This window comes from Erythrolamprus reginae, chromosome 5 (assembly GCF_031021105.1).
Source record: "Erythrolamprus reginae isolate rEryReg1 chromosome 5, rEryReg1.hap1, whole genome shotgun sequence".
NCBI classification, from domain to species: domain Eukaryota; kingdom Metazoa; phylum Chordata; class Lepidosauria; order Squamata; family Dipsadidae; genus Erythrolamprus; species Erythrolamprus reginae.
Window position 1 is genome coordinate 107,287,011 of NC_091954.1, and position 122,735 is coordinate 107,409,745.

Consider the following 122,735-nt stretch of genomic DNA (forward strand, 5'->3'; position numbering starts at 1 on the left):
TTTTGAAAGAATATTGGTTTCTGTAGTGGTGAGTATCTTGTCTGATATGTTATGTACTGTTTTGGTCATAAGTTGTTGTGGAGGGCTGGGTTTTTGCTGTACCTCTAGTATTTGGAGTTTCTTATTATGTGTGTCTGTTTTGTATTGGGTTTCTGTTTCTGCCCTCCAGATTGATATTTGTTTGAATTTATCCCAGAGTAAAGGATGTATTTGGTTACTGATTTTAAGGTGAAGAGAGAGTAGACTTTTGTTGATTTCATCAAGTATGAATCTTTTTTTGTGGAGTTCATTTCTGATTAGGGCTAATTCAGTTCTTTTTAGGATCCTCTCTATGGTTGGGGTTTTTGGGTGGAATTTTAGTTGGAAGTATTTGGGAATTATTTTTTTGTCCCTGCAGTTGCGTAGGAATGTGAGATCACATAAGATGGAGGCTTTTCTGACTTCAAGTTTTTCATAGGTCCTAGTCAGTAGGAAAGTGTCCTCCCCGTAGAGGCCAGATATTTGTTTTCGTAAATTTTCACGGGTATATGTATGTAGATTGTTCTGAGTTCGGGTTTTGCCCTGTGTAATGTTTTGCATGTCTATGCGACGTTTCGGTAAAATCACATTTACCATCATCAGGCTGGAGTTCCAATCTCTGTGTTTTTGCAAATGAATATTAGCAACTGACATTCCTTCTTAGCATGTAGTGTGGGGGTGGAGATTTGCTTTGAATGTAGCAAATAGATTGGGTGACTATGCTTCCGTGATCTGATTGGTTGGTGTAATCATGGTTATAGAAGGAATGGTATGAAGATTATGAAGTGTTTTGTTTAAGTCTGATTTCCAAATATAAAATTCTAAAATCATAATAATTAAAGGATTGACATATTGATTATAATGAAGTTTTTATTTTGTTTAAGGCTGGTTTCCAAATCTCTGGCAGACGTGAGGTATCATCCCGTTTATTTAAACAAAAAGATCTTTTTTCAATTTCAATAGCTTCTAGAGAGATTCTTTTATATAAATTCTCTGTTTTGTGGAGTAATTTAGTTTTTTCAAAGTCAATTTCGTGCCCTGTTCTTTTAATGTGCTGGACAAGGGAGGAGGTCTTCTCCTGTTTCTTGACTGCATTCATATGTTCTGCCATGCGCTGGCTCACTCTTCGGTTAGTTTGTCCAATGTATGTGGCTGCACATGTTTTGCAAGGGATTTCATAGATACCTTGGTATTCTAATTGGATTTTATCTTTGGGGCTCCTTAGGATATTAGATATTTTTTGGTTAGTGCAAAATGAGGTTTTGATGTTATGTTTTTGTAGAATTTTACTAATTTTATCCGTGGTGCCTTTGATGTAAGGAAGGATGGTGGTGCCATTGTCCTGTTCTTGATCTTGTTTTTTGGGGGGTGTCTCTTTATTGATTAGGTTTGTTATTGTTTTCTCTTTGAATCCATTAGAAATTAGTACATCTTTGAGTTTGTTCAATTCAGTTTTTAAGTGCTCATGGTCAGCTAAGCGTTTGGTTCTGGTGATGAGAGTTTTGGCCACTGAGGTGATTTGTGCGGGGTGGTGGTGTGAGTGTGCATTTAGATAACGGTTGGTATGGGTTTTCTTTTGGTAGATAGTATGTCCTAGGCTGCCATTGGGTTTTTTATAGACCAGTACATCTAGAAAGGGAAGTTGATCATTGATTTCTGTTTCCATAGTAAACTGTATTTTGGGGTGTAGGCTGTTGAGATGAGTGAGGAAATTGTCTAGTTTTTCTTTACCATGTGGCCAAATTACAAAGGTATCATCAACATATCTCAGCCAAAGTTTGGGTTTGTATTTGGCTTGCTCTAAAGCATTATTTTCGAAATATTCCATATAGAGGTTGGCTATGACAGGTGATAGAGGTGATCCCATGGGGGCTCCCTCTATTTGTTTATATCTTTGTTCATTATAGATGAAGTATGTATTGGTCAGGCAGTGGTTGGTAAGGTCTAGGATATATTTGGGGGGTTTGTGTTTGTCTTGGATAGCTGTCAAGGCTTCTGTAATAGGTATTTGTGTGAACAGGGACACGACATCGAAACTTACAAGTAGGTCATCGGGTTGTAGGTTTTGTTTTTTAATTATTTGTATAAAGTGGGATGAATTTTGAACATATGAGGTAATAGTTTCTGTATATGGTTGAAGGTATTTGGCTAAAAATTTGGCAAGGTTTTGTAGAGGGGAGCCTATAGAACTGACTATTGGCCTGAGAGGTATTCCTTCTTTGTGTATTTTTGGAAGGCCATAGAGTTTTGGACATATGGAAGATTTTTCTCTGGGGATGATTTTTTGCTGGATTTCTTCGCTGATGGGAGAGGCCTTGATTTTAGATTTGGTGGTTTTTTCTAGGTAGGTGGTAGGATCTGTGCTTAGGAGTTTGTAGGCCGGATTTTTTAGAAGATTTGTCATTTTTTCTTTGTATTCTGCTGTGTTCATTACTATAGTGGAGTTTCCTTTATCAGCTGGAAGGATTATTATATCCTGGTTTTTCTTTAGATTGATAAGTGCCTCTCTTTCTTCCTGCTGTATGTTACTTTTTGGAGGTTTACTAGAGCACAGAATATTAGTGACTTGGAGTCTAATTTTGTTAGCAGTATCTGGGTTGATCCCATGCAAAGTTGTTTCAATTCCACATATGATATTTTCAGTTGGTATTCGTCTTGGAGTTATTGCAAAATTAAATCCTTTTGAAAGAATATTGGTTTCTGTAGTGGTGAGTATCTTGTCTGATATGTTATGTACTGTTTTGGTCATAAGTTGTTGTGGAGGGCTGGGTTTTTGCTGTACCTCTAGTATTTGGAGTTTCTTATTATGTGTGTCTGTTTTGTATTGGGTTTCTGTTTCTGCCCTCCAGATTGATATTTGTTTGAATTTATCCCAGAGTAAAGGATGTATTTGGTTACTGATTTTAAGGTGAAGAGAGAGTAGACTTTTGTTGATTTCATCAAGTATGAATCTTTTTTTGTGGAGTTCATTTCTGATTAGGGCTAATTCAGTTCTTTTTAGGATCCTCTCTATGGTTGGGGTTTTTGGGTGGAATTTTAGTTGGAAGTATTTGGGAATTATTTTTTTGTCCCTGCAGTTGCGTAGGAATGTGAGATCACATAAGATGGAGGCTTTTCTGACTTCAAGTTTTTCATAGGTCCTAGTCAGTAGGAAAGTGTCCTCCCCGTAGAGGCCAGATATTTGTTTTCGTAAATTTTCACGGGTATATGTATGTAGATTGTTCTGAGTTCGGGTTTTGCCCTGTGTAATGTTTTGCATGTCTATGCGACGTTTCGGTAAAATCACATTTACCATCATCAGGCTGGAGTTCCAATCTCTGTGTTTTTGCAAATGAATATTAGCAACTGACATTCCTTCTTAGCATGTAGTGTGGGGGTGGAGATTTGCTTTGAATGTAGCAAATAGATTGGGTGACTATGCTTCCGTGATCTGATTGGTTGGTGTAATCATGGTTATAGAAGGAATGGTATGAAGATTATGAAGTGTTTTGTTTAAGTCTGATTTCCAAATATAAAATTCTAAAATCATAATAATTAAAGGATTGACATATTGATTATAATGAAGTTTTTATTTTGTTTAAGGCTGGTTTCCAAATCTCTGGCAGACGTGAGGTATCATCCCGTTTATTTAAACAAAAAGATCTTTTTTCAATTTCAATAGCTTCTAGAGAGATTCTTTTATATAAATTCTCTGTTTTGTGGAGTAATTTAGTTTTTTCAAAGTCAATTTCGTGCCCTGTTCTTTTAATGTGCTGGACAAGGGAGGAGGTCTTCTCCTGTTTCTTGACTGCATTCATATGTTCTGCCATGCGCTGGCTCACTCTTCGGTTAGTTTGTCCAATGTATGTGGCTGCACATGTTTTGCAAGGGATTTCATAGATACCTTGGTATTCTAATTGGATTTTATCTTTGGGGCTCCTTAGGATATTAGATATTTTTTGGTTAGTGCAAAATGAGGTTTTGATGTTATGTTTTTGTAGAATTTTACTAATTTTATCCGTGGTGCCTTTGATGTAAGGAAGGATGGTGGTGCCATTGTCCTGTTCTTGATCTTGTTTTTTGGGGGGTGTCTCTTTATTGATTAGGTTTGTTATTGTTTTCTCTTTGAATCCATTAGAAATTAGTACATCTTTGAGTTTGTTCAATTCAGTTTTTAAGTGCTCATGGTCAGCTAAGCGTTTGGTTCTGGTGATGAGAGTTTTGGCCACTGAGGTGATTTGTGCGGGGTGGTGGTGTGAGTGTGCATTTAGATAACGGTTGGTATGGGTTTTCTTTTGGTAGATAGTATGTCCTAGGCTGCCATTGGGTTTTTTATAGACCAGTACATCTAGAAAGGGAAGTTGATCATTGATTTCTGTTTCCATAGTAAACTGTATTTTGGGGTGTAGGCTGTTGAGATGAGTGAGGAAATTGTCTAGTTTTTCTTTACCATGTGGCCAAATTACAAAGGTATCATCAACATATCTCAGCCAAAGTTTGGGTTTGTATTTGGCTTGCTCTAAAGCATTATTTTCGAAATATTCCATATAGAGGTTGGCTATGACAGGTGATAGAGGTGATCCCATGGGGGCTCCCTCTATTTGTTTATATCTTTGTTCATTATAGATGAAGTATGTATTGGTCAGGCAGTGGTTGGTAAGGTCTAGGATATATTTGGGGGGTTTGTGTTTGTCTTGGATAGCTGTCAAGGCTTCTGTAATAGGTATTTGTGTGAACAGGGACACGACATCGAAACTTACAAGTAGGTCATCGGGTTGTAGGTTTTGTTTTTTAATTATTTGTATAAAGTGGGATGAATTTTGAACATATGAGGTAATAGTTTCTGTATATGGTTGAAGGTATTTGGCTAAAAATTTGGCAAGGTTTTGTAGAGGGGAGCCTATAGAACTGACTATTGGCCTGAGAGGTATTCCTTCTTTGTGTATTTTTGGAAGGCCATAGAGTTTTGGACATATGGAAGATTTTTCTCTGGGGATGATTTTTTGCTGGATTTCTTCGCTGATGGGAGAGGCCTTGATTTTAGATTTGGTGGTTTTTTCTAGGTAGGTGGTAGGATCTGTGCTTAGGAGTTTGTAGGCCGGATTTTTTAGAAGATTTGTCATTTTTTCTTTGTATTCTGCTGTGTTCATTACTATAGTGGAGTTTCCTTTATCAGCTGGAAGGATTATTATATCCTGGTTTTTCTTTAGATTGATAAGTGCCTCTCTTTCTTCCTGCTGTATGTTACTTTTTGGAGGTTTACTAGAGCACAGAATATTAGTGACTTGGAGTCTAATTTTGTTAGCAGTATCTGGGTTGATCCCATGCAAAGTTGTTTCAATTCCACATATGATATTTTCAGTTGGTATTCGTCTTGGAGTTATTGCAAAATTAAATCCTTTTGAAAGAATATTGGTTTCTGTAGTGGTGAGTATCTTGTCTGATATGTTATGTACTGTTTTGGTCATAAGTTGTTGTGGAGGGCTGGGTTTTTGCTGTACCTCTAGTATTTGGAGTTTCTTATTATGTGTGTCTGTTTTGTATTGGGTTTCTGTTTCTGCCCTCCAGATTGATATTTGTTTGAATTTATCCCAGAGTAAAGGATGTATTTGGTTACTGATTTTAAGGTGAAGAGAGAGTAGACTTTTGTTGATTTCATCAAGTATGAATCTTTTTTTGTGGAGTTCATTTCTGATTAGGGCTAATTCAGTTCTTTTTAGGATCCTCTCTATGGTTGGGGTTTTTGGGTGGAATTTTAGTTGGAAGTATTTGGGAATTATTTTTTTGTCCCTGCAGTTGCGTAGGAATGTGAGATCACATAAGATGGAGGCTTTTCTGACTTCAAGTTTTTCATAGGTCCTAGTCAGTAGGAAAGTGTCCTCCCCGTAGAGGCCAGATATTTGTTTTCGTAAATTTTCACGGGTATATGTATGAAGATTGTTCTGAGTTCGGGTTTTGCCCTGTGTAATGTTTTGCATGTCTATGCGACGTTTCGGTAAAATCACATTTACCATCATCAGGCTGGAGTTCCAATCTCTGTGTTTTTGCAAATGAATATTAGCAACTGACATTCCTTCTTAGCATGTAGTGTGGGGGTGGAGATTTGCTTTGAATGTAGCAAATAGATTGGGTGACTATGCTTCCGTGATCTGATTGGTTGGTGTAATCATGGTTATAGAAGGAATGGTATGAAGATTATGAAGTGTTTTGTTTAAGTCTGATTTCCAAATATAAAATTCTAAAATCATAATAATTAAAGGATTGACATATTGATTATAATGAAGTTTTTATTTTGTTTAAGGCTGGTTTCCAAATCTCTGGCAGACGTGAGGTATCATCCCGTTTATTTAAACAAAAAGATCTTTTTTCAATTTCAATAGCTTCTAGAGAGATTCTTTTATATAAATTCTCTGTTTTGTGGAGTAATTTAGTTTTTTCAAAGTCAATTTCGTGCCCTGTTCTTTTAATGTGCTGGACAAGGGAGGAGGTCTTCTCCTGTTTCTTGACTGCATTCATATGTTCTGCCATGCGCTGGCTCACTCTTCGGTTAGTTTGTCCAATGTATGTGGCTGCACATGTTTTGCAAGGGATTTCATAGATACCTTGGTATTCTAATTGGATTTTATCTTTGGGGCTCCTTAGGATATTAGATATTTTTTGGTTAGTGCAAAATGAGGTTTTGATGTTATGTTTTTGTAGAATTTTACTAATTTTATCCGTGGTGCCTTTGATGTAAGGAAGGATGGTGGTGCCATTGTCCTGTTCTTGATCTTGTTTTTTGGGGGGTGTCTCTTTATTGATTAGGTTTGTTATTGTTTTCTCTTTGAATCCATTAGAAATTAGTACATCTTTGAGTTTGTTCAATTCAGTTTTTAAGTGCTCATGGTCAGCTAAGCGTTTGGTTCTGGTGATGAGAGTTTTGGCCACTGAGGTGATTTGTGCGGGGTGGTGGTGTGAGTGTGCATTTAGATAACGGTTGGTATGGGTTTTCTTTTGGTAGATAGTATGTCCTAGGCTGCCATTGGGTTTTTTATAGACCAGTACATCTAGAAAGGGAAGTTGATCATTGATTTCTGTTTCCATAGTAAACTGTATTTTGGGGTGTAGGCTGTTGAGATGAGTGAGGAAATTGTCTAGTTTTTCTTTACCATGTGGCCAAATTACAAAGGTATCATCAACATATCTCAGCCAAAGTTTGGGTTTGTATTTGGCTTGCTCTAAAGCATTATTTTCGAAATATTCCATATAGAGGTTGGCTATGACAGGTGATAGAGGTGATCCCATGGGGGCTCCCTCTATTTGTTTATATCTTTGTTCATTATAGATGAAGTATGTATTGGTCAGGCAGTGGTTGGTAAGGTCTAGGATATATTTGGGGGGTTTGTGTTTGTCTTGGATAGCTGTCAAGGCTTCTGTAATAGGTATTTGTGTGAACAGGGACACGACATCGAAACTTACAAGTAGGTCATCGGGTTGTAGGTTTTGTTTTTTAATTATTTGTATAAAGTGGGATGAATTTTGAACATATGAGGTAATAGTTTCTGTATATGGTTGAAGGTATTTGGCTAAAAATTTGGCAAGGTTTTGTAGAGGGGAGCCTATAGAACTGACTATTGGCCTGAGAGGTATTCCTTCTTTGTGTATTTTTGGAAGGCCATAGAGTTTTGGACATATGGAAGATTTTTCTCTGGGGATGATTTTTTGCTGGATTTCTTCGCTGATGGGAGAGGCCTTGATTTTAGATTTGGTGGTTTTTTCTAGGTAGGTGGTAGGATCTGTGCTTAGGAGTTTGTAGGCCGGATTTTTTAGAAGATTTGTCATTTTTTCTTTGTATTCTGCTGTGTTCATTACTATAGTGGAGTTTCCTTTATCAGCTGGAAGGATTATTATATCCTGGTTTTTCTTTAGATTGATAAGTGCCTCTCTTTCTTCCTGCTGTATGTTACTTTTTGGAGGTTTACTAGAGCACAGAATATTAGTGACTTGGAGTCTAATTTTGTTAGCAGTATCTGGGTTGATCCCATGCAAAGTTGTTTCAATTCCACATATGATATTTTCAGTTGGTATTCGTCTTGGAGTTATTGCAAAATTAAATCCTTTTGAAAGAATATTGGTTTCTGTAGTGGTGAGTATCTTGTCTGATATGTTATGTACTGTTTTGGTCATAAGTTGTTGTGGAGGGCTGGGTTTTTGCTGTACCTCTAGTATTTGGAGTTTCTTATTATGTGTGTCTGTTTTGTATTGGGTTTCTGTTTCTGCCCTCCAGATTGATATTTGTTTGAATTTATCCCAGAGTAAAGGATGTATTTGGTTACTGATTTTAAGGTGAAGAGAGAGTAGACTTTTGTTGATTTCATCAAGTATGAATCTTTTTTTGTGGAGTTCATTTCTGATTAGGGCTAATTCAGTTCTTTTTAGGATCCTCTCTATGGTTGGGGTTTTTGGGTGGAATTTTAGTTGGAAGTATTTGGGAATTATTTTTTTGTCCCTGCAGTTGCGTAGGAATGTGAGATCACATAAGATGGAGGCTTTTCTGACTTCAAGTTTTTCATAGGTCCTAGTCAGTAGGAAAGTGTCCTCCCCGTAGAGGCCAGATATTTGTTTTCGTAAATTTTCACGGGTATATGTATGTAGATTGTTCTGAGTTCGGGTTTTGCCCTGTGTAATGTTTTGCATGTCTATGCGACGTTTCGGTAAAATCACATTTACCATCATCAGGCTGGAGTTCCAATCTCTGTGTTTTTGCAAATGAATATTAGCAACTGACATTCCTTCTTAGCATGTAGTGTGGGGGTGGAGATTTGCTTTGAATGTAGCAAATAGATTGGGTGACTATGCTTCCGTGATCTGATTGGTTGGTGTAATCATGGTTATAGAAGGAATGGTATGAAGATTATGAAGTGTTTTGTTTAAGTCTGATTTCCAAATATAAAATTCTAAAATCATAATAATTAAAGGATTGACATATTGATTATAATGAAGTTTTTATTTTGTTTAAGGCTGGTTTCCAAATCTCTGGCAGACGTGAGGTATCATCCCGTTTATTTAAACAAAAAGATCTTTTTTCAATTTCAATAGCTTCTAGAGAGATTCTTTTATATAAATTCTCTGTTTTGTGGAGTAATTTAGTTTTTTCAAAGTCAATTTCGTGCCCTGTTCTTTTAATGTGCTGGACAAGGGAGGAGGTCTTCTCCTGTTTCTTGACTGCATTCATATGTTCTGCCATGCGCTGGCTCACTCTTCGGTTAGTTTGTCCAATGTATGTGGCTGCACATGTTTTGCAAGGGATTTCATAGATACCTTGGTATTCTAATTGGATTTTATCTTTGGGGCTCCTTAGGATATTAGATATTTTTTGGTTAGTGCAAAATGAGGTTTTGATGTTATGTTTTTGTAGAATTTTACTAATTTTATCCGTGGTGCCTTTGATGTAAGGAAGGATGGTGGTGCCATTGTCCTGTTCTTGATCTTGTTTTTTGGGGGGTGTCTCTTTATTGATTAGGTTTGTTATTGTTTTCTCTTTGAATCCATTAGAAATTAGTACATCTTTGAGTTTGTTCAATTCAGTTTTTAAGTGCTCATGGTCAGCTAAGCGTTTGGTTCTGGTGATGAGAGTTTTGGCCACTGAGGTGATTTGTGCGGGGTGGTGGTGTGAGTGTGCATTTAGATAACGGTTGGTATGGGTTTTCTTTTGGTAGATAGTATGTCCTAGGCTGCCATTGGGTTTTTTATAGACCAGTACATCTAGAAAGGGAAGTTGATCATTGATTTCTGTTTCCATAGTAAACTGTATTTTGGGGTGTAGGCTGTTGAGATGAGTGAGGAAATTGTCTAGTTTTTCTTTACCATGTGGCCAAATTACAAAGGTATCATCAACATATCTCAGCCAAAGTTTGGGTTTGTATTTGGCTTGCTCTAAAGCATTATTTTCGAAATATTCCATATAGAGGTTGGCTATGACAGGTGATAGAGGTGATCCCATGGGGGCTCCCTCTATTTGTTTATATCTTTGTTCATTATAGATGAAGTATGTATTGGTCAGGCAGTGGTTGGTAAGGTCTAGGATATATTTGGGGGGTTTGTGTTTGTCTTGGATAGCTGTCAAGGCTTCTGTAATAGGTATTTGTGTGAACAGGGACACGACATCGAAACTTACAAGTAGGTCATCGGGTTGTAGGTTTTGTTTTTTAATTATTTGTATAAAGTGGGATGAATTTTGAACATATGAGGTAATAGTTTCTGTATATGGTTGAAGGTATTTGGCTAAAAATTTGGCAAGGTTTTGTAGAGGGGAGCCTATAGAACTGACTATTGGCCTGAGAGGTATTCCTTCTTTGTGTATTTTTGGAAGGCCATAGAGTTTTGGACATATGGAAGATTTTTCTCTGGGGATGATTTTTTGCTGGATTTCTTCGCTGATGGGAGAGGCCTTGATTTTAGATTTGGTGGTTTTTTCTAGGTAGGTGGTAGGATCTGTGCTTAGGAGTTTGTAGGCCGGATTTTTTAGAAGATTTGTCATTTTTTCTTTGTATTCTGCTGTGTTCATTACTATAGTGGAGTTTCCTTTATCAGCTGGAAGGATTATTATATCCTGGTTTTTCTTCAGATTGATAAGAGCATCTCTTTCTTCTTGCTGTATGTTGCTTTTAGGAGGTTTACTAGAGCAAAGAATATTAGTGACTTTAAGTCTGATTTTGTTAGCAGTATCTGGGTTGATTTTATTTAAAGTTGTTTCAATTCCACATATGATGTTTTCAGTTGGTATCCGTCTTGGAGTTATTGCAAAATTAAATCCTTTTGAAAGAATATTGGTTTCTGTAGTGGTGAGTATCATGTCTGATATGTTATGTACTGTTTTGGTCATAAGTTGTTGTGGAGGGCTGGGTTTTTGCTGTACCTCTAGTATTTGGAGTTTCTTATTATTCTTAATACAAACCCAAACTTTGGCTGAGATATGTTGATGATACCTTTGTAATTTGGCCACATGGTAAAGAAAAACTAGACAATTTCCTCACACATCTCAACAGCCTACACCCCAAAATACAGTTTACTATGGAAACAGAAATCAATGATCAACTTCCCTTTCTAGATGTACTGGTCTATAAAAAACCCAATGGCAGCCTAGGACATACTATCTACCAAAAGAAAACCCATACCAACCGTTATCTAAATGCACACTCACACCACCACCCCGCACAAATCACCTCAGTGGCCAAAACTCTCATCACCAGAACCAAACGCTTAGCTGACCATGAGCACTTAAAAACTGAATTGAACAAACTCAAAGATGTACTAATTTCTAATGGATTCAAAGAGAAAACAATAACAAACCTAATCAATAAAGAGACACCCCCCAAAAAACAAGATCAAGAACAGGACAATGGCACCACCATCCTTCCTTACATCAAAGGCACCACGGATAAAATTAGTAAAATTCTACAAAAACATAACATCAAAACCTCATTTTGCACTAACCAAAAAATATCTAATATCCTAAGGAGCCCCAAAGATAAAATCCAATTAGAATACCAAGGTATCTATGAAATCCCTTGCAAAACATGTGCAGCCACATACATTGGACAAACTAACCGAAGAGTGAGCCAGCGCATGGCAGAACATATGAATGCAGTCAAGAAACAGGAGAAGACCTCCTCCCTTGTCCAGCACATTAAAAGAACAGGGCACGAAATTGACTTTGAAAAAACTAAATTACTCCACAAAACAGAGAATTTATATAAAAGAATCTCTCTAGAAGCTATTGAAATTGAAAAAAGATCTTTTTGTTTAAATAAACGGGATGATACCTCACGTCTGCCAGAGATTTGGAAACCAGCCTTAAACAAAATAAAAACTTCATTATAATCAATATGTCAATCCTTTAATTATTATGATTTTAGAATTTTATATTTGGAAATCAGACTTAAACAAAACACTTCATAATCTTCATACCATTCCTTCTATAACCATGATTACACCAACCAATCAGATCACGGAAGCATAGTCACCCAATCTATTTGCTACATTCAAAGCAAATCTCCACCCCCACACTACATGCTAAGAAGGAATGTCAGTTGCTAATATTCATTTGCAAAAACACAGAGATTGGAACTCCAGCCTGATGATGGTAAATGTGATTTTACCGAAACGTCGCATAGACATGCAAAACATTACACAGGGCAAAACCCGAACTCAGAACAATCTACATACATATACCCGTGAAAATTTACGAAAACAAATATCTGGCCTCTACGGGGAGGACACTTTCCTACTGACTAGGACCTATGAAAAACTTGAAGTCAGAAAAGCCTCCATCTTATGTGATCTCACATTCCTACGCAACTGCAGGGACAAAAAAATAATTCCCAAATACTTCCAACTAAAATTCCACCCAAAAACCCCAACCATAGAGAGGATCCTAAAAAGAACTGAATTAGCCCTAATCAGAAATGAACTCCACAAAAAAAGATTCATACTTGATGAAATCAACAAAAGTCTACTCTCTCTTCACCTTAAAATCAGTAACCAAATACATCCTTTACTCTGGGATAAATTCAAACAAATATCAATCTGGAGGGCAGAAACAGAAACCCAATACAAAACAGACACACATAATAAGAAACTCCAAATACTAGAGGTACAGCAAAAACCCAGCCCTCCACAACAACTTATGACCAAAACAGTACATAACATATCAGACAAGATACTCACCACTACAGAAACCAATATTCTTTCAAAAGGATTTAATTTTGCAATAACTCCAAGACGAATACCAACTGAAAATATCATATGTGGAATTGAAACAACTTTGCATGGGATCAACCCAGATACTGCTAACAAAATTAGACTCCAAGTCACTAATATTCTGTGCTCTAGTAAACCTCCAAAAAGTAACATACAGCAGGAAGAAAGAGAGGCACTTATCAATCTAAAGAAAAACCAGGATATAATAATCCTTCCAGCTGATAAAGGAAACTCCACTATAGTAATGAACACAGCAGAATACAAAGAAAAAATGACAAATCTTCTAAAAAATCCGGCCTACAAACTCCTAAGCACAGATCCTACCACCTACCTAGAAAAAACCACCAAATCTAAAATCAAGGCCTCTCCCATCAGCGAAGAAATCCAGCAAAAAATCATCCCCAGAGAAAAATCTTCCATATGTCCAAAACTCTATGGCCTTCCAAAAATACACAAAGAAGGAATACCTCTCAGGCCAATAGTCAGTTCTATAGGCTCCCCTCTACAAAACCTTGCCAAATTTTTAGCCAAATACCTTCAACCATATACAGAAACTATTACCTCATATGTTCAAAATTCATCCCACTTTATACAAATAATTAAAAAACAAAACCTACAACCCGATGACCTACTTGTAAGTTTCGATGTCGTGTCCCTGTTCACACAAATACCTATTACAGAAGCCTTGACAGCTATCCAAGACAAACACAAACCCCCCAAATATATCCTAGACCTTACCAACCACTGCCTGACCAATACATACTTCATCTATAATGAACAAAGATATAAACAAATAGAGGGAGCCCCCATGGGATCACCTCTATCACCTGTCATAGCCAACCTCTATATGGAATATTTCGAAAATAATGCTTTAGAGCAAGCCAAATACAAACCCAAACTTTGGCTGAGATATGTTGATGATACCTTTGTAATTTGGCCACATGGTAAAGAAAAACTAGACAATTTCCTCACTCATCTCAACAGCCTACACCCCAAAATACAGTTTACTATGGAAACAGAAATCAATGATCAACTTCCCTTTCTAGATGTACTGGTCTATAAAAAACCCAATGGCAGCCTAGGACATACTATCTACCAAAAGAAAACCCATACCAACCGTTATCTAAATGCACACTCACACCACCACCCCGCACAAATCACCTCAGTGGCCAAAACTCTCATCACCAGAACCAAACGCTTAGCTGACCATGAGCACTTAAAAACTGAATTGAACAAACTCAAAGATGTACTAATTTCTAATGGATTCAAAGAGAAAACAATAACAAACCTAATCAATAAAGAGACACCCCCCAAAAAACAAGATCAAGAACAGGACAATGGCACCACCATCCTTCCTTACATCAAAGGCACCACGGATAAAATTAGTAAAATTCTACAAAAACATAACATCAAAACCTCATTTTGCACTAACCAAAAAATATCTAATATCCTAAGGAGCCCCAAAGATAAAATCCAATTAGAATACCAAGGTATCTATGAAATCCCTTGCAAAACATGTGCAGCCACATACATTGGACAAACTAACCGAAGAGTGAGCCAGCGCATGGCAGAACATATGAATGCAGTCAAGAAACAGGAGAAGACCTCCTCCCTTGTCCAGCACATTAAAAGAACAGGGCACGAAATTGACTTTGAAAAAACTAAATTACTCCACAAAACAGAGAATTTATATAAAAGAATCTCTCTAGAAGCTATTGAAATTGAAAAAAGATCTTTTTGTTTAAATAAACGGGATGATACCTCACGTCTGCCAGAGATTTGGAAACCAGCCTTAAACAAAATAAAAACTTCATTATAATCAATATGTCAATCCTTTAATTATTATGATTTTAGAATTTTATATTTGGAAATCAGACTTAAACAAAACACTTCATAATCTTCATACCATTCCTTCTATAACCATGATTACACCAACCAATCAGATCACGGAAGCATAGTCACCCAATCTATTTGCTACATTCAAAGCAAATCTCCACCCCCACACTACATGCTAAGAAGGAATGTCAGTTGCTAATATTCATTTGCAAAAACACAGAGATTGGAACTCCAGCCTGATGATGGTAAATGTGATTTTACCGAAACGTCGCATAGACATGCAAAACATTACACAGGGCAAAACCCGAACTCAGAACAATCTACATACATATACCCGTGAAAATTTACGAAAACAAATATCTGGCCTCTACGGGGAGGACACTTTCCTACTGACTAGGACCTATGAAAAACTTGAAGTCAGAAAAGCCTCCATCTTATGTGATCTCACATTCCTACGCAACTGCAGGGACAAAAAAATAATTCCCAAATACTTCCAACTAAAATTCCACCCAAAAACCCCAACCATAGAGAGGATCCTAAAAAGAACTGAATTAGCCCTAATCAGAAATGAACTCCACAAAAAAAGATTCATACTTGATGAAATCAACAAAAGTCTACTCTCTCTTCACCTTAAAATCAGTAACCAAATACATCCTTTACTCTGGGATAAATTCAAACAAATATCAATCTGGAGGGCAGAAACAGAAACCCAATACAAAACAGACACACATAATAAGAAACTCCAAATACTAGAGGTACAGCAAAAACCCAGCCCTCCACAACAACTTATGACCAAAACAGTACATAACATATCAGACAAGATACTCACCACTACAGAAACCAATATTCTTTCAAAAGGATTTAATTTTGCAATAACTCCAAGACGAATACCAACTGAAAATATCATATGTGGAATTGAAACAACTTTGCATGGGATCAACCCAGATACTGCTAACAAAATTAGACTCCAAGTCACTAATATTCTGTGCTCTAGTAAACCTCCAAAAAGTAACATACAGCAGGAAGAAAGAGAGGCACTTATCAATCTAAAGAAAAACCAGGATATAATAATCCTTCCAGCTGATAAAGGAAACTCCACTATAGTAATGAACACAGCAGAATACAAAGAAAAAATGACAAATCTTCTAAAAAATCCGGCCTACAAACTCCTAAGCACAGATCCTACCACCTACCTAGAAAAAACCACCAAATCTAAAATCAAGGCCTCTCCCATCAGCGAAGAAATCCAGCAAAAAATCATCCCCAGAGAAAAATCTTCCATATGTCCAAAACTCTATGGCCTTCCAAAAATACACAAAGAAGGAATACCTCTCAGGCCAATAGTCAGTTCTATAGGCTCCCCTCTACAAAACCTTGCCAAATTTTTAGCCAAATACCTTCAACCATATACAGAAACTATTACCTCATATGTTCAAAATTCATCCCACTTTATACAAATAATTAAAAAACAAAACCTACAACCCGATGACCTACTTGTAAGTTTCGATGTCGTGTCCCTGTTCACACAAATACCTATTACAGAAGCCTTGACAGCTATCCAAGACAAACACAAACCCCCCAAATATATCCTAGACCTTACCAACCACTGCCTGACCAATACATACTTCATCTATAATGAACAAAGATATAAACAAATAGAGGGAGCCCCCATGGGATCACCTCTATCACCTGTCATAGCCAACCTCTATATGGAATATTTCGAAAATAATGCTTTAGAGCAAGCCAAATACAAACCCAAACTTTGGCTGAGATATGTTGATGATACCTTTGTAATTTGGCCACATGGTAAAGAAAAACTAGACAATTTCCTCACTCATCTCAACAGCCTACACCCCAAAATACAGTTTACTATGGAAACAGAAATCAATGATCAACTTCCCTTTCTAGATGTACTGGTCTATAAAAAACCCAATGGCAGCCTAGGACATACTATCTACCAAAAGAAAACCCATACCAACCGTTATCTAAATGCACACTCACACCACCACCCCGCACAAATCACCTCAGTGGCCAAAACTCTCATCACCAGAACCAAACGCTTAGCTGACCATGAGCACTTAAAAACTGAATTGAACAAACTCAAAGATGTACTAATTTCTAATGGATTCAAAGAGAAAACAATAACAAACCTAATCAATAAAGAGACACCCCCCAAAAAACAAGATCAAGAACAGGACAATGGCACCACCATCCTTCCTTACATCAAAGGCACCACGGATAAAATTAGTAAAATTCTACAAAAACATAACATCAAAACCTCATTTTGCACTAACCAAAAAATATCTAATATCCTAAGGAGCCCCAAAGATAAAATCCAATTAGAATACCAAGGTATCTATGAAATCCCTTGCAAAACATGTGCAGCCACATACATTGGACAAACTAACCGAAGAGTGAGCCAGCGCATGGCAGAACATATGAATGCAGTCAAGAAACAGGAGAAGACCTCCTCCCTTGTCCAGCACATTAAAAGAACAGGGCACGAAATTGACTTTGAAAAAACTAAATTACTCCACAAAACAGAGAATTTATATAAAAGAATCTCTCTAAAAGCTATTGAAATTGAAAAAAGATCTTTTTGTTTAAATAAACGGGATGATACCTCACGTCTGCCAGAGATTTGGAAACCAGCCTTAAACAAAATAAAAACTTCATTATAATCAATATGTCAATCCTTTAATTATTATGATTTTAGAATTTTATATTTGGAAATCAGACTTAAACAAAACACTTCATAATCTTCATACCATTCCTTCTATAACCATGATTACACCAACCAATCAGATCACGGAAGCATAGTCACCCAATCTATTTGCTACATTCAAAGCAAATCTCCACCCCCACACTACATGCTAAGAAGGAATGTCAGTTGCTAATATTCATTTGCAAAAACACAGAGATTGGAACTCCAGCCTGATGATGGTAAATGTGATTTTACCGAAACGTCGCATAGACATGCAAAACATTACACAGGGCAAAACCCGAACTCAGAACAATCTACATATATATATATATATATATATATATATATATATATATATATATATATATATATATATATATATATATATTTTTCTGTGCGTACATGTGGGTACTTGTGCATTGTTGAGTCAGACTTGCCATCCTTCAAGTCAAGAAACAGACACCCCAAAGATACCAGGAACTCTTTTGGTGAAGAATGTAACAACAGAAACTGGAATCCTGCCAGATTTTTCTCCGTCGGTTTCTGGTTTATACTGTGCAAAATCAAAGGGGAATTATTTTGAGTCTCTTTGTCACACTTTCTCTTGTCCCAGAGCTGATCTGTCATTTATTTTCTCCTCCTTTTGTTGTCTCTTAATGGTTCTCTAATGACCCTTGTGTTCCTTTGGCCAAGTTATCTTTGCTTCTTTACAGCATAACAAGGACATAGGAATGTTTACCTGAATGTTGACATATGAAAAGCTAAAGTACTTAACACTGAACCTGTCTGCTTAGCACATTCATTAAAATCTGCAACAAAAATTAATGGCATAATTTAAACGTCCCTGTAGAAGGGTAACCCAGGAGGAGGTGACCTGCCAGCTGTCTATTATTCCAATCTCATAATGGCAAGTCTTTTGAGTGACATCTGCCAAAGAGTTGTGCAGAAAGGAAGATATTCAACGAGGATGACTTAAAAACCCCTCCCCAGTTTCGGTGCTATGGTATTAGATATTTTAAATACAGGTAGTTCTCAACGTTTTTAAAAATCAAGTTTATTAATTTTATATTGGTTACATTACATTGCTTAGTCCTTTACTGTTTTGCCCCAGTGATCGACTGCAAAGAACAAAGCACACACAAAGTCTGTACAAACCTTAGTTGATTAATGAAGGACTTAGTTTACTAATGAAGGACTACTAATGAGCTTTCTTAGTAGTCATCGAACACAAATACAGTTTAAAGCCGGTTTTTCTGAACACCGGCTGTTAATTCAATTTCATTAACAGCCAGCATGAATCTATGAAATAATTCCGAGGAAACAGACTTATAGATAACAGTAGTCTTGCGGTGATTGGCAAAATGCCCCGAAGCAATTTGCAGGGACATAAGAACATAAGAAGAACCATGCTGAATCAGGCCAAAGCCCATCGAGTCCAGCATTCTGTGTCACACAGTGGCCCAACAATTGTCCATGGGGATCTTGAGCAGAAAGAGAAGGCAAGACCCTCCCTTTCCCTTGACCCCCAACAAGTGGTACTCAAGGATATCCTGCCTGCCTCAACTAACATAGAGCAGCACGTGGACATCCGAAAAATACCAAGAGAGAGAACAAGAGCCGATCAGATGTTTCTGGAATCAAAACACAAAAGAATATGAACGATGTTGTTTCCTGCAAATTGGCTCCTTCGTCATCATCTATAAAATTAGCAAGAACACGGGTAGGCAAAGTTGGCTCTTCTATGACTTGTGGACTTCCACTCCCAGAATTCCTGAGCCAATCATGCTAGTTCAGGAATTCTGGGAGTTGAAGTCCACATGTCATAGAAGAGCCAATTTTGGCTACCCCTGGGCTAGGAGACTGGCCAATTAACCGCAAGCCTTACTCCCGAGGAGACCTCCTCCTGAGGAACCATTCCTGCCTTTTGGCAGTTCTGCATGCCCATGCATTGAGAATAGACTCCTCTTCTTCTTCCTCATCACTTATGGGAGATTATGGAGGTTCTAAAGGCTCTGGCTGAGTTTCCACCTGAGTCCTCTCCATCCTCCTCACTGTCCGACTCGGGTGCCAGCTGCACAGGCTGCATCACATCAGTCTCTTTGCTGCCGGCATCAGCTACCAGCTGCACAGTCTACTGGTGGGTCCCAACATTAATAAACATCGTGTTGTCCAGGCATTTAATTTGCTTAACAATGCAAATGCCTTTCCTACTCTCCATTCCCCCGCCCTGTTTTAGCACAAGCCCACAAGTTCTCAACTTATGACTGGCTGCTTAACAACTGTTCAGAGTTATGACAGACCTCCCTGGGGGTACTTATGACCCAGACTCAAAGTTCCAATGGCTGCATTATTACAGCTTCCCTTCCCTATCACCAGGTGAAAATAAGGCCCATTATGTTCCTCCCCCATCTGCCCCAAAGGCAGCAAAACACCACACAAATGCTTAATCATGCTACCTGGAATCATGTCAGTTTAAGGTTTTAAACACGGTAGAAAAATATAGCTCCAGGTTCTACATTTTAGCTGAACCTTGCCAAACTTTTCCTCTTGTGATCTTTCTCTCTCCCTCCCTCCTTCCCCTTTTCTATCCTTCCTTCCCTCCCTCCCTCCCTCTTTGACTCTCTCCCCCTCCCTCCCTCTCACCCCCTCCCTTTCACTCCCTGTCTCTCCCTCTCCCTCCATCCCTCCCTTTCTGTCTCTCTCCCTTCTTCTCCCTCCTTCCCTCCCTCCCTCTCCCTCCCTCCCTCTCCCTCCCTCTATCTCTGCCTCTCTCCCTCCCTCTCTTTCTCTCCCTCTCCATCCTTCCCTTTCTGTCTCTCTCCCTTCCTCTCTCTCCCTCCCCCCTTCCCCCCCTGTCTCTCCCCCTCCCTGTCTCTCCCCCTCCCTCCCTCTCCCTCCCTCTCTCTCTCTCTCCCTCCCTCCCTCTCTGTCTCTGTCTCTCCCTCTCCATCCTTCCCTTTCTGTCTCTCTCCCTTCCTCTCTCTCCCTCTCCCTTCCCTCCCTCTCTCCTTCCCCCCTTCTCTCCCCCTCCCTCCCTCTCCCTCCCTCTATCTCTGTCTCTCTCCCTCACACTCTCTCTCCATCTCCCTCCATCCCTCCCTTTCTGCCTCTCTCCCTTCCTCTCTCTCCCTCCCTCCTTCACTCCCTCTCTCTCTCATTCCCTCCCTCCCCTATCTCCTCCTCCCTCTTTCTCCCTCCCCCTCTCTCCCTCCCTCACTATCTCCCTCCATCTGACTCTTTCCCTCACTCCCTATCTCTTCCTCTCCCTCCCTCCATCCCTCCCTTTCTGTCTCTCTCCCTTCCTCTCTCTCCCTCCCTCCTTCCCACCCTCTCTTTCTCCTCCCCTCCCCTCTTCCCCTTCTCTCTCCCTACCCCTCCCTCCCTCTCTCTCTCTCTCTTTCATATTTTCCATCTTTCTGCATGATATTACTTAGCCAAGATGATTAGCGGGTTCACCAACAGCAATCCTACTGCAATTAACCTAACAGCAGCAGCAAGTAGGAACAAAACACCATGAATTATAGATAATTCTAAGAAAAAGCACTCCTATGGACACCACAGGGCTCCCCTAAGTATGAGGGACTTTCAATGTCCATAAATATATAGGTGGGAGGAGGAGGAATGGGGAAAAATATTTATTACAGTCACCGAAGTGCAAATAAAAACATTCAAATATAATAATGGTCAAAAAAAATTTAAAAAATAAAAATAAAAGGCAAACATATGGTGGACTAACGCATAGGCAGTTAAAGTTTGACTAATTTTATGTAGTTTAGCAGAATTTGGCCACATTCAGAGATGATTATTTTTGGTGGCGGTACTGTTTCAGCAAATTTCAGCTCCGAGTCTTCGGAGAGGGGCGGCATACAAATCTAAAATAAATAAATAAATAAATAAATAAATAAATAAATAAATAAATAATAATAATAATAATAATAATAATAATAATAATAAGGATCATCATCATCACGTGTTTAAGTGCAGCAAAATGAATTCTGCGAGTTCCCAATGATAACGTAAGCAATCCTTCTTAGTGTTTTCAACTGCTTGAAAAGCAGAGAGCTAATGAGATAGAGCTGGGTGATTTTTGCTTTTTAATATATGTTGGTGGAAAAACCTCTCTCGCTCTCTCTTAAACATGATATTTTATTTATTTATTTAATTTATTTATTTATTAGATTTGTATGCCGCCCCTCTCTCTGAAGACTCGGGGCGGCTAACAACAATATAAAAAGACAATGTAAACAAATCTAATATTAAAACAATCTAAAAACCCCCAATTTAAAGAACCACTCATACATACAAGCATACCATGTATAAATTCTATAAGCCTAGGGGGAAGGGAAATTTCAATTCCCCCATGCCTGACGACAGAGGTGGGTTTTAAGGAGCTTGCGAAAGGCAAGGAGGGTGGGGGCAACTCTGATATCTGGGGGGAGCTGGTTCCAGAGGGTCGGGGCCGCCACAGAGAAGGCTCTTCCCCTGGGTCCCGCCAAACGACATTGTTTAGTCGACGGGACCCGGAGTAGGCCCACTCTGTGGGACCTAACTGGTCGCTGGGATTCGTGGGGCAGAAGGCGGTCCCGGAGATATTCTGGTCCGATGCCATGAAGGGCTTTATAGGTCATAACCAACAGTTGACAAAAGTATGGTTACTCGCTGGGCACAGAGGGTAGTTTACACAGAGAGTAGTTTACAACTACTACACCCATGCAAGTGTATTTTACTTTTATATAGATATCTGGGGGGAGCTGGTTTACGCATCGATTCAATATGTGGTAAAAAGAATAAACAGACACACTCACAAAAAGTGTGTGTGCGAGTGAGTGAAACAGACCTGAGCCAGCCATTAGGAAGCATCATCCAGCAATCCTTAAAATGGGCAGTTAAGTTTTAAATTGTCCCCTCTTTTAATTTTTTTTAATTTAAAAAAAAAAACATTTTTCAACAGGCAGTAACACTAGAATGCTTTTCCAGACTCTTGAGGGCTACATTCAGCTTTGCTGGGGTCACAAAATGGTGAGCGTCAATTAAATCCTAATGCACTTGCTTGTTGCAATGGGAATGAATGTCTAAGTCTGCTAATGATGTTTGAGTCTGTTCTTCTCCCCTGAGGCTCGGGGTACGGTTTCAGCAAATGCTCTCAATCCAAATCTCAGCTTTGGAAGAAAGAGGGGGGAAATCTTATTTGTTTATGCAACGTCCAAAACTCCAAAATCTCTGCGTGAGTGCCTGTAGAACAAAGGGGAGGTCCCAGGACGGAAACCAATGATAGGAGATAGGTTTGATGCCCCTCGGAGGAAGTCCCAGATCCACGGATGGTGTGAAATTGTCTGTAGGGGATCTGGTCGAAGGATAGTGGCTATGGCTGCCATCTGCCTGCGTAGAGTGTTGGCTGCTAACCCCCTGCCTAGACCTTTCTGCAAAAAGGCCAGTAACTGAATAACAGAGGATGATTGTGGTTCTATCCCCTGAGACCTGCAGAATTGACAATAGGCCTCCCAGGTGGCCTGATAGATCTGGGTTGTGGACGGTTGACGGGAAACCTGGATGGTGTTGATGACGTTTTCAGGAAGATGTACTTTCCTCATGCAAAAACCCATCCCTCCATTCCTCCTTTCCTCTCTCTTTTTAAATTTATTTTTATTTATTTATTTTGTCCAATACACAATAATACACAAAGAAGGTTATAGAGGATATAGTAGAGAAGAAATAGGAGATATAGGAGAGACTATAGGACAGGGGACGGAAGGCACTCTAGTGCGCTTATGTACGCCCCTTACTGACCTCTTAAGAATCTGGAGAGGTCAACTGTGGATAGTCTAAGGGTAAAATGTTGTGGGTTAGGGGATGATACTAGAGTCCGGTAGTGAGTTCCACGCTTCGACAACCCGATTACTAAAGTCATATTTTTTGCAGTCAGGTTTGGAGCAGTTAATATTAAGCTTGAATCTGTTGTGTGCTCTTGTGTTGTTGTGGTTGTTAAGATTCACTCAGGGGTGGGCTGCTGGGGTTTGCAGGGGTTTGGGAGAAACTTTAGCTAAGATTCTATGCAGTTTGGAAAACCTTCAAATCCCACTCCTGGCTTGGCCCTGCCCACCCATCCTGCCCTTCCCTCTGTTGTGGTTGGCTCTGGGCCAGCTCCTGCTCCGAGGACTGTGGGTGTTGGTTTGGGAGAATCCTCACATTCTCAGAGACCGGTTTTACTGCCAACAGCTTTGGACAGTGAAGATTCTGTGTCAAGGGCAGTCTCTGGGAGTGAAGCAGGATCGGATGATGAGATAGTTACAGGTAAAGGATTTTTGAGTTGGGGGTTTCGATCCGAGGCTTGTGCCCAGAATGCAGGATACTCATGGAGACTTGGGGATAGCGGAAAATGGGCCTACCAGAAGTTTTGGGAAGTTTCCGTTCCTATTTCCAGCCTCCGGAGGGCCTCTGGAGCCTGGGGAGGCTGCTTTTGCCCACTTGGTGGCTTGAGAAAAGCATATAGAGCCTGGCTAGGCCATGCCCACACCCACCCCGCAACCAGGCAGAGAACCGCTTGCTAAAAGTTTGGAAGCCCATCCCTGGATTAACCAAGATGGCACCAAAAAATGGGATACAAATCTAGAAGTTCTCCAGAAGCTTCCGGGATGGTTGGAAGGAATATCCATCTGGTTCAGTTCCAAGCCGGGAGAAAGGCATTGGAAACAGGGAGGAGGATTGGAAAGATGGTTTAACGATGAAGCAAGACGACATGGGTGGTTCTGGGCCGCTGACCACATGGATTTGAGAGTGGGTGTCTTTTATACCCTCTCTGGGTTCTGTATTTGAGCTTCCTGATCCTGTGCGAGATTGCTTCCCATTGTATCAGGTTGGTGAATACTTCTGTTGTGGTTGGCTCTGGCCCAGCTCCTGCCCCAAAGAATGTGGAGGTGGATGCAGGGGAAACATCAACATGTCATAGGCCTGTTTTATTGCCAACAGAGGCAGGTAGTGCAGTTTCATCGGACGAAGAAGAAGGTGCGGGTGACTTGGAAGAGGAAGGCTTGGCACACAGCCCAGGAAATTGAGGGAACACTATATTTGTAAACATTAAAATTGCTTCTGGTTACTATTTTGACACCAAATATTTCCCCCTTAAAAACCATACTCTAATTATCTGTGTTTGTATTGTTGTTTGACACATAATATGTAAACAGTTCTTATTGCTTATACAGTGGTATCTCAAGATACGAACCCCTCGTCTTACGAACAACTCGTGATACGAACCCGGGGTTCAGAAAAATTTTGCCTCTTCTTACGAACTTTTTTCGAGTTACGAACCGGCGTTCGGAGACTGCTGGGAAGCCGCGCGGCTGTTTTAAAAGGTAACAGCCGGGCGGCGGGGCTTCCCAGAAGCCTCCCGAACGCCGGTTCGTAACTCGAACAAAGTTCGTAGGAAGAGGCAAAATTTTGCTGAACCCCGGGTTCGGTTCGGGAGGTTGCTGGCAAGCCCCCCAGGCCGGCTGCGACCTTTTAAAACACCCGCGCCGCTTCGCAGCTGTCTCCCGAAGCTGAACGCAGAAGTTCGGCTTTAGTGTTCGGCTTCAGGAGACAGCTGCGAAGCGGCGCGGGTGTTTTAAAAGGTCGCAGCCGGCCTGGGGGGCTTGCCAGCACCCCCCCGAACCCCGAACTTTTGCCAAACTTCCGGGTTCGGGGTTCGGGGGGTTGCTGGCAAGCCCCCCAGGCCGGCTGCGACCTTTTAAAACACCCGCGCCGCTTCGCAGCTGTCTCCCGAAGCCGAACGCGGAAGTTCGGCTTTGCCGTTCGGCTTTAGGAGACAGATGGGAAGCGGTGTGGCTCTTTTAAAAGGTTGCAGCCGGCCTGGGGGGCTTCCCAGCACCCCCCCGAACCCCGAACCCGGGTTCGGGAGGGGTGCTGGCAAGCCCCCTAGGCCGGCTGTCACCTTTTAAAACAGCCGCGCGGCTTCCCAGCAGTCGCCGAAAGCCGCTTTTTTGCGGGGGGGGGGGGGGGTTGGTTGCACGGATTAATTGACTTTACATTGTTTCCTATGGGAAACAATGTTTCGTCTTACGAACCTTTCGTCTTACGAACCTCTTCCTTGCACCAATTAAGTTCGTATCATGAGGTATCTACTGTATTTAGTCAAATTTCTGTTCTGAATGTATAGAGTTAATTTTGCCATTGCTGTAGTGTATATTCTTTAAATTTGCTTCCCAGTGTGATATTGTTGGCAAAGTATCCTTTTTTCCAACTTTGGACCAAATTTGTCCTCACAACTGTCAGTGCATATCTTAATAAATTACGATCTTTTAACATTTATTTCTTCTGGAAGGTTTCCTAGTAGAAAAAGATTCAATGTGAGCCCTGCTTTCACATTTTTTTCTTTTTTTTTCTTTTTTTTTTTGAATAATTCTGGTCATTTCTTCCCAGGACTTTTGAATCATCTATTTTCAACTTCTTAAAGCAGAAGGGGAGCTGGGGGATTCACATGTCAAAATGGCGTCTACAAACATAATTGGAACTGTTGTTGGTTATGATCTATAAAGCCCTTCATGGCATCGGACCAGAATATCTCCGAGACCGCCTTCTGCTGCACGAATCCCAGCGACTGATTAGGTCCCACAGAGTTGGCCTTCTCCGGGTCCCGTCAACTAAACAATGCCGGTTGGCGGGCCCCAGGGGAAGAGCCTTCTTTGTGGCGGCCCCGACTCTCTGGAACCAGCTCCCCCAGAGATTAGAACTGCCCCTACCCTCCTTGCCTTTCGTAAATTTTAAATCTTTAAAATTTTAAATTGTTGATTACTTATGATTTGTCTTTTTACATGTTGTGAGCCGCCCCGAGTCTTCGGAGAGGGGCGGCATACAAATCCAAGTAATAAATAAATAAATAAATAAATAATAAACTCCTCAAAACCCACCTTTGTCGTCAGGCATGGGGGAATTGAGACATCTCCCCCGGGCCTATACAATTTATGTATGGTATGTTTGTATGTATGTCTGCTTAATAATGGGTTTTTTAAAATATTTTAAATTGTAAATTATTAGATTTGTTATGAATTGTTTTATTGTGTTGTGAGCCGTCCCGAGTCTACGGAGAGGGGCAGCATACAAATCTAATAAATAATAATAATAATAATAATAATAATAATAATAATAATAATAATAACAACTCCACCTCCTTTTATAAATGATACATATCATTTTTAGTTGTTTTTATTAATTGGATTGTTCATGTTGTTTTACCACTGTTGTTAGCCACCCCGAGTCTGAGGAGAGGGGCGGCATACAAATCCAATAAATAATAATAATAACAACAACAACAATAATAATAATAATAATAATAATAATAATAATAATAATAATAATAATAATAATATGAGATGGGGCTTCAACACATGGCTGTGGCTATGATTTTGATTTTTTTCCAAACCCTATGGATGTTCTTGATGGTAAATATTGAAGATCGGGGGGAAGTATTTTAAATGTGGGGGTCAATACCAATCTCAATGAAAAGGAAAACTGACTAGAAATACTCTTCATTTAAATAGCAGAGCAAATGTAATGTGAAATTGACGCAGGAAAAACACCAACCCAGAGGAGGGATTCAGCAGGTTCTAACCAGTTTTGGAGAACTGGTAGTGGAAAATTTGAGTAGTTCGGAGAACCGGTAAATACCACCTGTGACTGGCTCCGCCCCATCAATTCTCTGCCTCCTGAATCCCAGCTGATCGGAAGGAAATGGGGATTTTGCAATAATCTTCCCAGCCATGTGTTTGAAGCCCCATCTCATATGCATCATTCATAAAAACAGGGGGGTGTTTGCCCAGGTTCGTCTGGTGCACCCTATTTGGACCAGGAGTCACTGCTCACAGTCACTCATGCCCTCATCACCTCGAGGCTCGACTACTGTAACGCTCTCTACATGGGGCTACCTTTGAAAAGTGTTCGGAAACTTCAGATCGTGCAGAATGCAGCTGCGAGAGCTATCATGGGCTTTCCCAAATATGCCCATGTTTCACCAACACTCCGCAGTCGGCATTGGTTGCCGATCAGTTTCCGGTCACAATTCAAAGTGTTGGTTATGACCTATAAAGCCCTTCATGGCACCGGACCAGATTATCTCAGGGACCGCCTTCTGCTGCCCGAATCCCAGCAACCAGTTAGGTCCCACAGAGTGGGTCTTCTCCGGGTCCTGTCAACTAAACAATGTTGCTTGGCGGGACCCAGGGGAAGAGCCTTCTCTGTGGCGGCCCCAGCCCTCTGGAACCAACTCCCCCCAGAGATTAGAATTGCCCCCACCCTCCTTGCCTTTCGCAAGCTTCTTAAAACCCACCTCTGCCGCCAGGCATGGGGGAACTGAGATACTCTTTCCCCCTAGGCCTTTACAATTTTATGCATGGCATGTCTGTATGTATGTTTGGTTTTATAATAAGGGTTTTAACTGTTTTAATATTGGATTGTTATATGCTGTTTTTATTACTGTTGTTAGCCGCCCCGAGTCTATGGAGAGGGGCAGCATACAAATCCAATTAAATAAATAAATAAATAAATAAATAAATAAATAAATAAATAAATAAATAAATAAATAAATAAATAAATAAATAAGGGGTGGGAGTAGAGATTTTACAGTATCCGTCCTTTGCCACGTACACCAAGCCACACCCACCAAGCCACACCACACCCATCAAGCCACGCCCACAAAACTGGTAGTAAAAAATTTGAATCTCACCACTGCTTCCACCCCTCTGAGAAGTTTTAGGTAATAATAATAATAATAATAATAATAATAATAATAATAATAATAATTTATTAGATTTGTATCCCGCCTCTTTCCAAAGACTCGGAGTGGCATATTAAAAGAGCAGAATATTTCCCCTAAAAGGAAGACAGAAACTCAGCCCCCCACCATCTTTGTCAATGGGCCATTAAGGCCTGGACTAGTCTACAGTGGTACCTCTACTTACGAACTTAACTCGTTCCGTGACCAGGTTCTTAAGTAGAAAAGTTTGTAAGAAGAAGCATTTTTACAACAGGAATTAATGTGAAAGCAGAGAATGCGTGCAATTAGAGAAACCATAGGGAGAGAGGCTTCTCCCTGCCTTTTCCCGCCCTGTTTCTTCCCAGGAGATTCCTAGAGAGGCCCCACGGAGGCTTCTCCCCGCCTTTTCTGGCCCTGTTTCCTCCCAGGAGATTCCTAGAGAGGTCTCGCGGAGGCTATTCCCTGCCTTTTCCGGTTACAGTTTCGGAGGCTTGGGTTTGTAAGTGAAATATGGTTCTTGAGAAGAGGCAAAAAAATCTTGAACACCCAGTTTTTATCTAGAAACGTTCGTAAGCAGAGGCGTTCTTAGATGGAGGTACCACTGTATTCTACATAACAAAGATCTACCTCCTTCAGGCAGAGCCATAGTAGGAATTGCCCAAAGCCTTTTCATCACCCAGCAAGAGTCAACCAAGCCTGGGACTCAAAAGACAACCTACAAAGTTACCCCTGCATGACCCCATGGGAGTCTGTCAATCAATCAGTGTCTTTCTCCCCACTTGGAACTGAATCCAGATGGACATTTCTTTCTACATCTGCAAGGGAGGATCACGTACCATTTCACTGTAGTTTTGAGAAGGGCTGTAAACAGTGAAGGGCTGATTATTTTTAACCAGCACACTGTGGTTGTGGCTTATTTTGTGGGTGTGGCTTGCTGACCATGTGGCCAGGTGGGAGTGGCTTGACTATCATGTGACCGGGGGCAGCTTAAAGGTCACATGACTGGCTTAAAGGTGGTCAACTTGACATCACTCACATCAAGGGTTAGGGTTAGGGTGCCTGGCCTCTCCTCGCCTCAAAGAGATACAATTTCCCTCTTACACACAGGCTAGTGATGGGCTCCTATGGTTATGATCAGGTATGCAGTACCGATAGAAAAATTTTGATTTATTTTTCTTTTTTTCCCTTCTGGGCTCTGGGTATGTTTTTCCTATTGCAGTAATTGAGGCTGAATGTATATAATTTTAGAAGAGCTGTGTGTGTGTGTGTGTGTGTGTGTGTGTGTGTGTGTGCGTGCGTATACATATACATACAGTTTATATAGTAGATACCAGTAATTTATATTTTTGTGTGCCTGTTTGTAATATATATGTTCACATATGGCATATATACATAGAATTAAATAGCATATTTTGGATGGTCAGTAATTTATTTATTTATTATTTATTTATTGGATTTATATGCCACCCCTCTCCGAAGACTCGGGGCGGCTAACAGCAATCATAAAACAGCGTACAATAATAATCCAATACTAAAAATGATTAAAAACCCATTAATATAAAAAACCAAACATACAAAGAGACATACCATGCATAAAATTGTAAAGGACTATTACTAGTAATAGTAAATAGATAGGGAAATTGTATCTCTTTGAGGCGAGGAGTGGCCAGGCACCCTAACCCATGTGAGTGACATCAAGGTGGCCACCCTTTAAGTCGCCAACTTGATGGCCACTTAAAGGGTCACATGACCTTTAAGCCACCCCACAGTGACATGATCGTTAAGCCACTCCTACCTGGTCACATGGCTGGCAAACCACACTTACAAAATAAGCCACGCCCACAGTGTGGTAGTAAAACTTTTTGTAGCCCTTCACTGACACACGCACACAAAAATATGCATTATCTACTATATAAACTGTATGTGTATGTATACACACGCACACATAAACAGATCTTCTAAAATTATACACATTCACCTTCATTTACTGCGATGGGAAAAAATTCAAAAGTTTTCTACCGTTTCTGCATACGTGACCAAAATTTTTCTACCAGTTCTGTACACCTGACCATACCCGTAGGAGCCCATCACTGACTGTAAACTATAATTATTGATAACCATTCTGTACTATTTTTTTATTTATTTTGTCTAATACACAATACATAGAAGAGAATAGACATGAGGTAATATATATAAAGAAAAATATAAAATGGAGGAGAAGATATATGAAAGGAAGAAAATATATATGATATATGAGATAAAGGAGAGACAATTGGACAGGCTAGTGCACTTATGCACGCCCCTTACTGACCTCTTAGGAACCTGGAGAGGTCAATTGTGGATAGTCTAAGGGAGAAATGTTGGGGGTTAGGGGTTGACACTACTGAGTCAGGTAATGAGTTCCACACTTCGACAACTCGATTGTTAAAGTCATATTTTTTACAGTCAAGTTTGGAGTGGTTCGTATTAAGTTTGAATGTGTTGTGTGCTCTTGTGTTGTTGCGGTTGAAGCTGAAGTAGTCATTGACAGGTAGGACGTTGCAGCATATGATCTTGTGGGCAATACTTAAATTGTGCTTTAGGCATCGTAGTTCTAAGCTTTCTAGACCCAGGATTGTTAATCTATTTTCGTAGGGTATTCTGTTTCTAGTGGAGGAGTGAAGGGCTCTTCTGGTGAAATATTTTTGGACGTTTTCAAGGGTGTTGATGTCCGAGATGTGGTATGGGTTCCAGACAGATGAACTGTATTCAAGGATTGGTCTGGCAAAAGTTTTGTAGGCTCTTGTGAGTAGTGTGAGATTGCCAGAGCAGAAGCTACGTAGGATCAGGTTAACAACTCTAGAAGACTTTTTGGCGATATTGTTGCAGTGGTGATGCACTCTACTGTACTTTTTGGCATAAATGGTGTCACTGATTAATTGGACACTTGTGACATCAAATTTTCTGCTATTAAATTTTGCTGAGAAAAAGAGCCTCTTGCCCATCAGAATTCATTATCAATACCCAAGCTAAAAGCTTTTCAACCTCTGGAGTTGATGTTTTTAGGTTATGGTCAATTAAGCAGAGACTTCATTTCACTGGAGAGGAGAGATTTCCTTAACTTTTAATCAAGACTAAGAATAATTGCAAAGAGTGATCTGGTTCATGTTCTGTTTTAAACCATGATTTATGACCAGATATATATCAGAACAAGAAACTGCCCTGGCTACCCTGACTGATGAGGAAAATCCTGTATGCAATGTAGGAAAACAACTTTGTATTTATATATTTGTAATTATTAGATTTGTATGCCGCCCCTCTCCGAAGACTCGGGGTGGCTAAAAACAATCTAAAAAGACAATGTAAACAAATCTAATATTAAAAACAATCTAAAAAACACCAATTTAAAGAACCACTCATACATACAAGCGTACCATGTATAAATTCTATAAGCCTAGGGGGAAGGGAAATTTCAATTCCCCCATGCCTGACGACAGAGGTGGGTTTTAAGGAGCTTGCGAAAGGCAAGGAGGGTGGGGGCAACTCTGATATCTGGGGGGAGCTGGTTTCAGTTAGATTAAGTATTACATAGGGAACCACAAGGTTTTGTGAATCAAAATCTTTTAAACAGCTGTCATATATTAAATTAGACAATTAAAGAATAGTCAAATTGCAAAATGCTCTGAGGACTGTAAATGCTTTCTTTAGCACAAAAGATTTGGCAGAGTTGCAAATAATCCGGTTTGTTTGAGTTATTTGTTTCTTTAATACCAACAATTATGATTTGTAAACCATAATTTGGAAACTAGTTGTGCAAATTGTCCAAATTATGACTTGCTCAATAAAATAAGATCTAAGCAGCCAATAGAAAAAGGATTACCTTAAAATGTTGACTAAATTCATTGATCATGCTAAACCAGTGTTGCTTGGTTAGTTGTAATTTGTGTGATTATGGATCATTGACAAAAATATGGTTGAACAAATCTTGGGGCAAGCTCCTCACCTCAGCTGCCAATCAGTGATGGGATGCCAAATTTTTACTGCCACACTGTGGCTGTGGCTTATTTTGTGGCTGTGGCTTGATGGTCATGTGACCAGGTAGGAGTGGCTTGACAATAATGTGACCAGTGGGTGGCTTAAAGGTCATGTGATTGGGTGGGAGTGGCTTATCGACCAAGATAAGTTTTCAAATAGGTGCTTGGACTCTTTTTCAGTTGATTAAGTCATGTTATTTGAATAGCCACAAAAGGGACAAATGATAGCATTATTTCGAGGAGCCCAGTAACATTTTAAGGTTTTGTACTGAATTCACAAGGTTCAGTGTGATAACAGATTAGGCAAGTAGCTCAATTTCCTTTAATTGCTATAAAAGTTCAGTTCCACACAATAATTAAAATGATTAAAGCGTTTATGGATAAAAACGTACTATTTAATTATTTCCTATTTTAAAAGTAAGGATCATACTAAGGTACCAGAGAAGGAAGGACAATAAAAAAACTATTAAGTATTCAATAAATAGTGCATAAACGTACTACCCCCCCCCCCAGCGAAGGGCTACCAAAAATTTTACTACCACACTGTGTGTGTGGCTTATGCAGGACGCCCTGCATTTTCTTTCAACATCTTTCAGTGCAAATTGGGTGCTCTGGGGTGGAGCTCCATTTTTGCTGCCCCACTGTGTTCCCCCCCTTCCAGGCTGTAGCCCACTCCTGGTCCCCCCCATGGGGGCAGCAGCTCATTACTGTAGCCATAACAAAATCCATTTAGATTGTCAAGGTCATCCTTTGTCTTTGCACTCCTGCACCTGTAAGGGAGGAGGTGAGAGCTGCTCCCAAGTTGGCAGATGAAGATTGGTCAACGTGATGGACTTGGGGGCGTGGGGGCAAGGGATTGAACTTTCAACTGGGTGGAGAAACCTCTGGGACTTCAGATTCAAGGGTTTTTCCCAGATGAGCCAACATGGCTCTGCTAATATATTGGAACTTTGAGGAATACAGTGGTACCTCTACTTACAAACTTAATTCATTCCTTGATCAAGTTCTTAAATAGAAAAGTTTGTAAGAAGAAGTAATTTTTCCCATAGGAATTTGTTGTGGTTAGCTCTGGCCCAGCTCCTGCCCCAAGGACTGTGGATGTGGGGGAGACATCCACATGCTGCAGGCCTGTTTTGCTCCCAGTGGAATCTGCTGATGAAGGCTCCTCTGACCAAGAAGACATGAGTGACAGGGAGGAGGAGAGTATGGCAGACAGCTCAGAAGGAGATCAATTATCTAGCTCCTCCTTGGATTCAGAACAAGAGTTAATGATACAGCCACGCATGGGGAGAGCGATGCATAGGCAGCAACAACTGAGAGATTATTATCAAAGAAAATGAGGCCACCTGTGGTTGGGTGGGGCTGTGGTAATTAGTGAGGCTGCTATAAATAGCAGCCTGTGGGTTTGGCCATTGTGGAGGATTATCTGATCGTTGTGTTTCGTGCCTGCTTTGCTGACTTTGACCTTTGTGTGCTGATTTTTCCCCGCTTTGAAACTAAACCAGAGCAAAGTGTGTTTCACTTTGCGAAAGAAGAAGGACTGTGAATTGCCTCACAGCTTTAAGCTAAGTATCACAGAACTGATAAGGGACTTGTATAAATTACCAGTTTGTTTGGAGACAAGTGCTCTTTGCTATACAAAAAGAGAGCTTAGTTTATTTGCATTTTCGGTATAAAGAACATTGTTTTGAATTTTCAAACATGTGTGTGTCTGAAATTGTATGTGTGAATTTTTGGGAGGATTCTACCAGAGAGCTCGACAGAACAGGAATTAATGTAAAAGCAAATAATGTGTGTGATTGGGGAAAGCACAGGGAGGGTGGAGGCCCTCTTTCCTCCCAGGAGATTCCTAGAGAGGCCCCACAGAGGCTTCTCCCTGCCTTTTCCAATTACAGTTTCAGAGGTTCGAGTTTGTAAGTGGAAAGTGGTCCTTGAGAAGAGGCAAAAAAAATCTTGAACACCCTGTTCTTATCTAGAAAAGTTTGTAAGTAGAGGTGTTCTTAGGTAGAGGTACCACTGTACTTTGCCTCGGACTCTGATTTGAGTTTCAATGATATTTGGATCTGTGACAACAATATTCTTTTCTCTTGAGAGTCAAGGACATTCAGCCTGTACTTGGAGTGGCATGACTGGGAAGCATCTCCTATTGGGACAGTGGATGGATTGGACCTAGGGAAGGGACTTAGATTTTCATTTTGGTGGGGAAAATCGGGGGGGGGGGGGGGGGCTTTGAGATTTGGTTTTCCCAGATGTGCCAATATATCATCTCTAATAAAATGGATCTTTAAGGAATTGCTTAGCTTGGAGTCTTACTTGGTTGGGGGTATTACTTGGAACCCCGACACCAGGTTTATTGCAGGTTTAGATAATTATAAAATTAAATAAACTAAGATCGGCTCATTTGAAACATTGTGTGAATTCACTCAGTGTGGTTGTTTCTTTATCTAAACAATTTATATCGCCATCTATTCTCAATCATGAGATGCTGGGTGGCTCATAATACATTAAAACAATTCAACAATATTCTTTAAATTAACCCACACAAATTAAAACAAGAAGAATGTAGCTAGGCCCAGATAAATAATTCACAGCTTAGTTTATGATTCCGTGGTTGCATTCTGAAAACACCTATAACCAGTTTATTTTAATTAACCCATTTTCTAAGTTCATGTTCTACACCGAACCATAAAAAAATCAAATGACCTGGGTTTCACCAAATTATAAATTCCAAAAGTCTAACTTCAATGGACCCTACTCAAGCCTATGCTATGCAAATGAACATTTAGGTGAATGAACACAGGAGACACATTGGTGCACAGAAAAAATATCACAAAAATGAACTGCCACGATCCTCCTGCAATCAAACAATCAAACTTTATCGTGAGATGATCCCACGCAGCTTCTGCTCAGACAATCTCACTCTACTCACAAGAGCCTACAAAACTTTTGCCAGACCCATCCTTGACTACTGCTCATCTGTCTGGAACCCATATCACATCTCAGACATCAACACCCTTGAAAACGTCCAAAGATATTTCACCAGAAGAGCCCTTCACTCCTCCACTCGAAACAGAACATCCTACGAAAATAGACTAACAATCCTGGGCCTTGAAAGCCTAGAACTACGGCGCCTAAAACACGATTTGAGTATTATCCACAAGATCATATGTTGCAACGTCCTTCCGGTTGTGGTGCGGTGCTGTCGCTGTGTGTTTCCCGGTTCTCCGGGTTACATCTGGCCTTTTGTGTTGTTTGATTGCCCTATCGGGCGACCGCGGACCCGTAGAGCCCAAGGTCTTTGAGGGGAAGTTTGCGTGCACCCGGGGGTGTTCGGCGGACCCCCCCCGGGGGACGGGAGATCCCCCAAATCATCAACCAAAGAGATCAGCTTTTTTTTGCTGATCCGGAAGCGCTGCGCTCTGCTTTATCTTGGAAGCCGCGGTAACGACAAATACCTTTGGGGGTGTTATTGCTTGCTGCAGAAGGACTGAGGACGGTTTTTGGATTTGTGGCATACGTGTTGGATTACTCCTTGCGAAAGGGACATCACGACTCTTTTTCTGAGTCTGAAGAGTGAGAGGCGGCGACTTCGATCTGTGAGTGTTACGAACCCCTGGCAAAGATGGCGACGATGACTCGGCGGATTTTACTTGAAGGTTTTTAGAATGAATTTTCGCCACGTCTATCTGAGATTTTGACCTGCCTTAGAACTATCATCTATACTTTAAATTTTCGCAAGGAGAGAAGGTTTAAGTAACGTGCTTTGAAGGTAGGAGAAAGTTTAAACCCCCCGCAACAACTTTTTTGCTATTTGTCTTTGAAATAACACCTTGACTAGTTGGAAAAAAAAAAAGTAAAGCAGATAAGACTTAAAACAGCAACCGGAAAACTCCGACCCTATTTTTTTTTTTCTACCTACCACTTACCCTTCCTTTCCCTTCCATACCCTTTTTTGCCTTAACTTTTATTTTTCTAGTTTAATAATAAATAAATAAAGTTTGTTTACTTTTGAATTTCATACATAGATATTTTTGCCTTTTTTCACTTTTTACTACTACTACCTTTTTTCTTTTGGACAATTTTGCACATATTGGATTACTTTTGGATACTTTTGGATATTTGGAAATTGAATTTGGACACTTTGATACTAGGACACTTGAATATCGGATGTTTACTGACCCGGAACTCTGGACAACTTGTTAACTCTTTACTCTCTCTCCCCCTTTTTTTTCTCTCTGGAACTGCGTCACTAAAATTTACTTCATTAACTGCAAACAAATCATTGACCTTACTCTTTGATAACGAAACCGAACTGTACCGAACTTGATCAATTTAATAACACCATATTGCTGAACTAAGAACTCTTGAATTTGGATCGATTGGGATCGAACTTCTTCTAAGTTATTTAAATTTTATTTTGATATTTTTGGACTATATACATTGACAAAAACCCCTTACCCAATTCTGTAATTCATAAAATATTGTAATATTTACTCTAGCAATTGAACTATTTATATAGATTAAATTATATTATATTACATTAAGATAGATTGTGCTATATTTAGGTAGAACATACTGATAGATTACTTTGAGTTGATAGTTTTACTGTATATTAACATTAAACTTTAGACTTTAGACTTTATTATTACTTATCCTTAATTAACTTTAAATACCAGATAGTAACTGGATTTCTTTTTGATTCTACAACTTATAGTAACTTATAGTAATTCAATGTTTTAAGATTTATTGGATTTAATCAACTTAACTGATTCAACTGATTTAAACCCTTAATAGAATAACCCCCGGATTGATTGATTGACTTTCCCCTTATATTGAATACCGAATAATTGTACTACTGAATTATTACTTTTTCCCACTTTCTCTCTCCTTCCTTTTCTTTTCCATAAATTGTGATATTATTACTGGAAACATATTGATTCAAATGCTACTCTATTGATAACCTGAATCTTAAATATAAATTGTCCCTTTCTTGTTACTTCTTAAGTGAAACAAATTTAAATTCAAATTCTGATATTCTCTTAACAACTCTTTACTAATTGTATCTTAACAAAAACCAAAAAACAAAAAAACCTTTACTACATAAACTGCAACTTTCTATACCACCTTAATCACTTTAACCTCACTACTTCCGACAACATTACATACATATTACATATTACATATTACATAGATACTACATATACATTACATACATTTCTTTACACTACATAAATCCTTTTATTACATTATACATACTATTTATATATTGCTCTAAAGACCTCTCCTTAATATAAAAATATAAAAATGTCTGCCTCAAATCAACCAACCCTTATGAAATCTTGGAAGAAAAACCCCAACCAGCCTGCAACACCAAATCCAACTCAGCAACGTTCAACTGACTTGTCAGACAAAACATCTCTCCAACAACAAACACAGGAAATTCCCAATATATCACTAAACGCCTTACTGGAGAAGATGAACAAAATGCAAGACACATTAGATATTAATTTTGAGTCTATTAAAGGAACGATGGGAGAAATGAAGCAGGACATCAAGAAGATTCAAGATCATGCGGGTCATCTTGAGGAGCGAACGACCAAATTGGAAGACCAAATGGATGTTGTTTGTGAAACAATTACCAAGAATACAGGAAAAATAAATAATATTGAAGAATTAACCAACAGGATGGACACCAAATTCCAATTTTCAGAAGCGAAGGCAGAATACACCAACAAATCCCTGGAAGAGTCCCTTATGAACCTGGAGCTCGAGAAATCAGCCTTTTTTTTGCGTTTTCAAAATATTACAGAAACTGATCAACAAGACCTTCCTCACACGGTGGCGACAATAATAGCTAAAATCATTGATAAATCAACGGACGAAATTTTAGCACAAATGGACGAGGTATACCGGCTTACAACTTCATATGCTAGACGGAACAGACTCCCACGAGAGGTCCATGTACGTTTCCTCAAAAGAAAATTCAGAGACGAAATTTACAATGCCTCCAAGGATAATCCAACTTCTCACCAAGGTCGAGATATAGTAATACTACGCCAAATTCCAAAGCGAGTAAGGGAGAAACGCAAACCCTATCAAACGCTAGCCACCAAATTAAATAGAGAATCTATACAGTTTAGATGGATGATACCAGAGGGAATGACGGTCACGCTTCTGGACAAAAAATATAAAATTTCCACTCCCGAAGATGCAAGAGACTTCTACGCCCACATCTTGAAGATGGATCAATCGGCCCTTAAGGAATACGACAGTAGAGACACTCCCCGAAATGAAGAACCTACCTTTGATGACAATCAGACAAACAATGATCAAGAATTACAAATTCAGAATGGCGAGTCAAACAAACATGGACCAGTTACCCGGGCAAGAGCTGAGGCAAGAAAGGAGAAATCTAAAGAACCAACACTACAACAATAAACAACCCCAAATTACACTATTCTCAACAAATATAAATGGTCTGAACTCATATAAAAAGAGACAAAAAATATTCCATAAACTATTTGAAAACAACTATGATGTAATTTCACTACAAGAAACCCACATTAAAAATGAAGATACCACTCTTTTAGTTATCCCCAACTTTAAAATCAAATCTGAGTTTGAATTCTTTTGTGCTTCCGCCCCCGAAAAAAAGAGAGGTATAGTTTTATATGTTAAAAAAATTTATTCCCCAACATTAATATATAACGATGAAAATGGTCAATTACTAATTGTGCAAATAACCTTACAAAATAAAAGAACAATAAATATAATATCAATATATGCACCATCTGTTAGACAATCTTCCTATTTTAAAAATTTACACAAAAAAATATTAGAATTAGATCTTAACAATTTCGTGATAATTGGAGACTTCAATGCAATAGTTGATGTAAACAAGGATTATAAAGGTAACTCCAAGTGTCGTACTCGCAACATCATTCCCTCTACCTTTCAACAAATAATCTATGAATATGCCTTAAAAGACATTTGGAGATACTTTCACCCTAAATCTACACAATATACCTTTTTTTCTCCCTCCCATCGAACATGCTCACGTATTGACATGGCTTGGTCTAATATAGAAATAATAAATCAAATAATTGATGTTCAAATACTCAATGCAACTTGGGCAGACCACAATCCCCTCCTACTTACAATAAAAGACAACACTTACAATATTCCGCATAGATGGTCAATGTACTCAACAGTGATAAACCAAAAACAATTTCAACATAAAATACAGAATGATATCCCCCCTTTCATTCAAATTAACTTTAATGGCGAGATACCCAACGAAATAGCGTGGGACGCCACTAAAGCATATATACGCGGTGTGTACATCTCATATACAGCAAACAAAAACAAAGAAAAATACGCACAACTTCAAAAACTAAACATCTCTCTTCAAGAAGCAGAAAAGCTACTCTGCAATGATCCTAAAAATAACATAACCCTATTAGAAATAAATACGATCAAACATCAAATAAATTTAATAACACAACAACATATTGCCCAAAAGGTTAAAAATGCGAAACAAACATATTTTGAAGCGGCCAATAAACCAGGACGTTGGCTTTCTCTCAAATTAGCTCATCAAAAATCCGATAGAAACATAGATACATTAGTTGATCCTTTTGGACAACTGAAAACGACCAATTCCGAAAAAAAACAAATTATTCAAAATTTTTATCAACAACTCTACCAAGTCTCAAATTTGGATGCCGATTTAATATCAAAATATTTACAAACAAATGAACAAACAACTATGATAACAGATGACCAAAGAACTCTTCTAAACAAACCAATTTCTATTTCGGATATTGAGGCTGCAATAAACAAACAAAAAAACAATAAAACCCCAGGACCAGACGGAATCCCATCTGAATTTTATAAATTTCATATGGATATAATGGCTCCCATACTCTTAGACATCTATAACAATGCGCTCTCACATGCAAAACTGCCCGCGTCCTGGTTTGAATCCTATATAACCCTTATTCCTAAAGACATTGAAAACAGACACCATTTGGAGAATTATAGACCGATTGCATTACTTAATACTGATTATAAAATATTTGCATCAATAATTGCGGACAGATTAAAAAATATATTAAACAAAATTATTCATTCCGACCAAAACGGATTCCTTCCGGGAAGAAATATTTCCACAAACACAAGAACTATATTAAATGCCTTGGAATACTATGACAAAAACTATGATAAAACAGCTGCATTAATATTTATGGATCTCAAAAAAGCTTTTGATAGTCTTCAATGGCATTATCTTATAAATCAAATTAAATTCATGAATTTTGGCTCCAAATTTTTCAATCTAATCAAAACTATTTACTCTATTCAATCGGTCAAAATTCTTTTTAACAATGATATCACTAACACAATCACTATAACTAAGGGTGTACGCCAAGGATGTCCTCTGTCCCCACTTATTTTTATTCTGGCCATCGAGACCTTTCTCAAGACTATAAGAAACAACTCACAAATTCACGGTATTATGATTAAAAAAGAACATTACAAACTGCAGGCCTTTGCGGATGACATTGTATTCATCCTACAAGATCCAATTCGAACAGCACCCATTCTATTTGACGAAATTTATAAATTTGGTGAAATATCTGGCCTACAAATCAATAAAAACAAAACACAAATTTTGACAAAAAATATGATACCAAAAGAGATACTTACCTTGGAAGAATTAATTAAAATAAAGACCACAAAAAAAAATAAATATTTAGGAATTTGGATGACTTCGAATTATGCTACGATCAAAAAAGACAATTATGAACGATTAGCTAAAGAAATACAACAAGATCTTAACAGATGGTCAAAATTAAACTTATCTATTATGGGAAAAATAGCTGCCATAAAATCAAACATTCTTCCAAGGTTTCTTTACCTATTTCAGGTTGCTCCAATAAATTTGAATAAAACTTTTTTTAATATTCTTCACAAACAAGTAAAGAAGTTTATTTGGACCAAGAAGAAGGTCAGAATAAAATTGAAAAACCTTCAAGACCTTAGATCCAGGGGTGGACTTGGACTTCCAGATTTTTACCTGTATTATCAAGCTACCATTTTAACTATGATTAAAAATTGGATTACATTCCAAAACACAAGACTCTTAACTCTGGAAGGATTTGATCTTCTTGCTGGGTGGCATACTTTCTTGACAGCAGACTACCACAAAATACCCAAATACTTTAAAAATCATTACTTACGTAAAACACTAATAACAATCTGGTTTACTATAAAAAAAAATTACTACACCTCAATACCAAAATGGATATCCCCCAATGAAATAATAACTTTTCCCAATCTTTTCTCGTACTCCAAAACTCTGAGATACCAACAACTACTTGATGAATCAGACGCTCTTATTTCTAAACAACAATTGAACAATCAAGGAATTAATATAGACTGGTTAACATATTTACAAATTAAACTAAAATATGAACAACACAAAAAGCAATTTGGATTTCAAAATAATAATGTAATAGACACGATTCTTTTTGGCCCTTCTACAAAAATGATTTCAAAATTGTACAACTACTTACTAATTCAAGAAAATCCTGAAGAGCAAGTGAAATGTTGTATGATAGCTTGGGCTCAGAATTTTGGATATACGATTAACTTAATTGAATGGGAGAAAACATGGACATCAAATTATAAAATGACAACTGCAATGTCCTATAAGGAGAACCAAATTAAAATGTTTTATCGTTGGCATTTGCCCCCAGCAAGAATATCCAAAATGTTTCCCAACTTCTCACCGACCTGCTGGAAGTGCAAGATCAAACCTGGAACCTACTACCACACATGGTGGACATGCCCAATTGCACAAAAATACTGGACAACAATTCAATCCCTAATCGACCAAGTCATGTCAATCAAATTACCACTCAAACCTGAGCTCTATCTTTTGGGGATATTCAGACAAAATCTTACTAAGACAGAAAAATACCTTATACTACAAATAATAACTGCTTCCCGAATATCATATGCCTCTCTCTGGAAATCGGACCAAGTACCCTCTTTCTTTACAATAATTACGAAAATTAACGAATGTGCTGAAATGTCCAAAATAGCAATGGAAGCACAAAACAAAAATGACTCAGAATATTACGAAGCATGGGAAAGTTGGTATAAATGGGTTTCTCAGAAAAAATACAAAAAAATTTTTAATGTAAAGCTTATACATTACCATACCCAAAACTACCTTCAACACTTAAATTAATATTAAAATAAATTAGAAAAGAAGCACCAAAAACTAATCAAATTTGCAACAAGAAAATATATCAAATCTCTTTTTATCTGTTTTCTAACTAACTTAATACACATTACAAACATACTGACTACTTTCAAAATAATCAATCTTTATACACACCCATCATATCACCCACATACTCCCCACCCCACAATTAAACAAAAGTCGTCCATAAAAACGTCTGCATTAAATGCAGACTCTTCTCTCTTTCTTTCTTTCATTTCTTTTTTTTATATATTCCTTTTTTCTTTTATTTTCTCTCCTTCTCTTTTTCTTTATTCCACCTCTTTATAACTAAAGCTTTAATGTCAATATATGTATACTAAGGAATACTATATTTGAGTTACTTAAATAGTAAGATTAAGAAAATAAGAGTTATTACGTTTTTTTTTCTAAAACACTCGTGTACTATAACTCGCTTGTATTACAATTTTATTATAATATGTTTTGTTTTTTGAATTCTCCCCCCCTACCCTATCCTACCCCCATCCTTTCATTCTGTCCCCCCTCCCCCCAATCCCCCTCCCTGTTTTTAATTATTCTTGTAAATAAATAAAGTATTTTTCAAAAAAAAAAAAAAGAAAAAGAAAAATTTTGATTTATTTTTCTTTTTTTCCCTTCTGGGCTCTGGGTATGTTTTTCCTATTGCAGTAATTGAGGCCGAATGTATATAATTTTAGAAGAGCTGTGTGTGTGTGTGTGTGTGTGTGTGTGTGTGCGTGCGTATACATATACATACAGTTTATATAGTAGATACCAGTAATTTATATTTTTGTGTGCCTGTTTGTAATATATATGTTCACATATGGCATATATACATAGAATTAAATAGCATATTTTGGATGGTCAGTAATTTATTTATTTATTATTTATTTATTGGATTTATATGCCACCCCTCTCCGAAGACTCGGGGCGGCTAACAGCAATCATAAAACAGCGTACAATAATAATCCAATACTAAAAATGATTAAAAACCCATTAATATAAAAAACCAAACATACAAAGAGACATACCATGCATAAAATTGTAAAGGACTATTACTAGTAATAGTCAATAGATAGGGAAATTGTATCTCTTTGAGGCGAGGAGTGGCCAGGCACCCTAACCCATGTGAGTGACATCAAGGTGGCCACCCTTTAAGTCGCCAACTTGATGGCCACTTAAAGGGTCACATGACCTTTAAGCCACCCCACAGTGACATGATCGTTAAGCCACTCCTACCTGGTCACATGGCTGGCAAACCACACTTACAAAATAAGCCACGCCCACAGTGTGGTAGTAAAACTTTTTGTAGCCCTTCACTGACACACGCACACAAAAATATGCATTATCTACTATATAAACTGTATGTGTATGTATACACACGCACACATAAACAGATCTTCTAAAATTATACACATTCACCTTCATTTACTGCGATGGGAAAAAATTCAAAAGTTTTCTACCGTTTCTGCATACGTGACCAAAATTTTTCTACCAGTTCTGTACACCTGACCATACCCGTAGGAGCCCATCACTGACTGTAAACTATAATTATTGATAACCATTCTGTACTATTTTTTTATTTATTTTGTCTAATACACAATACATAGAAGAGAATAGACATGAGGTAATATATATAAAGAAAAATATAAAATGGAGGAGAAGATATATGAAAGGAAGAAAATATATATGATATATGAGATAAAGGAGAGACAATTGGACAGGCTAGTGCACTTATGCACGCCCCTTACTGACCTCTTAGGAACCTGGAGAGGTCAATTGTGGATAGTCTAAGGGAGAAATGTTGGGGGTTAGGGGTTGACACTACTGAGTCAGGTAATGAGTTCCACACTTCGACAACTCGATTGTTAAAGTCATATTTTTTACAGTCAAGTTTGGAGTGGTTCGTATTAAGTTTGAATGTGTTGTGTGCTCTTGTGTTGTTGCGGTTGAAGCTGAAGTAGTCATTGACAGGTAGGACGTTGCAGCATATGATCTTGTGGGCAATACTTAAATTGTGCTTTAGGCATCGTAGTTCTAAGCTTTCTAGACCCAGGATTGTTAATCTATTTTCGTAGGGTATTCTGTTTCTAGTGGAGGAGTGAAGGGCTCTTCTGGTGAAATATTTTTGGACGTTTTCAAGGGTGTTGATGTCCGAGATGTGGTATGGGTTCCAGACAGATGAACTGTATTCAAGGATTGGTCTGGCAAAAGTTTTGTAGGCTCTTGTGAGTAGTGTGAGATTGCCAGAGCAGAAGCTACGTAGGATCAGGTTAACAACTCTAGAAGACTTTTTGGCGATATTGTTGCAGTGGTGATGCACTCTACTGTACTTTTTGGCATAAATGGTGTCACTGATTAATTGGACACTTGTGACATCAAATTTTCTGCTATTAAATTTTGCTGAGAAAAAGAGCCTCTTGCCCATCAGAATTCATTATCAATACCCAAGCTAAAAGCTTTTCAACCTCTGGAGTTGATGTTTTTAGGTTATGGTCAATTAAGCAGAGACTTCATTTCACTGGAGAGGAGAGATTTCCTTAACTTTTAATCAAGACTAAGAATAATTGCAAAGAGTGATCTGGTTCATGTTCTGTTTTAAACCATGATTTATGACCAGATATATATCAGAACAAGAAACTGCCCTGGCTACCCTGACTGATGAGGAAAATCCTGTATGCAATGTAGGAAAACAACTTTGTATTTATATATTTGTAATTATTAGATTTGTATGCCGCCCCTCTCCGAAGACTCGGGGTGGCTAAAAACAATCTAAAAAGACAATGTAAACAAATCTAATATTAAAAACAATCTAAAAAACACCAATTTAAAGAACCACTCATACATACAAGCGTACCATGTATAAATTCTATAAGCCTAGGGGGAAGGGAAATTTCAATTCCCCCATGCCTGACGACAGAGGTGGGTTTTAAGGAGCTTGCGAAAGGCAAGGAGGGTGGGGGCAACTCTGATATCTGGGGGGAGCTGGTTTCAGTTAGATTAAGTATTACATAGGGAACCACAAGGTTTTGTGAATCAAAATCTTTTAAACAGCTGTCATATATTAAATTAGACAATTAAAGAATAGTCAAATTGCAAAATGCTCTGAGGACTGTAAATGCTTTCTTTAGCACAAAAGATTTGGCAGAGTTGCAAATAATCCGGTTTGTTTGAGTTATTTGTTTCTTTAATACCAACAATTATGATTTGTAAACCATAATTTGGAAACTAGTTGTGCAAATTGTCCAAATTATGACTTGCTCAATAAAATAAGATCTAAGCAGCCAATAGAAAAAGGATTACCTTAAAATGTTGACTAAATTCATTGATCATGCTAAACCAGTGTTGCTTGGTTAGTTGTAATTTGTGTGATTATGGATCATTGACAAAAATATGGTTGAACAAATCTTGGGGCAAGCTCCTCACCTCAGCTGCCAATCAGTGATGGGATGCCAAATTTTTACTGCCACACTGTGGCTGTGGCTTATTTTGTGGCTGTGGCTTGATGGTCATGTGACCAGGTAGGAGTGGCTTGACAATAATGTGACCAGTGGGTGGCTTAAAGGTCATGTGATTGGGTGGGAGTGGCTTATCGACCAAGATAAGTTTTCAAATAGGTGCTTGGACTCTTTTTCAGTTGATTAAGTCATGTTATTTGAATAGCCACAAAAGGGACAAATGATAGCATTATTTCGAGGAGCCCAGTAACATTTTAAGGTTTTGTACTGAATTCACAAGGTTCAGTGTGATAACAGATTAGGCAAGTAGCTCAATTTCCTTTAATTGCTATAAAAGTTCAGTTCCACACAATAATTAAAATGATTAAAGCGTTTATGGATAAAAACGTACTATTTAATTATTTCCTATTTTAAAAGTAAGGATCATACTAAGGTACCAGAGAAGGAAGGACAATAAAAAAACTATTAAGTATTCAATAAATAGTGCATAAACGTACTACCCCCCCCCCCCCAGCGAAGGGCTACCAAAAATTTTACTACCACACTGTGTGTGTGGCTTATGCAGGACGCCCTGCATTTTCTTTCAACATCTTTCAGTGCAAATTGGGTGCTCTGGGGTGGAGCTCCATTTTTGCTGCCCCACTGTGTTCCCCCCCTTCCAGGCTGTAGCCCACTCCTGGTCCCCCCCATGGGGGCAGCAGCTCATTACTGTAGCCATAACAAATTCCATTTAGATTGTCAAGGTCATCCTTTGTCTTTGCACTCCTGCACCTGTAAGGGAGGAGGTGAGAGCTGCTCCCAAGTTGGCAGATGAAGATTGGTCAACGTGATGGACTTGGGGGCGTGGGGGCAAGGGATTGAACTTTCAACTGGGTGGAGAAACCTCTGGGACTTCAGATTCAAGGGTTTTTCCCAGATGAGCCAACATGGCTCTGCTAATATATTGGAACTTTGAGGAATACAGTGGTACCTCTACTTACAAACTTAATTCATTCCTTGATCAAGTTCTTAAATAGAAAAGTTTGTAAGAAGAAGTAATTTTTCCCATAGGAATTTGTTGTGGTTAGCTCTGGCCCAGCTCCTGCCCCAAGGACTGTGGATGTGGGGGAGACATCCACATGCTGCAGGCCTGTTTTGCTCCCAGTGGAATCTGCTGATGAAGGCTCCTCTGACCAAGAAGACATGAGTGACAGGGAGGAGGAGAGTATGGCAGACAGCTCAGAAGGAGATCAATTATCTAGCTCCTCCTTGGATTCAGAACAAGAGTTAATGATACAGCCACGCATGGGGAGAGCGATGCATAGGCAGCAACAACTGAGAGATTATTATCAAAGAAAATGAGGCCACCTGTGGTTGGGTGGGGCTGTGGTAATTAGTGAGGCTGCTATAAATAGCAGCCTGTGGGTTTGGCCATTGTGGAGGATTATCTGATCGTTGTGTTTCGTGCCTGCTTTGCTGACTTTGACCTTTGTGTGCTGATTTTTCCCCGCTTTGAAACTAAACCAGAGCAAAGTGTGTTTCACTTTGCGAAAGAAGAAGGACTGTGAATTGCCTCACAGCTTTAAGCTAAGTATCACAGAACTGATAAGGGACTTGTATAAATTACCAGTTTGTTTGGAGACAAGTGCTCTTTGCTATACAAAAAGAGAGCTTAGTTTATTTGCATTTTCGGTATAAAGAACATTGTTTTGAATTTTCAAACATGTGTGTGTCTGAAATTGTATGTGTGAATTTTTGGGAGGATTCTACCAGAGAGCTCGACAGAACAGGAATTAATGTAAAAGCAAATAATGTGTGTGATTGGGGAAAGCACAGGGAGGGTGGAGGCCCTCTTTCCTCCCAGGAGATTCCTAGAGAGGCCCCACAGAGGCTTCTCCCTGCCTTTTCCAATTACAGTTTCAGAGGTTCGAGTTTGTAAGTGGAAAGTGGTCCTTGAGAAGAGGCAAAAAAAATCTTGAACACCCTGTTCTTATCTAGAAAAGTTTGTAAGTAGAGGTGTTCTTAGGTAGAGGTACCACTGTACTTTGCCTCGGACTCTGATTTGAGTTTCAATGATATTTGGATCTGTGACAACAATATTCTTTTCTCTTGAGAGTCAAGGACATTCAGCCTGTACTTGGAGTGGCATGACTGGGAAGCATCTCCTATTGGGACAGTGGATGGATTGGACCTAGGGAAGGGACTTAGATTTTCATTTTGGTGGGGAAAATCGGGGGGGGGGGGCTTTGAGATTTGGTTTTCCCAGATGTGCCAATATATCATCTCTAATAAAATGGATCTTTAAGGAATTGCTTAGCTTGGAGTCTTACTTGGTTGGGGGTATTACTTGGAACCCCGACACCAGGTTTATTGCAGGTTTAGATAATTATAAAATTAAATAAACTAAGATCGGCTCATTTGAAACATTGTGTGAATTCACTCAGTGTGGTTGTTTCTTTATCTAAACAATTTATATCGCCATCTATTCTCAATCATGAGATGCTGGGTGGCTCATAATACATTAAAACAATTCAACAATATTCTTTAAATTAACCCACACAAATTAAAACAAGAAGAATGTAGCTAGGCCCAGATAAATAATTCACAGCTTAGTTTATGATTCCGTGGTTGCATTCTGAAAACACCTATAACCAGTTTATTTTAATTAACCCATTTTCTAAGTTCATGTTCTACACCGAACCATAAAAAAATCAAATGACCTGGGTTTCACCAAATTATAAATTCCAAAAGTCTAACTTCAATGGACCCTACTCAAGCCTATGCTATGCAAATGAACATTTAGGTGAATGAACACAGGAGACACATTGGTGCACAGAAAAAATATCACAAAAATGAACTGCCACGATCCTCCTGCAATCAAACAATCAAACTTTATCGTGAGATGATCCCACGCAGCTTCTGCTCAGACAATCTCACTCTACTCACAAGAGCCTACAAAACTTTTGCCAGACCCATCCTTGACTACTGCTCATCTGTCTGGAACCCATATCACATCTCAGACATCAACACCCTTGAAAACGTCCAAAGATATTTCACCAGAAGAGCCCTTCACTCCTCCACTCGAAACAGAACATCCTACGAAAATAGACTAACAATCCTGGGCCTTGAAAGCCTAGAACTACGGCGTCTAAAACACGATTTGAGTATTATCCACAAGATCATATGTTGCAACGTCCTACCAGTCAATGACTATTTCAGCTTCAACCGCAATAACACAAGAGCACGCAACAGATTCAAACTTAATACGAACTGCGCCAAACTTGACTGTAAAAAATATGATTTCAACAATCAAGTTATCGAAGCGTGGAACTCATTACCGGACTCAATTGTGTCAACCCCTAACCCCCAACATTTCTCCCTTAGACTCTCCACGATTGAACTCTCCAGGTTCCTAAGAGGCCAGTAAATAAGTGCACTGGAGTGCCTTTCGTCCCCTGTCCAATTATCTTTCCTTTCCTTCACCTATCTTATATATTCTCTTCCTTTCATATATCCTCTCTTCTAAGTTCACTTTCACCCTCTTTTATATTATCACATGTCTATTTTTCTTCCTATGTATTTGTATATTGGACAAATGAATAAATAAATAAATAAATAAAATAAATAAAGTACAGCATGTAACAATCACAAAATAACACACACGAGAGCCTCTCCACATGCCTAGTTTTACAAGCAACCAGTACAAACTTTGCAATAACAAGTATTCCCTTGGGATCTTGTACCTGTCAAATGAAGTTGCATGCAGGATTTGTCAGGCTTGTCAATGGGCTAAGAAGTATAAGTAGCTCACTGCAAGAGTCTTGGTTAAAATCTCAGTAAGACAAAATGTGATCCTGTGCCTATGGAGATTCTCAAGTCATGGTTGTCCCAAAAGCTCCTATGTTAATAGCAACTTTAGATCTAGAAAGTGGACTTAGTTAATCCTTGGATAAAGGACCATTTGGGAAGTAGGTTTGACTAGGAAGTACAAAAAAAAAGAAGAAGATGAAATTGCTTCTTTAGAAAGAAAAGGTCCAGTCCAGTTTCAAGCTGGGAGAAAGTGTTTGTTATGACCTATAAAGCCCTTAATGGCACCGGACCAGATTATCTCAGGGACCGCCTTCTGCTGCACGAATCCCAGCGACCAGTTAGGTCCCACAGAGTGGGTCTTCTCCGGGTCCCGTCAACCAAACAATGTCGCTTGGCGGGACCCAGGGGAAGAGCCTTCTCTGTGGCGGCCCCGGCCCTTTGGAACCAACTCCCCCCAGAGATTAGAATTGCCCCCACCCTCCTTGCCTTTCGTAAGCTGCTTAAAACCCACCTCTGCCGCCAGGCATGGGAGAACTGAGATACACTTTCCCCCTAGGCCTTTAAAATTTTATGCAAGGTATGTCTGTATGTATGATTGGTTTTTATATAATGGGTTTTAACTGTTTTTAGTATTGGATTATACTGTTTTGTTACTGTTGTTAGCCGCCCCGAGTCTGCGGAGAGGGGTGGCATACAAATCCAATAAAAAATAAATTAATTTTAAAAAAAGACCCTGGAAATAAAGTGGAAGCTAACCGGCTGCAAGGAGAATTATTTGGTATCCAGAAACTTTAGTGACAGCAACAAATGTTTTTGGGGTGGTTGACCCCTTGGTTTACGAATGGATGGATTTTTATAGGGTTCTGAGATGCTCCAGAGGGTTGTGAAATGTAGGGAGCCTTGTGCCTTTTGCTATTCTAATGGTGGTGGGTTAATGCTATTATGTCCTAAAGGTCTTGTCCTGTCCTTAGAACTTGGGTGGATGATGTAAATTCTTAATCCCAGCCTGGAGGAGCTGTGGCTGAAGGTGTTTCCTTTGTGAATAGGACAGCTTGAATTTCTGCAGGAAGACTGGGCCTGCTATTAGTGGGAAGAAAGAACCAAGATTCAACGAGATCCCACTCGTCCTCTTCAAGCTGGTTCTTTTGGCTTTGTCCTACCCAGGACAATACAGGACGCTGCCACCAATCACCCTCACCAGACCCAAACCCACACCCACTCTACAGACAAAAAAAAACCCCACCACCCAGAAGCCAAACCACTGCAGTGCCTCCAACTGCTGCACCCCCCTCTGACACGCACACAACGCAAACTGAAACACACCATAAACACATGACCAGACCACAAATTCACAGCCAAACCAAAACCTGGGATGTTACACCACAGACATACATTACAAAACAACTGACTAGTCTGCAGGCTCCAACTGCCACAAGTACTCAAGAGGTCACCCCTAAGCTGCAAACATCAACTAACCTGCATACATCAACTGCATCAATTACTCAAGGTATTGTTACCCTATCAACTAACCAGGAAGTTTCAACACAGCTTGCAGCAGCTGAGCCAACATTCCACACCCACCCACCAGTATTTATAGAGGGACGGCAGTCCAGATCACGCTTATTGATGTCATAATTTAGGGTGCTTAAATGTATATACTAGAAGAGTTGTCACATATTTGTTAATTGTTTCTTTGTTGTTTGTTATGTGTGTTTTATCGATAAAAATATTTTTTTTTAAAGAACCTGTTTCTTTATTTTTCCTTTGGGGAAAATATAATATTCTGTCGTTTTAAATATCCCCCAAAATATTTCATTCTCTGAGAGGTTGGGGGCTTCCTACACTTCCATCTCATATCACACAAATTGCATAAATGACCAATGTAATTACCAGCAAGTGACTCAGAAATTTAGCTTAACTTAACCACAGCTAGCTAATATTCTGGGGAAAGTGTCTTCTATTTCCTTTTATTTCTCTTTCTCCCCCCCCCCCCCACTTTACATCCAGATACTGGAATCCATTCTTTTCCAGGGTCTTTCTTTGAATATATCATTGCTTAATCTCTATATGCTCTTTTTATGAATGCAGGTGGAACATCTTAGTGGAATGAATCTGCCCTCTAGTGCTAGCCATTCTCTACTCCAATTCATCAGAGCAGCTTCTCTAAGACATTTATCTTCCGGGAATAAAATTGATGAATGGGCACAAATATGAGTCAAGAATTCATATTTGAATTCATATGAATTCATAAGAATTAAGGCTACTTACATACTGTATTTTTCAGAGTATAAGATGCACCTTAGTTTTTGGGGAGAAAAATAGGTGGGGGAATTTCTGCCTACTAGGTATTCATCTGGCTAGTCCTTAGCCTGGTCAGCCTCAGCACATTTATTCGCTTGCTGGTTTTGAGGTTAGAGATGGTTGGGGCTATGCTTCTAAAAAACAGCTGATCGTTGGAGGGAGAAGCAATTAGAAACATGGAAACATAGAAGACTGATGGCAGAAAAAGACCTCATGGTCCATCAATGTGCCCTTATACTATTTTCTGTATTCTATCTTAGGATGGATATATGTTTATCCCAGGCATGTTTAAATTCAGTTACTGTGGATTTATCCACCACGTCTGCTGGAAGTTTGTTCCAAGGATCTACTACTCTTTCAGTAAAATAATATTTTCTCATGTTGCTTTTGATCTTTCCCCCAACTAACTTCAGATTGTGTCCCCTTGTTCTTGTGTTCACTTTCCTATTAAAAACACTTCCCTCCTGGACCTTATTTAACCCTTTAACATATTTAAAAGTTTTGATCATGTCCCCCCTTTTCCTTCTGTCTTCCAGACTATACAGATGGAGTTAATTAAGTCTTTCCTGATACGTTTTATGCTTAAGACCTTCCACCATTCTTGTAGCCCGTCTTTGGACCCGTTCAATTTTGTCAATATCTTTTTGTAGGTGAGGTCTCCAGAACTGAACACAGTATTCCAAATGTAGTCTCACCAGCACTCTCTATAGCGGCAAAGCCCAGAAGATCCCTTTGCTGGTGTTTGTTGCACAAATCTATCCAACAAGCCCAAGAAACCATAATCAGACATGCAAAATGTTTATCTTGGGATGTTCAGGAATGTTAATATTAGAATTTATCCAAACTTAGTTGATTTCCTTGGCTAATATTTGGGAGGCGTTCCATTGCTTCATTTTGCACTCCCTAGCTACAACTATAGGAAACCCCTTCCCTGCACAAATGAAATATTTTGGAGAATATTAAAAGAGGCAGAAGGATTCTGTATTATATTTTCCCCAAAGGAGAAATGAAAAAAAAAACATGTTCTTAAAGGCAGAAAACAGGCCAGTCTTCCTGCATAGTAAAACAGCCTCAGGCAGAAGAGTTTGGTCTTTAGGAATGAATATTTTGTATTCAATTCAGAAATCCAGGCTGGGATTAAGAATTTACATCCCACATTCAGATTCTCAGGAAAGGGCAGGACCTTTAGGATATAATAGGATTAACCCACCACAATTAGAACAGTAAAAGGCACAAGGCTCCTGCGTGCTAAGCTAACTAGCACACTTAGCTAAAATACACCGGAGTATAAGTAATAAATGCTCGAAATGCAAAACAGCCATAGGAACATATTATCACATCTGGTGGTTATGCCCGGAAGCAAGAAAATTTTGGATTAGAACTCAGAACTGGCTGGAAGAAATATTGGAATATAAATTAGAAACAAAACCAGAAATGTATTTATTAGGAATAATCAGAGGTCAACACAGCAAAGAAGTCTATTACTTAATAACACACATACTAACATCAGCAAGATTGGCATTCGCACAAAATTGGAAACAAGAAAAGACACCAAATGAAGAGATGGTCATCAAGAAAATGTTAGACTGCTCTAAACTAAGTAAATTAACGTATGAATTACAGGATAAACAAAATAAGAACTACAACAAAGTGTGGGAGAAACTGTATAACTGGATAGAAAAAAAAAACAAGAAAAGGAATTAGAATTAAGGAAATATAATGTAAAAAAACCCCAGAATTGTAAAATATTAATTATTATGCATATAGATAAGTATAAATGTTTAATGTTGTATGTTTGTCGATATAAAATAAAAAAATAAAAAATAAAAAAGGCACAAGGCTCATTACACTGCACGAACCCCTGGAGCATCTCAGAACCCTATAAAAACCCATCCATTCTGCTGCTGTCACTGAATTTTTTGGAAACCAAATAAACCTCCTTTCCTTGCAGCCAGTCAGCCTATTTTATTTCCAGTGCCTTTCTCCCAGCTTGGAACCAGATCAGATTTTCCCTACAACTTACAACTCAGCAGGCAGCCTCCACTAGGTGGAAGATACCTTTCTATGGCTCTTGGGTTTTTCCCATAGTGATGTCTGCAGTTATTTGAAACCCCTCCTATTTTGCTAGTTGTTCACAGCATATTCCCCTCAACAGGCCAATTCCTTCCAATTCCCAGGTAATTTGGGGAAGTAAAAAGTTAATTCACCAAATCACTTTGTTAGAAGCACTCTAGCAAATTGACATCATCTGCATAATTACACAAAGGACATAAAACCTTTCTGTACCTGATTAGGCAAAATGGGCTTTTTAAATTTAATGGGCGATGCCGGTGCTGTGACCCAAACGTACCATTAAATTAAAATTTGACTGTATCAGTAAATCATTATTGCCTTTAACATATGTATCTTTAAATGCCAGTGTACTGGAAGTTAGATCAATGTACATTGGTAGTGCAGTGGATTCCTATACAGACCTTGTATAGGATCTTGTATGAGCTTTGGTGACGCAGTGGTCAGAGTGCAGTATTGCAAGCTGCTTCTGCTGACTGTAGTTCACCAGTTCAAACTGACCCATCCTTCCATCTTTCCTAGGTGGGTAAAATGAGGACCCTATACAGATCTTGTATAGGATATTGTATGAGCCTTGTATGAATCAGCAATATGCTGACTGTAAACCACTTAGAGGGGGCTGTAAAGCACTGTAAACACATTACACCCCAATCACACTGATGAGCCACTTGAGTTTTGTGGAAAGTTGGGTGGGGGTGAAAAATATTTACTTCTTCCTAGAGGGGGCGTGTTGTGGTTAGCTCTGGCCCAGCTCCTGCCCCAAGGACTGTGGATGTGGGGGAGACATCCACATGCCGCAGGCCTGTTTTGCTCCCGGTGGAATCTGCTGATGAAGGCCCCTCTGACCAAGAAGACATGAGTGACAGGGAGGAGAGTGTGGCAGACAGCTCAGGAGATCAATTATCTAGCTCCTCCTTGGATTCGGAACAAGAGTTAATGATACAGCCACACATGTGGAGAGCGATGCATAGGAAGCAACAACTGGGTGGGACTGTGGTAATTAGTGAGGCTGCTATAAATAACAGTCTGTGGGTTTGGCTATTGTGGAGGATTATCTGATCCTTGTGTTTCGTGCCTGTCTTGCTGACTTTGACCTTTGTGTGCTGATTCCCCCCCCCTTGAAACTAAACCAGAGCAAAGTGTTTCAGTTTGTGAAAGAAGGACTGTGAATTGCCTAACAGCTGCAAGCTAAGTATTACACAACTGATAAGGGACTTGTAGAAATTACCAGTTTGTTTGGAGAAGAGTGCTCTTTGGCTATACAAAAAGTGTGCTTAGTTTATTTGAATTTTCGGTATAAAGAACATTGTTTTGAATTTTCAAACGTGTGTGTGTCTGAAATTTGTATCTCTGAATTTTTGGGAGGATTCTACCAGAGAGCCCGACAGAACAGGGCGTAGCAGAAAATAATTGAGAAACACTGGCTTAGAGACAATGGGTGGAGGAGGTTCTTAGAAAATTAATGACTCCTGTCCCAAAGGTGCTTTTCCAAGAGGCAAATGGACTTTCTGGTTTTTCTTTGAAGACGTTTTGCTTCTCATCCAAGAAGCTTCTTCAGCTATGACTGGATGGATTTATATCCCTTGCAGACAGCTGGTCATTTGCATCCTTTTACAGAGTTGTTTAAACCACTTGGTGCTTTGTCTGTGTCCTCACGGTCACCCGAGTAAGCTCCACACCCATTTGCACTACTTGGGTGAGCAGGCATCCCTACTTGCACAAGCAGCAGCTGAGTGCATACACTCGTGCTTCATTTTTGTGAGTGGCGTGCCTGCACACCACTCACACAAATAGAAACATAGAAATCTGAGAAAGACCTCATGGTCCATCTAGTCTGTCCTTATACTATTTTCTGTATTTTATCTTAGGATGGATATATGTTTATCCCAGGCATGTTTAAATTCAGTTACTGTGGATTTACCAACCACGTCCACTGGAAGTTTGTTCCAAGGACCTACTACTCTTTCAGTAAAATAATATTTTCTCACATTGCTTTTGATCTTTCCCCCAACTAACTTCAGATTGTGTCCCCTTGTTCTTGTGTTCACTTTCCTATTAAAAACACTTCCCTCCTGAACCTTATTTAACCCTTTAACATATTTAAATGTTTCGATCATGTCCCCCCTTTTCCTTCTGTCCTCCAGACTATACAGATTGAGTTCATGAAGTCTTTCCTGATACGTTTTATGCTTAAGACCTTCCACCATTCTTGGAGCATAAAAGTGCACTTGCCGGTCACTCGTGTGGAACCATTCCCTCTTCCCCACCGGTCAGAAAGGTTGGGGAACTCTGCCATATAGGACCTTATCTATGGAACTGAGAAACACCTTGTGTAGTAAAAAAAAAAATAATGCTCTTATGATAAAGTGTTAAGATTTACATTTTTTATTTGCACTTTTTTTCTGTAATTTTGCCATTTTGTTTTCCTGCAGGGTAGTCTTTGTGATTGTAGGCGGCAATTTTAAAATTATTTCTTCATCTTGGTTATCTTCCAAGCGCTGAGATTTTCGGCGTTCAAAAAATGTTGGTGTACACACTGGCGTGGGATCCTGGAAAGGGGGAGAAGAAAATTATTGGACTAAGAACTGTTGCGGGCTAATTTTAAAAAGTATATTTTCACAAAAATCTGAAATATTTGTTGGCAATGATGGAAACAGGAAATCTTTCTACCAGTGATAATCTGGACAATACAAGACAAAGAGCTGATAAACTCTTCATAGTAACTTTCTGAAGAAAATACCGAGAACAACTTCCCCAAATGTTCTAAATTTAATTCTATATGGTAATTGCATTACAGTGATCTCCCCAGTTTCGCGCTCTCGATCATTGCTAATCGCTATATCGCGATTTTTCCACCCGGAAGTAGAAACACCATCTGCGCATGCGCGCCCCTTTTATCTATGGCCACGCATGCGTAGATGGTGGAGTTTGCGTTCCCCGGGCAGATCAGCTGCTGGGCGGCTTCCCTGGGTCTTCCCCCTCTTGCTGGCGGGAGGGCGAGCGGCGGGCATCAGCGAGGAGCCGGGGTTTCCCCTTTGCGTGGGTGGCCAGTAAGACCCCAGCGCTGTTTCCCAGCTGAGTCCCGAAGCCAAACGCGGAAGTTCGCCTTTGCCGTCTGGCTTCAGGACTCAGCTGCTGCAAGCGAGCAGCCGGGCGGGCGGGCGAACGGGCAAGCGGCAAGCGATCTTGGGGTTTCCCCGTTGCCCAGGCAAAGGGGAAACCCCAAGATCGCTTGCCGCTTGCCCGTTCGCCCGCCCGGCTGCTCGCTTGCAGCGCCGCAGCAGCGAGGAGCCGGGCGGGCGGGCGAACGGGCAAGCGATCTTGGGGTTTCCCCGTTGCCTGGGCAACGGGGAAATCCCATCTTCGGCTCCTTGCTGCTGCCGCGCTGCGGAGCAGATCAGCTGTTGGGCGGCCGAAGGGGTCTTCCCCGCCGCCCACACGCAAACTCCACCATCTGCGCATGTGCGGCCATGGAAAACAGGACGCGCATGCGCAGCTGGTGTTTTTACTTCCGTGCCGCTACATCGCGAGTTTACGATTATCGCAAGGGGTCTTGGAACGGAACCCTCGCGATAATCGGGGGATCACTGTATCCCCTTTCCATGGCTAAATTCCTAAGTCTGTATCATTTGGAAATGATACAGCATAGAGGCGGGAAATAATGCTATAGGATGAGCCAAGTTATCTAAGTTTCCCAAATATGTCACTTCTGGAATACCCAGGAAAAGGACAAAGAAAGCAGTCAAGTATTTCATGCTAAGAGGGCATTGTGGAAGGAAAGCCTATCAGAAATCCTCCTTTCTCCGTGACTTCAAGGCAATTAAAATCACTCTACTAACCAAATAATTCCCTCACCACTGTTAAACTATTCACTAAGGCTGCATTACTATTACTATTAGTCTTCTCATTGTTCCCATTACCTCCCATTTATGACTGTAACTTTTTTATTTATTTATTATTTATTTATTCATATGTCCAATGCATAAATACATAGGAAGAAAACAGACATGTGATAATATAAAAGAGGGTGAAAGTGAACTTAGAGGAGAGGATATATGAAAGGAAGAGAATATATAAGATAGGTGAAAGAAAGGAAAGACAATTGGACAGGGGACGAAAGGCACACCAGTGCACTTATGTACGCCCCTTACTGGCCTCTTAGGAACCTGGAGAGGTCAATCATGGAGAGTCTAAGGGAGAGGTGTTGGGGGTTAGGGGTTGACACGATTGAGTCCGATAATGAGTTCCACGCTTCGATAACTCGATTGTTGAAATCATATTTTTTACAGTCAAGTTTGGCGCAGTTCGTATTAAGTTTGAATCTGTTGCGTGCTCTTGTGTTATTGCGGTTGAAGCTTGGTTGCTTGTATCCTTACGATTTATATGAATATTGTTTCCTGATTGCTTATTTATACCCTATGACAGTGATGGCAAACCTTTTTTTGCTCGGATGCTGAAAGAACATGGCCGCGCGCTATCACGCATGCGTGAGTGCCTACACCCATAATTCCATGCCTGGGGACGGTGAAAACAGTTTCCCCCACCCCCTGGAGGCCAGAAACAGCCTGTTTCCTAACTTCTTGGGGGGCCAATGGGTTCGTGTTTCACCTTCCCCAGCCTTCCAAACGCTTTCCTGGAGCTGGGGGAGGGTAAAAACGCCCTTCCCCATTCCACCCAGAGGCTCTCTAGAAGCCAAAAACGCCCCCCCCCTCCCCGAACCTCTGTGCGAGCCAAAAATCAGCTGGACGGCACACACATGCATGCTGGAGCTGAGATGGGGCAACAGATCGTGTGCCAACAGATATGGCTCCGTGTACCACCTGTGGCACCCGTGCCATAGGTCTGCCATCACTGCCCTATGCCAATCATTAAGTGTTGTACCTTATGATTCTTGACGAAGGTATCTTGTCTTTTTATGTACACTGAGAGCTTCTGCACTAAAGAAAAAATTCCTATACAGTATTCTATTCTATTCCATTAGCACTGGACCACACCTGATTTCCAAATATAACAGAATGCAGCTGTGAGAGCAATCATGGGCTTTCCCAGGTATGACCATATTACATCAACACTCTGCAGTCTGCATTGGTTGCCGATCGGTTTCCGGTCACAATTCAAAGTGTTGGTTATGACCTATAAAGTCCTTCATGGCATTGGACCAGAATATCTCTGGGACCGCCTTCTGCCGCATGAATCCCAGCGACTGGTTAGGTCCCACTGAGTTGGCCTTCTCCAGATCCCATCGACGAAACAATGTTGTCTGGCGGGACCCAGGGGAAGAGCCTTCTCTGGGGTGGCCCCGACCCTCTGGAATCAGCTCCCTCTGGAGATTAGGATTGCCCCCACCCTCCTTGCCTTTCGCAAACTCCTTAAAACCCACCCCTGCTGTCAGGCATGGGGAAATTGATTCCCTTGGGCTGTTTCCATTTTATGTATGGTTTGTCTGAGATGTATGATTGTTTTTTATACTAAGGGTTTTAAATTGTTTTTAACTATTGGATTTGTACTGTTTTGCTGTTGTGAGCCGCCCCAAGTCTTCGGAGAGGGGCGGCATACAAATCTAATAAACAAACAAACAAACAAACAAACAAACAAACAGGAGAATACTAATAGCACTCAAATGTGAGTGTGTAAGAGGACAATTTGAATCCTATGGTAGAACAGGGAGGAAGCACTGGAGCTGAGGGAATGGGGCAGCTGCTAGCATAGCTGGCAAAGCGGAACAGGTTTGTACTTCCACAAATCAATAGCTAACAAGCTGAAAAGGGAAACTGAACCCATCAGCTTCACGATCCAGCAGATGCTGAGAACCTCTGGCCAGCAACGTTTTAAACACCTCCTGATGTGGCCTGTTTAAACAAATGCACATAGTAATATGGTCTGCTTAATGAGCAGCACAACTTGGCTCAATTATGGTTGTAATTCAAGGACTTCTTGTATTCCAATATTTTTTCCCTTCTTCAAATAAAAAATGCTCATTATAATTCAGATGATTTCAAAGCCCCAACCTTTCACTTACTTCATCATCCACTGATGCATCCTCATTGGAATCTGATTTTGAAACCATCTTTTTCTTTATTGGAGGCATCTGAGCAGCCTTGAGAAAGAGAGTCTTAGAATTAAAAGATTACCCCATAATTCAACTTTAACAATAAACATGTTAACTAATTATCTTTAAAACAATTAGCGTTTTGAGTTTGCCTTGAAGCTGTGAAACTCAGAACAAACAAGTCTCATTAAAAACAGAGTGAAGCAAAGACTAATATCGCTTTGCATGAGCGGCTGCCAATCAGTTGCCAATGGGGCTTCCTAACATCCCAAGATTTCATGCTCAAATAAACCCAGATTCTGGACAAAATAAATCCCAAATCCCCCACATAAATACATTTTAAACTAAATTAATTTTTTACCTAATATATACAATCTAATGCATGCAAAACACTTGATGATTTCATTAAATTTTAAAATCATAGAAATCCTGACAGGGATAGAAAAATCCACATCTGTGTTTAAAAATCCAGCCCTGTTTAAAAACTTTTTTGAGTCCATAGGGAGCTACAAGGTTTTGTCTGAATCATGTATCAAATGATCTCATGTTTCCAATTGTCTGGTGATAATATAAGCTTTATATTCTAACTTAAGGCATTTGAATTTACAATAGGTATGTAATAATCATGTTTATGTCTCGTTCTCATTATACTATGTATTATGGGAGGGGGGGGGAGACACATTCACTTACAAATCCAGGGAAATCATAATCTATTCCTTTCCCAGCAAGCCTTTTTCGCAACTTGTTTTCGTTTTTCAACAGCTTCTCCACCATCTTTTCTTCCTCCTGTGCTGTCCGAGTGCGATTGTAGCGTTTTACGGCTGGATATGATGGCTTTCTGAACTTTCGCTCAGAACCTTTGAAGAGGTTTTTATGTACCTTTTCTTCTGGCATAAACTCACCTGTAACATGCAATCAAGGCAAGAGAAGCAGTGAGAAACAGGGCAAGGCCATTACAAAAGCTTCCACCTTAACTGCGGCCTCAAAAAATATTTCAAACATCAATAGAAAACTGTTTTCCTTGAGTCCCCTAAAACAAGACCTACTCAGAATGTTTTTGAACGCATGTGCTCTAATTAATCCCTAACTCTGTCCACCTTGGGGTGGGTCGAGGTAAAAATTAAGCTAGGGTGGGGATGGGCGAGGCGGAGCTGCCCTATTTACCAGGCCTCACACACCCCAACACCTGCCTTGCTTTTTTCTTGAGCTGCTTCTTCTGCGGCGGTTTGTATGCCGCCCCTCTCCGAAGACTCAGGGAGGTTCACAGCAATAATAAAACAGTGTGACAATGTAAACAAATCTGATATTAAAAACGCATCTAAAAACCCATCATTTAAAAACCATGCAACACACACATACCATACATAAAACTATAAAAAGCCTGGGGGAGATGTCTCAATTCCCCCATGCCTGGCGATATAGGTGGGTCTTAAGTAGTTTGCGAAAGACAAGGAGGGTGGGGACAGTTCTGATCTCTGGGGGGAGTTGATTCCAGAGGGCCGGGGCCGCCACAGAGAAGGCTCTTCCCCTGAGGCCCGCCAGACGACATTATTTGGTTGACAGGACCCGGAGAAGGCCAACTCTGTGGGACCTCATTGGCCGCTGGGATTCGTGTGGCAGAAGACGGTTCCGGAGGTATGCTGGTCCGATGCCATGTAGGGCCTTAAAGGTCATTATCAACACTTTGAATTGCGACCAGAAACTGATCGGTAGCCAATGCAAGCCACGGAGTGTTGGAGAGACGTGGGCGAACCTAGGTAACCCCACAATAGCTCTCGCGGCCGCATTCTGCACGATCTGAAGTTTCCGAACACTTTTCAAAGATAGCCCCATGTACAGAGCGTTGCAGTAGTCAAACCTTGAGGTGATGAGGGCATGAGCGACTGTGAGCAATGACTCCCCGTCCAAATAAAGCTCAGGATCAATATAGATCTCTTTTATCAAGCACAGATGGCTTTCCGAAAGGCATCTATAGTTGATAACAGAGCTCTGGATTGATTGCACAATTTCTTGATTGTAGAAGGCTTTCCTTCCAGAAGCGAAGGGGGCCCTGATGTTGAGGGGTGGAGTGAGGGGGTGCCGCATGTGTCAATCCTGAGCCCATTTCTCGATTGCAGAGGACTTTCCGGAAGGCCTCTAAAGGCAAAATTAGAGCCGGGAGTTAGGCGTGCAAGCAGCAAGCAGCCACAGAAGTGGGTCAGCAGCAGATCCCTGCTGGTCGGGCTGTCATAAGGTGAGTCAAATAATTAAACCCACCCAAAAAGAAGTACCAGCCATTTTTTCGGGAGTCAAAAGAAAACAAGACCGGATCTTCTTTTCGGGGAAACATGATATTAAACAGAGAATATCAATTATTATTATTATTAATAATTAGATTTGTATGCCGCCCCTCTCCGAAGACTCGGAGCATTATGGCTTCAGCTAAACAAAGAGGTATCCAGGATCACTGCTTCCCCTTGTGGAATGCATCACGTTTCTCTTCTGCACATATGCCATATATGTCAATTTTTGGTCACAACTGTTCTTTAATATTGTTTCCTCCCCAAAACACTTGCCATACAAATTGGCTAAATATTATTTCCATACTACATTCTTACAGTGCATTTTATTTTTCTATATTTTAATGGTGTATTATTATTGTCCTTGTAAACCCCTGTAGCCAGGCTATATTGAGAGGGTGTATTCCTTCCATAAAGAAATAAACTCATTTGTTATTGTTCCCAAGCACAATAGATAAAGCAATAAAACACTTATGCAAGATCAAGGTTGAATTTAATTCTGTGTGGTGTTCAAACATTTTCTTCTGTTACTTCGGAGGAGGAGGAAGAGTATTCTGTCCTTTTTTTTCAAACGTAACTAAAAAGAACAATATAGATATATCTATATAATATATCTATATTGATATATCAGTCAGTTGGGTAAATTGTAAAAAAAGGGAAAATCTATATTGGGGGGTATGGATTACATTTCAAAGCAGACAATGTAATGGAGAATAAAGCTGTAGTCATGCCTAATCTCAATGCAAAATTGCATTGCATTATTTATTTATGGCATCAATCCCAAAAGACTAAGCAATGAATAGCTGTAAAATATACAATCCAATTAATATATTATATAGGTTAGTAATATAGGTGTTTGTGGCCACAAATCAATTCTTAAAGGCCTTTCAAAAATAGTCAAGTTGTACCTTCTCTTCAAAGGTTTATGAAAGCGAAAGCTACCCGCATTTTACAGAGCTGACTATTCCAAAGGAAGAGAATGTTCATAGAAACACTTGCTGTTACATTCCCTCCCTTCACACTGTGATAGGAAGGGTCATTTACTGGTGCATCCTCATCATGTGAAGTAGGCAGGTAAAAGATAACCCAGAATAACAATCCTTGCAAAAAAGAGCAGTTGCAAATTCTGAAGATCACAGAGATTGGGGGCGGTGTGTGTGTGAAAGGAGGTGAATGAGAAAACTTGTAAAAAAAAGGGGGGGGGAGTTTAGTGGGCTATTTTTTAACATCTGATTCTTTCACGAAACTGCTACATTTAACAAACTAGGATATACTCACATTTCAAGAGTTTTTCACGGACAAGATAATTGTTCATGGTATCTGCAGCTATCTTTGCAATTTCATCATATTCAAATTCCACAAAAGCATAACCTTTGCTACCTCCTGTCTATAAAAGAGAAGGAAACAATTGTTTTTTTAAAAAATACAATACTTTTATAAATGCAGGATAACTTTTTGCTTTGTTGTTACCATTAGTAGATATATTTCTGCCTCTTTTTCAGCAGCTCATGGCAGGACATAAATCAGTCTTTTTGCCAATTTGTTTTACAAAAACTCACCGCAATACAACTGACCCAAAGTCACCCAGCGACAATCTTAATCCCCCAAAAATAAAGTTATTATTAAAGTTAATTCAAATCAAAAAGGTTTGGGAGCTTCTAGCCTAAAAATGTGTTAAGTCTGTAATGAGAAATGCCATTGGAAAAGTAAGCAGTCCAAGGACTGGATTAAGTGGCTAAATCAGAATCAGCCTCAAAACCCCAAAATGTATACAATTTATATAGTTTATATTGTATATAAAACTCTAAACTCTCTCCCACATATAGTGTGTAGTTGTTCTAATTGCTTCAATGCCTTGTGTTTCATTTGCTCTGACACTATGTGGTTTTTTAATTGTACACATCATCCAGAATCACTTACATGAAAGGAATGACTAAATATTGGCACCTAAGTGATGAAAACTCTTTGGGTAACTCTGAGCCAGTTATTCTCTCTCAAACCTATCTATCTTTTAATCTATTAAAAGTGTTGTACCACATGTTTCTTGACAAATCTATATTTCCTTTTATGTACACTGAGAGCATATGCAAATTCCTTGTGTGTCCAATCTCACTTGGCCAATAAAGAATTCTATTCTATTATCATCATCTATCTTTCTTTAAATCTATCTATCTATCTATCTATCTATCTATCTATCTATCTATTATAATCTATCCTTTAATCTATTATCCAATCTAATCCAATCTATTATTTAATCTATATCTAATCTATCCTATCCATCCGTCCATCTCTCTAATCTATATACCCTATCTATCTACAGTATCTACAGTGTCTGTCTGTCTGTCTGTCTATCTATCGATCCTATCTATTCCATATATCTACCTATCTATCATCTCTCTCTATATATATGAGGCGGTCGGTTAAGAAATGTGTTATATATAAATGAATTATAATAACCGGAACCAGGCTCACCTTTTTACTCCTCGAAAGGCGGACCCGAGTCACTGTCCCAAACTGGCTGAAGTACTGCTGGAGCTGAGACTCGTAGAGGCCTCTCGGCAGGTGACCCACGTAAACGACGCCAGGTTTCACCTTCTGATTCTTCGAGGTAAAACGAGAGAGGAGAGGTGAGGTGTCAACATACACTGGAAGTTTCTCTTTCCCAGCGCCCAGCGGGAGAAACCACCACGGTCCCCCTCGGTTTCTTTTCTTACCTTGGAGGCCGCCTTGCGCACCCGCTGCACCTCCGCTTGGAATTCCCGCTGCCGCTCCGGGTCCAGAGACAGGAGAGGAGTTGCTGCCGACGCGACGCTGCCAGCCGCCATCACGTTTCCAGAGAGAAAGACGGCAGCGCGCCTGCGCCGCAAACCGGAATCTCCGTTTCGTCACTTCCTTTTCGGATGCACCGGAGGGGGTTGCTTTTAAACTTTTCAAGAAGACCCAGAAAGGGTATAGCGGCCCCTATTGGTCAGAGTGTGAAACAGCAGCCTCTTGCGCTGCATCATATTTTCATTTTTAGAAAATGCTCTAAACTCTCGAGCACCTTTGATTGGGACTACAATCCCCTCCGCCTAAAGCCTTACTCCCAAGAAGAGGCATACTCCGAACCAGCCCCGAACGCCTCCTTTAGCTCCACCCCCGGCACTTTGCAGCCGATTTCCTCCCCCCTCCCCACACGCGGGATCCGTCTCAACCTATCAGAGGGGCCGACCGAGACCGAGCGAAAGGGCCCGAGAAAACCACCCTTGGCGATTGGCTTGCCTATTTCTACCCCTTTCTCCGATAGGCTGCCACCCCCGCGACGTCGCTTTCCATTGGCTCGCTCGGGGCAAACGGAGGCGGGACGTCCGGGAGCAGAGATAGTGAGTGAGTTGAGTGAGGGAAGAAGGAGCGAGGCTGAGGAGAAGTTAGGGACGCTCGGAGATCGGAGCTGCTACCGGCGGAAGCGGGAAGCTCGAGCCGTCATGAGCGGCGGCGTCTACGGAGGAGGTGAGCGGCCTTGAAGGCGGGAGGAGGAGGCCGCCTTTCCTTTCATGCGGGCCGGCGGTGGGCGGAGCTTGTGGGTGCCCTCCCCCCCAGCGGCACTCCAGGCGCCGGAGGGAGAAACGGGGCTGAAATTGCCTGGACGGGCTTTCCGAGCCTCGGGGTGAAGCCGCCTTTCCCTCCTGGACGCCCCGGAGCCTCTTGGTGCGCGAATCCTAAGGGTTTACGCCTTTCCCGGCTTCCTTCCAGACCTGCCCAGCGAATATGATAGTATATATGTGACAGTTTGATTTTAAATGTTTAGTTTTTAAGATAATTTTTAACTTAACTATCCTATTAATTGGCTTAGAAATGTTTTATATATTGTATCTTTTTATCAAAATTTATTCATTCATTCATTCGATTTTTATGCCGCCCTTCTCCTTAGACTCAGGGCGGCTTACAACATGTTAGCAATAGCACTTTTTAGCAGAGCCAGCATATTGCCCCCACAATCTGAGTCCTCCTTGAGCCGGTGATGAGATTTGAACTGATGACCTATAGATCTACAGTCAGCTGTGGTGGCCTGAAGTACAGCACTCTACCTGCTGCGCCAACCCGGCACATGTTGTAAGCAGGCCTGAGTCCACGGAGTGGGGCGGCGTATAAATCCAATAAATAAATAAATTTCAGGACAGAACGGAAATATAATGGTTAAAAACAGTACGTGGTGTATTGATCTTTGCTTTGGTTTGGTTCCGTTCTGACGGACTGAATTCTTTTATTTCCAAGGAGAGGGTCACGCTAACTGATTTATCACTTGTATTTTTGTTACTCTAAATGGTCTATGATTTTTGTTTGTATGTCTGTACAAATATATGCATGTATGTGTGTATACATGCTCTATGTAAGTATATATATACATATGATATATCTATCATGTATATATATCTATACACATACATATAAACATATGTTGTGTATGTGTCTGTCTGTCTGTCTGTGTCTTATAATTATCTCTATCATTCTCTCTCTCTCTAATCTCATCTATCTTTTTCTCTAATCTTATCTATCTATAGTTATATCATTTATATATCTGTCTATCCAACTCTTATCTATCTATAATTATCTATATCATTTTCTCTCCTCTCATCCATCTATCTTATCTAATCTATCTGTCTATCTATCTCTAATCTTATCTATTATTCTATCTATCCATCCACACACCACGTATATTATACATGCACATACATTTTTAGCGGGCATCAGAATTTCATTTTTAATGTGTGACAGTGTGTTCAGAGAAAAAGATGACAATATAGGTAGTCCTCAACATACAACAGTTCTTTTAGCAACCATTCAAAGTTACAACGGCACTGAAAAAAGGACTATTTTTCTCAGTTGTGACTTTTTCGGCATCCCCAGGATCATCTGATCAAAAGTCAGATGCTTGGCAACCGGTTCATACTTAACGACTGTTGCTGTGTCCCAAGGTCATGTGATCCCCTTTTGCGACCTTCTGACAAGCAAAGCCAATGGGTAAGGTAGACTCCCTTAACAACCAGCTTGCTAACTGATCAGCTGCAGTGATTCACTTAACAATGTTGGCAAGAAAGGTCATGAAATGGGGCAGAACTCTCTTAACAAGAGTCTCGCTTAGCAACGGAAATTTTGGGCTCAATCACGGCCGAGAACTACTTGTAAAGGTTACCTTATAGCACTGCTATGTGTAATTGTTCACTACACTTGCTTGTACACTAGTATATATAAGACTCATTCATTCAGGAGAACGCTTGAATGACAGTTGTTCTGCCGGCGTGTCTCAACCGCCCGTAATTACAGGGTAATTAGTCCAGGAAGACACACACCACACGATAAAAGGAAAACCCAAAAGTTTTTATAAACAGAAAACCAGAAACAGCTCCCTTTTTAAATGTCAAAGGGATTTTCTGGTACACACAAGGCACAGGTTAAATGCAGTCCAATTGCTCACCCAATAACTGGGAAATGGAGTCCAATTCTAAAGTCCAGAGAGTCCACACGCACAATCCTGAACAGCAAAAACCATGATCTTGACAAAACAATGAATCAGATAAACTGCCATGAGGCTAAAACACCAGGCTGCACTTTTATCAGCAGCCCCACCCAACCACCGGTGGCCTCATTTTCTCTTGTAATAATCCTTCAGTTGTTGTCTCCTATGCATCACTCTATGCATGCGTAGATGTGTCATTAATTTTTGTTCAGAATCCAGGGATGATACAGATGACTGATCTCCTGGGCTGTCTGCCAAATTCCCCTCTTCCCTGTCACTCACACTTTCTTGGTCAGAGGAGACTTCGTTGGCTGATTCTACTGGGAGCAAAACAGGCCTGCGGCATGTGGATGTCTCCCCCACCTCCACCTCCACATTCCTTGGGGCAGGAGCTGGGCTAGAGCTAACCACAACAGACAGTAGATAGTTTTATGTCTTCTAAATGGTTATATGGAGAATTATAGCACTTTGTCAGTCAAAGCAAGGTAGTGCTTTTGTGCTGAATTGAAATGAATTGAAATGATGCCTTTCTGTCTGCAGATGAAGTTGGTGCTCTCGTGTTTGATATTGGCTCCTGCACAGTGCGAGCTGGCTATGCGGGAGAAGATTGCCCAAAGGTAAGCATGAAAGTGAAGTGTTCGATGAAGCCAGGAGACTTCATGACTTAGTAATACACTAAATCAAAGCTTTATATGAGTGTTTTAGTTCCCAGAATTCCCTATTCCCTCCCATGTTGGCTGGAGAATTCTGGGAGTAGAGGTCCATGCATCGTTCAGTTGCTGAGACTGACAAATACTGCTCTGTATAATGAATAAGCAATTGTGTATAATGAACAAGCATAAGCAATTGTGGACTAGTAATACATAAAACATTAGTTATGTGCTTATTCCTCATATTTGCTTGATTAAATTGGCATGCTCTGGGTCTTGTCAACAATGTTCCTGGTGGCACATATATTATTAATTGATTATTACTATTCTCCAGGCTTTCTTTTAGATGATATGTTCTATGTTTTATTGTTGTCTTTTGGAAACTGCCTACATTTGTAATAGATCGGGCAGCCTATAAATAATGATTAGAAATAATTATTGCCCATGAAAGATTACCTTTTCCGTCTCATATCACTGTAGTTTTGCTCTCTTAGCATCATATTCCTACAAATTCTTCTCTTGGATCTCAGTCATTATGTATACAACTCCCTAGGTAATAACTGACTTATTGCAGCAGCAAAACATTTCCTAAAGACCCTTGGTCAATTGCCTCTTGAGCTTTGTTGGCAGGAGAATGCTATGGAAATGAGGGATCCTGCTGCATGATCACTCCTTTTTGTTGCACCCAGGCTAGTTAAAATAATAGACCACTGGTGGTCTTTGTCGAACCTTGTATGTTTTTTCTCCATACTGTTAATTGCAGGTGGACTTCCCTACCGCTATTGGGGTGGTCTTGGACCGAGATGACGGAAGCTCCATGATGGAGATTGACGGTGATAAAAGCAAGCAAGGAGGCCCATCATACTACATAGACACAAATGCCTTGAGAGTTCCTAGGGAGAACATGGAAGCCATTTCACCTTTGAAAAATGGAATGAGTATGATGTTCATTTCCTCCTTTTGATCTTAAATTCTGTTTGCTACTTAGGGACTCCCCTGAGCTACTTAAGACTCAGTTCTGGAGTTCAGATGCCTACCCCTAGCAGTCATGTGATTGCAGTTTGGGCACCCAGCTAGCATTTATGGCCACCCGCAGTGTCCTGTGGTCATATGACTGATTTTTGGCATTTTCTTTCTGGTTTCTGGTGTTTACTTCCAATTTCCAGCAAAACATGCCCAACATTTGTGAAAAACATACTGTATTTTCGAAATATAAGATGCACCTTTTTCCCTCCTAAAAGAGGGTGAAAATCTGGGTGCATCTTATATACTGAATGTATCAAATGGAGCTTTCAGAGGTTGAAACAGTCTCTGAAATAGAATTTTGCAGGGCTGAAAATAACCTTTCAAATGGAACTTTGGAAAGCTGAAAAAGCAACCTCTGAAACGGAGCTTTGCAAGGCTGAAAAAACAGCCTTTCAAATGGAGCTTTGCAATAAAACTGTTCCAAGCTTTTTGCTAAGGACATTAGTCAGAAGGATGGATTTCTTATTTTTCTCCCCAAAAACTAAGGTGTGTCTTATAGTTTGAAAAATGCGATAATAACTACAGTGATCCCCCGGTTATTGCGTCCCCGACCATTGCGAACAGGGTAATTCGCGATTTTTCAACCCGGAAGTCAAAACACCATCTGCGCATGCGTGCCCTTTTTTCTATGGGCACGCATGCGTAGATGGTGCCCGGCAGATCAGCTGCTGGGCGGCTTCCCTGGGTCTTCCCCCTCTTGCTGGCGGGAGGGCGAGCAGCGGGCATCAGCAAGGAGTTTCCCCACCGCCCACGCAAACTCCTCGCTGCCGCCCGCCCTTCACCCGCCCACACCGTTCATTCTCGCCGCTTTGGAGCTGAGTCCTGAAGCGAATTCGCTTCAGGACTCAGCTCGAAAGCGGCCAGAGCGAGCGCGGACAAGCCGTTCGCTGTCGCTAGCTCTCGCCTGCCTGCCCGCTAGCGAGGAGCCGCCTGCCTGCCCGCTAGCGAGGAGCCGAAGATTGGGGGCGGCGCGGCTGTTTTAAAACGTCGCCACCGGCATGGGCTTGCCAGCACCCCCCGGACCCCCAACCCGGGTTTGGGGGGCTGCTAGGAAGCCCCCCATGCCGGTGGGGACGTTTTAAAACACCCGTGCGACTTTCCAATGAGTCCCGAAGACAAACGCGTTGTCTTCGGGACTCATTGGAAAGTCGCGCGGGTGTTTTAAAACGTCCCCGCCGACATGGGGGGCTCGCTAGCACCCCCCCAAACCCGGGTTGGGGGTTCGGGGGTGTGCTAGCGAGCCCCCCATGTCTGCAGCGCTACTTCGCGAAAACCCGCTCGTTGCGGGGGGTCCTGGAACGGAACCCTCGCAACGAGCGGGGGATCACTGTACATCAAAAAGAGTTTTAAAATCAAACACTGTCACATGGTGACTCACCTAATCCCAGTGACAACAGTAAATCTGGAGTCCATTATGGACACGGGTTGATGATTACCTTCCTGTGACATAGCAACTCATCCATCTGGGTATATTCATTGAACCATTCTTAAAAATACTCATGGTATATGCTACGATATAGTCAAAACAAACCGAATATGCTATTTTTTTCATTCATTGTAGAATGATATACAGTGATACCTGGTCATACAAACTTTTCGAGATACAAACCTGGGGTTTAAGATTTTTTTGCCTCTCCTTCCAAACTATTTTCACCTTACAAACCCAAGCCGCCGCCACTGGGATGCCCCGCCTCCGGACTTCTGTTGCCAGCGAAGCACCTGTTTTTGCGCTGCTGGGATTCCATTCTTTCTCTAATTCTATTTCCTCGAAGGTGTCCTCTATTACCTTCATTGTGTATTATTGTGTATTGGACAAAATAAATAAATAAATAAATAAACTCCACCTCCGGACTTCCGTGTTTTTGCGATGCTGCAGGGGAATCCCAGCAGCGCAAAAACGGGCGCTTCGCTGGCAACGGAAATCCGGAGATGGGGTTTCCCAGCGAGGGGAGCCTCAGCGAAATTGCAGCATCACAAAAACACTGAAGTCCAGAGGTGGGGTTTCTAGGACTTCCATGTTTTTGCGATGCTGCAATTTGGCTGAGGCTCCCCTCGCTGGAAACCCGACCTCCGGACTTCCGTTGCCAGCGAAGCACCCGTTTTTGCGCTGCTGGGATTCCCCTGCCGGGATTCCCCTGCAGCATCACAAAAACATGGAAGTCGGGAGGTGGGGTTTCCCATGGAAGGGAGCCTCAGGGGAATCCCAGCAGCGCAAAACAGGCGCTTCGGCTGGCAAAAGGGATGAGTTTTGGGCTTGCACGCATTAATCACTTTTCCATTGATTCCTATGGGAAACATCATTTCATCTTACAAACTTTTCACCTTACAAACCTCGTCCCGGAACCAATTAAGTTCGTAAGATGAGGTATCACTGTATTTATAATGCAAAACCGTTACTAATTTTGCTCTTTTAGGGTGTCTCATTTTTTGAGGGCAGTTTATAACAAACAGTTTATATTCCACCGAGAAAAATAGCATTCATTTTATGTTGTTACAGTTGAAGATTGGGACAGTTTCCAAGCCATCCTGGATCATACCTATAAGATGCACATTAAATCTGAAGCTTCATTGCATCCTGTTCTAATGTCTGAAGCACCAGTGAGTAAAAATTAGTTTTATTTCTTTCAAACAGCCTAACATGTTTCTTACCTAAATATCTGTTTAACTAGAATATTTGGATGTAACCTACATTTTTTTCAGACGTTTTGACCAGGAAGGTCTTAAAAATGATTAGTAGAAAGCCTGGTTCAAGTTCAGCTCCATATGAGATTTGAGCAAGTAATGTAAAGTAATGAGCTGGGATTAGTGAACTTCCTCTGAAATGCAGAAGTAACATAATACTCTTTTAGGCATTTCTAATACTTTTATATTATGTATAACAGTCTGAAAAATCATCTCCAAATAATTAAATCATGTCACTTCTTCTACTTGCAGTTCATTACCTAGCCAAACAATTTTAAAAAACTTTTAGAGCAGGGATGTCAAACTTGTAGGCCTATTGCGTTACATTGCACTGGCCACGCCCACCCCTGGTTTAACAAAGGGGGAAAAGTTGTGATACATAACATGATGTTGCAAGTTTGATATCCCTGTTTTCGAGAAAATTATATCTTTGAATAATTTTTTTTCTACATTTCTAAAAATGTAGAATTGATATATGTCTTGTGTATTTATAGTTATGAGATAGCCTTCGTAGAAGTTTTGCAAATTATATGTAGAATCATGAATCTGGCAATACATAAATTTTGAAATAGTTGAGGGCTTAGGGCCAGATTACTTACGGGAGTGCATACTGCCTCATGTATCACAGCGATCGGTTAGAGCCCATGGAGTTTGCCTTCTCCGGGTTCCGTCTGCCAAGCAATGTTGCCTGGCGGGCCCCGGGGGAAGGGCCTTCTCCGTGGCAGCTCCGACCCTTTGGATCCAGCTCCCCCCGGAGATTCGTGCCACCCCCACCTTTCTGGCTTTTCGTAAGGCACTAAAAACGCATTGCCTTTATGTTCTGGCCGACAGAATGAATGATGAATGAATGTTAGTCAAATGTCTTTTAATTACGCGGGGTTTTAGACTTAGTTTTTATTGCTGTTGGGTTTTGTTATTATTATTATTTATTAGATTTGTATGCCGCCCTTCTCCGAAAACTCGGGGCGGCTCACAGAAATTATATTATGTTTCTTAGATTTTCTTATGTAAGCTGCCCTGAATCCACAGGAAAAGGACGGCTTAGAAGTCCAATTAAATTAAATTAAATAAGTAAATAAATATTCTGTGATTAAGAGAGCATAATTTACGTTAATTTAATTCAGCCTCACAGATATGTATGAATCTTGTTACCAATTTGCAAGAAATTGGTAGGGAAGAATAGGAAAATGTCATTCTTCTGCTTCTTGTGTCTGAACAATAATTTTATATTTTAAATATTTTCTCTGTGCTTTTCTAGTGGAACATTAGAGCAAAGCGTGAGAAGCTGACAGAATTGATGTTTGAGCATTACAATATCCCTGCTTTCTTCCTATGCAAAACTGCGGTACTCACAGCGTATCCTAGAAACGTTGATGAATAAGTGAGCATCACAAGCACTATGCTGTTTTTAGGAAACAATTATAATTGGTTGTTTTTTTATTGTTTAACCAAGATCCTGTTGCTATGCTATTTCCCAAACAGGTACAATAAACTGTGAAAACTCATGAGACCATATTTAGGTTTTTTTTAAATATAAAAACTGGTTGCTTGTTAGGTTTATATATTTTGTTTTAAAAATCAAACTTCTCTAGGCTGGTGACCTCCATTGATGGGACCATGCTAGCAGGAGACTACAAGCTATCCTAGGCTTTTAACCATTTGTTTACTGACCGTTAGAAGTTACAACAGCACAAAAAAGTGACAATTTTTCGCATTTATGACCTTTGCAGCATCCCCATGGTCACGTGATCAAAATTCAGGTGCTTGGCAACTGGTGCATAATTTCAGTGCCCAGGGGTCATGTGATCATTTGCAACCTTCTGACAAGCAAAGCCAGTGTGGAAGCCATATTAGCAGTCGTGTTACTAACTTATAATATAATATAATAATATTCATATACATGATACTAGTAAAAAAGAAACATTAGAACGGGACGGAAGGCACGCTGGTGCACTTATGCACGCCTCTTACTGACCTCTTAGGAATCGGGAGAGGTCAACAGTGGATAGTCTAAGGGTAAAGTTTTGGGGGGTAGGTGATGATACTACAGAGTCTGGTAGTGAGTTCCATGCATCAACTACTCGGTTATCTTATTTCCTTCAGTTGAGTTTAGAGCGGTTTGCATTCACTTTGTATCTGTTGTGTGCTTATGTGTTGTTTAGTTGAAGCTGAAGTAGTCCTTGACTGGAAGGACGTAGCAGATGATTTTATGGGTTATGCTTAGATCGTGTTTAAGGTGACGTAGTTCTAAGCTTTCTAAACCTAGGATTGTAAGTCTAGTTGCGCAGGGAGGAGTGGAGGGCTCTTCTAGTAAACTATCTCGGGACATTTTCTTAGAGTGTTTATGTCCGAAATGTGATATGGGTTCCAGACAGAGGAACTGTAATCAAGGATTGGTCTGGCGAAAGTTTTGTATGCTCTGGTTAGTAGTGTGAGATTAGAATAAATTAATTATAAATTAATTTTAAACAAATAAATTAAATCACAGCTTATTATTGAAATTGCAGGCTAAATTATGACTGTATGGTAAGGGCTACCTAATGTCATTAGATATAAATTCATGCAATATGCAAAAGCCAAGCAAACTATGATGAATATGCTGCTCCTGTGCCAAAATTCCATTGTCTTCCTTGACTCCGCAACCAGCTTTGCGAATGGCAGATCCACCGGGTTGATCTTGGATAGTGGAGCAACGCACACCACTGCGATTCCAGTCCATGATGGGTACGTGCTTCAGCAAGGTGAGAAGCCTTCCAGCATGATCTGAGTTATCCTACTATAGAGCTAGACTTGACACATGTAAATGACAGGGATTGTTTGCACCAAATAAAACAAATTAAGTAAAAGTTGTTTCTGTGAAGAAGCATGATGGCCGTCAGTAGAGAGAATTTTTAATGGCCATGAGAGGATGTTCTGGATAATAGGCCCTAATTTAGAAATTAGTTCTTTTCAAATTTAATGAATAGAATAATTTTTTATTGGCCAAGTGTGATTGGACACAGAAGGTATTTGTCTTTGGTGCATATGCTCTTAGTGTACATAAAGGAAAAAGATACATTTGTCAAGAATCATGAGGCGCAACACTTAATTATAGTCTCGGTAAGTAATCAGAAAACAATATAAATAGTATGGATACAAGCAAGAAGTTACAGTCTTACAGTCATAAATGTGGGGGGGATGGGTGATAGGAACGATGAGTAGACTAATAGTAATAGTAATGCACCTTTGTGAATAGTTTGACAGTGGTGAGAGAATTATTTGTTTAGCAGAGTGATGGCATTGTGGGAAAAACTTATTGTGTCTAGTTGTCTTGGTGTGCAGTGCTCTACAGTGTCATTTTGAGTGTATAAATGCATTCATTTCTAACATGTACAATATATGAGAACTAGTTAGTTGAGTGGTTAAGGTACCAGACTGGAAAGCAAGGGATTGTGAGTTCAAGCCCTGCCTTAACACATATAAACTAGCTGGATGATCTTGGGCCAGTCATTCTCAGCTGAATTCACCTCTCAGAGGAGTTGTTGCAGGGAAAATAAGATGTACTCGATATGTTTGCTGCCTTGCATTATTTGTATATAATTATTTGTATATAAGGGGGTATATAAAAGATGATATATAAAAAACATTTGAAACAGAAATGAGTACTGTATATGTGAGCAGATAGCTGGGGTTCGTTTTTAAAACGACTCTTGCATTTGAAAAAGATGCAGCTGCTTTAACATTCAAATGTCCTTCCTTCCACACTAGCAGCTTTGTAAATCATCTCTTTCTAATGTATTGCAAAACACTAATCCATTAGAAGAATAAGTAGTAGTTAGAATATAGCAAAATAAAGCTAGAAGAAAAGCTAACTTTTCACTTATCCAAAGAATGAAAGAATTGGAGTTAGATAAACGTAACCCTCTGTGCTAATAGGCATATGTTGTAAGCAGTAGGTGCTGAGGACAAACAGCAGTAAGAGGGTTTGGATTAGAATCATAGAGTTGGAAGGGACCTCCAGGGTCATTGGGTCCAACCCCCTGCTCAATGCAGGATTCATTAAACCATCCCAGATTGATGACTGTCCAGTCTCTGTTTGAAGATAGATAATTTTGCTGGTCGTATTGGCAGTCATATTGGAATTTCTGTTCAAAAGGGAATCAGGAATAATGCAGGAAATAATTTTATAGCACTTCTAGAAGCACAGCCAAATATAATGAATATATGAGATACCAAAATAATAATAATAATAATAATAATAATAATAATAATAATAATAATTATTTATTAGATTTGTATGCCGCCCCTCTCCGAAGACTCGGGGCGGCTCACAACAATGATAAAAACAATATTATAATGGCACAAATCTAATATTAAAAAACTAAAAACCCTTAAAGGGTTAAATAGGGTTCAGGAGGGAAGTGTTTTTAACAGGAAAGTGAACACAAGAACAAGGGGACACAATCTGAAGTTAGTTGGGGGAAAGATCAAAGGCAACATGAGAAAGTATTATTTTACTGAAAGAGTAGTAGATCCTTGGAACAAACTTCCAGCAGACGTGGTTGGTAAATCCACAGTAACCGAATTTAAACATGCCTGGGATAAACATATATCCATTGTAAGATAAAATACAGGAAATAGTAAAAGGGCAGACTAGATGGACCATGGGGTCTTTTTCTGCCGTCAGTCTTCTATGTTTCTATGTTTCTATGTTTCTATCATAATTAAAAACCAAACAGCACATACATACCAAACATAAATTATAATAAGCCTGGGGGAAAGATGTCTCAAATCCCCCATGCCTGGCGGTATAGGTGGGTCTTAAGTAGTTTACGGAAGACAAGGAGGGTGGGAGCAGTTCTAATCTCTGGGGGGAGTTGATTTCAGAGGGCCGAGGCCGCCACAGAGAAGGCTTTTCCCCATATGGTTTCTTTCAAAAGAATTATCAGACTGCATGTGGCTTTTACAAAAAGAGATGTCATCATTTTTTCCTTTTGCTCTTGTGCAGCAAAATATAGCTTCTGGGAACACAGTGGCTCACGAGGACACAAAAGCTTGTTAGTCTGGTGTTAGGAAACATGAATTTGTCCACAAAACAAGTTTCTGTGTCAAATGTGATTGGTGGCAGTGTGTTAAATCTTTTGATTCCATTTGTGCCTTGCATCTAGGCATTGTGAAGTCACCTCTGGCTGGAGATTTCATTTCAATGCAGTGCAGGGAACTGTTTCAAGAAATGAATGTGGAGATCATCCCACCTTATATGATTGCATCGAAGGTAAGATCCTGTGTTGGATGGAATTAATGAAAGCTGCACTTTCTTGTAAATGTGAATCAAAAAGATGCCTTTTCATTCACAAAACCTCTGGTTAACAATAGTTTCTCCTACCTCTGTTGTCAGGCTTGGGGGAACGGAGACATCCCTCCCTTGCCTATGTAACTTTGTGCATGATATGACTGTGTGTATGTATTTTATCTATTGGGTTTTTTGTTTTTGTTTTTTTGTAATGTAAAACTGTTATTTTAGATTTTAATTATTAGATTTGTTACCATGTATTGTTTTTATCACTGTTATGAGTCACCCCGAGTCTACAGAGAGGGGCGGCATACAAATCTAATTATTATTATTAATAATAATAATAATATTAATATTAATAATAATTAAATTCCATGACTTGACCGTGTATTTAAGTACAGTTAGAGCCATACACAGAGGGTGCATGACTCACAGTGTGCTTCACTATTCCGAGACATAGATTGGATTTGCACAGTAAGCTATAATTACTCTGAGAACTTGCAATGCTCCATTTATGTTTGAATTACATTATCCAGTATCTTTTAACTTTGGTCATGGATGCTGGGAGTTATAGTTCAGCCACAGTTGAAGCACCCATAGTTTGTCCCTGACATAAACTACTCCACAGTTCGTGCATGAAACATGAACCCAGCTAATAAGATGTTATTGTGCTAAAGAAAGTATTTTACAGGGGTACAGTTTTGCAAAGCCACAATTATTTCATGTATTTAGCAACAATAAATGATGGCAGCTGAACTGTGTGAGTAGCTTTTAGCTTATTCAGGCTGGGATTATTCTGTTGTCTGCCTTGACTTAAAATAAAACTCTGTACTTCATCCTCAACATTCCTAGGTTTACAATCTCCTGTAAGCCATCTATGGAATGATAGTATTGAAATGTGATCCTTTGGAATGTCCTTGATTTTATATTCTAGGAAGCAGTTCGAGAGGGATCTCCAGCAAACTGGAAAAGGAAAGAGAAATTGCCGCCGGTCACAAGATCTTGGCACAACTATATGTGTAATGTAAGTATTTATCATCACATTAATTCACTTGGCTATATAAGAAGTATTTCCTGCAAAGCTCATTGATTTCTGTAATGAATGGTTCCTTTAGGGAGTGAACTGCAGCATGACTCATGGTTCTGATGTTTTAAATAGGATTCCCTTACCACATGCAATCCGTAAGTTGCACTATTAGTAAATGTTGGCGCAATGAAAAATTATAAACACCACCTGGATTTTCTGGGGAAAAGCAGGCCAATGGGAAAGTGAAAAGGAAATTAATAACATGATTAATATCACTTATAGGCCTAGAGATGGCGCTCTCGACTCACAATGAAGAGGCTGTAAGTTTGATCCTAGGTAGAGGAAGATATTTCTCTGTCTGGGCACAGTGAGAATTTATTTACTGAACAGTCCTCTTGCATTGGTGACAGGAAGGGCATCCAGACAGTAAACACTCTGCTAAAGATTAACATCACTTATAGGTAACATTTTACAACTCTAGGCACGTAAATCAGAGTTGACATGGGTCCCAGAGGACCTTGTCTTGTTCATTAGTCTTCACAAATTTACTTGACTCACTTTGCTCCAGCGGTTGGCCAACTTGTAAGTCAAGTGATTTTTTACCTGCAAATCCTGCAAACATGTCCCAGCAACCTGTAGGAGCATCTTTACTCTCACTTTCCTCCTGGATGCAATGGGTGAGTTTGAATAAAACTAGTGGACGGAAGTCAGTAGATGCCATAAGAACAGAGAAGAGAGTCTATTTCACCACTCTCACTACTGTAGTGTGCTTCCGAAACATGGTTACCTAACTCTGCAGTGTCACTGGTAGTATTGGTGTAGATGTCTAGGTGTTAATGGATCTTTCCTTATAAGAATTTACTTTTTCTTCCCTCTTATGCGTTGATTGCTCATAAGAATTGACCCTCTCAAAAGGTGACTCGAAAGCGAGTTGACCTGAAAAGTTGACTGAACTGCATTGCTTGATCCATGTGTTCTTTTAGGCTTCCTAGAGAATCTTATGTTTTGATTTCTGATGTTACCAAATGCATTTTGTCTTTTCTTAAAGAGGACTAGCATTTGGGGCTTTTGTGTGTGTGTGTGTGTGTGTGTTGGGGGTGGGTGGGAGACAACTTTGTAGCATTAGAAAGAGCAATTTCAGCTGTCAATTGCTGTTCTTCTGAGTTCAGGAATTCAGCCTCAAGCAGATTTTATTTATTTATTTTATTTATTGGATTTGTATGCCGCTCCTCTCCGTAGACCCGGGGCGGCTAACAACAGTAATAAAAACAGCATCTCTGAATAAGTGCAGAGAAACAAAACTCTTTGGATATTGTTTCCACTCTGGGTACTTGGTGATACAAAGTATTTCCCAACCTTTACCTAGATCAGTGATGGGCAACCTTTTGAGCTTGGTGTGTCAAAATTCGCCAAAAAACCAAGCATAACTCGGGTGGTGTGTCACCTTGAGAAAAAAACATAATTTTGTGCTCTCTCTCTCCCTCCTTCCCTCCCTCTATGTCTTTCTCTCTCCCTTGCTCTCTCTCTCTCTGTCTCTCTTGCTATCTCTCTCTTGCTTTTTTCTCTCTCTCTCACTCTCTTCCTTCCTCACTCATCTTTCTTTCTCTTTCTTTCTCTCTTGCTTTCTTCCTCTCTCTCACTCTTCCTTCCTCTCTCATCTCTTTCTTTCTTTCTCTCTCTCTTTCTCTCTCCCCCTTTCTCTATCTCTCCCCCTCTTGCTCCTCTCTCTTTTTCTCACTTTCCCTCTCTTGTTTTCTTTCTCTCTCTCTTGCTTTCTCTCTTTCTCTCTTGTTTTCTCTCGTTCTCTCTCTTGCTATCTCTTTCTCTCCCTCCTTTCTCTCTCTCACTTTCTCTTGTTTTCTCTTTCACACTTTCTCTCTCTCATTCTCTCTCTCTTGCTATCTCTTTCTCTACCCCCTCTTTGTCTCTCTCTCTCTTTCTCACTTTCTATCTTGCTCTGTCGCTCTCACTCTCTCGTTCTCAGGAGTCTAGCGAAAGTGATTTTTCCAAGGGTGCACCCGAAGCCGTGGCCGCCCCCCCACGCCTCTAGCTCCCTCGCGCCCCTGGCTACTCACCGCTGCCTTCGCCGAAAGCGCTTTTGTCCCGGGCTCTCAGCGAGGGGGCTGCAGGAGAGGCGGCGAAGGCGATCTCTCTCGTTCTCCGGAGGCTGGCAAAAGTGATTTTCAATGTCGGGGGCGCGGGCCGGCGCTCTCTCTCTCCCCTTCCCCCTGCCGGCTTACTTTGAATGTGGCAGGGGAGGGGGAGAGAGCGCGCCGGACCGCGCCCCCGACATTGAAAATCACTTTTGCCAGCCTCCGGAGAACGAGAGAGATCGCCTTCGCCGCCTCTCCTGCAGCCCCCTTGCTGAGAGCACGGGACAAAAGCGCTTTCGGCGAAGGCAGCGGTGAGTAGCCAGGGGCGCGAGGGGGCTAGAGGTGCGGGGGGGCGGCCGCGGCTTCGGGTGCGCCCTTGGAAAAGGGTGCGCGGGGGGCCGTTTTGGGGTGCGCTGGCGCTGGCGCAGGCGTGCGCGGCCCGGCACCCTCCTGCTCCCACCGCCCCAAAGGACATTGATTGCCTCCCCGCCAGGGAAGCTCCAGCTGGGCGGGGCGCTGCTGGTGCCTCCGCCCTGGAGCTCTTGCCACCGCCATCCCCCGGCTACTACCTGGTGCCGCTGCTGATGGCGCCCTCCTCCTCTTGCTGCCGGTGCAAAGAATGAAGCTCTCCTTTTTCCCCGCCTTCCTTCTTTGGGGCCCAGCAGGAGGGCCCCAGCAACAGCAGCATCGGGCAGTAGCCGCGGAGGCACCGGCACCAGCAGCGCCCCGCCCAGCTGGAGCTTCCCTAGGAATTTCGCGGCACACTGGTTGGGAAACGCTGGGCTGGTTTACTCACTATGGATTGATGACTAAAAGAAGAGGGGGCGCTACCCCCGCGAGCGAGTCCACACTGTACTTTCCTATTCTCGCTCTTCGCACGTTCGCGTCCCTTTTTATTTTGGTGCTCAGAAAGTCAACAGCGCGGACCCTTTAAGAACCTGCGCTTGCGCTCTGCCGGCTTTTTTTTCTCTCCTTCCCGGGCTGGGTGGGGGGGAGGCGAAGGAGGCGCGGGCTTCTCCAAGCAGCAACGAAGGAAAACAGAAGGGGGTGGTGAGAGTGAGGCTTTTTTTTTTTTGGCTCTCGTCGTGTGCGTTTGGTGGGCGCGCACAGACGGCGAAGATGGCCCACACGCGTGCGCCGGCACATTCTCTCTGAAAGTTTCTCCGGCGGCCGCGTGTCACTGAAAATGGCTAAGCGTGTCAGTGCTGACATGCGTGTCATAGGTTCGCCATCACTGACCTAGATGCTCCTACATGGGTATAATATAATATAATAGTGATATTGAGAACGTGGTGTCCATATTGTCTAAATTGGACCTTTGCTTTGCCTTTATTTTTTTAAAAATGTACTGTATATAGCAGTACATCTACCAGATATCCTTGTGTGAAAATATATTTTTTTCTTCTCCCATAGTGTGTTATTCAGGACTTCCAAGCTTCTGTCCTGCAAGTTTCTGATTCAGCTTATGACGAGCAGTAAGTCTTTCTTAATAATTTATGGGAATGTTATGATGGCTAACACAAGGCTGTCTTCTGATCTGAATTGTAGACCGGCTCCAGTCTGATTGAAATTTGAACAAGTGTGATAGTGGAAGAAGTGGCTCTGCCCTGTATCAGTAGGGATGGAAAGATTCCCCTTGTTGAGATGATGATGATGATGATGATGATGATTAAAATAATATTTATGCCGCCGTTCTATTTAGACTCAGGGCCGCTTACAACATTTATTCATTCATCCATCCATCCATTCATTCATTCATTCATTCATTCATTCATATTTATTTATTTATTCAATTTTTATGCCGCCCTTCTCCTTTGACTCAGGGCGGCTTGCAACATGTTAGCAATAGCACTTTTTAACAGAGCCAGCCTATTGCCCCCACAATCCGGGTCCTTATTTTACCCAGCTCGGAAGGATGGAAGGCTGAGTCAACCTTGAACTGGTGATGAGGTCTAAACCGCTGACCTGCAGATCTACAGTCAGCTTCAGTGGCCTGCAGTACCACCCCGGCTCTATGGTGCTGATACGCAAACTGTTGAACATATTCAACAAGTTTATGCAAGATGTGCATTCTCTGGTTCCTTAGAAGATGTACATGAAACAACGCCAGAGGCTGTAACCTGGATAACTGAATTTGACATCCAGTTAAGAGGCTACTGCCAAACTCCCATAAACTCCCATGTTTCTCCAGCACTCAATGACCTATGACCTATAAAGCCCTACATGGCATCGGACCAGATTACTTGCAGGACCACCTCCTGCCTTCTGCCGCATGAGTCTCAGCGACTGGTTAGGTCCCACAAAGTCAGCCTTCTCCAGGTCAACTAGACAATGTTGCTTGGCGGGGCCAAGGGGGAGAGCCTTCTCTGTGGGGGGCCCGGCCCTCTGGAATCAGCTCCCCCAGAGATTTGTACTGCCCCCACCCTCATTGCCTTCCATAAGAACTTGAAAACCCATCTATGCCTGGGGTCAAGGAATGCAAAGTATGTTTGTTATTGAAAGTGAATGAATGATTTTAATGCTCCAGTGTTTTTAAAGTAATTAATTATACTAATTGGATTTTAGACTTGATATTTTATACTGTTTTTATTATGTTGTGAGCCGCCCTGAGTCCTCAGAGAGGGGCGGCATACAAATGAAATAAATAAATAAATAAATAAATAAACAAACAAACAAATAAATAAATAAATAAATGTTTTGTTTATAATTACCTATATTTGCTTCTCTTCCATCATGTTCTCATGATAAATAATAAGTATAAATGTTACATTGGACATCTGGTTCTCCTTTTGGCCTCTATTTCTAACCCTACCAGTTTCTTTCTTAAAGTCCTTTCTAAGCAGGCTGAAATTGTTTTTCCTTTGTCTGTAATCTCTATTCTCTCTCTCTCTCTCTGTGTGTTGGGTGCCACCATTATAGCATCTGATTGTAGCAACAATATTTCTGATTTCTAAAGAAAACCCAGATCGAAATTCCTTTCAGATAATGAAAAGGCAAAATGTAGTCTGCTATTAAAAACATAATAAAACCCATTCTGTCCTTCACTTTACACCAGAAATGGAGAATTAAAAACTTTACTGGATATTAATTATAGCTCTCCTAATTCGTGTGAACTTTTGTGTTGATAAGGGCATATGGGATATTTTGTTCAAACATCTGGAAAATACTGAGTTTTCAAGAGACTCTTCCACTGTTATTAAAATGCTATTTTTGAGATATCTTGAAAAGTAATTTCTTTTATAAAAAGAGGAAAAGAAATGCTTATTTACTGAATGTCATCTGAAAATGTCTGATTTTCATTTCCAGGGTGGCTGCGCAAATGCCAACTGTACACTATGAGTTCCCCAATGGCTACAATTGTGATTTTGGCGCTGAGCGATTAAAAATTCCTGAAGGCTTGTTTGACCCGTCAAATGTAAAGGTAAAAACTAAGCAAGACAGAATGGAAGTGGACCCTTTGGATATCTGTGTCCAGTGGTAGTTTTATCGAAACAGGTGCAAAATCTAGAATCTTTTGTGAATTAGAGAAAAGTCACTGTGTTTTGTGTTTCATTGACATGCGATGCTGAGGCTCTTAGTCTGTGTTATAATACATTTATTTACCAATATATTGTAGTTCAGACTTCGTTGTTCTCAGATAGAGATTTTAATTCTCCATCATGGGTTGTTCTTGAGTTATGCCTGTAATGAAGACTGCCCATTATGGTTGACAATCATGGCAGTTGTAAATCATGATGATTGTAACTCAGAGCTTAGGACCTTTTTTTGCCATTGCTTGTAAAGTGGCCACCATGGTCATTAATGATCTGGTCATTTTCTGTGTGCCAGATTTGCTGAAAATCAGAAGTACAGTGTTCCCTCGATTTTTGCGGGTTCGAACTTCGCGAAAAGTCTATACCACGTTTTTTAAAAATATTAATTAAAAAATACTTCGCGGGTTTTCCCCCTATACCACGTTTTTTCCCACCCGATGACATCATATGTCATCGCGACACTTTCGTCTGCCTTTAATAAATATTTTTTTTAATAAACTTTAATAAATAAACATGGTGAGTAATAATCTGAATGGTTGCTAAGGGAATGGAAAATTGCAATTTAGGGGTTTAAAGTGTGAAGGGAAGGCTTGTGATACTGTCCATAGCCAAAAATAGTGTATTTACTTCCGCATCTCTACTTCACGGAAATTCGACTTTCGCGGGCGGTCTCGGAACGCATCCCCCGCGAAAAGCAAGGGAACACTGTATCCTATTTTTTGGTGTATAAGATGCACCTTAGTTTTTGGGGAGGAAAATAGGGGGGGGGGATCTGCCTACCAGGTATTCATCTGGCTAGCATCCTTAGTCTGGTCAGCTTCAGCACATTATCCCATGGTTAGGGCTTTTAAAAAAACCTTATTCCGAGGAGCAGCAATGAAAAAAAGCCTGCAAAGACTTATGGCTGGAAAAAAATCTTCTGTCAGAGTAGCAATAAAAAAGCCTGCAAGTTGGCTGGTAAGGGTTGGGAAGATCGTAAGCACTTTGTTAGGGCTGAAAAAAAAAGCTTCAAAAAAGCTATATTCAGCGTATAAGACACACCCAAATTTTCAGCCACTTTTAGGTGGGGGAAAGGTGTGTCTTATACTCTGAAAAATACGGTACAGTGATACCTTGTCTTACAAACGCCTCGTCATACAAACTTTTCGAGATACAAACTTGGGGTTTAAGATTTTTTTGCCTCTTCTTACAAACTATTTTCACCTTACAAACCCACTGCCGCCGCTGGGATGCCCCGCCTCCGGACTTCCGTTGCCAGCGAAGCACCCATTTTTGCACTGCTGGGATTCCCCTGAGGCTCCCCTCTATGGGAAACTCCACCTCTGGACTTCTGTGTTTTTGCGATGCTGCAGAGAAATCCCAGCAGCGCAAAAACGGGTGCTTCGCTGGCAACGAAAGTGGGGTTTCCCAGCGAGGGGAGGCTCAGTGAAATCGCAGCATCGCAAAAACACAGAGGTCCGTAGGTGGGGTTTCGAGGACTTTGGTGTTTTTGCGATGCTGCAATTTCACTGATTCCCCTGCAGCATCGCAAAAACACAGAGGTGGGGTTTCCCATGGAGCCTCAGGGGAATCCCAGCAGCGCAAAAACGGGCGCTTTGGCTGGCAAAAGGGGTGAATTTTAGGCTTGCATGCATTAATTGCTTTTCCATTGATTCCTATGAGAAACATTGTATCGTCTTACAAATTTTTCACCTTAAGAACCTCGTCCCGGAACCAATTAAGTTTGTAAGACAAGGTATCACTGTATATGCTAGATTTCGGCAAAACATCAAAATGTTTAGTACATGAAGTACTAAAGTACAGTGTTCCCTCAATTTTCGCGGGTTCGAACTTCGCAAATGGCCTATACCATGGTTTTTCAAAAAATATTAATTAAAAAAATACTTTGCGGGTTTTTTTCTATACCACGGTTTTTCCCACCCGATGACGTCACATGTCATCGCCAAACTAATAACTTTTGCAAATAAATAACAAAAAATTATTGTTAATAAATAATTGTTTATAAATATTAAGATCACTAAGTGTCTTATTCAATGGTGAGTACCAGTAATAATGGTGAGTAAATGGTTGTTAAGGGAATGGGAAATGGTAATTTAGGGGTTTAAAGCGTTAAGGGAAGGCTTGTGATACTGTCCCTAGCCAAAAATGGTGTTTTTACTTCCGCCTCTCTACTTCGCAGAAATTCGACTTTTGCGGGAGATCTTGGAAGGCATCCCCCGCGAAAATCGAGGGAACACTGTAATTTTCATTAGTTAAAGTATGTCATAACAAGGAAAAATAAAGAGATTCTGTGACGCATGCACTTTTTCTATTTACTAGAATTACCAGATGAAGCTTCCCATTTCATGATCCCCCCCCCCAAAATTGGGCCATCTTTGAAAAAAGACTCAGTGTTTTTACTAATTCTGTCTCTGATGTGATCGAAACTAATGCCAGACATTCTTTCTCCTTTCTAGGGCTTATCTGGCAATACAATGCTTGGTGTGAGTCATGTGGTCACTACTAGTGTTGGAATGTGCGATATAGACATTCGGCCGGTAGGTATTAATTAGGCAAAACGGGAGGTTATTTTTTTAAAATTAAAATTCGGAATGGAAGCAAGAACTATGCTGTGATGCAGTAATCTGCACTGTTCAGAGCTATTTGAAAGCCAGTTGTATTTTTACATTTGATCTTACTCAAAAGGTGAAAAAGCAATATAGTTCAGTTGTATTTTTCGGATAAGCCCAGATAGAGCTCAAAGGCTGCAGACTGGATGGCGATGGTTTAATTCTTGTGTCATTGGTAGAAACAGGAATAGCACTGGCACTTAGACTTATATACTGCTTCATAGTGCTTTACACCACTCTCTGGGTGGTTTACAGTGTCATCATATTGCCTCCCAACAATCTGGATCCTCATATTACCAAACTCAGAAGGATGGAAGGCTAAGTCAACCTTGAACTGGTCAGGATCGAACTTCAGGCAGTGGGCAGTGTTAGCGTGCAATATTGCATTCTAACCCTTGCGCCACCATGGCTTTCATGATGATGTTGAATACTCTTAGCTAAACTCTAAAAAAAACCCCAGGTTGGATTAGGCCAGATTCCAGAATTAACCTTATTTTTGGCAAATAAGCTGCTTATAAAGAGAAGGGGCAAGAGCAAAGAACGCACTGGCTTGATAACATTAAAACTCATACAAAGATGGACATCAAACAATACCAATCAACTATATTTAATGGGTTTCTTTTAATACGGGGTTTTATAGTTTTAGATTATGTGTGACTTCTTTTTATTGTTTTGTATCTTATTTGTATTTCTATTTATGTTATTATTGTAAGCCGCCCTGAGTCGTTCGGGATTGGGTGACATAGAAATCGAATGAATGAATGAATGAATGAATGACTGAATAAACAAACAAAATGAAAGAAACTGTGCCAAGGAAATTGCAGGGTCTTGCCCAGGCACTTTATGAGAATTGGGCATGATTGAACAGAAGAGGAAAAAAAATAAACTCTGAGATTTCACTGTAAATATTTGTTAGATCCGAAGCCTGATCACAAGAACTTGATTTCAGGGAATGCAGTCTGGCATGTGTTTGCAGATTAGGGCTGTGCTAGTTTTTAAGCGCAGAATCCACAGTTGTATCTCAAATGTGCAAACTTGATGAAGAATCCAAATTGTGTTTCTTGTTTACTGAATTAGGCATTCCTGTTGCCAAAATACTGCTTTGTACGGAATTTTAAATGTTCTTTATACAGTATTGTGGAAGACGTTTACTAAAAAGGGGAAGGATATATCCTCTTTTGCATAAGAACTAATTTCAAGTTTTAAATTTGTTAGTGGAAATGATCTTTTACCTCCTTGGCCTGTTTAATAAGTGATACAAGAGGATGTAATTTTCTTTCAAATTCTGTGTAGGCTTGTGCATTCTATCAAAAAGCAGATTACAGAAAGTTACATGTCCGGTAATTTATGTGTTTTGCTTTCTTTTTCCAGGGCCTCTATGGTAGTGTGATTGTAGCAGGAGGAAATACACTACTACAGAGTTTTACAGACCGGCTGAATAGAGAACTATCTCAGAAAACACCTCCAGTAAGTGTGTCATTTACAGCCAGTTAGTTGCCCATATTGGCATATTTGAAAAATGTTGGGACCTACCTTAAAACCCACTATCTATATAGATACAAAAGATTCTGGTTTGTGTTGAGCATTGTAAATAACCATGTTAGTTGTTCTGTCGGGGTCTCTGGTAGACTCCTCCCAAAAATTCACAGGTACAAATTTCAGACACACACACGTTTGGAAATTCAAAACAATGTTCTTTATAATAAAAATTCCCTTAACCTAAGCCCTCTTTTTGTATAGCAAAGAGCACTCCTCTCCAAACAAACTGGTAATTGGTACAAGTCCCTTATCAGTTCCGTGATACTTAGCTTGCAGTTGTAAGGCAATTCACAGTCCTTCTTCTTTCACAAAGTGAAACACACTTTGCTCTGGTTTAGTTTCAAAGCGGGGACAAATCAGCACACAAAAGGTCAAAGTCAGCAAAGCAGTCACGAAACACAACGATCAGATAATCCTTCACAATGGCCAAACCCACAGGCTGCTCTTTATAGCAGCCTCACTAATTACCACAGCCACACCCAACCACAGGTGGCCTCATTTTCTTTGATAATAATCTCTCAGTTGTTGCTGCCTATGCATCGCTCTCCCATGGGTGGCTGTATCATTAACTCTTGTTCTGAATCCAAGGAGGAGCTAGATAATTGATCTCCTTCTGAGCTGTCTGCCACACTCTCTTCCTCCCTGTCACTCATGTCTTCTTGGTCAGAGGAAACTTCATCATCAGATTCCACCAGGGGCAAAACAGGCCTGCAGCATGTGGATGTCTCCCCCACATCCACAGTCCTTGGGGCAGGAGCTGGGCCAGAGCTAACCACAACAGTTAGTAACTATGGTTAAAAAAAATGAGGTTAGCTCTGTGTGTTTCAGCAAGTTTGGGCTTTAGAATTTGATGAATCTCTGCTATTTTTGCCTCAACTGGGTTGCAATTTCCTAAGAAACTGCAACATTATGTAGCTTCAAAGACTGTATTGGGAATGTGATAGTTGTGGTAGCTGCTTCTGAAGTGAAAAATAACACGGCTGAGCATATCCAAACCTTTCGATGTTCCTCAAGCAGTTTTTTACCGATCTGTGCTAGAGCAACAGGATATTTGACTTGCTATATAATCAGAGTTTATGAAGTTCTGGAAAGCCTTCTCATCATCCAGTAATCACCAGATAAGGTGGGATTATAAATCCTCGAATGATAAGGAATTCTGGGATGTGTAGCCCCAACATGTGAGAGACACTTACTGAGGAAAGAACGTCATCCTTTTTCTTTCCTTAATTGTTTTATGACAGGAATGTCTAGTGTTAGTTGACCAGTGTAAAATTTAGGGAACTCTTGTGGATGTAGAATTGGGATTAAGGTTTTTCAGGCATAGTTTGATGGTGATATTACAGGAAGGTGTGGTTACTTTCTGCTCCTTCCTGGATTTTTAAAAATGCTGCCAAAATTCAACAACAAAATGCATTTATTTGGGGAGGCCAGAAATAAGATGGGAACGAAACCATTGTTTCTCCTTCCCCTCACCTGCCAAGGTCTCCAACTTTTATTTTATTTTTATTTGAAGGAGCACAGCTGTTAAATCACTCATTTTGCTAATTTAATTTTTGGGACATAACCTTTCGATATTAAGAATATTAAGAATCAAAGTGGGCTGTGTCCCTTCTAACATAAAGCAATAGTCTTACTTGAATTATTGAGGAATGGTTTGAGCTATCTGGTCTATGTATTCCACAATGAAGAATGTAAGCAAATATCACAAGTTGTAATTTGGAAAGCCTGCTCCCGATGCACAATGACCGTCAATCTCTCTTCTGATTTCAGAGCATGCGGTTGAAGTTAATAGCAAACAACACAACGGTGGAGCGAAGGTTTAGTTCCTGGATTGGTGGTTCCATTTTGGCTTCTTTGGTTAGTAAACTATTTTGGCTGCTGATGGTTCCTAAAAAGATTGTGTAATATGTGATTGAGAAAGGGAAAAAACATTGAATTTTGTATGTATGGGTAGTCCTTGACTTACAACTGGTCGCTTAGTGGCTGAGATTAAAAACGGAGCTCCCCAGAGCTACTTATGAGTTAAATTCAAAATTATGTCAGCTATGCCCCTCTTGCAATCACACAATCACATTTTGAGCACTTGGCAACCATTTATATCCATTTGCAGGATCCAAGAGTCACATGGTTGTGATTTATCCCCCCCCCAACCCCCCGAAATGTGAATTTATGACAAAAACATCCATTATAGACAATGGATATACATAAGGACTGTTGCAAAAAAAAAGTAGTAAAATGTGGCGTAGTAATAGCCTAAACATCGGCATCACCTACAGTTGTAATTCTGGGCTCAATTAGTTGTAAATTGAGGAATATCTGCAATAATGGAATGGGGTTGGGAAGCAGGCCCAAGGCTAGCAGGGAACCTGAAGGGCAGGTAGAAGAGCAGGAGGTGCTTCATGGATGGTTCAAGCATTGATCCCCTATTCAAAGTCTCTGTGCTCCATTTAATGACCACATCTGGAAGAGCAAACATGAGTGTCATGCCACTATCAGAGTCTGATTCTACAGCGGAAGATGAGCTGGAACAAGAACTGACAGTGAATGAGAGGGCAGCTTTGTTGGCCTTGGAGGAAACTCGGGAAGGGCAGAGTCAGGCCAGGCCAGGCTGTTCAGAATTAGCAAGGCCAGCAATCAGGTAGGAAGAGAGTTCAGCAAAGAGCATGAACCCCACCCTTTTAATGCAAGGGCTTGGAGAGCGCAGAGGCGGGATCAGCTCAGACAGAGGAGGCCACTCATGAGGAGTGTCCAGCCCAGTTTCACCAGGCACACCTGGGGAAGGAGACGCTGTGGGGAGGGGCATTTTTGGGGAACAAACTCCGATTTCCTGGAGTGCTATGTGCCGACATTTGAACTTACCAAGAATCCTTGCAATCCTGTGTGGCATTCTGGATTGATTGTCGGGATCTTTTACTCCATGTACTCATTGCTTTCTTCTTGTTTTGCTAAATAAAATTGGGATTTATTGCCGTGCAGCCTTGGTGTAAACAGTGCTGGGCTGCACTAATTGTACCGTGTCCTGGGGCATCACAGTGGGATCATTGAGTGAAGCCCTTTCTGACTGCATCATGGAGAGCTGAGGTTGGGTCATTAAACGAGGCGATCACATGGGCACCCCGCTTAACAAACTGTTACAACTGGATTTCATAGTGGGCAGGCTCCATTACGGTTGTGAAGTGGAGGACTACCTGTACAAGCCAGATTAGGCATAGAGAAGGATATGAAGGCAAGAAAATACTGCAATAAAGTTGGGGGGAACTGAGAAAGCAAGGACGATAGTGTAATCTCATAAGGCAGGTTGTACATAACTTGGTTTCTGTGTGCCACAAATATGTATTGTGTTATGTTTCTGATTTTTTTTTGTAGGGTACCTTCCAACAAATGTGGATTTCTAAGCAGGAGTACGAAGAAGGGGGAAAGCAGTGTGTAGAAAGGAAGTGCCCATAAACCCCACGAGTTTTAAAGAATCTGCCTTCCTGTGGCTTCTGATTTTTTTTATAGCTTTAGTATACTCAGGAATTGAAACGTCGTCTCTTCTGTAGGAAGTGTATAACTTTTGTGCATCCTGATTTTTAAGGTTTTTTTTTAAAAAAAATCCTAATATTGGAAAAGGCCAAACTTGTCCTGTTTCACAGCACGGGGATGCTTTTTATCCATTTCAAATGCAATAACTTTTATACAAGCTTTTTTTAGAAAAAATAATTTTGTATAAATATCTATTTTCTGCAAAAGAAATTCTCCCCGAGACTGATCTATAAATTATGGTTGTAATTTCTTGACTTTGGATAAAGATGACGGGAAAAAACTGTATCTGCTTACAGGTTGGTCTTCCTTGTGCTAGCATCAATAAATTTCTCTAGTTTGGCTTTCCTGCTTCTTTATTTTACATTGTATATTCAAGTAAAGGTTTTGGGTTATTTTTATACCTAGAGGGTTTTTTAAAATGTCTACCTATTACTATTACATTTTCTATATCCGGAAAGTATATATTAGGGATGTCAAACTTGATTTCATTAGGGTTGTGTTTGAACTTGGGAGTGGGGTGGGTGGGTGGAGGGAGTGTCTAGCTCAACATCACTCTTGTTGAGTGCCAGGAAAATAGAGTTTTTGTGGGTAGAGTGTTACTGAAGGCCATTGCAACAAAAAATGGAGCTTGGTGGGTCGTGTTGCCTCCCAACTCCATTTTCCCTGGTAGAGGCAATGTGGGCCGGTCCTTCACTGTTTCCAGGGTGGTCCCGCGGGCCGGATCTAAGCATCCTGTGGGCCAGGTGGGTCTTGAGTTTGACACTTGGTACATATGTATCTACAGCTAAGCTAATCATTGTTTGTTAACACAACAGTCAGTTTGAGTTTAACTACAGGACAATGATACTGTGGAATCTTCATCAGTGTGATTAGCTTGATAATGATAGTGATCGAATGCTCAAAGAATTAACAGTGTTCTAGACCCTGGCTTGTTTATTCAGTGTATTAGAGAATCAGCTAAATTATAGGGTCAAACTAGATTCCAGAAATCTTCAAATGTCACTAAGATAAACACAAATAAAACCTAACTAAATTTATCTTAGGACCAACATGCCATTCGAAAGAAATCGTTTTGCGTCTTGGGTTTATTAATTAACAACTGAGCAATACTCCAAGTCATATTGTACATATATATAGTGTTCCCTCGATTTTCGCGGGGGATGCGTTCCGAGACCCCCCCCGAAAGTCGAATTTCCGCGAAGTAGAGATGCGGAAGTAAATACACTATTTTTGGCTATGAACAGTATCACAAGCCTTCCCTTAACACTTTAAACCCCTAAAATGCAATTTCTCATTCCCTTAGAAAGCACTCACCATGTTTATTTATTAAAGTTTACTTAAAAATATTTATTAAAGGTGGACGAAAGTTTGGCGATGACGTATGACATCATCGGGCAGGAAAAACCGTGGTATAGGGAAAAAACTCGCAAAGTATATTTTAATTAATATTTTTGAAAAACCGTGGTATAGCCGTTTCGCGAAGTTCGAACCTGCGAAAATCGAGGGACCACTGTACCTCTAATAATTTACAGAATACTGAAAGGAAATAGAAAATAGGAAATAAATAATCTCTTCAGGTAAGATATTTAATTAATTTACTTGTTTACATCAACACCATTCACAAAATGCCTCAATTTTCCATCAACTTTTGTAATACACCCTTACATCATTTTGTATGCAGCCTTCTTTAAGGGTCTTTGGTGAACTCCATCCAAGGCTTTTTCAGCCTTGTGCTTTCTCACACCTGATGTTTCCTATTGGTTACTTCCTTGTTTAGTTTATATTCTATTTTGTTTAAGGATCTGGTCCAAGGGTGTTCCATCTTGGCAACTTTAAGATTTGGGGACTTTAACACCCAGAATTTTGTAAATTGAAATCTACAAGTTGCCATTGGATATTCCTACTCTAGTCAGAGAATTGCAGACAATATCTAGTCCTTTCGGTTGCAGGTGACATTTATAAAACAACTCAAGATTTTTACACTGGACTGGAGGCTCAAATATAAATGGGGGAAAAAAATCACAGAAGGTACAGAGAACTTTTTATTTTGGTAATAGAAAAAAATAAGCTGCTTTCTGAACTTACATAATATTTCCCACCTTAGTTTCCATTCATAAGTAATGACCAAAGTCAAAACATTTGAATCATATTTTCACTTACAGCAGCCCTCTTGTTACTTGCTCTAGTCTCCTCAAACATCAAACGCTTTCAATTCCGTCCGTGTTAACTTTGAGATTCTGCAGCTGGACTTTTTCCCTGTAAACCTTTCTCTCTCCTTCTCTTTGCCGCAGCCTCCTTGTATCTCGTGCGCAAGTGTTTCTCATATCTAAGTCTGTGGGATGAAATTGACCGCCAGAAGTTAGTGCGGAGTGGAAGAGCTATTTCTCTCCAATATAAAGACAATAGAAGATAATAACGTTGACATTTTAAAGCATGCTATTACCTTAGAAAAGGCTTGACATTTGACAGGTAATAGAATCGCTTCCTCTTGTGCCTAGCGTTCAGGTACCAGGGAATTGGCCATTCTCTGAAAGTATACCTACCAACAACAGAAACGGGGAAAGTATTGAGGACAAAAGCAATGGTCCATGTTGGAAGAAAGGCATTTGCAGAAAGATTTTACCTACAATGTTTTCTACTTCTATGTTCTAACTTTCTGCCAATACGAAATAAATCATCCTCTAGCTTTTTAAGATGTTTGGACTTCAACTCCCACAATGTCCCGGCTGCTGTACATTGCTGGTTTTATTTGAAACTGCTTGAATTCATTGGCTTATAATCAGAAGCACAAAAAAATGTTCTGAAAAATATACGATCATTACCATATTTGTTTCTCAAAATATCGCTATGAAGACTGAATGGATTGTGGATTTCTTATATATTAAAAAAACCTCTGGAACAGAGGTCGCCAACACACAGGCTGCGGACGAGTACCGACCTGTGGCCCATTAGGAACCAGTCTGTGCATGTGAGTAAAACGTCCTATATGCATGCACAGGCTCTAGATAGCGCATGGAAACCCCACCTCCCATCTCCAGTCATGGAAAAATAATTTTCCATGGAACTGATCCCTAATGCCCAAAAGATTGGGGACTATTCCTGAAAATGTGAAAAAAATGTCAGTATTTGTTGCAGAAATCAAAACCAGAAGCACACACAGATAATTGATTCAGCTGGATTCATTAACTTTTTTATAAACACAGAGACATCATAGATTTTTACCGGTATACGTACATTGTTATGAGTTTGATTGTCTTTGCAACGTTTTGGCGAAATCACATTTGCCACATATACCATACACATAGTAGCAGAAGCCAATAACTTCAGCCTGAAGATGGAGACTATGATTTCGCCAATATGTCGTAAAGTCACTCAAAATATTATACGGGGAAAAAAACAGAACTCACAACACACGCACAGTACCACAAATACATTATTTCTTCAATGCAGCAAGTTACAAGCAGTTTCATTTCCAGCAGAGTTCAGCGTGGACAGAGAATTGAGAGTGGGCTGAGCCACACCCAGCCTTGTAACTTCAGTTTCGATTCTCTGCACAGACTCAGATGCGTTTAGCTCCCAATGGTTGACTTAGTTGCTATGCCTATTCATTGGCTGACCTTGTTACCATTGGTTCTCTCAGTTCATGCATAATCTGACCGAGAAGATATCATTAGGTCTGCCAAATTTAACCATAAAGAGCAGTGCTTCGGGGTGCATGTTTGTTGCAATTCCTACATGTGTGTCCTCGCTGTTTATTTATTTATTTATTTGTATGCCACCCCTCTCCGTGGACTCGGGGCGGCTAACAACAGTGATAAAAACAGCATGTAACAATCCAATACTAAAACAACTAAAAAACCCTTATTATAAAACCAAACATACATACAAACATACCATGCATAAATTGTAGAGGCCTAGGGGGAAAGAATATCTCAGTTCCCCCATGCCTGACGGCAGAGGTGGGTTTTAAGGAGCTTATGAAATGCAAAGAGGGTGGGGGCTATTCTAATCCCTGGGGGGGAGTTGGTTCCAGAGGGCCGGGGCCGCCACAGAGAAGGCTCTTCCCCTGGGTCCTGCCAAACGACATTGTTTAGTTGACGGGACTCAGAGAAGGCCAACTCTGTGGGACCTAACTGGTCGCTGGGATTCGTGCGGCAGAAGGTGGTCCTGGAGATAATCTGGTCCGGTCACATGAAGGGCTTTATAGGTCATAACCAACACTTTGAATTGTGACCGGAAACGGATTGGCAACCAATGTAGACTGCGGAGTGTTGTGACATGGGCATATTTAGGGAAGCCCATGATTGCTCTCGCAGCTGCATTCTGCAGGATCCGAAGTTTCCGAACACTTTTCAAAGGTAGCCCCATGTAGAGAGCATTACAGTAGTCGAACCTCGAGGTGATGAGGGCATGAGTGACTGTGAGCAATGAGTCCCGGTCCAAATAGGGCCGCAACTGGTGCACCAGGCGAACCTGGGCAAACGCCCCCCTCGCCACAGCTGAAAGATGGTTCTCTAATGTGAGCTATGGATCGAGGAGGACGCCCAAGTTGTGGACCCTCTCCGAGGGGGTCAACAATTCCCCCCCCAGGGTGATGGACGGACAGATGGGATTGTCCTTGGGAGGCAAAACCCACAGCCACTCCGTCTTATCCGGGTTGAGTTTGAGTCTGTTGACACCCATCCAGACCCCAACAGCCTCCAGGCACCAGCACATCACTTCTACTGCTTCACTGACTGGACAAGGGGTGGAGATGTAAAGCTGGGCATCATCTGCATATTGATGATACCTCACCCCATGTTTAGTGCTTACCACAACCCAGTTGAACATTTTCCTACATGGTTACTTCTTTCAATGAACCTGGAAGTTATTATTACATAAGACGTAGTGTTTATTCAATATTTCCTGAACACACCACAGATCTAATGTGCCAGTTTACCAAATAATACGCCCAAGGAAATCGTATCTCCATTCGCCCGGCCATTCCTTCTCTTGGCCAGTCTGCAAAAGTCGCAAAGCATCTTCCCGTTCCTGAATGACCTGGTCCATTCTTTCCATGGATTTTATAACCTAAGAGATATATAAAGCAGAAGTGGGGTGTTCCACAGGTGGAACTTACTTTCTTCAAAAGAAAAAACAAAAAAAAAGTCCAGTTGCCTCCTGAAAAAGCACCTTTGGGACTTGTTTTCAGAAGTTGGCAATGTTCTACAATTGGATATTGTAGATGTTCTACCATTGGAGACTGGACAGTTGTTTACCTGGAATAGTATAAGGTCTTCCAAGACGACCTCTAAGATTCCTGTTATTCTGTTAATCTGTATTTTGAACCTAGCTCTCTGCCTGGATCAGATGTTTTTAGCAAGGAGCAGCTGAGGAATTAATAGTCTCTGTATGACTTGCAGGTTCTTTAGAGCAGTGTTTCCCAACCTTGGCAACTTGAAGGTATCTGGACTTCAACTCCCAGAATTCCCCAGCCAGCATTCGCTGGCTGGGGAATTCTGGGAGTTGAAGTCCAGATACCTTCAAGTTGCCAAGGTTGGGAAACACTGCTTTAGAGAACCAGATAACCAGAAATATCTTCTCCATTGGCTGGCAAGTTCCATAGAATCAGAACTCATGACAAACCTCAAGGCAAATTAACCGATCAAAAAGACTTCTTGGAAGTAAGAACATTTAAAAGCTTCCTTATACTAAATCACATGAACAGCCTTGTGTATTAACACTCTATCTTTAACAAAGAACATGTAATTGCCACTGACATTCTCGACTCTAATTTACCTTTTCCAATCTTTCTGGGCTTGGCATTTTCTGAAGCTGCCGTTTTGCTTCTTGCTCTACTGTTAAAAGCATATTTCGCTCTTTTAACAGGACGTACCTGAGAAAGAGAATCTATTAGCAAGTTGCAAGACATTGTTAGACAGGATAATGATTCTCAATAAGAAATGGGAGATAGATTTAGGATGGGAAACATATTAAGTTGTTAAAACTTATAAGAATTAAATACTAGACTATACTTTGGATACTTGAAACACACAAATATCCCTGTTGAAAAAATGTTTTTGTTCTTTCCATCATTGTGGACCCCATTTTTTGATTGAGTTATACAATGGATACTATTCTTCATATTTTCAATAGCAATAGCAATGGATCTTCTCCAGGTCCCGTCAACTAAACGATGTCGCTTGGCGGGACCTAGGGGAAGAGGCTTCTCTGTGGTGGCCCCGGCCCTCTGGAACCAACTCCCCCCAGAGATTAGAATTGCCCCCACCCTCCTTGCCTTTCGTAAGCTACTTAAAACCCACCTCTGCCATCAGGCATGGAGGAACTGAGATCCTCTTCCCCCCTAGGCCTTTACAATTCTATGCACGGTATGTATATATGTATGTTTGGTTTTTATATTAATGGGTTTTTAATCATTTTTAGTATCAGTTTATTATTGTACACTGTTTTATTGTTGCTGTTAGCCACCTCGAGTCTCCGGAGAGGGGCGGCATACAAATCCAATCAATCAATCAATCAATCAATCAATCAATCAATCAATAGCATTTAGACTTACATAGCTTCACAGTCCTTTTGCAGCCTTTTCTAAGTGGTTTACAGAGTCAACATATTTACTCTCAACAATCTGGGGCATTTTACTGAGCTCAGAAGGTTGGAAAGCTGAGTCAACCTTGATGGAGAACAGCTAGTCATAGAAGAGCCAACATTCCCTACCCCTGCATTAAAGTGAGACAACAGTGGGTCAGAGGAGGAGCCACTGTGGGACAGAGATGACAGTCGCTCTTGAAAAATTAGGATCTACTGTAAACCGAATTGATTTAAATCAAGCCTTTTTACTAGTGACTTAAATCAGGATTTAAATTATGGTTTTAAATCGAGTTGATTTAAATCAAATCCACCCTGCTCCAGGACATTGCAACCACCATTATTGTTTTTTGTATTACTGTTGTGAGCCGCCCCGAGTCTTTGGAGAGGGGCGGCATACAAATCTAATTAATAATAATAATAATAATAATAATAATAATAATAATAATAATAATAATAATAATAAATATATATGAAACAGCTGCCACGTGTCCAGTTTTTGATTACCACCCTCCGGATGCTGCGAGGGGTGTAAGTATGAAAAACAGTCATAAGTTACTTTTTGTCAGTGCCATTATAACTTCGAAGTGTCATTAAATGAAAGGTTGCAAGTCAAAGATTACCTGTATTACCAACTCTGAAACCTTCTTCTATATGCCCTTCTGTTCCTTATCATTTGTGACAAAACCTGCATAAAATCCCAGCCACACTAATAACCTTTATTGTTATATTTAAATTATGCTGTGACTTTAGGAGATCAAGCCAACATACGTAATTCCTCCTCCTTCAAATTTTTCCTGTAGCAATCTGATGATATTGGTTGGCCTGCGAGGCAATGGTCATTCAGTCAACTGGTCACTTTTGTAGGCTAAGTGTGGACTTGAACGACATTTCATCCTAGGGGACCACCTTCTGCTGCATGAATCCCAGTGGCCGATTAGGTCCCACAGAGTTGGCCTTCTCCGTGTCCTGTCGAATAAACAATGTTGTCTGGCAGGACCCGGGGGGAGCTGATTCCAGGGGGCCGGGGCCGCCACAGAGAAGGCTCTTCCTCTGGGTCCTGCCAGACGACATTGTTTCGTCGATGGGACCCCAAGAAGGCCAACTCTGTGGGACCTAATCGGTCGCTGCGATTTGTGGTTACAAATGAAATCAAATACATATTTTTGAAATGGGTAAGCTTGTCACAAGGAATGAAGGCCTCTTAAATCATACAAAGAAACACTCACCAAAGCTTATGCAAATCATCGCTGCTTTTGCCTCGAAGTTGTTCCACAGTCCAGGAATCTCCTGTGGAAGCCACAAAGCAAAGTAAATCATCTTAAGGCTACACTAATTTTTACTCTGTGCTAATTAAGTGGAAATAGCTAGTATTTTTGTAGCTACTCAAAAGGTTTTCTTTTAAAAGTTGTATATCCTGAAATCTAGAGTCCAATACTGTTAGTACAAGGTACATGGTTGTTAGGGTTTGCCATTGTAAACTACCTTTTGTAGTCTCTTGTACTATCACTTTAAATATTTTGAGCTGGTTCGCCATAAGAGGGCGCCAGTACTACTTCCCTCAATGATGCTTTATCGCTTATTCACTTTTGCTTTGCCTTGAGGGGGGAGTGTATTTGCTTAGTGCTTGTTATGTTTCTGTTTTGTATATATGTAAATAGTACTTATTCAGCATAATTAAGTCTGTGTCTTTTTCTTTGGGTTTACTACACATCCACATTCTGTTAAAATTCTCTACTCAGTGTATGTCAAAGGTCTCATAGCCTAGCTATACCGAGACATACCAACAAATACTACTTATATTTTATATCTCTTATTCTGCTAAATAGAGGATTCTTTTCAGTTTGCTGCTTTTCTGTTGTTTTATTTAATTATTCCATATTATCCCAAAGCAGTGAAAGGCTACCAAAATTTTTACTACCACACTGTGGGTGTGGCTTATGCAGGATGTCCTGCATTTTCTTTCAACATCTTTCTGTGCAAATTGGGTGCTCTGGGGTGGAGCTCCATTTTCGCTACCCCACTGCATGCCCCCCCATTCGGACAGCAGCCCACCCCTGTCCCAAAGCTGCTCTTTCAGGAGGCAACTGGACTTGAAAAAGCACCTTTGGGGCAACCATCACCTGGATAACAAGAATCTCAACAGATTATTCTGTACAACTAGACACAAGAACAGGTTTTTTCCGAATGCCATCACTCTACTAAACAAATAATTCCCTCAACACTGTCAGACTTTCTACTAAATCTGCACTTCTATTCTACTAGTTTTTCTCATCATTCCTATCATCCATTTCCTCCCATGTTGACTGTATGACTGTAACTTGTTGCTTATATCCTAAGATTTTTATTAATATTGCTTCTTCATTGCTTATTTGACCCCTATGACAATCATTAGGTGTCGTACCACATGATTCTTGACAAATGTATATTTTATTTTATGTACGCTGAGAGCATATGCAGCAAGACAAATTCTTGTGTGTCCAATCACACTTGGCCAATAAAAAATTCTATTCTATTCTATTCTATTCTTGATATTTTAAAAGTCAACCTATTATCAGCTTCCCTGGATTTTTCTTAAAAAGCAGCACAACACTTTCCCCCCATTATGAATTTTAGGATGATGTACAAAACCCTCTCTCAGAATCCACTTAGGCATTGGCAGCCAAACAATATATATTTAAGGCTTGGGATCACTGATTATTTTAAAAGGTAGCCTTGTTTTCTGGCACATGGAGCTACCCATTGATCACTGCAAACTGCAGATTTCGCTAGAGTCACTCAAAACAAATTAACAAAAATCATTTGTAACATGTTTTTTGCATGCAGGGCAACTTTAAAAAATGGAAAGCATATTAAAGTTAGGAAAAAGGCAATGAAATTATTTAGGACAACTTAGAATATTTTTACTCATGCATAAGTAAATCCAAAACAGACGATAAAAATAGTTGAAATCAATTTCTTTTATTTTTATTTAAAGACGTAAGTCTGACCGACTAATGGCTGAAATATCCACTTTTGAAAAAAAATGGATTCCATGAGCAATAATTTTTACAAATTGAGATTAAAAATACACTGTTGCTGAATATACTACCTTCTCTTATTTACAAGAGTATCTTACCTGATTTAACCTCCTTTCCCCAGTTTTTAGGGTCATCAAAAAATTCCTCCAACCCATTTCGAGACACTGACGTATGTAACAACACAGAACGGGGACAAATCTTCACTCCTGCAGATTTTTTTGGCCAATCACCAATGAGTCCTCTAAACAACAACAACAAAAGGTCCAAATTGTTTAACAACATTTTAAGTATATTGAAAAATCAGATGTGGTTCCAGAAGAGTTTTTCCCTCTTAAACTTGTACATTTAAAACATTCCTTTTGATAAAATACTGTATCTAGTTTCAGAAGCAACAGTGGCATTATTGTCAGTCATTTGGCTAAAAATAATTCTCTACTTAAAAAAAGTAAATATTCAGGTTTTATAGGTTGTTCTCAACCCGACTACTGAAAATTTCTGTCGCAAAGTGAGACAGATATTAAGTGATTTTTGCCCCATTTCAAATCCTTTCCTGCACACCTTGTTAAGTGAACCACATCAGTTTTTAAGTTAGTAACACTGTAAAGTGAATTTGAGTTCTCCATTGACTCTGCTTCTCAGGTCGCAAAAAGTGATCACATAATTCCCAGACACATGAACCAGTTGCCAAATGCCTGAATTCTGATCACGTGACCATGGGGATTCTCCAACAGTTGTAAGTGTAAAAAAAGAGCTATAAGTCACTTTTTTCAGTGCCATTGCAAATTTGAATGCTTACTAATGGTTTTAAGTCGAGGACTACCTAAACCTCCTCCTCACTGCTTCAGAGTCCCTCTTATTTTTTTTAAGCCTTAAAGTTTTGGATTTTTTTGATTCCCCTCACCTCACCTTCTTCCTTCGGCAGCGACTGTCCTCCTCCTCCCACCCAAATTCCGGCTTTTATTTCTTTCCTAATGGGATTGCATGAATTATTTGGTTTTACATTGATTCCTATGGGAAAAATTGCTTCTTCTTAGGAACGTTTCTACTTAAGAACCTGGTCATGGAACGAATTAAATTCTTAAGCAGAGGTACCACTGTATTTCCCAAATTGCCGATTTCCCTGTTTTCCTGTTTTCTAGGCTTGCTGAACACCCTGAAATAAACAAATAAATTAGATAGATAGATAGATATGATGAATGAAAGATAGTTAGATAGTTAGATAGATAGATAGATAGATATGATGAATGAATGAATTATAGATAGATATGATGAATGAAAGATAGATAGATAGATAGATATGATGAATGAATGAATGATAGATAGATAGATAGATAGAGAGAGACAGATAGAGAGAGAGAGAGAGAGAGAGAGAAAAGGACTAGAGGGGACATGACAGGAACAGATTGCTATTATCAGCTGCTACCGGTGTGCAGCTTCAGTTGTCATGCATGTGCATGAAGTAAAAAATATGAAAAAATGAAGAAAAAAATGGCAGCCCCTATAGGACTGGCATTGGAGCGGTTGCACGCAAATTGCACAATCTGGCGGCCACTACTGGGTGCGTAGTCACCTACTGCACCGGTAGCAACCCATCCCTGGAACATGATAACAGCATTCCAGGATTTGAGGGGCTGCCACCAAGAAGCACCTGAAGGCAAGACAAGAAACAACGGATGGAAATTAATTCCCAGAGAACCGTCATGTGCAATTCCAAGAACGAAGGGCAATGGGGGAAAGAACTAAGGGAGAACAACTTCCCTTTCCACGTGAGTTGTCCTTCCCACGTGACAAAAAAATAAGTGACTATTACATTGCCTGGAAACTATCAGTTCAAGTATCCCAATGACATTGGTTTGTAAATCATTGAATTTATCTGCACAGAAGGGGAGATGAATTTCAAAGGCATCTCACTAGTTTAATCTTGCTGTTCTGCTCGGGTCAATATGACCCGAAATGAAATTTGAGACCCTGTAGATTATTTGTCACGTGGATCTCAAACTTGTGATTAACTTTTCCTCATTTGAGGGGTTCTTACTATGAGTGTGGTTTTTTCCCCCTTTTTGCTACACACTGATTGTTATATTTCATTACACAAGAGCAGGGGTAGGCAAAGTTGGCTCTTCTATGACTTGTGGACTTCTATTCCCACAATTCCTGACTCAATTATGCTAGCTCAAGAATTCTGGGAGTTGAAGTCCACATGTCATAGAAGAGCCCACTTTGCCTCTCCTTGCACAAGAGTATAGTAAATGCGAACAGGATAGCAAGATTAAACAATCTCCTAACCCAGGTGTAGGCAAAATGGGCTCTTCTATGACTTGTGGACTTCAACTCCCAGAATTCCTGAGCCCATCATGCTAGCTCAGGAATTCTGAGAGTTGAAGTCCACATGTCATAGAAGAGCCCACTTTGCTTCTCCCTGCACAAGAGTATAGTAAATACGAACAGAACAGCAAGATTAAACAATCTCCTAACCCAGGGGTAGGCAAAGTGGGCTCTTCTATGACTTGTGGACTTCAACTCCCAGAATTCCTGAGCCCATCATGCTAGCTCTGGAATTCTGGGAGTTGAAGTCCACATGTCATGGAAGAGCCCACTTTGCCTACCCCGTCCTAACCCGTTTACCTCCCGCCCCCTTAATAAAGTAACAAAATAAATGCAACTGAATTCTGGTCTTCTGTTAATAATAATAATATTAATAATATTAATAATAATAATAATAAATCAAAGAGTGAAGCAACCTGGAATTAAGAAGCCATTTCCTAACAGTGAGGACCATTAACCAGTGGAACAGTTTGCCACTAGAAGTTATGGGTGCTCCATCGCTGGAGGTTTTGAAGAACCTGGACAGCTATTTGTCTGCAATGATATAAGGTTCTCCTGCTTGACCAAGGAGGCTGAACTAGAAGACCTCCAAGGTTCCTTCCAGCTTTATTCTATTCTGTTTTCCAGAGAAGGCTTCAATCCTTTTATATGCACTTTCCCCAAAATGCATGTCCTTGCCAGGAGAGGCTTCCCTCTTCGCCACCATTCGCAAGAAAAGTTTCTCCTGCGAAGGCCTCAAAAGCCAATTTGCAGCCCCGTCTCTCCGTCCCCCCCCCCCGGCTCGACAGGATCCCCCCACCTGGAAGCCGAAGCCGCCGCCGCAGCGCCTCGGCTCGCGCCGCCGGTCACCCGAAGCACCGTGGATAACCGTTGGCAAACCGCCGTCAGCGCCATGACCGCCTCCGCCGTCTTCCCACAATCCCTTTCCTGGGCAAATTCGACGGAGGCGCTCTAAGCAATTCCTTGTCGGTGGTACTTTCCCCGCCGCCCGGTAGCAAGATGGCGACAGCGCGACTTCATCACTGAGCGTTCGCTGTGAAAGCACGACTGCGAGCTTCGGGCGCCGGCGGCTTTGCCCGAACCAGAGATGGCGGCCATGAGTCTCCTCTGGCGAATGGCGGTCCGGTCCGGACTCCGGCAGCCGCTGGCCTTGTCCTCGGGACTCGGGCGGGCTGCATTGCTAGGCCTGAGTGCCAGTCGCTCCGGAGTGATCGGTAGGGACGGGATTAGGTGGGGCAAGAGATGCTTGGAGACTTCCAGGCCAATTGACCTTGGAAGCGGACAGAGCTGGGAAGCATGCTGAAGGTGGCTTCTTGCCTGCAGGAGCTTCACCTGTTTAGTTTCTGCCTGGGGTGCAATAGGATTGAAAACGGGGGAGCGGTATTAACCACAACCTGAGGGACGAAAGTGAGAGTTTGAGCCAATAGAATAGAATAGAATAGAATTCTTTATTGGTCAAGTGTGATTGGACACACAAGGAATTTCTCTTTGGTGCAGATGCTCTCAGTGTACATATCATCCTTTTCCTCCCACTTAGGACTATATGACTGTAACTGGTTGCTTGTATCCAAAGAGTTTTATTTATATTGATTGTTTCTTCATTGCTTAATTGACCCCTATGACAATCATTAAGTGTTGTACCACATGATTCTTGACAAATGTATCTTTTTCTTTTATGTACGCTGAGAGCATATGCACCAAGACAAATTCCTTGTGTGTCCAATCACACGTGGCCAATAAAATTCTATTCTATTCTATTCTATTCTATTCTATAAAAGAAAATATAGATTTGTCAAGAATCATGAGGTACAACATTTAATGATTGTCATAGGGGTCAAATAAGCAATCAGTAAACACTCAATATTAATATAAATCTTAAGGATACAAGCAACAAGTTACAGTCGTGTAGTCACAAGTGAGAGAAAATGGATGATAGGAAGGAGGAGAAAAAGCTAGTAGTAATAGTAGTGCAGACTTAGTAAATAGTTTGACAGTAATGAGGGAATTATTTGTTTAGCAGAATGATGGTGTTTGGGGAAAAAAATGTTCTTGTGTCTAGTTGTCTTGGTGTCCAGTACTCTATAGCAAGGTTGAAACGGTTTATGTCCAGGATGGGAGGAGTCCATAAATATTTTCACAGCCCTCTTTTTGACTCATGCATTATACAGGTCCTCCATGAAAGGCAGGTTGGCAGTAATAGTTTTTTTCTGCAGTTCTGATTATCCTCTGAAGTCTGTGTTGGTCTTGTTGGGTTGCAGAACCAAGTCAGACAGTTATAGAGGTGCAGATGACAGACTCAGTGATTCCTCTGTAGAACTGTATCAACTGTATTATGCTATATTTCTGCCCGCCTCTCCTTCAGGAGCTGCTAATTTTTCCTGAAAACAGCCTTGTGAGGTAGACTGAGCTCCCTGAGACCTCGTCAAAAAGCCTCTGGCCAAATGCATTTTCTTTCCAAGCTGTGTTTAAGATTATTTATCTATTTATTTGGATTTCTAGACCACCCTTCTCCATTGGAGTCAAGAAGGCTTACCGATAAAATCAATACAAAATACAAAATTATGAAAATTATAGGGAGCTGATGTTCCTGGCACTGTTCCTTTTTTAAAAATGCATATTCTGACTTAAGAAAACTGACATTCAAATTGACTAAAGAAAGACGGCTCTAGATGCCAGCAAAAAAGTACAAGTAGTTATTGATTTGCAACAGTTCACTTAGTGACTGTTTTAAAATTACAACGGCTCTACAAGCTGAGACAACATGCACTGCATTGATGCATCCACACAAGTTCACAGTAACCCTGAGATAAGTCATAAAACGAAGTTCAGGAATATTCCTTTATCCCATTATTTTGCAAATCTACGTACACAACGACACTGAACAAAGTGGCTTTTGACCGTTTTTCACACTTACGACTTGCAATAGCCACATAGTCATGTGATTTTAAAAAATGTTTAGTGACTGACTCATATTTATGACTGTTGCAGTGTCACAGGGTGAAGTGATCACTTTTTGGGACCTTCTGACAAGCGTAGTCAATGGGGGAACCAGGTTCACTTAACAAGCATACTACTAACTTAACAGCTGCAGTCTTTCCTCAGCAACTGATAAAATAGTGCAAAGTTAATTTAACAAATGTCTTCACATCAACAAAAATTTTGGGCTCAGTTTGGTCATAAGTTGAGAACTACCTGTATGGTGTAAACTTTACAACTTTGCTACTACCTTATGGTTATCTGTTGGCATCCCACATCTATTAACCCTAATATGATCGTTCAAACCAAAGAAACCAAGTGTTTCTTTGTGAAACACTATTGTGTCACCAAGCTAATCGTAAAATAATTTCTCAGTTATGCGATACAGAATTGGGTAGTTTCCCCCTTTATTTTTCCTATTGCAGGATAGCTGCGTGTGTGAAACGTATCCTGAAAAACAAGGCAACAATTGCAGAGCTTTTTGTCTTCTGAAAAGATTGCAGAAGTAACTGTTGACTCGTACTAAGATGCCAATTTAATTTTTCAGTTTCACTGCGCCATGCCCACGAAGGAAAAAAGATGTTATTCATCAGAGCAACACGGTTTTATGATCACCGGTTTGTGAAATTACTGGTAAGTTTAGGAACAGGGTCTGGGAAATGTTACAGCGGAAGATGGAAAAAAATTAATTTTAGACTGCATGAAAAGAAATACAGTTTTCAAATCACAGGAATGATTCATTTCACTTTATTCCACTTTTCTCCAGTACTATCTAATACTGGGCAATCACTTTAAGAATGATTTGAAAAACTGGCTGAGATGTCAAGTGGATTGATAGGGGAGTAAAAATTAAATGTTGTGGAAAGCGATTGAAGGAGTGGGTATTATTATTATTATTATTATTATTATTATTATTATTATTATTATTTGTAGGAGACCTCACCTACAAAAAGATATTGACAAAATTGAATGGGTCCAAAGACGGGCTACAAGAATGGTGGAAGGATTTAAGCATAAGACATATCAGGAAAGACTTAATTAACTCAATCTGTATAGTCTGGAGCAGTGATTTTCAACCTTTTTTGAGCCGTGGCACATTTTTTACATTTACAAAACCCTGGGGCACATTGAGCGGGGGGAGGGGGGGCGGCGGCTAAAAAAAGTTTGGACAAAAAAATTCTCTCTCTCTCTCTTCCTCCTCTTCAATTTCTTTCTCCCTCCCTCTTTCTCTCCCTTCCTTCCTCTTTCTTTCTCTCTCTCTCCATCCCTCTTTCTTTCTCTTCCTTCCTCTCTTTTTTGCTCTCTCTCCCTCCCTCCCTCCCTCTATGTCTTTCTCTTTCTCTCCTTTCCTCCCTCTCTTTCTCTCTCTTGCTTTCTTTCTCTCCCTTGCTCTTTCTTTCTCTTGTTTTCTCTCTCTCTTGCTTTCTTTCTCTCTTGTTCTCTTTCTCTCGCTCTTTCTCTCTCTTGCTTTCTTTCTCTCTCTCTCTTGCTTTCTTTCTCTCTCGCTTTCTTTCTCTCTGAGCTTCGCGGCACACCTGACCATGTCTCGCGGCACACTAGTGTGACACGGCACACTGGTTGAAAAACACTGGCTTACGCAAGCATACACAAAACCAATATCCCAATATATTTTGAGGGATAAGTTTTCAGATGGTTTTATTTTTGAAAATCCAATAAAGAAACAAATAAATCAGGTCCTAGCTAAAATAGCCTTATTAAAATCAGATTATCTACAGGACATATACACTATTTCTTTTTGCTGAAGATGTCTTGAGGAAACAGCTTTCATTTTTATCATCAGTCTAGCTAGACCAGTGATTTTCAACCTTTTTTGAGCCGCGGCACATTTTTTACATTTACAAAATCCTGGGGCACACCACCAACCAAAATGACACAAATCAAATCAAATCAAATCAAATCAAATCAATCAATCAATCAATCAATCAATCAATCAATACATACATACATACATACATAACCTCCTCATATATACAATCCCATGTAACATCCCCTTATAAATACAGTCAATCATCAATCATCCCTACTCAAATTTATATCTCATTTCTGGGTACTTCTCCTGTCTTTCCCCCTTTTCTCTCTCATGTTTGTCATTTCTCTCTCTTCCTCCTTTTCCCTCATTCCTTTTTCCTCTCACTTCTCCTCTTTTTCCATCCCTGTCTCTCTCCCCCCCTTATGTGTGTGTGTGTATACATACTGGAACCATTTCCAAAACCAGTTGAGGGCTGGGGTTTTTTCTCTTTTATTTATTATTTATTTCTCTTTCTCTTTTATTCTTTTCAAAAACAGGTGTGGGCTGGGGGGCGTTTCTTATTATTTGGGTGCTTTTTACCATATGCTTCAAGAATCACCCCTCTCTCTCTCTTTTGTTTCTCTCTCCTCTCATTCTCTGCCTCAATCATTTCTCTTTTTTTCTCCCCTTTTTGTTCTCATTTCTCTCTCTCCTTTCCTCTCCCTATCTGTCTCTCTTGCTTTCTCTCTCTCTTGCTATCTCTTTTTCTCTCTTATTTTCTTTCTCTCTCTCTTGTTCTTTCTCTCTCTCTCTTTCTCTCCCTCCCTCTTTCTCTCTTTTTCTCACTTTCTCTCTCTTGCTCTCTCTCTCTCTCTTGTTTTCTTTCTCACACTCTTTCTCTCTCTTGCTATCTCTTTCTCTCCCCTCTTTCTCTCTCTCTCTTTCTCACTTTCTCTCTATCTTGCTGTCTGTTGCTCTCACTCACTCACTCACTCACTCTCGTTCTCTCTCCGTTCTTCTCAGCGGAGGCTGGCGAAGGTGATATTCAATGTCGGGGGCACGCGGGCGGTTGCCAATAGCGGCGGCGGGCAATAGCGGGTGGGGGGGGGCGAGCCGCCTCGCGGCACACCTGACCATATCTCGCGGCACACTAGTGTGTCGCGGCACACCGGTTGAAAAACACTGGTCTGGAGGACAGAAGGGAAAGGGGGGACATGATCGAAACATTTAAATATGTTAAAGGGTTAAATAAGGCTCAGGAGGGAAGTGTTTTTAATAGGAAAGTGAACACAAGAACAAGGGGACACAATCTGAAGTTAGTTGGGGGAAAGATCAAAAGCAACACGAGAAAATATTATTTTACTGAAAGAGTAGTACATCCTTGGAACAAACTTCCAGCAGACGTGGTTGATAAATCCACAGTAACTGAATTTAAACATGCCTGGGATAAACATATATCCATCCTAAGATAAAATACAGAAAATAGTATAAGGGCAGACTAGATGGATCATGGGGTCTTTTTCTGCCGTCAGTCTTCTATGTTTCTATGTTTCTAAGTCTTAAAAGTTGCCAGGTTTGGGAACCTCTGTTCTAAATGCTCCTAAAATTTATTGCATTTAATCTTTCAGTGATCCTGAAAATTCTGAGAATTTTCTGCAGATATTGTCAGGGTGGAAGAAAAGTACACAAATAATAATTCAGCTTTGTACTGACTTTGCTATCTCCCCCTCTCCACATTTTTTAAACAGAAATATTACGTTATGTTAACTGGAATCCCGGTGCTTATGGTTGTAGCCTATGCTAATATCTTTATTGGTAAGTACTGCACTTTGGCATCTTCTATTTTGGTCTGTACTGCTGAATATTTCAGATAATTGTATCATTTCTGAATGACTGCTGTTTCAGTGATATTGTGTTGGTTATAATCATAATCGTCCACCTCATGGTTGTTACACAGCTGCTGCTTCCAAAAGGCAACTGGACTTTCTTGTTTGTTTTTTCCCTTTCAAAATGTTCCATCTCTCATCCAAGAAGCTTCTTCGATTCAGGCTGATTGGTGGAAAATGTAAGGATTTATAGTGAAATATTTCCAAAGGGGGGAAAAAATCCCCAAGAAATTCTAAATGTCTTTTGGAAAAAGCATCTTTGGGAAGAATCATTCTTCGTCATTAGGTCCCCTCTAGATACTTGGACTTGAAATCAATTCCCTTAGAACTTTAGAATTTTCAGTCTTTTTAAAATTATTATTATTTTTATTATTATTATTATTTATTTATTTGTTTGTTTGTTTATTTGTTTATTCATTCATTCATTCATTCATTCATTCATTCATTCATTCATTCATTCATTCATTCATTCGATTTTTATGCCGCCCTTCTCCTTAGACTCAGGGCAGCTTACAACATGTTAGCAATAGCAGTTTTTTTTAACAGACAAGGCTATTGCCCCCACAATCTGGGTCCTTATTATTATTATTATTATTATTATTATTATTATTATTAATTATTTATTAGATTTTTATGCCGCCCTTCTCCTTAGACTCAGGGCAGCTTACAACATGTTAGCAATAGCAGTTTTTTTTTAACAGACAAGGCTATTGCCCCCACAATCTGGGTCCTTATTATTATTATTATTATTATTATTATTATTAATTATTATTAATTATTTATTAGATTTTTATGCCACCCTTCTCCTTAGACTCAGGGCAGCTTACAACATGTTAGCAATAGCAGTTTTTTTAACAGACAAGGCTATTGCCCCCACAATCTGGGTCCTCATTATTATTATTATTATTATTATTATTAATTATTTATTAGATTTTTATGCCACCCTTCTCCGAAAAAATTGGGGCAGCTCACAGAATAAATATAGAAACAAAGTGCGCAAAACAAATCTAATACATTACAAAACTACAGCTAAAACGCTATATATTACTTGCCAGCTTGATGCTGGCTGGGCTACAGAATTTTTTAAAAAGCCTCTCAGAAGAAGTTTCTTGATGATTTTCTACTTTCTCTCAGTTTATGAAATTGATAATGGACTATATTTATTTTATTTATGTATTTATTAAATTTGTATGCCGCCCCTCTCCGTAGACTCGGGGCGGCTCACAACAGCAATAGAAAAAACAATGTACAATACAAATCTAATAATTAAAACTAAAAACCCATAATTTAAAAAACATGCACACAACATACCATACATAAACAATATAGACCTGGGGAAGTTATCTCAGTTCCCCCATGCCTGAAGGCAGAGGTGGGTTTTAAGGAGTTTACGAAAGGCCAGGAGGGTGGGGGCAGTTCTAATCTCAGGTGGGACCTGGTTCCAGAGGGTCGGGGCCGCCACAGAGAAGGCTCTTCCCCTGGGACCTGCCAAACAACATTGTTTAGTCGACGGGACCCGGAGAAGGCCAACTCTGTGGGAACTAATCGGACACTGAGATTCGTGCGGCAGAAGGCGGTCCCGGAGATATTCTGGTCCGATGCCATAAAGGGCTTTATAGGTCATAACCAACACTTTGAATTGTGACCAGAAATTGATCGGCAACCAATGCAGACTGTGGAGTGTTGGTGTAACATGGGCATACCTTGGGAAGCCCATGACTGCTCTCGCAGCTGCATTCTGCACGATCTGAAGTTTCCGAACACTTTTCAAAGGTAGCCCCATGTAGAGAGCATTACAGTAGTCGAATCTTGAGGTGATGAGGGCATGAGTGACTGTGAGCAGTGAGTCCCGATCCAGATAGGGCCGCAACTGGTGCACCAGGCGAACCTGGACAAACGTCCCCCTCGCCACAGCTGAAAGATGTTTCTCTAATGTGAGCTGTGGATCGAGGAGGACGCCCAAGTTACATCATGTAATATCTTCACGGCTCTCTTTATTATAAGGAGATTTGGCTTAATAAGATCCAAAGCTCCTCGCTTTCTTGAAGCATGTTCAGAGCGCTCTTTTTATTTGTTTGCTGCTTTTTTTAATGCTGTAGCCTAAAGTTTATTTCTTAATTATGTCCCATTGTGATATATCCTGATTGTAAAATTCCCATTTCGTTTGGATAATCTTGTCATTCTTGTGTTTCCAGCCCCAAATTTAGACATATCTTATCATCCACTAATGTATTAAATATTATCTTGCACCATAGCTTTAGTAATAGCAAAAGCACTTAGACTGGATGGAACCTTGAGCCTGGTTAGATTTGATCTGCCAAACTGCTGGCAGCCAGCAATCAGCAGAAGTAGCCTGCAGTACTGCACTCCAACCACTGCACCACCACAGCCCATTTAAAGAGGTTTATGATTTTAAACTTGTTAAGTGGTTTCATGCTTTGTTGCTATCTAATACATTTTAATGTATTAGAAATCCTTTTCATTGTTTCCCTCTTTGGAATCATTAAAAAAAAATAAATGGATTAAAATGATAACGCAAAGATGATAATTGGCATGATGCAAAATGTGAATCAAAACATCAAAAGAAAGTATTGCATAATCCTTGCTGTGTAAAAGTACAGTACTTTTTTGTTGTTTCCTTTTAAAACAGCTGTTTATTCACTATTTAATTTGGTGTACAAATGTGTCTTCAACAGGATTGCAAATGTAGCAATTATCCTCCTGTTAGGCTGACAATAAATTGTGACTGGTGACAATTGTTGATTTCGTATTCTTCCATCAGTATGATTTTATATGTCTGTTGCACAGAAACACAATAACTTTGTCTCTGCCTAGGTCAAGCGGAGTTGGCTGAGATCCCAGAAGGTTATATTCCAGAACATTGGGAGTATTATAAAGTAAGTACAAAGGTTGAAGAAAAAAAAAATGTGAATTTTGTAAGTCAGACTTAGGAGAATAAAGCTCTTGAACAGGGGTCCCCAAACTTGGCAACTTTAAGACTCGTGGATTTCAACTTGCTGGCTGGAGAATTCTGGAAGTTGAAGTTCACAAGTCTTGGGGGATTCCTGCTCTTGAAAGTTAAGATTAGGCAAATTGAAATGTACAGTGGTACCTCTATCTACAAACGCCTCTACTTACAAACTTTTCTGGATAAGAACCGGGTGTTCAAGATTTTTTTGCCTCTTCTCAAGAACCATTTTCCACTTTACAAACCCGAGCTTGTGAAACTATAACTGGAAAAGGCAGGGAGAAGCCTCTGTAGGGCCGCTCTAGGAATCTCCTGGGAGGAAACAGGACCGAAAAGGTGGGGAGAAGCCTCTGTGGGGCCTCTCTAGGAATCTCCTGGGAGGAAACAGGGCCGGAAAAGGCAGGGAGAAGCCTCTGTGGGGCCTCTCTAGGAATCTCCTGGGAGGAAACAGGGCTGAAAAGGTGGGGAGAAGCCTCTGTGGGGTCTCTCTAGGAATCTCCTGGGAGGAAACAGGGCTGAAAAGGTGGGGAGAAGCCTCTGTGGGGCCTCTCTAGGAATCTCCTGGGAGGAAACAGGGCCGGAAAAGGCAGGGAGAAGCCTCTGTGGGGCCTCTCTAGGAATCTCCTGGGAGGAAACAGGGCTGAAAAGGTGGGGAGAAGCCTCTGTAGGGCCTCTCTAGGAATATCCTGGGAGGAAACAGGGATGGAAAAGGCGGGGAGAAGCCGCCGTGGGGCTTCTCTAGGAATCTCCTGGGAGGAAACAGGGCCTCCACCTTCCCTGTGGTTTCTCCAATCGCACACATTATTTGATTTTACATTGATTCCTAGGGGGAAAATTGTGTCTTCTTATAAACTTGTCTACTTAACAACCTGGTCACGGAACAAATTAACTTTGTAGGTAGAGGTAACACTGTATTTGTAATTGTCTTCATGTTTTTATTCTCCAATTTGTTACATTGATTACGAAGAAACATGCTGTTATATGTATGTATGATATTGTTAAGAATCGCATTCACAACTGAATGAAGTTGTAGAGAATCTGTTTTCATTTAACCCCAGAACCTAGCAACACCGCTGCATAGTGACATAGGACATATGAGAAATGTCAGAAGAAAATTTGGAAGCTGACGTTGGGCTGGTTCTGCAAAGCAGTATAGTTAACGGAAGGCAGATTGCAGACTTTGGTTTTTCAAAGTTTTGGGACCTTGGTCTAACCTAGGGGTAGGTAAAGTTGGCTCTTGTATGACATGTGGACTTCAACTCCCAGAATTCCTGAGCTAGCATGATTGGCTCAGGAATTCTGGGAGTTGAAGTCCAAAGTCATAGAAGAGCCAACTTTGCCTACCCCGATCTAATCACTTGATGCCTGTTTGTTTCCTTCTGTAAGCAACAATAGAGTTGTTCATGATTATTTTCTAATGCCTGCTTTGGTTTTCCTTCCAGCATCCTATAAGTCGGTGGATTTCACGTTACATACAACATCCCCCTGAAAAGGAATATGAAAAGGAAATGGCTAGGTTATATGTTGAATTTGAGAAAAAGAAGTTAAGGTAAGAGAAACTAGAAATTTACCTGTAGGGGTTTTTTTTGTTTTCTCAGCAGAAATGCTGAACAATTGTTTCAGGTATGATCTAGGAGTTGAGCGCTGTTTTGCTTATGTAGTTACCACTTAACTTTTTAAATGCATTTTAATCACACCTTCTCTCTGGAAGCTGAAGACAATACATATGGGGAGGATTGAATGTTAAATGATAATGTTATATTATGTTATAATGTTATATTATATCATATTTTGCTTTTTCTATCATCCACATATTACTCTCCTTCCTTCCTTCCTTCCTTCCTTCCTTTTTCCTTTCTTTCTTACTTTCTTTCTTTCCTTCCTTCCTTCTTTCCCTCTCTCTCTCTCTTCCTCTCTCTCCTTCCTTCCTTCCTTTTTCCTTTCTTTCTTTCTTTCTTTCTTTCTTTCTTTCCTTCCTTCCTTCCTTCTCTCTCTCTCTCTCTTCCTCTCTCTCCTTCCTTCCTTCCTTTTTCCTTTCTTTCTTTCTTTCCTTCCTTCCTTCTTTCTCTCTCTCTTCCTCTCTCTCTCTCCTTCCTTCCTTCCTCCCTCGCTCCCTCCCTCCCTTTCTCTGTAAAGAATATTCATATCATCATCCTACAATACAGGTAGTCCTCAATTTATTACAATTGAGCACAACATTTCTGTGGCCAGGCGAGACAATTGTTAAATGAATTTTTCTCCCTTTTTCTGACCTTTTCTTGCCATAGTTGTGAACCGTTAAATGAGTAACATGGTTGTTAAGTGAATTTGGATTCCCCATCAACTCTGCTTGTCAGACGATGGCAAAAGAGGAATCACATGACTCTGGGATTCTGCAACCATCATAAATACAGTTGCCAGGAGTCTGAATTTTGATCTCTCGACCACGGAGGAGGGTCTAACGGTCATAAGTGTGAAAAAACAGTCATAAGCTACTTTTTTCAGTATCATAATTTAAAACGGCCACTGAACGAATGCTTGTAAGTTGTGAACTACCTGCTTCCCCCCCCCCCCCCCTTTTATACATTCATTTGAAGTGGCTGTGATAAGATTTGAAAAGGCTTTACTTGTTTGGCAAATGTAAATGTGTCTGCCGCCCATCTCATATAAATGCCTCTAAGCAGTGTATTGTAAAAAGTTAAAGCAATGCAGCAAAATATGTGGAAGAGCACACTTGGTTTTGCTAGAACTAAAGCCATTTTATATGTTATTGGATCCCAAGATGATGAAGCCATGTCTTCAGGTCATCCTTTTCCTTTGTCGTTTGGCGGGCCCCAGGGGGAGAGCCTTCTCTGTGGCGGCCCCAGCCCTCTGGAACCAACTCCCCCCGGAGATTAGAATTGCCCCCACCCTCCCTGTCTTTCGTAAACTACTCAAGACTCATTTATACCAGCAGGCATGGGGGAGTTGAGATATTCCTTCCCCCTAGGCCATTACAAGTTATGCACGGTATGTCTGTGTGTATGTTTGGTTTTATTATAAGGGTTTTTAGTTGTTTTATTATTGGATTGTCACATGCTGTTTTTATCATTGTTAATAAATAAAATAAAACAACACACAGTCATCGCTCATACAAACTAGTGTGGCTGGAGCGGAAAACACATCGCTCAATGACCCCAGGCCCCAGAGTGGGGGGCAGTATGAATCTCTGGGGGAAGTTGGTTCCACAGGACTGGAGCCACAACAGAGGAGGCTCTCCCTCGCGGTCCCACCAGACGCCATTGTTTGGCCAACGGGACCTGGAGGAGGCCGACTCTGTGCAACCTAATTGGTCGCTGGGACATGTGAGGCAGAAGACAGTCCCGTAAATAATCTGGTCCTAAGCCATGTAAGGCTTTATAGGTAATAACCAACACCTTGAATTGCGTTCGGAGACCAATTGACTATCCATTTGATTGGAGAGATGACTACCTCACCTTCAACCGCAGCAACACACGAGCACGTAATAGATTTAAACTAAATGTTAACCGCTCTAAACTAGACTGCAAAAATTATGACTTCAGTAATAGAGTGATCAACGCCTGGAATGCACTACCTGACTCTGTGGTTTCTACTCCTAACCCCAAAACCTTTAACCTTAGATTATCTACAACTGACCTCTCTCCCTTTCTACTGTCCTATTGTCTTTTATCATTACTTTTTCTAATGTTAAGTTTATACAAACTACCATCCTATAATGTTTTGACAAAATATATAAAATAAATACGGTAAATAAATACATAAAATAAAAGGAACACAGGTATCCAGCAGCATATAGTTTTCCATCTCTGCTGGTCAAATTAAACGCAGTCCATTTTCTGTGCTATTGAAATATAACCACGTGGTTAAATATCAGAAAATATTGCTTCACGGTTTCTTTCCCCCCCTCTCTTTCCTCTTCTTTCCTTTAACAGGAAATTGGAAGCACAGGCAGATCGTCTGATGCGGAAAAGGGGGGATGGACCATGGCATCAACACGAATCCCCAGGCACAGCTGAGATTGATTATGATCCTAAAGCAAAACCTGATTACTGAGCCTCTCCAGCAGGCATCCCTATAGATCGGTTAAAATACGTAATGTATACCTAACTTAAATCACATTGTGTGCTGCCCAGGGTAGACACAGAATTGTAATTACACGTATAATTAAATAAATGTTCTTATACTAGCTGAAATGCTTTATTTTTTTAATTTGCTGTATCTTTTTTTATGTGTGTACTCCAGAACAAACCCCATTTGGTTCAGTATTTGTTTCCCTACAATCTTTTGATTTTATTTATAGTACAGTGATACCTCGTCTTATGAACTTAATTGGTTCCGGGAGGAGGTTCGTAAGGCGAAACGTTCGTAAGACGAAACAATGTTTCCCTTGGGAAACAATGTAAAAGGGATTAATGTGTGCAAGGAAAAAAAACCCCCAAAACGGCACTCCGCTGGGCACCGCCGCACGGCTGTCACCTTTTGAAACAGCCGAGGGGCTTCTCGGCGTTCTCCCAAACCCGAACCCGAAAAGTTGGGCAAAAGTTCGGGAGGCCGCCGCCCGGCTGTCACCTTTTGAAACAGCCAGGGGGCTTTTCGGTGTTCTCCTGAACGCCAAACCCGGAAGTTCGGCAAAAGTTCGGGTTCGGCATTTGGGTTCGGGAGGCCGCCGAGAAGCGCCGCCGCCTGGCTGTCAGCTTTGCAGAAGAGCCGTGGAGCTGTTGGCAGGTCTGGAGGCTCAAACGGAGGTGGGGAATCCCAATAGCGAATTCCATGGGCGGAGCTTTGACGTCACGAAGACGTCCTTCCTGGAGTCCACGTTTCAGCCGGCCAGGAAGGACATGGTTTTAGTAAAGGGTTTTAGAATCCACTACTGCTTCAGAAACCGTAGGAGCTTCATCACTGGAGGCTTTCAAGAAGACACTAAACTGCCATCGGGTGCAGGTGCGTACTTGCGTGCCTGCGCGAGTGCCCACACTGATAATTCAATGCCTGAAGAGGGCGAAAACACTGGTGGCTGATCAATTTCCAATCACAATTCCAAGTGTTGGTTATGACCTATAAAGCCCTAAATGGCATCGGACCAGAATACCTCCGAGACCGTCTTCTGCCGCACGAATCCTAGCGGCTGATTAGGTCCCACAGAGTTGGCCTTCTCCGGGTCCCGTCGACTAAACAATGTCATCTGGCGGGACCCAGGGGAAGAGCCTTCTCTGTGGCGGCCCCAGCCCTCTGGAATCAACTCCCCCCCAGAGATTAGAACTGCCCCCCCTCCTCACCTTTCGTAAGTCGTTGAAAACTCACCTTTGTCGCCAGGCATGAGGTAATCGAGGTATCCCCCAACTGTCAAGGTTTGTGTATGGTTTGATTGGATTGGGTTTTTAAAATTGTTTTTATATTGGATTTGTACACTGTTTATTTTGTTGTGAGCCGCCCCAAGTATTTGGAGAGGGGCGGCATACAGATCTAATAAATTATTATTATTATTATTATTATTATTATTATTATTATTATTATTATTATGTCAGTACAACACAGCAAACGAGATCACTATGCTGGATTTCGTATTTCATCACCAGTCGGGCGCTTCCCAAGCACCTAGGACTGCGTGATGTAGCGGCGAATTATGTTTGCCGATCCCAGTAAAGCGGCTTTTTGCAATTGACAGATGGAGATTTTGTCAATTCCGATGGTTTTCAAATGTCCGCTGAGATCCTTTGGCACTGCGCCCAGCGTGCCAAGTACCACTGGAACCACTTTCACTGGCTTATGCCAGAGTCATTGCAGCTCAATTTTTAGATCTTCGTATTTCACTAATTTCTCTAGATTATTACTACTACTACTACTACTACTACTACTACTACTATTATTATTATTATTATTATTATTATTATTATTATTATTATTATTATTATTATCATCATCATCATCATTCCGGTGGACCCAGTAGGCTCATGTTTTGCCCTCCCCAGGCTCCAAAGGCTTCCCTGGAGTGGAAGGAGAGTAAAACACCCTCCCCCATCCCCACGGAGGCTCTATGGAAACCAAAAACGCCCTCCCAGAGCCTCTCTGTGAGTCACAAACCAGCTGACCAGCACACACCTGCAGGTTGGAGCTGAGCTAGGGCAACGGCTCGTGTGCCAGCAGATACGGCTCCGTGTGCCACTTCTAGCACCTGTGCCATAGGTTCGCCATCACTGGTCCACAGTAATGGTACGAATGCAAAACTTTAGATATACATTATTTGAATTGTCAGGAGTGCGTGTGTAAATTTTGCATTTCTTCAGACAGGTAGCGTAGCAGTGTTTCGAAATGGCATCTGTAAGTGATGTACGTTACAAGCAGCGTGTCGTCATTGAATTTCTCACTACAGATAAAGAAACTGTTGGGAACATTCACAAACGTTTGTTCCCTAAGACTTCCACTTGTTTGGGCCATTAAAGGATGTCATTCGCAGAAGACATTTTGAAGATGACGAAGAGGTGATTCGCGCAGTGCAGAAATGGCTTTGTGACCAGAACAAGGAGTGATACCGACAGGGCATGGTAATGCACCCCCCCCCCCCCCAAAAAAAAAGTGGTGCATTACTTTCTGGGTGAATCTTGTGTGTGTGTGTGTGTGTATCTTCCATATTTTACTCAGATCATACCACTCGCCCACTGTTTTCAGAATTCAGCTGGCATAGATCTGCTAGTTGGGAAATTTCAACATCCTCAGCACTAATTTGAAAATATTCCCCAAGGTACCAAATGTGGATTCCTTTTGAGACGTGAGCTCAGAAGCAACCCTCTGAAAACGAAAACTCTGCACACAATAACTTGCAAGCAGTAATGTACTCATTGTCCCAAAAGGTTACATCATACAACCTGGATCATTTAAAAGCTTTTAACATAAATAACCTACTTCAAATGTATGTCATTGAGCCGGGGTGACGCAGCAGGTAGAGTGCAGTACTGCAGGCCATTGAAGCTGACTGTAGATCTGTAGGTCAGCGGTTCAGACCTCATCACTGGCTCAAGGTTGACTCAGCCTTCCATCCTTCCGAGGTGGGTAAAGTGAGGACCCGGATTGTGGGGGCAATATCCTGGCTCTGTTAAAAAGTGCTATTGCTAACATGTTGTAAGCCGCCCTGAGTCAAAGGAGAAGGGTGGCATAAAAATTGAATAAATAAATAAAAATGAATGAATGAATGAATGAATAAATGTCTGAGCTCTCCATTATAAGCCCAGATCATTGCTCCAGCTGTATGCATTGTTCCTGAAAGCTTGCAATAACTTCACCCAGCAAAACTTACTTGCTTTTCTAATAAAAAGTGTTTTGCACAAGAAAAAAAATCCTTGATTACCGGTATTTCTGGCAGATTATGATGCCCCAGAATAGCATGCACAATAAAATACTTTTAATCGGGTTAGATAAAATCAAAATGCCGAATCCACTCCCAAATTGTTACATCTTACCTGGTAAGGGATTAGTGTCTGCCATGTAACGCCAACCAAACTGGTTCATTTATTTGTATCTTGCCTTCATTATTTTGATAAATAACCCAAGGAGGCAAACATACCTTATATTCCATCTTCTTCCTAGTTTCCTCACAACAACCCTGCAAGGTGTGTTAGGCTGAGATCATATGTCTTGGCCCAGTTGGCTTTCATGTCTAAGGAGGGATTTGAACTCATGGCATCACAGTTTCTAGCCTAGCGCCTTAGCCACTAGGACAGTGATGGAGAACCTTTATTTCCTCGGGTGCCAAAAGAGTGGGTGCGTGAGGTGCTGCAAAGTCCCTGATCAAGACAATGTCTTCAGAGGGGCTAAGAGCAACCCAGCCAAGGGGGGTCACTCACGAACGCGAATCCTAGAAAGAAGACTTGGACACATTTTCTCTCTGGGTGATGTGACACAGTATGGAGCTGTGTACCTCTTTTTATTTGGGAGCATAAGCAGATGGGGATAATTACACATACATGTCAAGTGATACACAAACATCCAATAACATAACTTCAAACATGACGTATCTTTGAGTCCTTCCTTTCCCCAGATATCACAAACCAATTTCCTCGAAACATTTCCTTTGAGCAAATGTTTCTCACACCTAATTTCTCTGAAGCCTTCTGCCTTATCACAACCAATCTCCTTTATCACAGTCTCGTCCTGTTTTGCTTCAGGCAATGTAAATTTCCCCCTTTGATCGTATAACGTCCTGTTTGGAGTGATGTATATTTGTTTATCAGTGAGATGTTTATTGAACCCTTTTATGGACAGTTGTCTTCCTGTTGCAAATTCACCAGAAATGCAGACTTAAGCAAGTTAATACCGTCCTATCCTGGCTATAATAGAATCAGGGTAAGCAGAGCATTTTTATGCTAGAGGTCCAGATATATATAATATGATATATTCCTATTCTAACATTTATGCTATACTGCAACAGGTGCACGCGCTATCGTGCTTGCACTAGTGCCCACACCCATAATTCAATGCCTGGGGAGGGCAAAATCAGCTTCCCGCACCCCCTGGAGGCCCTCTGGAGTTTGGAAACGGCCTATTTCCCAACTTCTGGTGGGCCCCGTAGGCTCGTGTTTCACCCTCCCCAGGCTCCAAAGGCTTCCCTGGAGCCGAAGGAGGGTAAAAACGCTCTCTCCCATTCTGCCGGAGGCTCTCTGGAAGCCAAAAATGCCCTCCCAGAGCCTCTGTGCGAGCCAAAAATCAACTGGCCGGCACACACCTGTACATTGGAGTTGAGCTAGGGTAACGAGTCATGTGCCAGCAGGTGTTCTGCCTGACTGCGCTCAGGCAATTCGTAACAGTCCAAGGAAAAGAAATCAAACACACACGTGCTCTTCTAATCAGCAAACTTGTATTAAACAAACAAAAAAGGGTTCATCAAAACGGTCCTTAGTGTCAGGAAACAATGATAGTGCAAAGCTTACTTCAGCTGCATACAAAACACAGGAAAAAGCAAACAGGCAACCTGCAAGGACAGAAACGTTTCAAGAGTCCTTTGAATCTTTGGAGCAAACAGCAAGTCCCAGAGGTTTCACCTCCCACATGCCTGAAAAAGCTGGGTTGAAATCCAAAGGCACGGAACAGAAACTTCAGAGCAGGAACCACAAAATAACAGATAAACAGCCACAGCTTGCCTTGTGCCTCTGTTCCCTTTTACTACCTTTAGCCCTCATTAAGGGAACCACACCCAGCCCTCAGTATAAGAACCACACCCAGCCCAGGTGCTACTCTGATGACCTGTAATAATCCTTCAATCAATTCCTCCTTTGCATAGCTCTTCCCCTATGCATGTCTATGAATTGGTCTTCAGAGGAATCCAAGGACAAAAGACTGTCTGAGTGACTGCATGCCAAATCCCCTGGGCTGTCTGCTGAGTCCTGCGAACCAGTGGCCTCATCCTCCTGGCTGTCTGCCACGTCTTCCTGGCTGTCAGCCAGGCTTTCGCACTCACTTTGTGCCGCATCTCTCCCATCTGTGGGAGCAACGGCTGGCCCAAGCCCAAACACAACACCAGGTATGGCTTCATG

At 40.6% G+C, this 122,735-nt stretch overlaps 4 protein-coding genes across 6 annotated transcripts; 2 read left to right on the top strand and 2 right to left on the bottom strand.

Moving 5' to 3' along the window:
- Nucleotides 1–56,282: 56,282 nt before the first annotated feature.
- Nucleotides 56,283–65,421, bottom strand: NIFK (nucleolar protein interacting with the FHA domain of MKI67). The gene is made up of 6 exons (XM_070753673.1): nucleotides 64,963–65,421; nucleotides 64,721–64,849; nucleotides 63,527–63,635; nucleotides 60,660–60,871; nucleotides 59,940–60,017; nucleotides 56,283–56,469 (listed from the first exon to the last, which is right to left on the bottom strand). Exons 1-6 carry the CDS (start codon nucleotides 65,071–65,073, stop codon nucleotides 56,290–56,292), a joined length of 819 nt encoding a protein of 272 aa, XP_070609774.1. The 5' UTR covers nucleotides 65,074–65,421; the 3' UTR covers nucleotides 56,283–56,289.
- Nucleotides 65,422–65,429: 8 nt separating this feature from the next.
- ACTL6A (actin like 6A) lies at nucleotides 65,430–92,042 on the top strand. Of its 3 annotated transcripts, none has more exons than XM_070753669.1 (14): nucleotides 65,430–65,737; nucleotides 68,286–68,362; nucleotides 69,159–69,333; nucleotides 71,919–72,019; nucleotides 73,362–73,459; nucleotides 74,750–74,844; nucleotides 77,251–77,357; nucleotides 78,310–78,399; nucleotides 81,909–81,970; nucleotides 83,802–83,916; nucleotides 86,485–86,565; nucleotides 88,009–88,104; nucleotides 89,947–90,033; nucleotides 91,543–92,042. In XM_070753669.1, exons 1-14 carry the CDS (start codon nucleotides 65,713–65,715, stop codon nucleotides 91,621–91,623), a joined length of 1,290 nt encoding a protein of 429 aa, XP_070609770.1. In that variant the 5' UTR covers nucleotides 65,430–65,712; the 3' UTR covers nucleotides 91,624–92,042. The 3 variants fall into 3 exon arrangements, with proteins under 3 accessions (XP_070609770.1, XP_070609772.1, XP_070609773.1); XM_070753671.1 differs by lacking the exon at nucleotides 65,430–65,737 and adding an exon at nucleotides 65,750–65,935; XM_070753672.1 differs by lacking the exon at nucleotides 65,430–65,737 and adding an exon at nucleotides 65,849–66,001.
- Nucleotides 92,043–93,269: 1,227 nt separating this feature from the next.
- MRPL47 (mitochondrial ribosomal protein L47) lies at nucleotides 93,270–104,618 on the bottom strand. Its single transcript, XM_070753675.1, has 7 exons — nucleotides 104,431–104,618; nucleotides 101,405–101,547; nucleotides 99,516–99,576; nucleotides 97,480–97,576; nucleotides 96,641–96,771; nucleotides 94,145–94,240; nucleotides 93,270–94,033 (listed from the first exon to the last, which is right to left on the bottom strand). The coding sequence occupies exons 1-7, from the start codon at nucleotides 104,523–104,525 to the stop codon at nucleotides 93,925–93,927; spliced, it is 732 nt and encodes a 243-aa protein (XP_070609776.1). The 5' UTR covers nucleotides 104,526–104,618; the 3' UTR covers nucleotides 93,270–93,924.
- NDUFB5 (NADH:ubiquinone oxidoreductase subunit B5) lies at nucleotides 104,611–117,404 on the top strand. The gene is made up of 6 exons (XM_070753676.1): nucleotides 104,611–104,845; nucleotides 107,155–107,240; nucleotides 110,106–110,172; nucleotides 113,079–113,140; nucleotides 114,654–114,760; nucleotides 117,144–117,404. The coding sequence occupies exons 1-6, from the start codon at nucleotides 104,719–104,721 to the stop codon at nucleotides 117,262–117,264; spliced, it is 570 nt and encodes a 189-aa protein (XP_070609777.1). The 5' UTR covers nucleotides 104,611–104,718; the 3' UTR covers nucleotides 117,265–117,404.
- Nucleotides 117,405–122,735: the final 5,331 nt, after the last annotated feature.

Bases quoted from the DNA above. Each gene is read 5' to 3' on its own strand.
- NIFK (XM_070753673.1), bottom strand. From the start codon at position 65,073: ATGGCGGCTGGCAGCGTCGCGTCGGCAGCAACTCCTCTCCTGTCTCTG. The intron at 60,872-63,526 runs GTGAGTATATCC...TGCATGTTACAG, and splicing joins CCGTGAAAAACTCTTGAAAT to GTGAGTTTATGCCAGAAGAA. The intron at 56,470-59,939 runs GTAAGTGAAAGG...CCCCCTTTCCAG, and splicing joins ATGCATCAGTGGATGATGAA to GATCCCACGCCAGTGTGTAC.
- ACTL6A (XM_070753669.1), top strand. From the start codon at position 65,713: ATGAGCGGCGGCGTCTACGGAGGAG. The intron at 77,358-78,309 runs GTAAGATCCTGT...TTTATATTCTAG, and splicing joins CTTATATGATTGCATCGAAG to GAAGCAGTTCGAGAGGGATC. The intron at 88,105-89,946 runs GTAAGTGTGTCA...TTCTGATTTCAG, and splicing joins TATCTCAGAAAACACCTCCA to AGCATGCGGTTGAAGTTAAT.
- MRPL47 (XM_070753675.1), bottom strand. From the start codon at position 104,525: ATGGCGCTGACGGCGGTTTGCCAACGGTTATCCACGGTGCTTCGGGTG. The intron at 101,548-104,430 runs GTGGGGGGATCC...GTTGTTGTTTAG, and splicing joins GCGGCGGCTTCGGCTTCCAG to AGGACTCATTGGTGATTGGC. The intron at 94,034-94,144 runs GTAATAGCATGC...TTCATCCCACAG, and splicing joins AATGTCAAGCCTTTTCTAAG to ACTTAGATATGAGAAACACT.
- NDUFB5 (XM_070753676.1), top strand. From the start codon at position 104,719: ATGGCGGCCATGAGTCTCCTCTGGCGAATGGCGGTCCGGTCCGGACTC. The intron at 104,846-107,154 runs GTAGGGACGGGA...TTAATTTTTCAG, and splicing joins CAGTCGCTCCGGAGTGATCG to TTTCACTGCGCCATGCCCAC. The intron at 110,173-113,078 runs GTAAGTACTGCA...GTCTCTGCCTAG, and splicing joins CTATGCTAATATCTTTATTG to GTCAAGCGGAGTTGGCTGAG.